General features: G+C 38.4%; 8 protein-coding genes and 1 pseudogene across 8 annotated transcripts; 2 read left to right on the top strand and 7 right to left on the bottom strand.

Moving 5' to 3' along the window:
• Nucleotides 1-4,552: 4,552 nt before the first annotated feature.
• LOC126792203 (uncharacterized) lies at nucleotides 4,553-5,119 on the bottom strand. Its single transcript, XM_050518670.1, has one exon. The coding sequence runs from the start codon at nucleotides 5,117-5,119 to the stop codon at nucleotides 4,553-4,555; it is 567 nt and encodes a 188-aa protein (XP_050374627.1).
• Nucleotides 5,120-6,799: 1,680 nt separating this feature from the next.
• On the top strand, nucleotides 6,800-80,725 carry LOC126790134 (beta-galactosidase 9-like). The gene is given in 21 exon segments (XM_050516279.1): nucleotides 6,800-6,804; nucleotides 70,268-70,463; nucleotides 70,730-70,825; nucleotides 70,953-71,065; nucleotides 71,344-71,410; nucleotides 72,308-72,400; nucleotides 72,920-73,063; nucleotides 73,304-73,327; nucleotides 73,329-73,393; nucleotides 74,060-74,165; nucleotides 74,562-74,649; nucleotides 74,821-74,942; nucleotides 75,234-75,440; nucleotides 76,371-76,582; nucleotides 77,189-77,304; nucleotides 77,597-77,694; nucleotides 78,384-78,494; nucleotides 78,935-79,045; nucleotides 79,416-79,624; nucleotides 79,786-80,128; nucleotides 80,288-80,725. Coding segments are annotated over 20 exon segments (2,640 nt in total). The 5' UTR covers nucleotides 6,800-6,804; nucleotides 70,268-70,289; the 3' UTR covers nucleotides 80,429-80,725.
• Nucleotides 7,758-8,576, bottom strand: LOC126792205 (uncharacterized). Its single transcript, XM_050518671.1, has one exon. It carries the CDS (start codon nucleotides 8,574-8,576, stop codon nucleotides 7,758-7,760), a length of 819 nt encoding a protein of 272 aa, XP_050374628.1.
• Nucleotides 47,753-49,591, bottom strand: LOC126790138 (pentatricopeptide repeat-containing protein At1g50270). The gene has a single exon (XM_050516283.1). The coding sequence runs from the start codon at nucleotides 49,589-49,591 to the stop codon at nucleotides 47,795-47,797; it is 1,797 nt and encodes a 598-aa protein (XP_050372240.1). The 3' UTR covers nucleotides 47,753-47,794.
• Nucleotides 49,972-54,124, bottom strand: LOC126790144 (E3 ubiquitin-protein ligase BRE1-like). Its single transcript, XM_050516288.1, has 6 exons — nucleotides 53,781-54,124; nucleotides 52,713-52,961; nucleotides 52,541-52,619; nucleotides 51,947-52,068; nucleotides 50,907-51,147; nucleotides 49,972-50,372 (listed from the first exon to the last, which is right to left on the bottom strand). The coding sequence occupies exons 2-5, from the start codon at nucleotides 52,941-52,943 to the stop codon at nucleotides 50,914-50,916; spliced, it is 666 nt and encodes a 221-aa protein (XP_050372245.1). The 5' UTR covers nucleotides 52,944-52,961; nucleotides 53,781-54,124; the 3' UTR covers nucleotides 49,972-50,372; nucleotides 50,907-50,913.
• LOC126790143 (tropinone reductase homolog At2g29290-like) lies at nucleotides 66,773-68,992 on the bottom strand. Its single transcript, XM_050516287.1, has 5 exons — nucleotides 68,825-68,992; nucleotides 68,402-68,612; nucleotides 67,380-67,602; nucleotides 67,186-67,292; nucleotides 66,773-67,094 (listed from the first exon to the last, which is right to left on the bottom strand). Exons 1-5 carry the CDS (start codon nucleotides 68,902-68,904, stop codon nucleotides 66,915-66,917), a joined length of 801 nt encoding a protein of 266 aa, XP_050372244.1. The 5' UTR covers nucleotides 68,905-68,992; the 3' UTR covers nucleotides 66,773-66,914.
• A 798-nt stretch (nucleotides 80,726-81,523) lies between the features above and the next one.
• LOC126792206 (pentatricopeptide repeat-containing protein At5g39710-like) lies at nucleotides 81,524-82,798 on the bottom strand (annotated as a pseudogene).
• Nucleotides 82,799-100,454: 17,656 nt separating this feature from the next.
• On the bottom strand, nucleotides 100,455-108,232 carry LOC126790137 (uncharacterized). Its single transcript, XM_050516282.1, has 16 exons — nucleotides 107,836-108,232; nucleotides 107,641-107,742; nucleotides 107,482-107,548; nucleotides 107,223-107,404; nucleotides 106,718-106,972; nucleotides 106,295-106,378; nucleotides 106,142-106,189; nucleotides 105,975-106,039; nucleotides 105,198-105,246; nucleotides 104,834-105,092; nucleotides 104,245-104,366; nucleotides 102,973-103,053; nucleotides 102,780-102,854; nucleotides 101,748-101,950; nucleotides 101,504-101,654; nucleotides 100,455-101,083 (listed from the first exon to the last, which is right to left on the bottom strand). Exons 1-16 carry the CDS (start codon nucleotides 108,172-108,174, stop codon nucleotides 100,886-100,888), a joined length of 2,280 nt encoding a protein of 759 aa, XP_050372239.1. The 5' UTR covers nucleotides 108,175-108,232; the 3' UTR covers nucleotides 100,455-100,885.
• Nucleotides 108,233-128,202: 19,970 nt separating this feature from the next.
• Nucleotides 128,203-133,241, top strand: LOC126790132 (probable sucrose-phosphate synthase 3). The gene is made up of 12 exons (XM_050516277.1): nucleotides 128,203-128,481; nucleotides 128,639-128,871; nucleotides 129,050-129,113; nucleotides 129,215-129,916; nucleotides 130,296-130,430; nucleotides 130,504-130,635; nucleotides 130,722-130,898; nucleotides 130,991-131,044; nucleotides 131,139-131,201; nucleotides 131,473-132,423; nucleotides 132,515-132,642; nucleotides 132,747-133,241. Exons 1-12 carry the CDS (start codon nucleotides 128,203-128,205, stop codon nucleotides 133,036-133,038), a joined length of 3,210 nt encoding a protein of 1,069 aa, XP_050372234.1. The 3' UTR covers nucleotides 133,039-133,241.
• The last annotated feature ends 10,938 nt before the right edge of the window (nucleotides 133,242-144,179 follow it).

Raw genomic sequence — 144,179 nt, forward strand, 5'->3', positions numbered from 1 at the left:
TCTCAAAAATTTGTTTAAAGTGTAGAAGTGAAAATGGAATTGGTCTACTCGTATTATTACGAATCCCTTTATATAGGAGAAATATTATATGGAAAGATATCAATCAGTTTAATGGCAATGAATAAGAATTGTCTGTTACATAATTCATATCTGTAATTAACTATATATTAAATACTGATTGCTCAATTGCCTCCGTCTGTTACTTTGACGAATGCACACTAATAAGGAAATAATGTTTTTCCTTTAACACTCCCCCTTGTGCCAAGTCAAAGACACAGTAGTGCGTGAACTGTTGCCTCATTAAAAACCTTGCCAGATGATAAAAACCCAATTGGACAAAATGAATCTTGGTCTAAAGAAAAAATAGTACAACACACTAATGACATGTGTGGGTCTAGACTCCCCCTAAAGTCTACCCCTCCCTATGACTCTTACTTTAATCAAGAGATTTCGGAAAGCTTTCGCATTCCTATATCTTTTACATGTTTCTCAAACGTAACTTTAGGCAATGACTTGGTGAATAGATCTGCCACATTCTCCTCAGATTTAACTTGGTTTACTTGAATCTTGAGGAGAGCTTGTTGTTGCTGATTGTAGAAAAACTTTGGAGATATATGTTTCGTATTGTCACCCTTGATATAACCTAGCTTCATCTGTTCGATGCAAGCTGCATTATCTTCATAAATGCACGTAGGCTCTTCAGTGGTAGAACTTAAACCACTAGTTCCTCGAATATGAGTAATGATGGACCTTAGCCATACGCACTCATGAACCGCCTCATGTAGAGCAATAATCTCTGAGTGGTTCGAAGAGGTAGCCACAAGGGTTTGCTTGGTTGATCTCCAAGATATTGACATTTTTCCAATGGTGAATACATAACCAGTTTGGGAACGGCCTTTATGTGGGTCAGAAAGATATCCAGCATCAGCGAAACCAACCAAAACATTATTTGGGGTTTCAGAGTAGGGGATAGTAATTTTGTCATCGACCTTTTCTTTAGGAACTGCAATTCCATTCGCGGATCCTCCTGTCTTACTATAAGGAAAGAATAAACCCAAGTCAATGGTTCCTTTTAGGTATCGAAATATGTTCTTGACACCACTCCAATGACGCTGCGTAGGCGCTGAGCTAAATCTAACTAACAAGTTCACTGAGAATGCAATATCTGATCCAGTACATTGGGCCAAGTACAATAATGCGGCTATTGCACTTAGGTAGGGAGTTTCAGCTCCTAATACCTCTTCGTCCTCTTCTAGTGGGCGAAACAGATCTTTCTTTACATCCAAACTTCGACCGATCATGGGAGTGCTAACAGGGTGCACTTTGTCCATGTTAATTCGCCTGAGCATCTTTTGGACATATGCAGATTGGTGGATTATAATTCCACAAGCTCGGTGCTCTAGTTCAAGGCCTAGACAAAACCGAGTTTTTCCAAGATCTTTCATCTCAAATTCGGATTTCAAATAGCTCGTGGTTTCTCTTATTTCATCAAGAGTGCCTATTATGTTCATGTCATCAACATATACAGCTACAATAGCAAATCCGAAACTTGTTTTCTTTATAAATATGCAGGGGCACAATTCATTATTCTTATATCCTTTCCCAATCAAGTAGTCACTTAGATGGGTATACCACATCCGCCCAGATTGCTTTAGTCCGTAAAGTGAGCGTTTCAACCTGATTGCAAACGCACTCCGTGGTTTAGAGTCACTTGATTTGGGCAATTGTAGGCCATCAGGCACTTTCATATATATCTCTGAATCTAGATCCCCATAGAGATATGTTGTAACCACATCCATAAGCTACATGTCCAATCCTTCGGAAACTACCAAACTAACAAGGTAGCGAAACGTTATGACGTCCATTATGGGAGAGTATGTCTCCTCGTAGTCAATTCCAAGGCGTTGTGAGAAACCTTGCGCCACAAGGCGAGCCTTGTACCTTAGGACTTCGTTCTTCTCATTACACTTTCTGACAAAAACCCATTTATGTCCTACAGGCTTTACACTTGGTGGGGTTAGCACTACCGGACCAAATACCTGTCTTTTTGCCAGTGAATCTAATTCTACCTGGATTGCGTCTTTCCATTTAGGCCAATCTGCTCTTTGCTGACATTCTACAACAGAGCGTGGTTCGATATCATCATGCTCTATTATTTCATGAGCAACGTTATATGCAAATGCATCATCAATGTGTATGGAAGATCTTTCCATCAACTCATGTGCACTCTCATAATTCATTGAGATTTCTTTGTTCTCTGGAATCATACCAAACATCGGAGCGTCCTCCAGTAATGATTCATGGACATAACTATAATCAGAGATAATCTCATGAGAGGAATTCTCCACATCGATGATTAATGGATCTGGTTGTGCCTTAGTCGCCCTTTTCTTCCTTGGGCGAGTATCAGTCGAACCAAGTGGCCTCCCCTTCTTCCTTTAAAGAGCCACGGCCTCAACTACACCTCCACTAAGTGTGGTTGCAGTGCCTCCTACTACGGTACCATGCCCCTTTTTGGGGACTTCTAACCTTGTAGGCACATTTGCAGCTGGTATATGTGATCTTGTCACTTTAGTGATATCAGAAAATGCATCAGGCATCGAATCTGCTACGTTATGAAGATCGATTATTCTTTTCACTTGACTTTCACATTGTGGAGTGCGGGGATCAAAATGAGATTGAGTGGGGACAAACCATGACAATTTCTGTCGTTCCCTTTGAAAATCCTTTTTCTTATCTCCCCCTAACGACAGGAAGACTGTCTCATCAAAGTGACAATCCGCAAATCTAGCGGTAAAACGATCGCCTGTCAAAGGTTCCAAATAACAAATAATTGTTGAGGATTCATATCCAACATAAATACCTAGTCGTCTCTGGGGACCCATTTTTGTGCGCTGTGGGGGCGCAATAGGCACATATACAGCACAACCAAATATGCGTAAGTGTGAAATGTCAGGCTCATATCCAGCAACCAACTGGTACGCAGAAAATGGTTGGCTAGCAGTAGGTCTGAAATGAATAAGCAAGGCTGCGTGCAATATTGCATAACCCCATGCACTTATAGGAAAATTGGTGCGCATAACAAGTGCCCTAGCCACCATCTGTAATCTTTTGATGGTGGCTTCAGCGAGACCATTTTGTTTATGCACATGGGGAATAGGATGCTCTACATCGATCCCAATAGACATGCAATAATCATCAAATGCTTTTGATATAAACTCTCCAACGTTATCAAGCCTTATAGACTTAATAGGGTGATCAGGGTGGTGAGCCCTTAAACGAATAATATGTGCTAGAAGTTTTGCAAATGCAGCGTTTCGTGTGGACAATAATGCAATATGTGACCAGCGAGCTGAAGCATCCACCAGAACCATAAAATACTTAAATGGCCCGCATTCTGGATGGATAGGTCCACAAATATCACCTTGTATCCTTTGTAAGAATGAAATATTTTGTTTAGTATCTTTAGCATAGGAAGGTCTCGATCCTGTTTTTCCCAAAGAACAGGCTTTGCAAAATGACTGATGTGCCTTGGAAATAGTCATTGAGGCAGAGGGAGGGAACACTTCTATTACTTTAGAAGGTAATGACTGCATTGGAGCAGTGTAACGAGCACTGTGCATCGTATTTGGTTGCTGTCCCCTTTTATTTTTCCCTCGAAAGAAAGGATGTCTGTGTGAATTCTTTAAAATACGGACCATCATGTCCCGACCAGGATGTCCTAATTGGTCATGCCAAAGCCTGTATAAGTTAGTGTCCCAAATTTCATCATTGGTGACAGCATAGGATTCAATAATCCGAATGGTAGTAAGATATAGTCCATTGTCTTGACTCTTCATCTTCTCTAAAATGCGTGTCCGTCCACATTCAAGAGAAGTAAGACACAAATATTCACTTCCATTCTCACAATAAGTGTTCAGATGATAACCGTTGGTGCGAATATCTTTGAAGCTTAACAAGGTTCGAGGGGCTCTAGGTGCATATAGAGCATTGGTGATTTTTAACAATGTGTCATTTGGCAAGAAAAATTGGGCAGTTCCTCGCCCTTTTACTATTTGGTCCGATTCAGTCATAGTAGACAAACATGAATTATAAGGAATTAATTCAACAAATAATTGTCGATTCCTTAATATAGTGTGGGTAGTCGCACAATCTGCTAAGCACTCTATTTCTCGTCGATTCATTCCTACAATTAAATTTTGATATGATCATTAAATATATATCTCATATGCAGTAGAGTCTTCTATTGTAGGTCGAATGATATACTTTTCATTCCAAATTTTTTTTATATGGATGTATTGCTTTACATCATTAATAGTGCTATTTCCGAACCATGTATAATAATTTTAAAAACTTGAGCAACCTCAAATACTTCAGAATAAAATCTGAAAATTTATTAATAATCCAACGGTAATCAAAATAAGTCTCATACATAGAAATCCAATTTCAACAAATCATTATTGAAAAAATAAACTTTAAGACCAAACCAATAGTCTAATTAAAATAAGGCATTACGCCTTCACACTCAACTTGGAAATAAATGAAAAAAAAATTAATCAAAATCTGGAGTATCGCTTGACTTGGCATGGTCCATCTTGCCATTAAAGTCCGAGATTGTGAGGTTGACATTAGGTTCAGGACCTTCCTCTATATAGTGAGCCTCTTGTTCTCTAGACTCTCTATACCTCTTGTTATTGGCTGCGACTCTGTTACTTGTCTGACAGTTCTTATACCAATGAGCAGTGTCTCCACACCTATAGCAAGGTTCATTGCCAACTCTTTCCCTTTTTGCTTGGGGGTTTTTCGGTGCCTTTTGCACTTTGTGACCACTAGGTCCAGTGCCACCATGGCCACTAGAACCTGCACCACCATCTCTGCGCCATACATTGGGAGGACGTCCACGGCTCATTCCACGGCCCATACTACGGCCTCCATATCCTTTTCCACGTGGGGTATTGCCCACACGTGTGTAAGGGTCAGCACGTCCAATCCCCTTTACTTTAGGGTTCTTTCCATCCTTCACCTTGCCATAGTTAGCCTCGGGAATTTTCTTTGTCCCAATAGATCTGACATTATTGTTCAAAAGAACTTGATCATGACGCTCAGATACTTGCAACATAGAGATCAGTTTATGGAAGGTAGTGATTCTTTTGTTGTCATACTCCAACCTATACTGGTTTGCTAGTATAAGGGCCGGAGTAGGGAAAGTGGATAGAGTTTTCTAGATCATATCATCTTCTGTGAGTTCCTTGCCACAGAAAATTGAGACGTGCTTTCAGGCGTAACATATCACTGTGGAAGTCATTAACCCTTTTGTAGTCAAGTAAGCGGATTTCATTCCACTGGACAGTTAATTCTGGGAGCAAAGTGTCATGAATATTCCCAAAATGTCCATTTAGGGCATCCCACAGTTCTTTGGGTGTTTTCAACTGAAGGTACTCACATACCAAGCTTTGATCAATATGCCGCCTCAAGAACATTAGGGCATTGGCTTTGGTTTTTTCCGTCGGTTCATCTTTTTTGTCGGTGGGAGGATAAATGGTGGTTGTGTAGTCCTTTCCCACAAACGTAGTTTCAACATCAGAAACCCAACGATGGTACTCAATTCCTTCTGAGTCCAAAATGGCGAATTCGGGTCGAGTTTGGTCAGCCATCTACAAAAACAAGAGTAAATGTTTATTAATTTCTAAGAGTGTGCTTTGGATTTCGAGACCAAATTTCATGGTGGTCACGTATTTTCTTTCGATGCTTTTTGTGAAAATGCTTTATCACATAGTTACGTTATAAAACTTTGTAAAACGCATGATTTTCATTATCATGAAAATAATATATAAGTCGTGCTAAAATAATAATATTGATGTTAAGAACCTATGAAACATGCATATATTTAATTATTAAGCACGTTATAAAGTATAACACATTGATCAAATATGCCACAATCGTAAAAATAAAAATAAAATAAAATAATAATGGAATAAATTTACCATGCATAATTGAAAACATTACTATATAACATATCCGCGTGTAGTAAACCCGACAAACAAATCATCTTGTAAACATGCGTATTTATGTACTTTAAAATAAATAACACATATGGTAAAAAAACCAGTAACCAACTTTCACATTTACTAATTAAATTTCTAAAATAGTAAAAGGAAATGATTACGATAAATTACCAAAAACAAAACAAACAAAAATTGTAAAAAAAAAAACTAACCTTGATTTACCAGAATGGTAAATATTTCAGTTTTTTTTTTTCGAAACGGGTCGCGGGTCGGAGTTCGCGGGTCGTGGGGCGCGGGTCGTAGGTCGCGGGCGCCTGGCGGAGATTGCAGATCGCGAATCGGAGCGTCGCCGGTCTTGCTTGCGGCGTGTATCCTGTCGCGTCGGAGATCGGGGGTCGGTGATCTCGAGGTGATGTCGCGGCCGGGAAGAGAGGCTAGCGCGCGGCGGGGGCGGGGTGCGAGCGCGCGGCGGGAGCGGGAGGCGAGCCGTACCGATCTGGGCTGCTGGTCTCGCCGATTGGAGGCGAGCGGTTGGTCACGCTGATCGGAGGCGCAGGTGCTGCTAGGGAGCGGCGACAGGGAGGGAGCGGCGACGGAAGAGAAAAAAAAAACTAGGGTTTTCAATTTTTTTTGTGTGTTTTGGCCAGAATACTCAGAGGAAAGCTAATGTGCTGATAACGTGTAGAAGTGAAAATGGAATTGGTCTACTCGTATTATTACGAACCCCTTTATATAGGGGAAATATTACATGGAAAGATATCAATCAGTTTAATGGCAATGAATAAGAATTGTCCGTTACATAATTCATATCCGTAATTAACTATATATTAAATACTGATTGCTCAATTGCCTCCGTCAATTACTTTGACGAAGGCACACTAATAAGGAAATAATGTTTTTCCTTTAACATAAAGAAGTTTTTTTTGAAGAACAACGAATTGTCATATAATAAAAAAGGTAATGTACGAAACAACATAAACAAACTCCCACTCTCTAAACCGAAACAACCACAATTAAGAGTTTGCGAAATGAATAACTCATAACTAACTAGCAAAACTAGAACTAGAAACTAACATCCCAATGCTTAATCTCTATAGTCGGCCTAGAAGAAATCAATAACAATGCCCTGTCAGCTTCAGCCAACTTATTTGAAGTAACCGTAACTCAAAATCTGGACTTCTGACTCAAGGAATTTGAAACCCAAGCCTACCAACATCATTAGAAATTTTATGCTGACACCGAGTGGACTCGGGGAGAGCAGAAGGAACGGCCAAGTGGGCCAACCATAAGAGGGCCAATGGAGAGATCTCACAAAGGGGATTGGAGATCTGGTGCTGCGTCGAGCAGAACCCTCCCACTAGGGTTTGAAGCCGCCGAACGGGAGAGAGCTCTCTCGCCTTCATAATATAAATAAAATCTTTTTGTTTAAAGAAAAGTTAGCCTAGTCTATTTTCAAATACTGGCTTCGTCACTTACAATGCATTATGCATAGGCAATACCATACCCTGGCGATGCCTCATATGTATATCATGCCCAGGGCCGTCTCAAATTTTTCAGCGGCCTTGTGCGAAAATTAAAATGCGGCCTTCTAAATTTTATTCAATGAAAAAAAACTTTAACAAACGAATAATATAAACTCAAATGTTAATTACATAACATCAAAATATCATTAGATATCCTTGCAAAAGATGCTAAATGGTTACAAAAATATGCTTCATTGAAAACCTTTCGCATACTCAGCATCACCTATGCTCATTTGAAAATCCATCTCCTTGCCTTCTTAGCAGCAAAATCATCAATCAGTTTATCACAATTGATTTTCCCAAGATAATTATTCTCAATCGAAATCAAAGCAAGTCCATTTAATCTTTCTTGTGACATAGTTGATCGCAAATAAGACTTTAATAGCTTTAACTTGGAAAAACTTCTCTCAGCTGAAGCAACAGTAACAGGAATAGTTAACAATATTCGATATGCAAGTCTAATCACCGGGAAAGTATTCCTCTCTTGTAAGAAATTCAATATATCACAAGCTGTCATCCTTACTCTAGGTAATATTTCCCTCAAAAGTTTCAACTCTCTGAACAAGTCTTCCCCATCAATATCTGAACTCTCTCCATGTCTCAAAACATCCTCAAGATGAATGCAAGCAGCTCTTAAATCAATATTATCTAAGGAATCCAAAGTTTCTGAAGTAAATAAAAATCCAAAGATATCATCATATTGTTGATATTGTTCAAACCTTCTCTGCAATGATCCCTTAGCCGGGTCCACAAGGAATAAGAAATAATGCACTCTAAAATATTCTTCACCAGAAGATGATGGTAATGGCTCATCGGCTCTTTCATCAAAAAATTTCTTACTATGAATTATATGCTTTTCTGGAAAAACTTGAGCAACATTTAAGGTATCAGCAATTTCCTTAGTGGTAATGATTGCTTCCTTGAAGCCATTTTCTCTAAATCTATCTAGCCAAGCAATTAGACCTTTTACCTCACTAATAGCAACACTTATTTGCATGTTCTTTCTCTTTTCTAATCTGGTCTTGATAAGCTTTATCAATAGTTTCATGCTTTTGTAATCTAATACGCAAATCAGTCCAAGTATTTGCAGTAATGAGATGATCAACACTCATTTCATGCTCCTTAAGTCTTCTACCAAGATGACCCCAATCATTGTACCTATCATTTGCTAGCTGACCCCGCATTGGCCCCCTTTTAAACAACTTGCAACAAAAACAAAAAACTTTATCAAGTTCCTTTGAGTACACAAGCCACTCTCTATCATACTTCTCTCCATTCCCTAAATATCGAGTGTAGAATCTTGAACTAAAACGTCTATTTAACTTGTCTGGCGGGCCACTTTCTATGGAATGATCTCTAAGAGGACCCTTTTCTACCAATAAATCTACTAGCTTTTTATCCAAGGCATCCCAAACTCTAGGATCAAAAATATTCACCGAAGTCTCATCTGCATGATTTACATTATTATTATGCTCTGCATTAGGGGTGTTAATCGGTGTGAATGGTTCGGTTTATAGGTGATACCGAACACCAAACTGTTCTATTTATTCGGTTTGGTTTTTCACTTTTTTTTCAAAAACCAATTGTGTTCGGTTTGGTTCGGTTTGGTTTTTCTCTGGTTTATATCGGTTTTTCTTTCGGTTATTTTGTAAAGAAAATCGGAGTTTCTTTCCTTGTCTATCTACATGATTCTTAACGAAATAAAAAGAACATGCGGACAGATTTGCAAAATTCTATTTACAAGATATAGTTGCTTCACAAATGCATACAATTGCAAAAAGCCACTAAACAACTTGTACCACATTAGTAGGCATGTTGTGGTTCCAATGTCTAAAATTCAAAATATTAAATTTTAACCGTCAGATGTGATCAGTATATTTAAATACGGATATGGTAAAAAATTCATCTAATTTTGATAAAATTTGGGTCTCGATCGATGTGGTCAATATTAACTTAATTTCATCTAATTAAGTGTGAATTCGTTCTTACCCCCTCCTTCTTGACTAGTTTTGGTGGATTCTTTCACGCACACACTCTCATATATATGTGATGTAGCAGCTCGTGTAAAATTTTCAAAAATTTTACCTTCCAGGGATAGGGCTACCCATAGGCTCATAGGGGATAATAAGCGTAAAAAGGGTTGACCGCCTCGATCGGGACACAAACGTTATCGAAAATATGTGATTTTTTTACCATAACCATATTTCACAATATGTAACGCATCATGCGGACATATTTGCAAAATTCTATTTATAATATATAGTTGCTTCACAAATGCATACATTTGCAAAAACCCACTAAACAAGTTATACCACATTAGTAGGCATGTTGTGGTTCCAATGTCTAAAATTCAAAATATTAAATTTTGACCGTCAGATGTGATCAGCATATTTAAATAAGGATATGGTAAAAAATTCATCTAATGTTGATAATATTTGGGTCTCGATCGATGTGGTCAACATTAACTTAATTTCATCTAATTAAGTGAATTTGTTCTTACCCCCTCCTTCTTGACTAGTTTTGGTGGATTTTTCATGCACACACTCTCACATATATGTGATGTAGCAGCTCGTGTACAATTTTCAAAAATTTTACGTTCCAGGGATAAGGCTACCCATAGGGGATAATAAGCGTAAAAAGGGTTGACCGCCTCGATCGGGACACAAACGTTATCGAAAATATGTGATTTTTTTACCATAACCATATTTCACAATACATAACGCATCATGCGGACATATTTGCAAAATTATATTTATAATATATAGTTACTTCACAAATGCATACATTTTGCAAAAACCCACTAAACAAGTTATACCACATTAGTAGGCATGTTGTGGTTCCAATGTCTAAAATTCAAAATATTAAATTTTGACCGTCAGATGTGATCAGCATATTTAAATACGGATATGGTAAAAAATTCATCTAATGTTGATGATATTTGGGTCTCGATCGATGTGGTCAACATTAACTTAATGTCATCTAATTAAGTGAATTTGTTCTTACCCCCTCCTTCTTGACTAGTTTTGGTGGATTTTTTCATGCACACACTCTCACATATATGTGATGTAGCAGCTCGTGTAAAAGTTTCAAAAATTTTACGTTCCAGGGATAAGGCTACCCATAGGGGATAATAAGCGTAAAAAGGGTTGACCGCCTCGATCGGGACACAAACGTTATCGAAAATATGTGATTTTTTTACCATAACCATATTTCACAATACATAACACATCATGCGGACATATTTGCAAAATTATATTTATAATATATAGTTACTTCACAAATGCATACATTTTGCAAAAACCCACTAAACAAGTTATACCACATTAGTAGGCATGTTGTGGTTCCAATGTCTAAAATTCAAAATATTAAATTTTGACCGTCAGATGTGATCAACATATTTAAATAAGGATATGGTAAAAAATTCATCTAATGTTGATAATATTTGGGTCTCGATCGATGTGGTCAACATTAACTTAATTTCATCTAATTAAGTGAATTTGTTCTTACCCCCTCCTCTTGACTAGTTTTAGTGGATTTTTTCATGCACACACTCTCACATATATGTGATGTAGCAGCTAGTGTAAAATTTTCAAAAATTTTACGTTCCAGGGATAAGGCTACCCATAGGTGATAATAAGCGTAAAAAGGGTTGACCGCCTCGATCGGGACACAAACGTTATCGAAAATATGTGATTTTTTTACCATAACCATATTTCACTATACGTAACGCATCATGCAGACAGATTTGCAAAATTCTATTTATAAGATATAGTTGTTTCACAACTGTATACATTTGCAAAAAGACCACTAAACAAGTTATACCACATTAGTAGACATGTTGTGGTTTCAATATCTAAAATTCAAATTATTAAATTTCGACCGTCAGATGTGATCAGCATATTTAAATAAGGATATGGTAAAAAATTCACTGAATTTTGTTAAAGTTTGGGTCTCGATCGATAACATATTTAATTATGTATATTAAATATATCTATAAATAATATAATTTCTTTATAATATATATATATATTCGGTTTTTCGGTTCGGTTTCGGTTTCGGTTTCCAAACATCCCAAACCAAAACCACACCAAATCTTTCGGTTTGGTGCGGTTTTTTTGCGGTTTGGTGCGGTTTTTTTTTCTTCGGTTTTTTTCGGTTATGGTTCGGTTTTTTTTCGGTTTTCGGTTTTCAATTAACACCCCTACTCTGCATCATTCTCAGTTGTATCATGACCCAAATCATCTACAATTTCATTGCCATTAGTGTGTTCTTCAATATCTTCCATTTGCTCTTCTGATTGTTCATTAACCAAAGATCCACCTACACCTTTTTCTTTTCTTTTCATAAATGTATCAATACGGGGCAAAGACTTAACTAACTTGACTTCTTTTTTCTTCTTCATGCGTTTTGCATGACCACATAAATCTTTTCTTTTAGGAAGCATGTTTCTAAATTGAACTATTCAAGAACTAAGTTTGAATAAGAAAACCTGATTCACTCACAGCCGCTGCTCCTCCCAAGTTCCAATTGCCTCAGTTCTCAAAACGCTTGAACACCAGACCACCACAATCTTGCAAATTGAAATTCCAAATGTAAACAATTAATAACTGGTACTCATGCAAATATGATCAATCATTCAATCTATAAATACAATCGAGTTGATCGACCTATCTTACCTGAATCGATGAGTGGTGATGCTTGACTTGTAGTGGATGAGATCAGTGTGGCGAATTGAGAAAGAAGAAAGAAAAGAAGAAGAGGAAATGAGGGTTGCGAAGTGAGAAAGAAGAAAGAAAAGAAGAATATGAAATGAGGTCGGCGAAGTGAGAAAGGAGAAAGAAAAAAGTGAGTGGCTCAAAGAAAATAATAAAAAAAAGAAAAAGGAGAGCGAGAGTGAGATGCTCCAAATATAAAAAGGTTGAGAAAGTGAGATACCCATAATTTTTATTCAATAAAAAAAGGGGAAATTAAAAAAATTTGTGGCCCTCAAATTTTATGGCCCTGTGCAGTTGAGCTCTTTGCACATGTGCAGAGCCGGCTCTGATCATGCCACTGACTTTACGAGAGGAATTTGTAAACTACTTGTTGATGTGCACGTTTCAATTTGATAATGGGAAAACGCATTCGTAATGAAAAAGAAAACATAGAAATCTTACGAATTGTTAACGCTTTAGTACAATTGTTGACTATTGTTGGCTGGAATGAAAAAGAGAAGCACACCATGGCACCATGCCTTTCCTTTGGGGCGTGTTTACTTTCCGGTAAAGGGAATGACTCCGCAAGATTCCTTTCAAAAATGATGTTTACTAACTTTCCCGGAATGGAATTCGACGTGGTCCCACTTGATTTTCAGGAATCAATCCTCCATCCCGACTCCGGAGGGGAGAGTAAGTATTCATTCCGTGAAAAAGCCTGAATCAAATTTTCATTCCTAAAATGTCCTCCGAATTCTTCCTCGTCTGCCTCCTTCTCTGCTTCATGTTGAGGTAAGCTCTCTCTCTCTCGTTTGCTTCTTTTGTAATTCCTCTTCGTCTTTCATCATATTCATCTTCTTCTCCATGTTTGTTCTGATTTCTTTTTCGTTGAATTTCATATTTAAGATTCAAATTCTGGGTTTATAATTTATAATCAATGTATATTGTGAATTGGGAATTGTTTTTTTTGCTTAATTGTTTTTACTCTTCTTATAAGAGCTGATCCTACCATCTTTAATTCCATTCAAGGGAAAAAAGGTCGGATTGACAAATATTGGTCTCTACAATTGGGTTTTTTATGTGATTCTATGGACCTTTCCTTGTACACAGGTCAGATTGTGAGTGCTTCAATCCGTACAAGCAAGCTTGGTCTTGGCAGAAGAGCATAGTGAAAGAGAAGAAGGCTCTGATTGAGAGGAATGAAGACTGCCCTGACTCGCTGTTAGTTCTTTAGCATCCTCCTGTTTACACAATGGGCACCGGTAGCTCTGAAAAGTTCCTCAATTTTGACCTCAAGGATGCTCCATTTGATGTTCACCGGACTGAATGCGGCGGCGAGGTTACATAACATTGTCCTGGTCAGGTAGTTAAATGAACTTTATGCTCTGTTAGGGTATGGTCAGTTATTGTTTGGTTGTAATTTTTGATAACTAAGTCATGATTTTCGTATCTGTGGCAGTGTAGACAGTAATGTACCCCATTATGAATCTCCGGAATCATAAAATGGATCTTTATTGGTACCTCAAGTCACTTGAGGAGGTGATCATTCGCGCTCTTTCAAACACATTTTCGATCAAGGCATCTCAACTTGAGGGCTTAACTGGTGTTTGGCACGGTATGCTTCCCAAGACATCATCTACACCTTACTTTTGTTTCCATAGCAGCATTTATCATTACTGAAAAGATAACAAAGCAGAAATATAAATTGATATGTTACCTTTCCTCAGGAAACTAGAAAGGATTTTGGTTTAGCAGTGAATGTAATCACAGATTTAACATAATAGTTTTGCGAGCAAATGCGGATGGTGCAAACCTTGAAAGCCCTGCCATTAGCCTCCAAGTTGTGATGACCACTAGGTTCCTTTGCTTCTTTGGCCTGTTGCTCATCTAGCACAGAAGTATAGAAAACACTCATTGCAAGTTGAATGTTTCAAAATGCAACAAAAGTGAGCAGCAACAATAATTTAGCTTTCCATCATTTTTATCTCTTGGAAACTAACTTGCACTGCCAACCTATGAAGTCTGGAAGCTTTTTTAGCAGGTTTGAGTCACTGAGCAATTTTCAGCTGATTTCACGTGTTTAATACAAGTCTCTGAACGATTAAAATGGAGTCTGTAACTTTATATATTGAATGTCGATGAGTAATATTTTGATAGTTGATTACAGGTTGATAAGGAAGCTGAAAGTATGAAGGTGTGAAGCTATAGATTTCCAGTTTCTTTTGTCTGTGTTGTTGCTTGCAAGTTTGTTAGTGTTTTATTTTCTTTCTGCTTGATTTGATGTTTGAATTATCAAGGCAACAAAAACATGGAAATCAAAACAAGGTAGTACCAATGCAGCTGGTTATGCCCAAAACTGCAGCAGCTAGTTAAACTGCAGCAACACTGTAATGGGATTGGGCATTTGCTATGCATATAATTATGGTAGAATCTGAATACAAACAACCTTGCTGGTCATTTAGCTTTCTAATTTAGCATATTAATTAACTTCATTTTCTCAAAGGGTTTTAGTTGTATTGAATTTGTTGTATTCCAGTGTATTTCAAATGTTATAAGTGTATAACCTTCTTTCACAACTATATTATATGTAAGGGCATTTTCGTAATCAACTTATAATGATTCTCATTTCTACATGTTAGTAAACACATACATGGGAATCAATCCGGGGATTGTTTCCGATTCTTGACAACAAGTAAACATGTGATATAGGAATGACTCCTCCTTTCCCCCATTCCTCCTCTCCCCCATTCCTCATCTCTCCCATCCCTCTAATTCCCATTACGGTTTAGTAAACGTGCCCTTGGTCTCTGATTTCTGGAGGATATTTAAATTATTTTATCTTTTTCGTTTACATGTTGTCGGCCTTTCAATTCATCTCTTCCAAATTGAAGAACAAGAACTGGATTTGTCCATCATGCATGAATAATTCACTTGTTAATACTACATAGGATTGTCCAATAAAAGGCCACTATATCAATTTCTCTCACCCTTAAAGCACGGTAGCTATGAATTCATGTGCCATCATTTCAATATAATCTGTACACATCTATCTCTTATGACGTTTTCTTTGTTGTTCTTTCTGTTTTTTGTGTGTGCGATATTAATCTTTGATTTTTGGAGAGTACAATTGAATTTTGTTTTGTGCTTCTAACAAAGAAAAGATTAATTTTAATTTATTATGAAAATAAGTAATTCCATGTCACCATGCCACATCAATTCATAGTTAATCTAAACCGATCTAATAGCTATAAAGGTGTGTCAAAATTTGTGTAAAAAATAATGTCCCTTGAACCGGACCATCTTACTAATATTAGATCGTACTAGTGATAATCAGCAAGAAATAAAGCACTACACTAGGTAGTCTTTTCTTCATCTTGTTCTTTATCTTGATCAACACACTTGAAACGCAATACTAAGATACGTGGTATTTTGTTTGATCGTAAGGATTGCCAATAAGATTTTGACCAACGTTATCCATTTATCCCTCTTTTAAGCACCTTCACTCCTTCAGTTGGTTCAACCTCAAAAAGGCAAAAACTAAAAATTAATTTGTAAAAAATTGGAATTAAGTGTCACAACCCAAAGTTTGAATAATGAAAATTCAAATTCGAGTACATGATAATTCGAATCAAAACCATTATACTACACTTACAATAGTTACAAATCTTGATCAAATAGTAAAAACAACGTTTACAAGGAATTGATGCAAGATATTTCAAACATTACAATCGTTTTATCCCTGCATCTACTTCCCTGGACTCTCCCACCGCAAACAAAAGGATCAACACCTGCACATAAAACCATACACCATGCATTGGTGCACTGAGTTGTAAATAAACAAACTCGGTAAGCTTATAAAGCTCGTATGAGTAAACTTAACTCAAGAGACTCATCCTTAAATTTCTTTTAAAACAAGCCACAAACATTTAGTCCCCACAACCAAACACATACCAAAGCATGATAAAAGTAGTGATTCGTGCATAAAAGCATAGTTCAAGAATTCACAAATAAAGGTAAATGCGATAAGTGTAATCCATGCATAAAGTTTAGTTCAGGAGATCACACGTATAAAAAGAAAATGCAGAAAGGAGAATTTGTGATTCCTGCATAAAAACGTAGTTCAGGAAATCACATAAATAAAATGAAACACAGAAGAAGAATTTAACAACCCAACCCAAGATTCAAAACCCAAATGCACACACAACCAATGGTTCTAGTCCCTCATGAACACTAGAACTAACAACAACAAAATAGAGAAGTATCTATTCAACTCACAAAATTCTATTCATGAGTTACAACACTTTGCCCCATGAATAGTAGACACTTTGCCCACACCCGGTCAAGGGCCGCACACAATGGTACATAAACCTCACCAAAACCTCACGACTTCAACATCAAACTTATAGATCAATGTGATGGACATTTTACCTTAACAAGCTCCAAATCGGACGGAAAGTGGTCGGGAAGTTGTCGGAAAGTTTATGAAATAACAACTTCAACTAAATTGCTTAAAACTTCAAACCGAGCTCTTAAACTATCAAAGTCATGCTTAGAGGGAAGGATTAGGTCGGAGGGAGGGAGCTTGAGCTCCGAGCCTTGCCGGAAAAGCTCAGGATGATAGTGTCGGATTTGCAGGAACCTTGCGGCCTCCGCTGCTCCGTGCACAGCGGTCGGCGGGGCTTGGGTCTAGGCTCAAATGAAAGGTGACGTCGAGTCCGTCAGTTTGATAGGTGACTCGCGTCGTGACTTCGCCGGACGTAAAAGATCGACGCTGGAGAAGATTTCTGGGATTTTCAGTGGTGAACAGTACCACGGGCTGATTTTTCTGCAAATTTTTCAATTTCTCCCTTTAAATCCCCCTATTTAAACTATTTTCCAAAAAACTCAAATACATTTTTTGATTAGTAACTTTTTCATACGAACTCCGATTTGGCATGTGCTGCATGTCTCTAAACTCGTATCGACGAGCTCTACAACTTTCGTGAAGAAGGTTTCCAAAGATAAGCTATGATTCAATAGTCAACTCTTGAGCCTTTAGAAACTTAATCATTTTTCAACTATTTATCTTCAGAATCACTTCCATTTTAAAAAGTGTGACCATTTAGAAGACGTAGAATGAGGAGGCACTCGAATCACCATTTTAATAATTTCCGAGAAATCATAAGAAATCGGAAATGAAAATTCGGGTTATCACATTAAGTACTGTATATATATAGTTGAGGAAGTGAAAGCTCATACACTTTCTGAAAACTATTTGTTCTTCTGCAAGTGCATGTATTTGTTCTTTTAGGTATTTAAATATTCTTGGACACCTGAGGAAATGCCATATTTGATCAATATGTGCATATTTTAATTATGTACATTGTCAGCGCAGGCAGTCTGAATCTAAACTTATTCATGACATCGTGGAAGAGATCTCCAAGCAAGTCATAATGCGAACATATTTGAATGTGGCAAAGTACCCGGTTGGGATAGAGCCTCGCGTGCAAGATATAAACCAGTTGTTAGGTGTTCAAGGAAGAAATGTTTGTGTGGTGGGAATATGGGGTACTGGTGGGATTGGTAAGACAACAATTGCCGATGCTGTCTATAATTCAATTGCCCATAATTTTGAAGGTAGCTCTGAAAATACAAGATAGAACAATAACGAGTAATAGCAGCGGAATATGTAGAAGAATTTTACTTTTCTATTGAATAAACAATATTACAATGATTACATCTTAATCAATAATAATGTTATTCTCAAAAGTAAAAATACTTCTTACTTGATAGTCACAACCAAGTACGAAACAACCTCACTAAGATCGTTGCTTCAAGTGTCGATACAACCTCACTAAGATCGTTGTAGTCACACGGATGATCAACCTCACTAAGAACGTTGATGTTGCCACTAATGTCTTCAATGGAGTCACACAGATCTCCTAGCACTAAGCTCTCCTTTTTGTGAAATTTCTTCTATTTGGTTTCACCTTGTTTCTTCTCTATCCGTGTGTGCTTGAAGGCTGCAAACCTACTGCATATATATATCCTATATATACCAGCCGGCCATCATCTAAACCCTAGCACAAATAGGTATTAACCTCAAATCCCTTCCTAATACAACTTTAGATAGAAAAGGAAAAAATCCATATAAATATGGAATACACCTTTTAAAATAAATCCATTTTTTATAACAATTCCCAAACACCATTTAACTAAATATATATTCTCAAATATATATCAATCTACCCATAATCAAATCGGTGGAGACTTCTTTGGTAGGAAAAACAAACCATAATCTTTTCCTAGTCCAGTTAGGAAACAACTTCAATTCTCCTTTTACCTGTTCAAATCTTCATGACTTGTCCTCCACACCTTTGGATCTTCATCAACTATATGGAGGCCAATATATGTACCTTCAATCTCCCCCTTTGGCCTTCCATGCAACTTTCACCATCAAGTACCTACAAGACCACTAATGTCGTAGGGACTTGATTCTCCCCCTAAGTTGATGAAACCAAAGGAGGAGAAAGTAATATGAACATCATCCTCTTCTATCTCATGACGAGTGCTCCTTGCTCCACTCATGATAAAGGACTGCACACTTAACACACTATAAGGAGAACAAAAGAGATAGCAATATAAGCTTCAGGCTTTATTTTCTTGATTAAAAGATATACATGCAAGAGAATCCAAAAATGGGTAGGAAATGTAACGCATAAGAGAAGAAAACTTGAAGATCTCAAGCTGTAAGGAACTATGCAATGAATGAATATATATATATATATATATTAACGAGAGGAAATAAGGTGCACCATATGGTTATCTCGAAATAAACATGACATATGGGATGATATCCTTCCATATAGATAAGCATGCATATGATGAATATGATGAGAATATTTCCCGGAGAATCCTTCTAACAAATAGCATTGCATGCAAAACTCATATAAACTACTGCACGGCTACAAATAATCTAGAGAAAATATATAATGATAATCATAATTACCACAAACTCATGCATGTAGCCAATTAATACTCACGCAAAAAGTATGGCACACAATACATGATTTTTCAAATAGACCTGTGTATGCAAAACAAGGATAAGCTAGAACCCAACACCTATTACTACACTCGAATAGATCAAGAAATTTTGCACATGAAGAATTTGAAACTACACAGTACCAATAAGCAGACCACTCTAAGGATAGAAACCATTTTAAGACCTTACATGCACTTAGCTCTCAACATTACTTGTAGGGGCAGGACATAGACCACAATGACACAGTAACACAAACATGTCCAAGCATATCATACAACCATAGTAAGAGTTAATACAATGACCTGAACATTCTTGTTGAGCAAGATAATACACTTTATCAACCACACAAACAAGCATCCTCGAGTAATATGCATGATCATTAGCCAATAGTAAGTGTGATGTGCATTTGAATATACTTCATAATGGGAATGAAATAGAGGAGTGATTAAATGCGCAAGCCAACTTAAACGACACTCCCCCTATCTCTCCATAAAATCACCTTGTAACACCATAATTTGTATTATATATATTTTTTTCTGATAATGATAATATATGCTCAGTACATTGCTGAGACAATTTTGCAACCACCGTGGAGACCAAGCCAGCCCATTCCAACAGGTATTGAGTAGTTAGTCAATCCCTGAAGAGGAGAGCTAGCCTGGCCTAAGAGTATCATATCCTCCGGGGAGACCAAACCAGTCCATTCCTCTAGGAGTCGAGTAGTTAGTCAACTCCTGGAGATATATAACTAGCCTGGCCTAAGACTGCATGCACAAATTCCTTACACATTTTTTTTTGCATGCAGTCACAATCTATAACATGTATTCAACTACACCGGCTCCTGATTAGGTGACTCAACTCAGAGTTGTCCACCACTATGAAGTATGTGTACGTGAGAATCAAACATAAAGGCTAATGATCATGAATAATATCCGAGAACATTGGATGGGTGATCCAAAGTAACAATGTCAAGAGCCCTAAAGAAATAACAGGTAAAGTGCAGTAACTCATCCATAGCAAGATCGAGGACAAAGGAAGGTTACCTTGACATATGTACCCACCAAATTTGTTATTTGTCAATATTGAGAGAAAATGCCAATGACATTACGTAAGGTCAGAAAGCGTTCTGTATCCAGTGGTTTGGTAAACAAGTCTGCCCATTGATAATTTGTAAAAACAAATTCTAATGATAGAATATTCTTATCAACAAGTTCACGAATGAAATGATAACATATATCAATATGGTTCGTTCAAGTATGTTGAACAAGATTCTTGGAAATACTAATAGCACTTGTATTATCACAGAATACAACAAACTTTCCTTGCGGAATACCATAATCTTTAAGCATATTTTCAACCAAAGCATTTGTGTACAACAACTACATGGATCAACATATTCAGCTTATGTTATAGACAATGAGTGCAAATTTGTTTCTAACTATGTCATGCAACTAAATTCTTACCAACGAAGAAACAACCACCACTAGTACTTTTCCGATCTTGCAGATTACCTCTCCAATCTGCATCAGAATAACCTGCAATTTCAGCATTAGTTCCTTTAACTTTCTCTTTAATAAAACTTACTAGAGCTTTGTTAATTTCCATATTTTTAGTGTCGGAGCTTTCTGCGTTTTTTCTTTTGTGTGACGCAATTTACATTGTCCTTCCTCTGGTCCGAACGCCTTCTCCAATGACATCTCTAGTTGAATGATCTTTTTGAACATGTTTAAAAACTGTACGAAATTTTGTTGCAGGTTGTAAACTTTTATCAACTTCTCTTGATTCTCCCTGTGACTGCACATTTGTATTATTAGTTCTTGGAAACCCATCATCAGATAATTCAGACAAATCCACATAATGATCAGCAATTACATTTATAGAGTCAATTGCAGTTCTAGTTTCTTTATCATCAGATTCATAATCTATATCAATACATCACATATTACAATAAGCTTCTATGTAACTCTGGTCTTCCTTTTTCCTCCAAACTTTCTTACCTGGATATCTCTGAGTCTTTTTCACATCCTGCTTAGTTTCTTTATAAGATTTAGATAAACCAACAAAGTGAGAAATATCACGTAAAAACTGACCATGTTGTTTCAACTTACTTCGAATATCTTTAATATCTTTCTCATATATGTCATTCGAGTTGATCACTTTTGAATTCAAGGAAGTCTGAATATTCTCAGTTTTTTCATGTTCTCCAACATATGTTTCACTTGCCTTTGAACCTATTTGTTCACGAACAAAGTTAGTAGAGAAATTATAATTTCTATTTGAGTTAGACTTACCAGTATATCCAAGTCCGGTTCTATCATTGTAGATCTTTCCTGAACTTAAAATGTCAGATAACGATTTCGAACTATTTTGAAATTTTCCAACCTTGTTATCTGTTCCATCAAGAAAAACCTGCAACTTGCCAAGTTTAGAGTTTAATAAATCAATTAGATTGTCTTTTTCGATTACCTCATCCTGAAGCATTTGAATCTTTGCTAGAAGCCGTTTTCTTTCAAGCACATGATCACCATTGTCACTTTTCTTTCTCAGGTTTAGTTTCTCCACTTCCCATTCCATTTTTTCACCTTCGAGCTTCTCCACTTGTTGCTTTAATAGAACATTCTTTTCTGAAATTTTCTCAGCAGCCTTGATAACTTTTGCTTGATATTCAAACATCTCATTATCCTCATAGTTGTTTTCTCCATCTTCTTCTTGATCCTCTTCATCCTCAGTTTTTGAACCTGCATAATCTAAAGAGAAAGAAGACACAAGAGTAAAAGTTTTGTCCCTTTTTGGGGAACTATCATCATCATCACTCCAAGAGGACTTGTAAGCCTTATTACCTGAATTAATTTTTTTATTTCCACAGTTAGTAGCAACGTGGCCAATGCCACCACAAGTATAACACTTCTTATTACTATTACTACTATTTCCATACTCATACTTCTTTTGTGAGTAATTATCATTACGTTTACTCAAAAATTTCTCAAATTCCAAAATCAACTGTTCATTATTTTCAACTTCCTCAGAGCTTGATTTAGGATTTTTTTGTAACACTTAAAGCAATATTTTTAGAATTCATACCTTTCGGTCTTTCATCCTCTTCAAGCTCCATCTCCCAAGCCTTCAGGTTTCCAATCAACAAGTCCACAGAATATGTATTGAGATTATATTGTTCCTGAATCGTTGTCTTTTTCATCCTGTAAGACTTTGGAAGAGACCGTAATATTTTTCTTACAATATCAGATTCTTGTAAAGGTCTTCCAAGGCTTTCACATAAACTAGAGAGATCAGTAAAACGACTATAAAAATCATCAATAGTTTCATCATCTCTCATTTTTAAAGCATCGATTTCAGAATAATATTGTTGTAATCTTTGTTCTTTTACAATATCATTACCTTCATTTAAAACACAGAGTTTATCCCAAACCTGTTTCGCTGTAACGCAATTCTAAACTCTTTTCCTTTCTTCTCTGCTCATTGACGCATATAAAGCATTAAGAGCCTTGTGATTTCCTTCACTAGCCTTAATCTCCTTTTCAGTCCACTCATCTTCGTCTTTTAATTCACTAGTGGATGTCCCCTCAGTAGATTTTGAATTAACATCTTTCATTGGAGGTTTCCATCCACGTTCAACGCTTCTCCATGCCTGAAAATCAATACCATATATAAAGGATCTCATTTGAAGCTTCCATTGAGCGAAATCCATACTATTGAGCATGGGTGGTTGATTCAATCCTTGACGTTCCATCTTTAATCCCACAGATCTCACTAAGTACGTCTAGTGACCTGCTCTGATACCAATTGAAAATACAAGATAGAACAATAACGAGTAATAGCAACGGAATATGTAGAAGAATTTTACTTTTCTATTGAATAAACAATATTACAATGATTACACCTTAATCAATAATAATGTTATTCTCAAAAGTAAAAATACTTCTTAATTGATAGTCACAACCAAGTACGAAACAACCTCACTAAGATCGTTGCTTCAAGTGTCGATACAACCTCACTAAGATCGTTGTAGTCACACGGATGATCAACCTCACTAAGAACGTTGATGTTGCCACTAAGGTCTTCAATGGAGTCACACAGATCTCCTAGCACTAAGCTCTCCTTTTTGTGAAATTTCTTCTATTTGGTTTCACCTTGTTTCTTCTCTATCCGTGTGTGCTTGAAGGCTGCAAACCTACTGCATATATATATCCTATATATACCAGCCGGCCATCATCTAAACCCTAGCACAAATAGGTATTAACCTCAAATCCCTTCCTAATACAACTTTAGATAGAAAAGGAAAAATCCATATAAATATGGAATACACCTTTTAAAATAAAATCCCTTTTCTATAACAATTCCCAAACACCATTTAACTAAATATATATTCCCAAATATATATCAATCTACCCATAATCAAATCGGTGGAGACTTCTTTGGTAGGAAAAACAAACCATAATCTTTTCCTAGTCCAGTTAGGAAACAACTTCAATTCTCCTTTTGCATATCAAATCTTCATGACTTGTCCTCCACACCTTTGGATCTTCATCAACTATATGGAGGCCAATATATGTACCTTCAAGCTCTTTTCTGGAATGTGTTAGAGAAAATTCAACATGCTATGCAGGCTTAGTCAAGCTACAAGAAACCCTTATTTTTGAGATTCTTGGGATAAAAAAAAGTAGAAGTGACGAATGCTGCTATAAGAATCACTACTATAAGGGAAAGGTTGCGCTATAAAAGTGTTCTTCTAGTTCTTGATGATGTGAGTAACCTGAATCAGCTGAACAACTTAGCCGGAGGACTTGATTGGTTTGGTAAGGGTAGTCGAATCATCATTACGACGAGGGATACAAGATTGCTGGATGCTCGGGATGTGTACTTAATGTGCAATGTCAAACAATTAGATTATAACGATGTAATAACCTGAATTTTGTTATTCATTTCTTGTAATTTCATGGAGATTAATGAAATGATATTTTGGTTATATCCATATTTTACGTCTTTTAAATAGCTTAAATTCATTTGACTCAAGAGTCGACTTTTAATCAGTCGCTCGTTTCAGAAAACTTCCTTCATGAAAGTTGTAGAGCTCGTCAAAACGAGTTCATAGACATTCAGCACATAATTTTCAGAAGTCAGAGGAGTGAGAAATTAATTATGGAAGTTTGTTAGTGGAAGGTGTATTAAGGGAAGAGGAAATTAGAAACTATGGAAATATCTAATTAATTTTATCACCTCTTCTTTTCCCACCAAAGCTTCCCACCGAACTGATATTTTTTTTTCTTTTTCTCACCCAGCTGAGTCCCCCTCCTCACTCACTAAACTCTCTCTTTCTTCTTATGTCTTGGTCTCTCACTCTATGCCACAGACCACGACTGTCAGTCCTAGTAGCACCCCACCAACAGCCTTGTTTTTGTGGTGGTGGCACACCAGCTCACGGTGGAAAAAAAGGGTATGGAAGCTAAGGAGCTGCTGCAACTCTGGAAACCACCTGGGCCTCTAAAAGCTACTAGAAATTAGCCAGCCTTTTGGACAACCACAAGAGGGTAAAAACTCTCTCCTTTCATTTACTCTTTTTGCTAAATGAATAGGTTTGTGTGAGGGTGTTTGGGGCTGAGGGGGTGTCACTATGTTCTTTTCAGTTTGTTGGAATGGCGGAGTTCAAGTTTATATTTGGGTGTGTGTTTTTGAGGCCGGCAGCAGGGCTGTTGTGTTGTGGTAGAGGAAAGTTGTGTTAGTTGTTATTTTTGGTGATGTTTTGGTGGCTGTGTTTGCTGTGGAACTGCTGGTTTTGTGTTTAGATAGTGAGAGTTAGAGTCATGTGGTCAGGAGGGTAGTGAGAGCTAGTAGTGGGAAGTTGTTTGAATGGTGAAGGGTTGTGCACAGTCCCACTGTGTTGAAGGTGAGTGTTTGGGAATTTGAGTGGTGAAAGGTGGTTAGTTTTAGTAAGGCCGGCAACAAGGTTATGGAGTGTTTGAGTTTAGAGTTTCGGTTTGGTGAACTAGGGGTACTAAGATTTCAGTTTGTTACGATTGGTGAGTTAGGCCGAGGGGGTGGCCTTAGTAAATTAGGAACTTGTCTTTTTGGTTATTTTTGGAAAGGTTGAGGTAGGAGAGGAAGAAACTAGCTCTTTGGTTCATAAGAGGGTTGTCTTGGGTTATTTTCCTTTTTAAGTGATTTTTATTTTCACTTACGTGTTTGAGGTGAGACGAGTTTTCATACTCGGTGAACTAGAAGTTGGAGCGAGATTTGAGGTGAGTAAACCTCACGTTTGGTCTAGTTACCCTTGGCGGTAACTAGACGTGTGAACTTACATTTTGTATATTTTTACTTGTTGTGAGATTGAAATATAAATGTGTATATATTTGGTGATTTATGTACGTATATCTAAATGGTAATAGGATATGCATATATTTATCACTCAGTGTATAACGCTATTATGTTTGTGAAATATATTGTGTATTTTAGTTGCTTTATATTAAATTGTGGAGGATGAGACTGAAGGGGAATAAAATGTACCTCTCGGTAAATTGGAGGTTTTTGGATGGAATATTTATATAATCGAAGTGCTTATATGTTGTGTGGCCGGGAGGGAAGAAAATATACATTCGGCGTTATTGTGTTGTGATTATTTTGTTGTTACTGAAAGGGAAGAAAATGTACATTCTGATATGATTGTTGCATGCGTAGTTTTGAGGGTTGTAGTGTTATCTTTGTGGCGGCCCTTTTGAGGCAAAAGACTTTGTGTGAGTTCTACTGCCTTAGTAGCAGCCAAAGTGGCAAAATGTATTTCAATGTTTTGCCTTTGTGGTGTAGGCATATGTCAGAACCACTCCTTAGCTGGCTGTGGGGGTGATCATCTAGAGCTCTAGTATTACTGCCAATCTTCTAGCTGCGACTTGAGGGTCGCATTAACCCAGAATGTCCTGCATGTGTTGCGATATGATTATGAATTGTGATTATACTTGTGTTGCCATATGTGGCATTTGTTGTGGCATTTGTTGTGACATTGGTTGCGTGTTTGACGTTATTAGTGTTGTGATGATAATGTTGTTATATATATATTTCTGAGTTTAGAAATATGTTACATTATCCTTGAGTATTTCTTTTAGTTTACTCATACCAGCTTTGTAGCTAACCAGGTTGTGTTTACAAACCTGGTGTACCATTATTAGTGCATGAGGTAGCACTGCAGGTACATCGCAGTAGTAGAGGTGGAAGGAGTGAGCAGCGTAACAGCAAGGTGTATTTCCTTCTGTTCATTTTCTTATTTTGATGAGGACTTGTGAGAGTTGACTACTGTACAACTTACACTCGTGTAATTACGCGTTGTTACAGTTTATAATCTAAGTGTTTTGTTAAACTTGGAAAAGATATTCAGCTGCTGTAACGTAATTTCATTTATTTAGGTGTGGCTAGAACATTGAGGCGACTAGTTGTTCAAAAGTGGTCACTTCAATCTATTCAGGCGACGGAGGCAAGTTTCGTCCCCTAAGAATGAAGCGACAGACCTTTATGTTCTGCAGCGACGACTTATGGATATTTATGTTGGTGGCTCGAATTGAAGCGACAGGTTCTTGACTAAATAGTTTCGTCGCTTCAGTTTTATAGCGATGAAGTTGTAGTTGTCGTAATTTGTCTTCCGTTGTTTCTAGTTAATATCGAAGCGATAGATTCTTTATTTTCGTCGCCTGAATCTGGTTTGACAGGAAAAAAATAGCTACTGAACACCATTTCACTTGCTAAACCTGCATAACACAATGAAATCCAATCCATTCCACAAAAATACAAAATAAATCAACTTTCAAATATTGTTTATAAAAGAAATTTGTTGTTTGGCGCATGAGGAAGTTTTCCATTGCTCATTGCCCACTAACTTTGCCGCACACCCCTTTTTTTAAAGCCGCACGAGCTTTTGAATCTTCTTTAGATTTTCCTTCAATACTGAGAGTGGTTCTGATGATGTTGTCAAATACGTTCCTTTCAATGTGCATGACATCAAAAGCATATCTCACTCTAATAAATTTCCAATAAGGCAGCCTCCAAAACATGCACTTATTAGTCCAGCATGCTCTGTTATTCGGATTATATGGAACCTTGAACTTTTCATACATGCTAAGTGTAGGGTACTCGTGACTGTTGATTTTTGCAAGAAAATCCTAACTGGACAAAGAAATGGGTCTTGGCCTAAACTCACACTCCCCATTAAATGCTTGACCATTGGACCACCAACGGTGGTCGTGTGGTAGCCATATGCGGTGACCCTCATATGTCATCCTCCCAAATTTGTGTTTTGCGGAAACATCATCCAAACAAACAGGACACGCCTTATACCCACTAGTAGATGAGCCTGCCAGCATCCCTAAACCTGGAAAGTAACTGATGGTCCACAACACTGCTGCTCTCATCATGAAAGTAGATTGTGCATGCCGATCAAAAGTACAAACTCCAGTTTCCTATAATTTTACAAGCTCGTCGATCAATGGCTCCATGAATACACTGAGACACTTTCCAGGTGACTTCGGTCCTGGGATCAATAGAGTCAACATATTAAATTCTTTTTTCATACACATTGATGGAGACAAATTATACAGCATTAAAACAACAGGCTAGGTGCTATGTAGAGTTCTCATTGTTCCAAAAGGATTGAAACCATCGGTTGTAGTCCGAGCCTCACGTTTCTCACGTCGTTGGAAATTTTAGGAAAATTTCTATCAAAATCTTGCCATGCCTCCCCGTTTGCAGGGTGTTTCAAGCAATCACCATCTGATTCTCTCTCGCCATGCCACCGCATTTTCTTTGTAATGTGTGGCGACATGTACAAGCGTTTCAACCTAGGAGTTAAGGGGAAGTAACAGAGGACTTTCCTGGCAATCTTGTTGTTATTCCTACCTTCACGTGGCATCCATCTTGAAGTGTGGCATATGGGACACTCAATATCAGTTGCATACATTTTATAAAACAACACACAATTATACTCACAAGTATCAATAGTCTCATAACCCAGACCGATGTCCCTAACAATATTTTTCATCCTTCCAAAATCAAAAGGATAGTTGTGCTCATGAGGAAGCAAGTCTCTAATGTAATTACAAAGGTTGTGAATACTTTTATCTGATGGTTTCTCGATTACTCGACATCAATATTTAACCATGTACACATCATTAGTAGTATAAAGCAAGAGGGTATCGTTCACAAACCGGGGATGCCAGGGCTTAGGATCACTTCAATTAACACGAATTCATAAAGATATAAAAAGTTGATATAAGTTTCGGATTGAGTTGTAAAAAAAAAACAATAAATAAAACCTAAACTAATATATACATGTGATCAACCAACCAAAACATAAATAATTACCAAACAAATCATGTAAGAACAAAGCCATCGAATTCCCTTCTCATTCATGTTCATGCCGTAGGTATCAAGATTCCAAACTAAGTTCGATCATGCATTGAGTTCCTACTTGGTTCCTAATACATGGATACATTCGAGCTTAACTACTTGTCTTGCTACGAAATCTAACATACCAATTCATTATGCAATTACATATCACATAGAGAAATCAACATGTCTTTAGTACCTATCCACTGCCAAACTTAGAATCAAAAATCGGTGAAAAAAACCAAAGAACAATTACTCCACTACTTGTGTCATAATCGTTACTAACTTTGAATGATTAACATATGCAACATCAACTACTTGTCTTAATCACACATTCAATATAAGAACACATCGAAATTTGATCAAGAACACAAAACAATAACTCACGGCATCAAAACAGAAATCATTGAAAAGAAATCAAAATCTTTAATTCATACACAATTCGAAAGAACAACTATCTCATAGACAAGATTGAATTGAACTTTAACAACACAAAAACAGAAATCATCCAAGAACAAGAACATATAAAACCGAAATAAAACATGAAGATCATAGAGTTACACTTTGAAATAATCCTACGGGGTTTATTCCAAGCAAACGCAGATCCTAGGCTACTTGCTTCGAATCCAAAAGGGTGGAAAAAGATGAATTTCGGTTTTATGATTTCTTGGAGGATGGAAGAGTGTTTCTGCAGAGCTATGGCTGGTGCTTGTGTGCAAGGTTAATGATGAATATATGGGGAGGCCGAGCCTCTATATATAGGAGTTTATTGAAGCCTCTTGCCGTCCCATTTAGGAGATAGAAACCAATTGGGAAGCTGAAATCCTCTTTGTTATGGATTTTGATTCATGTACTCCATATCCAACTTGATGTAGGAAACCAAATCCAATAAGGAGACCATATAAGGGCTGCACGTCATCATTCTTGGTCCAACTAGGGGTAGCTAGGCCGACCTCGTCTTCTCCTTCTTCAACTCGAACATGATTTCCTTGTCTCACTAGAAATACATCTCGACATCTCTTCTTCCTTTCCAAATATGATTTGTCTTTCCTGAAAAGAAATCGTCGATTAAGGAATAGGAAAGAATGAAAATAGGAAAGTAGAGTCCTAGTCGAGTAAGGAATCCTAGCTCAATAAGGAGTTCTAACACTTAGCACAATTTCATCATCAATTCATCTAAATTAGCAATAGCTCTCCTTAGAACATAGAAATGACACATATGAACCTAAAACAACTAAATAAGAAGTAACAAATCATAAGAATAGGGCATATATATATTAAGAACGTCACACTTTGTGGTCCTATCATTATCCGACCACCCATTTTTCACTTTCATCGTCTATGGGCTCCCAGGATACAACGGGGTCTGAGCTTCTACTAAAAGTCTGTCATACTTCTGGTAGTCATCGTCTACGACATCATCAAAAGTAGTGCCGACATCATCACTACTTTTGTCTTCACCAAAACCCACCTCGTATCTATCATGATAAGAAAAACGATCATGTAGAATGTCCATAATGGGATCCATGGAAGATTCGGCACCACCGTTAGAAGATGCCCTTTGCTCCAGCAATTGTCTTCGAAGCTTGTCAATTCTCGATTCATTTGTTACTTCACCGTGTTTGTCCCATACTGTATAATCAGGCCACATACCGTGATGAGACAAGTGTGAATACATGACTTCTATCGTAACCGGATCTCAACTATTATGACAACGGTTGCATGGACAATAGTTGCCAAGTCTTCCCATTTGCTGTATCTCTGACCCAGTTCACGAATTGATAAATCCTGGTATGGTATATTGGATCAACATGACTGTCCTGCATCCAACTCTTATCCATATTCCTACCAACATAAATAGTAAATATGTACATAGTTAGCAAATTAACAATACAATATAAATAATGCTTCTCCATGTTCCTCTTCACCTTATGTCTCTGGTTAGGGTCCTATCCCATTCAGGAGAACACTTCCTTTGTTAAGCCTCTTGCCTTCATGTGTTTAGCTATCAGTTTTGGGTAAATTTCGGCAGCATCTCCCTACAGTTCCCCAAATACACAAATATCTAAACTTAGTTTGCACTCGAGGAACAGTGTAAGGAGATCCTATCGAAATCAAAACCCATAACTGAAAACGTAATCACATGAAGTGCAATGTCGCTCAACAAAGTCATGTTCTCTCAAACTGTCCAAAATGGGACAATTCAAGAATCAAATGCCGTACAATTGATTCTTGAACGAGAATTTTAAGCTAAGTGCAAACGGGTGCATTATTGTGAGGGTGGATTCACTCTCACAAATGCTAATCCACATGATAAACACATACAAAATGATGAAATTGAAAAACAAGGGTAAATGAGCACATTAACATACAAATCAACACTAAATAAATCTCATGAGCATATTAGATTACTTTAATTTAATCATGCACTTAGTTTAACACAAATCACATGAGCACATTAAGGACCCTTACTTTATTCAAACACTAAATTTGATGTTTAAAAAACTAAATAAACCACCAAGTAATCTAACACTAAATCAAACACAAATCACATAAGCACATTAGATTACTTTAATTTAATCTAACACTAAATCTAACACAAATCACATAGGCCAAACCTGAACATATTAATATGTCTTAAATCCTCAAGATCTAATACATATTGAGCAACAAAACACTAATTCTAACACAAACTAAGAAATTTAACACTAAAACTAACACAAAATCAAAATCTAAACTCTTACCCAAACAACCGATATATTCTAATTTTAAATTCAAACTTCAACCTCAATCTGGCATTATATAGGACACCAAGGATGAATGAAGTGATGAAGTTTATACTAACCTCCCTACAAATCAATGGCAAAGGAGAAGAACAAGCTTCAAATCCCAAAAATTGAATTTTTTCACTCTAGGAACAGTAGATCGCAGCTCCAGCAGATTTTCTGCATTTTGCACCACAGAATGCTAATGTCTTGAAGAGCAGCTGGCTACGTAGACATTTAGAAACTCAGGCGACGGATATTGCTGACGTTCGTCACCTGAATATATTAAGGCGACTAGATATAAAAGTCGTCGCCGAAGCATGAAATTTAAGCGACGAGTCATAAACGTCGTCGCTCGAAAGTATTGAGGCAACCACATGTTTCTTTCTTGCGACCACGTTCTCCGTTTCCCGAATATATTTACGCGACAAAGAATATCATCTCCGTCGCTCGAGTGTAAATCCGGCTTAGTGATTAGGGCACAACGAAGATTGCAGGCATCAAGGTGGAGCTGCCTGAAAAATCAGATGAGATATGCTTAAGTACCACTTTCTCAAAGTTGCTCAGATTGTTTATACACCGAGCTGGATGCATTTTCTGGAGTTCTTGATTACTTTCCCAATAGCTTGAGGGTTGTTGATTGGCCTGATTGTCCCTTCCAATTTTTGCCATCTAATTTTAATCCAAGGAACTTTGCTGTACTCGAGATGGCTAGTAGTCGCTTGGAGGTTTTCAACTCATTCAAGATACGCCGGACTATTTTCATTAGAAAATTACTTAGTGATACTAGACCACATTTGAATTAATTAAAAACTCAATTTTCATATTTTTTATACAAATTAGGACATAAGCTCAAACTTAAAGAATAAGTAAAACAATACTGATTAATTAATTAATGCAAAATATCCAAAATACCTTTATTTTCGTGAAAATTACCAAATGTCACACCTAGATCTAACAAATTTCTCTCTTCTCATTTTTAGCTTTTTTTCTTACAAATTTAAGTTTTCCGGCCAAACCACCGGAAATTTGGATGTGAGCCAATATATAAAGTTGTTCTTTATGTCATGGACTTTCATTTAAGTACCATATTGCATATGTTTTGAGAATTTTGAAATTTTGAATTTTGCTCACCAAAAAGCACAGTAGCAGTTAGTTTCTCAATCGACAGTAGCAGCTAGATTTATAGTTGACAGTAGCAGGTCCTTTCCAAGTCGACAGTAGCAGGTACATTCGAAGTCGACAATAATAGTTAAATTCATAGTCGACAGTAGCATGTAGCTTCTAAGTCGACAGTAGCATGTGTCTTCCAAGTCGACAGTAGCAGCTAGTTTTAAACTCGACAGTAGCAGTTAGTTTTTATAGTCGACAGTAGCAGTTAGTTTATATAATCGACAATAGCAGATAACCTCTCCATTAATAGTAGCAAACAATATGGGTCAAAGAAGGGTAAAAAAGTAAATTATTTTATAACATGTGACAACTTGCAATCATTTGGTCTTTATTTGTAAATTTTGGTCTTTATTTGCTTTATCAAATTAAGTAGTGAGTTATTTGTAAACTAAATTGTTGTCTGGTACTTTTTAGTAGTTTGTTATATTTTCATTCGTTTTTATCGTTCAGTTTATTTATTATAATTTATGATTCTTCATTCATTTTTATGTTTTGTCTCGCAGAATTAGACAAATCTGACATCAGTAAAATCTGTTTTGTTTCGCAGAATCTAAAAAATCTGACATCAGTAAATTTAAGCGAATGTAAGCATCTAACAAAAGTGTTCGACTTATATGGAATCCCAAATTGACAGGATCTGGATCTAACGTTTTGTACAAGTGTAGTTGAAATACATCCTTCGGTTAGATTTCTTATAAGGGCTTCTTATAAAAAAGTCATTTTTGATACATGTATTTATAAAAAGATCAAGTAAGATTTGAAAATTATAAAAAAGTCAATTTTCTCAATCTCTTATATCGTTGCCATTGATGTTTGAAATATTTACAAAATGCCATCAAATTTTTTCAAGTCAATGTTCCCGTGCATGTATTCCTTTCTTCGGCCTTGTTCTCAATCTTTTATACCTCCGGCCTTGTTCCCTAGCAGTTCGTTAACGTCGTCGAGAGTCCAAATCGATCTCAATTTCAACAAAGTCGTCGTCGATGACCATGGAAGTCTCCTTCATCGACGATCCAACCCGACTAGAACCCAGAGCCCCAAGGCCTTGATCTCAAACCCATCACCGACGAAATATGGTCGGAACCGCTGCAATTGCTTCCACAGGATCAACGATGACAACTTTGACGACGAGCTCAACTTCTTTGGCGCTGGTACTACTGGAAGCGCTCAACATCGGAGGACAAGGTCCTCGAGATTCTTGGAGAGAGCAGCCGGAGTCGATTGGAGAGAGCAATGTGTGTGACAGTGGTTGTGACAATAGGTATGACAGTGGGTGTGACCGTTAGTGTAAATAGATAGTGTGACAGCTTCTGTAACAGTGGGTGTGATAGGAGGTGTGACAGTTAGAGTAATAGGTAGTGTGATAGTGGTTGTGACAGGTAGTGTGACAGAGGTTGTGACAGTGAGTGTAAATAGATAGTGTTATAGCGGTTGCGACAGTAGGTGTGACAGTGTCTGTGACAGCGTCTGTGACAGGAACTGTGACATGCCGAGAGGAAATGTGGAAATATATGAAATTTTGTTAAAATTCAAATGATATTGGTATGACAGTGGGTGTGACCGTTAGTGTAAATAGATAGTGTGACAGCTTCTGTGACAGCTTCTGTGACAGTTTCTGTGACAGTAGGTGTGATAGGAGGTGTGACAGTTAGTGTAATAGGTAGTGTGATAGCGGTTGTGACAGGTAGTGTGACAGTGTCTGTGACAGCGTCTGTGACAAGAGCTGTGATATGCATAGAGGAAATGTGAAAATATGTGAAATTTTGTTAAAATTCAAATGCGATTGGTATAAGTATACTCAGAATGAAGAGAATAGCAGGAATTAGGGAATCTTGAACTTCGGTTTCGCCAGAATTGCTTGAAGCACTGTCATTGATGGCGGCAACCCTTTGTCATGGTTGTTGCGCCTTGTACGATTGGTCGATTCGGAGTGGGTAGTATATCAAATGAAAGAGGGGAGCGAGATCTTTCTAACGGTACCAATTTCGTCAAAATCTATCGCCGGACGAGAAAGTTATGGCCGAAATTAAAATAAAAAATAAAAAAAGAAGAAAAAGAGTAAGAAAGGGCAAAATAATCCATAAAATATTTTTAAAGTGATTTTTTCTAATTTTGTTGATTTTTTTATAATTTCCACTTAAATGGGATAACTTTTTTATAATTAATTCATAAATGGTGATTTTTTTCTAATATAAATTAGAAAATGCTAACTTTTTATAATTTTGCCTTTTTATAAAGCTCACGGAGTTGGAGCTTTTCGCATGTTCTAACCTTGCAATATTTCCAACAAGAGTTAGCTGGAAATCTCTGACATATCTTCGGACGGCTTATTGCGGAAGGCTTGAGAATTTTATAGAAATTGCATAAGGCTTGGATTCTGTTCGGACAGTAGATTTACATTTAACTGTCATAAAAAGACTGCCTTCATGGATTGGATATCTCACTTCCTTAAGAAATTTAGACGTGTCTGAAACTGCGATTGAAGAATTGCCTTCATGGATTGGATACTCGATCTATCACGAACCGATCTTGTTAGTGCTCCTCTTTGTTTAGGAAAATTTGTGGAGTTACGTGAGCTTGAATTGCGTCGTTGCGAGAGTCTTCGAAGAATCTTACAACTTCCGCCATATATACAAGATATCGACGTTAGCGGCTGTGTCACTGGAAAAATGTCCAGCAATGTCCAGGATATTGGATTTTAATGACACTCGATTCCAATTCCTTCATTCATTGGACTTGTCTAATTGCCATAGGTTACTGGTTGATAATATTGACTTCGACGCTAAGTCAAAGATGGCAGTTGCAGTAGAACTGAATGATTTGGTGTCGCAGATCGAAAATTCTTGCATCCAATTTGACAAAATATGAGGTGATCACTTGCCTTTAACAAATATGAGGTGAACCTCAACTAAGTGGATGGAAGAACCTCCGGTCGCAGATGGCCAAGGCATTAGTACTGAATCAGGTCTTGTCTAAACTATCTCTCTCTCTCTCTCTCTCTCTCTCTCTCACACACACATTATAACATGTGTGAGTGTGTGCCAATAACAACTTTAATTTCTTTTCTATGGCACTTATTATTCATATCTTTGTACAACAGGTACATCAGAAATCTGCGTTTGAGGTTATACTTCCAGGAAGTGAAGTTCCAGAGTTGTTCGACTGCCGTGAAGATGAAGTTGACTGTGTTCTTGACTGTGATGATATATGCGAACTTTGGATTGAAATCCCTACGAGTTTGAAATGGAAGAGTGGGTTTGTTGTTTCCGCTGTTTTTGAAGGTACACCAGATAATTCTGGTCCTGGTTATTGTACTCTTCATTTCCGCATTACAATCAATGACGTACCCATGAACGTCCGCGAGAATGAGGATGACCTTGAAGAAGACATGTGCGACACATCGTCGTGTTTTTTTTTTGTGAAACAGTAACACAGCCATGAAATATATTCCATTGGAGGTCGGCTGCAAGAAAGAAGTGGATAAAAAGAGTGATCCATGGATGCCTTATTTGTGTCGAGTTAGCTTTACCGCCGAGGATGGTGAGGGTTATCTATTCAAAAGCTGTGGAGTCCACCTGGCTAATGTGCCTGATGATGATGATGATGTCGACGACGACGACGACGACTCAGCAAACACGAGAGTTAGGAAGAGCAACGTGAGTACTCCGGAAGTGGATTTGGATTGTGGTTTTGACAAAGCAGCAGCTGCAACTGGATCAACAGCATTAGTACTATTAGGAAGCAGTAGTACCAAACGAGGCGTTGAGCACTGTGATCATGATGGGGAACCTGGTCCATCAACAAAATTTAAGAAAATCACTGATCGAGCTGAATCTAGCTAGTACCAATTTTTAGGTACGAATATATCAATTTCTTATGACACACTCTTACCCAATAATCGAAATATGTGTAAGCTTTTTGATAGTAGCTAGTTAATGAATATCATTTGTTCTGTTTTGCATTCTCAAATAAGGCCTTTCCATCATCTGCCGAAGTCTTGAAGGATACCCTTGATGTATATGTGACTGATATGAGGCAGATCAGGTACATTCTGCTGCCATGTGATGGTCAACTATCTCCATCGGCTAAATATGACTTGTTGCTCTGTGAAACTACAAGATGGCACTGGTATTTGGCATGCTTAAGAATTCTGTCCTGCACTTCTGTTATCATCCACTGCAATGTGAAATGATCAGAAATGGAATATGGAATCTAGTAGCATGTTGATTATTTTGGCTTCATGAAACACCATTTTGGTGGAAAAGAAAACTTTGGGCCATCTTTCAATCATACTAGTTAACAATATGGAGATTAAGGCAACCATATTTGTAAGACAATGCTTAAAATGGAAATCCTATCGATTAAAGACCGGCAGTTGCAGTATTGGTTCTAAGTTCCAACATTTTAAGATAGCCTGCTCATTTGAGATAAACGGTTTTAAGACAGCCTGCTTATTCAGATATGTTCACAGCGAGAAAATTGTTATGAATTTTAGAAATTAGAATAAAAAAAAGGAGGGCGTAAATTTAAAATCACCTGAGTTTATGAGCAAACTCCATAGAATCTGAGGGGATGATTCTGACTCATTGTCTTGGTGACATCGCTCCAGACTCAAGAGAAAGCAATAATGAATTTATAATATCAAACGAGAATGTGAAGCAATATTAAAGAGCCGGAGACAGAGAGCCCTTTGAAAGTGGTCCTGAAGAAAAATCACATGCTCCCAGTTTAGTTAGAAAATGAAGCAGCAGATAAGCTACCTGTTACATTTTCAAATAATACTAGCAGTCTTGTTACATAGTGCATATATATAGACTCGCTTGAAATTTGAATTTAAATTAAGGTCTTCTCTGCCATTCCCTGTAGGGGAGGTTGGAAGTGAAGATCAGCGAAGACTTCTTCATTTGCAGCATTATTGTCTGTGATATGTTGAGTTGTAATATATGACTACTTTCACTGTTATATCTAGTAACTGCGTTCTTGTAATTTGGTCGCTCATTGTCAGCAATCCATAGTAATCAAGTGCATTGCTTAGAGCATTAAGTTTATGTCGTGGCTTATAAGAGATAGGCTTAAAAATTAAGTAAATACTTTGATTCATACAAAGTACAAAGGAAGAGGGTTTTGCTATATAGAAATGTAATTGATTCATAAAACAAAAACATTCAAGCCATGAGAAAAACTGAACTAAAACTTTTTATGAAAGGCTCAGTAACTGTGATTGGCTTTATAGAAAAAAAAATTGATAAAGATGCTTTCAACCAGAAGCCTATTAGCAAAGGTCAGCAGAACCATACAATAATGATGTCCGAAAAAGTATGGCAGACCCTGTATGGCTAGGCATGTAACAATCTGCCTTTGGAATTTTGAGATGCACCATAAGCAACAACACAACAAAGATACAGCATCTAGAGATTTTGTAATTAGGAAATAAAGTTTAATTCAACTGGTGTATGGAAGGTGGACTCTGAAGATGTCTCGTTTTCTAAGTTTACGCCTACAGTTGGGGCATTTGTGCTGAGTAGCTATTGCTTTCTCAATACACGTCTTGCAGAAGATATGGCCACACTTCGTTGATGTTTCTTCAACCAGTTGGCCCATGCAGATTATACAAGATAACGCAGGTGCCTCAGCCTCACCCGGAGGCTCTATCGGAGCCAAGGGGATACTGGTTGCCTGCGAAAAAAAAATTCTAAAGTTTAGTTCCCAAAACTTTGCATATCTTTGCGTAATTATTACCTTCGTACATAAACAGAGCTGTTCAAAAGTGCAGCACGAGGCTTCTTAGTAAGAATAATTTAATATTCAAATAAAGATGCACAAAGAATGAATTTGTACAATCTAAAATCCCATAACAGCCCAGATATATGAGTGTGAAAGACTACTGAGAGTGGTAGAAAGGATAAGAAAAAATGAGCTTCCAGTAATATAAATAAGAAAAGTTCCAAATAAAATCAGGTATGGTCATTGATATGTGAAGTGTGAACCATAGGAGGATGATGAGTGGTAGCGAGGAACCTGGAACCAGAAAGACATTCAAAATGTCATGACTTGAACAGCGATAAAAAACAAACAATGCAATATCGATGTAAATATCTGCTTAAGACTACGAGTAGAAGCCTAAGGGAGAAGGGGCTATCAACATTACAAACTGCAAAAATTCTATTTTAACAGGTACGCCATATATATAATTACAATTGACATCTGAACAAAGATGCTGGATCAAAACTCTATGGCTCTACAATGAAATGCAAAGAAGACATATTTCAAGGAAACTGCTGTATTCAAGTGACAAAACATAAATCTTTTACATATAATGTCCTACAATTTTCAGCAAGAAAAATACAGGAATTCAAGCAATTGTAGATTTTAAACAAGTAGGTGGAAAAAAGAGACGTTGTCTTCAATATTTTGTCCATAACTGAATCAGAATCCTTGTCAAGGCCATATGCTGGTATTCGCACATACAATTTTGAACCTATAGTGTTTGCATTTTATGCCTACTGCATGTATGTTTAAGTAATAAGTTGGTAATTGTGTCACACTTTTCATCTCAAATGCAGCAAAACAGTCAATTTGCTGCTCTGTATAAGGCTAATAAATAAGTGAATATACTAAAGCGAGGAAAATTATATTAAGAAACGGAAGCTTCTTACAATATCTTCGGTTCTGTTAAGAACTTCATCATTCGAGGAAATCACTCTGTCGACAGTGTCAAGTCTGTCAAAGGAGATACCCCAGGCTATCAGGTCTGCTGATAAGAGATCAAACGATTGTGCAACACCAACTACTGGAAGTACCAACAAAAAAAAAAGATATATTAATGAGCAAGTAACTTCGTAACTGCATAGATTTGATCTAAATGGAAGAATGTGGAGAATATAGTGCAAGGTGCCAGTAACCGATTATATAACAAATGCACATAAACATAATTATTTACCTTCAGTAAATTCTTCTATATTGCTTCTCACTCTGCGAGAGGGATTTCTCTGAGAATTATTCACGGCCTAAAATGAGATTGTATAAGATTTAGTGTTATAAAAAAAAAACAACAAATCTCAAAGCCTATATGCAATTCTGGACATTTAAAACAGCTATAACTCTGCAACATTTGCAAAACTATGAACTATAAGCATTCACATATAAGATTTTAGGATTAATAACATAAATCATACCTCTTCAAAATTCCCTGGTGATATGATAAAACATTCATCATCAGGAGAATCCGGAGATTGTTGTTGAGGCCGGACATCCAAAGGAGCAGCTAGAGCCACATTCTCACAAGGAGGTGGATTGTTAAGGTCCAAATCAATTGATCTTGCCAATTTTCTCACTCTTTCAGCCTCATTCTCATTTATTTGTTCATAGTAACATGATCCTCCAATGCTCATGCTAAGAAGCTGATTCATTATTCATCAAAGTACAACCCTGAGAATCCAAAACAGGAATAAGGTCCAAAACAATCTTATTAGATAGCTCACCATAAACAAATTTCATATAATCAGATGACCACCAGAGTCTTCCTGATATGTATGTAAGCAGCACTAACTTTGGTTCAATTTAAAGCTCGAATGAGGACAAAGGGTCTCAATTCTCAAACAAAACTGCAAGAACAATCACTTTTCAAAAATCTTCAAACCCCTTTCTGATTTTTTAAAATGAGAAAGCATTCAAATTATAAAAGCATCCTAATAATTTAGCTGGCTCCTTAATCCTTCTCTCTGAGTCAAATCTCCACCCGCTCAGAAACAAAACAAAAAAAGAACAAAAACTTTACATTAAGAAAACAAAATCACCAAATCATGACAAAACCCTGTTTCACAAACCCATATCAAAACATGCTTCAGGGTTCTAATATTTCTCTCTTCTACAAATAACAAATTGGTCATCCAAACAGAGCATCCAGTCCAAGAAACCATTCAAATAATATGCAATATATCAAAATCCTATAATCCAAAATATAAACCCCAAAACTAAAACAGAAGACAAAACAAGAACCAACGCAAAAGACCATGTAAGGAAAATAACCAAATTCACTACATAACAAAGTAAGAAGTGAGAAACAAGTCAAACAACAACAAGATTACAAGAGCAAGCCATACCTTCTGCTTACATGAATCTCTAGACAGAAAGAGAGAGAGAGACAAAAGAAAAGGCCAATGTGAATGAATAGTGGGAGTGTCTGAGTTTAATAAGAGAAACGTCTGGTGATATGAATGGTGTGGGTAGAGTTTCTTGAAATTGGAAAACGAAAAGAAAGCAAATTTTGGGAAACGAAATGAATAGGGCAGCAGCAAACTTACCATTGAGAAGGTGGTGTCTCTGTTTAAAATTAACTGCAGCGCCTCAACAGTTTTTTTTTTTTTTTTTTTTTTTGGAATTTTGTTTTGGGTTTTTCCGTTTCACTGCCTTCTCGCCTTCTCATTGTCACTTTCCTATTTCTCGCTTCTTCTTCTTCTTCCTTCTTCCTTCTTCCCGCTCTTCCTCCCCCGTTCTGTAACGTAAAGCCGCACCAGTTTTTGAAAAAAAGAGAGATCCCCTCATGGGCTCGGGTCGGGTTTTCTTTTTCCCAATGAGGCCTGCAGAAATATGTTTTCGATAAATTTTTCTTGGAACTAAAATTTAAGATAGCCTAATTTTGGTCGATGTGTTATGGTTTGAATAAATTTGGTTATTTGTTTAAAATGCCTTTAATATCGATCGCTTCAACTAAATTATGTCAATCGTTGTAAAATACCGATAACTGATAGCATGGACTTTGCTTATGTTGCAGGATCCTTTGTCTTAAAGAAGGTTTATAGGTGCGTAAACTTTTAGGAGGATGGCATGACTTTAAGAACTCTGTTAAGGGTGAAAGTTATATAACCTGAAGTGAGTGATGGTATAACTTACTTGGAATGAAGAAATTCATGAATTGACTTGAATGAGAGACGATGCGAGTTAGTCTCTTCTTCGAATTCTTATCTTTTGGTGTGAAAACTATTCTTCAATTACATTTCGGTCTATTAACATGTTGTTTGATAGGCACGAGAAAAGAAAATATGTAGTTATCTATGTAAGAAAGTGGGTAGTTAAAATTTGAAAAAAAAATATTTATCAATTGATCTATTTAAAATATTGGTCATGTTACTCTTGATAATTTGTTTGTCAGTGAAGTAATATAAATATATTCAAAAGTAATATGTGAGTATATTCAGAAGTTCATAATTTGATGAAATTTTTTAATGTCTACTTTATAGTATCTAGTAAAGATAAAAATATGTGAATTTTAGATTTACGTGACTGAAAAGAGCATTTAGAACAGAAACGTCAAAGTCTCAAGCAGCAGTCATAGACTGGTCATCTTTGTTTCTCAATGCAATTTGACTACCAGAGCGATAATAAGTAATTTTGAGCCATTTTGAACTGGGATTTGAAATCCCCCCAAGAGATCTGGATGTTAGAATGAGTTGGAACAGCTAAATAAAGCATAACCATGTTACTCATGGTGTGTCAACAACTAAGATTAATCATTAAAATTAGTGCTAATATTCTCCAACTCTCCTATAAATAGATAGCAAAGCTTTGTAACAATTCATCAAACAATCAATACAAATCCTCATATTCAAGTTGGTATCAGAGCCACATACTTGGTTGGTTGCAAATTTGCTCCACTTTTTTTTCTCCTGTCTGGCGTAGGTGTTTTTGCTAGACGTCCAGATAAGTAGTAACACTGCCTCTGCTCTCTGCCGTCGCCTCCTCCGGTTCCACTGCCCTCGGTCCGACCTCCGACGCCGCTTCAAATCATCCGGATCGGCGTGCCCGTGCCTCCCCTCGGTCCGACCTCAGCTCCGTCGTCCCCCCCATTGCCGACGCAGCAGCAGGACGACCCGAGACCGGGTGATCCACCTCAGCAGCAGCGCCGACCCCGTCATCGCTTCCTTGCCAACGCAGCAGCAGCGCCGACCCGAGCCCCGGTGCTCCGACCCGGAAATCCACACCGTCGTCGCCTCCTCGCCGGCAGCAGCAGTAGCGCGACCCGGAAATCCTCCAGCAGCAGCGCCGACCCCGTCGTCGCTTCCTTTCCGACGCAGCAGCAGCGCCGACCTGAGCCCCGCCTCCACACCGTCATCGCCTCCTCGCCGGCAGTAGCAGCAGCGCCGACCTGAGCCCCGCCTCCCACCGTCATCGCCTCCTCGCCGGCAGTAGCAGCAGCGCGACCCGGAAGTCCTCCTCGACCGGTTCCAATTGTGTTGATTTCGAAAGCAAATAGGGGTTTTTTATTAACCCCGAGACCCGACCCAAGATCGGACCCGCAATTCGACCCGAGCTCCGACCCGCGATCTAACCCGTGATCCGACCCGAGAACCGGCCCGCCCCTTTTTTCTGCTGCCTTTTTTCAGTGTTTTTTCATCGACAGTGCTTGTTCACCGAGGCAGGTTCCTATCAGTTTTTTGTTTCCGCTGCATTATTATTGATTTGTGATTTGACTTGATTTACAATGGGTTATGGAGACGAAGACGAGAGTTCTCAGGTCAATGATATTCAGAAATTTGAAGTCTCTGTCAAGAATTCTAACAGTGGTTCTTTTGGAGGAGCCAAACTTAATGGGGCCAATTTCCGTAAATGGAAGAAAATTATGACAGCCCATCTCCGAGGAATGCACAAAATAGGACATGTAACCGGCGTCACTAAGGCTCCCAATGCAGATGCGGTTGTTGCCTACACTAAATGGGACGATGATGATGGCCTTGTAATGTCTGTCTTGTTCAAAGCCATGAATGAAGAGATACTTGACCTGGTAGCAGAATGTGATACCGCGCATGCAATATGGACGACATTGGAAGTCCTATTTACTAATGACTCTGATTTTATACAGGTTCATGAGTTAATGTGCACAGCCTTTGCAATGCACCAGGATGGGCAACCGGTGGCGCAATATTTTACTAAACTGAAGAATATTTGGGCTGAGATTGATGTGATCAAGAATATTTGTCCTTGCATGATCAAGAATCAGGAGCATATTTTTTGGTACCAAAAAGAGAAGGAGCTTGAGCGAGTTCACCATTTCTTGAAAGGTCTTGATGCAAAGCATAACAGTGCGAAAAGCGAGCTACTCAGAAAGACCGAACCTCCTAGCCTGATCACAGCTTTCACATTTATCCGTAAGGATGAGTCTCAGCAAGAAAGTCTTCATAAGACACAAGTTGAAGTTTCTAGCCTCACTGTTCAGGCTACATCTCCAACACCATCCCTTCAGCCATCCACTTCAGCTGCACTCCATAAGCGCGGACCACCACCAGGCTTCGGGAATCAGCCTCGCCCTCCTTGCTCTTATTGCCATGATACAAACCATGCTCGTGCAACCTGTTGGAAATTGTATCCACACCTTAGACCCCAGAGGCCTAATTATCGTCCTAAGGTGAAAGCAGCTATTCAATTAGTCCCGGAACCAGATATCTATGGTGTGGTTGGACATGATCATCATACAGCAGAAGGAGCAACACCCACAGCATCAATAGCTGGTCGTGGTAAGATTGGTATGGCTTTACATATTTCTCACTTTGTTGGTTTTGATACATGGATTATTGATTCTGATGCGTCTGATCATATGACTTATGACAAATCTTACTTTACTATCTTATCTCCTCCACCAGTACCATATGTTACTAATGCTAATGGTGATGCATTCCCCGTATTGGGGAAATGGTCAGTTTGTATTACTCCCACAATAGAACTTCACAATGTGCTATATGTACCTGCTTTATCTCATCATTTGATATCTGTCCCACAATTAAATACTGAAGCCAAGTGCTTTGTGACATTTTTTCCCATGTATGTGATATTTCAGGATCTTCTCATCTGGGAGTTAATTGGTCGGGGGTATCTAAGGGGCAGGTTGTTTCATCTGGATCAGACGTATGCATGGAAGAAACCAGGGGCACCGTCCCGGATCGCTTTGCTCTCCACTTCTGATAAGCTAAGTGAAGTTTGGTTATGGCATCGTCGCTTGGGGCATCCATCTTTTAGTGTTATGAAAACATCCATGCCTACTTTGTTTCTTGGTGTGGATGAGTCAGTTTTTCGTTGTGAAACATGTGTTTTGGGCAAGAGTCATCAATCTACTTATTCCCCTAGTACTTCTCATAAACCTACTCTTCCTTTTGAATTAATTCATTCTGATGTTTGGGGGCCCTCCAAAGAGTCTACTGTGTCAGGAATGCAGTATTATGTGTCATTTATTGATGATTGCACACGTCTTTCGTGGATTATTCTTCTGAAAACCAAAAATGAGGTTTTTTCGGCTTTTCAAGCCTTCTATACCACTGTCCAAACACAATATAATGCCACAATTAAAATTCTTTGTTCTGATAATGGGGGGGGGGAATATGTGAATCATGTCGTTCAGGAATTCTTTAACGCACATGGAATTGTTCATCAAACAACGTGTCCTTACACACCTGAGCAGAATGGCGTTTCCGAAAGAAAAAATCGTCATTTACTTGATATGGCCCGGTGTATTCTCTTTAGTGCCCATATGCCTAAATACCTTTGGGGTGATGTTGTCCTAACTTCTGCTCACCTCATTAATCGTCTTCCATCCCGTGTCCTTGGAGGCAAAGTTTCATATGAGGTGCTTGCCTCCCATGTTTCCTTACCCTCCTTTTATAATCTTCCCACCCGTGTTTTCGGTTGTGTTATTTTTGTCCATCTTCCAAAACATCAGAGGTCTAAGTTGGATGCCCGAGCACTTAAATGTGTGTTTGTTGGATACAGTGGACATCAGAAAGGGTACAGGTGCTATCATCCACCTACCAGACAGTATTATGTCACTATGGATGTTACTTTCTTTGAGGACATGAGCTATTTCACGTCTTCTGATACTGCTCTTCAGGGGGAGAATTCATATTTTGAAGAGTTGTATCATGAAGAGGGGGAGACAAGTCAGTCAGGAGATATGGTGCCAGGTTCGATTGAGATTAATGATATATCAGCTACACATGCACCACCAGATGATTCTGGTATAGTCACTCCAGAGATTCAGGTCCCAGAAGCTGACAGCACAACTGCCCCTCCGACCTCGCCTACTGTTGTTTATACCCCTGACCAACGTTTCCCTGGTACAGAAGATCACTCATTTGAGGTTAGTCATTCTATTGGGGCAAATATTTGTGAAGCTAATAGTAGAAAATATGTCCTACCACATAGGTATACTCGGGGTCAGCCAACAAAAAAATATAAACCTACCCTTCAGGCTAAAGCTAAGTATCATGTGGCAAACTTTATGTCTACCAAAAGATTGTCTAAGTCATATGAATCATTTGTGAATCAAATTTCTGCTGTATCAATACCTAGGAAAGTGCAGGATGCATTGGGAGATCCAAAATGGAGGAAAGCGATGGAAGAAGAGATGGAAGCATTACAGAAGAACAATACTTGGGAGCTTGTATCTTCACCATATGGCAAGAAGGCAGTGGGATGTCGTTGGGTGTTTACAGTGAAGCATAATCCAGATGGGTCGGTGAGCCGGTATAAAGCACGCCTAGTAGCAAAATGGTTCACCCAAACATATGGCATAGACTATGATGAGACATTTGCACATGTTGCAAAGATGAACACTATTCGGGTATTGCTCTCTTTTACTGCTACCTTAAACTTGCCACTTAGACAGTTTGATGTTAAAAATACATTCTTTCATGGAGAACTTACAGAGGAAGTGTATATGGATATTCCTCCTGGATATGTGGTAGCTTCTCCAGATAACTTTGTATGCAGATTGAGAAAGTCTTTATATGGTCTTAAACAATCTTCTCGTGCTTGGTTTGGAAGATTTTCACAATTCATGAGGAAAATTGGCTACATACAAAGTAATTCAGACCATACATTATTTCTCAAACACCAACAAGGGAATGTAACAGCCTTAATTATATATGTTGACGATATGGTAGTTACTGGTAATGATACTATTAAGATGGATAGATTACAGAAACAGCTAGCCACAGAGTTTGAGATGAAGGACCTAGGTACACTCAAGTACTTCTTGGGCATTGAGGTAGCCCGGGGAAGTGATGGAATCTATCTGTGTCAGAGGAAGTACATTCTTGATCTGCTAACAGAGACAAGTATGCTAGATTGCACTCCAATTAATACTCCTATTGAGCAGAACCATCGGTTAGCAGAGTACCCAGATCAAGTGCCCACTGACAAAACTCGTTATCAGAGGCTAGTTGGACGCCTGATTTATTTGTCACATACCAGGCCAGATGTCGCGTATGCAGTAAGTGTAGTGAGTCACTTCATGCATAATCCGAGCGTGGATCACATGGATGCTGTTGTGAGGATTTTGAGGTACTTAAAGTCAGCTCCAGGGAGAGGAGTAATGTTTTCTAATCACAACAATATCCTTGAGATTTGTGGCTTCACAGATGCAGACTGGGCTGGAAATATTACGGATCGAAGGTCGACATCAGGGTACTTTACATTTGTTGGAGGTAATCTTGTTACGTGGAGGAGTAAGAAACAAAATGTGGTAGCTCGATCTAGTGCTGAAGCAGAATACAGAGGAATGGCTCAAGGAGTGTGCGAGTTATTGTGGCTTAGGAATTTGCTACAAGATTTGGGTGTTAAGCCTAAGTGTGCTATACAGTTGTACTGTGACAACAAGACAGCTATTGATATTTCACAGAATCATGTGCAGCATGATCGTACAAAACATATAGAGGTTGATCGTCACTTTATAAAGGAGAAGTTAGACGCCAAGATCATTTGTTTTCCGTTTGTTCCTACAGAAGAGCAACTTGCGGATATACTCACAAAATGAGTGTCTAAAAGGTCTTTTATGACTCACTTAGCAAGTTGGGCATGGTTGATATGTATGCGCCAACTTGAGGGGGAGTGTTAGAATGAGTTGGAATAGCTAGATAAAGCATAACCATGTTACTCATGGTGTGTCAACAACTAGGATTAATCATTAGGATTAGTGCTAATATTCTCCAACTCTCCTATAAATAGATAGCAAAGCTTTGTAACAATTCATCAAACAATCAATACAAATCCTCATATTCAAGTCTGGAATAGTCTATAAGACCTATTGGCATCTGTCCAAGTTAAATCAACTTGAGAAAAAGCCGGACAAATGATGCAGCAACTGTTATTTTCTCACAATGCAACAAAGTCCAAAGCTGAATATCCTCGTCAATGCTTGAGATTTGGGATTTAGTGTATGATACTTATGTATGAGATCTCAGCAAAGTCAAGATGCTAGTAGGTTAGTGTCGGGGACATAACCAGAGAGTCTCAACTGCAAAAGCATGTTTTCCAACATCAGATATATACGATCTGATTCAGAATGTGATTTGTCAAACGCTGCGAACTCGAACATTGCACCATTGACTTCTATCCAGCTACAACCTGGTATTTTTTCAACACCTTTCCCTTTCATGAGCTTCCTAATGCCAGCAGCTACTTTCCATTTCTTCCATTTTGAATACAAATTCGCCAAAAGTACGTAGTGTCCACCACCGTGATTGGAATCTAGCTTGATCAAATGACTCCCTGCAAGTTCACCTAGCTCAAAATTCTTATGAATCACACAGGAATTAAGGAAAGCTCCCCATATATAAGCTGTCGGCACCATTGGCATTTCCTCAATCATTTGTCTGGCTTCCTCCAAGTACCCGACCCTGCCAAGTAAATCGACCATACATCCGTAGTGATCTATATATGGCTCCAAATGGAAAACTTGCTTCATTGATTTAAACGTTTTGCGTCCCTCTTCGACAAGGCCTCTATGAGCACAGGCACTAAGAACAGCCATGAAGGTTACTTCATTCGGTTGAACTCCACTCTCTAACATCAGCGAAAAGAAGTTCAAAGCCCCTAAAGCATCCCCATGTGATGCCAACCCATTAATCATAGCAGTCCATATAAATACATCCTTGCTGAGCAGTTTGCTGAAAACAGATAGAGCCTTATCAATGCACCCACACTTAGCATACATATCTACTAACACTGTTCCAAGAAACGTGTTCACTTGTACTTGATGCCTATACATATAGCCATGGATCAACTTTCCTTGATCCAATGCCCCTAGGTGCGCACAACAGGTGAGCGCACTCGACAATGTAGATTGGTTAGGCTTGACATTTTCCAAAACCATACATTTCAAGACAAGCAATGCATCTCTAAATTTCTCACACTGCACATAACCAGCTAGCAACGCACTCCAAGACACCACATTTCTACTCGGCATGGCATCAAACACTTTCTGAGTGTCGTCATGACAGCCACACTTCATGTACATATCAACAAGAGCACTACCAACATAGTCATCCCATTTCACCCTGCCTGTTTCCACATAAAACTCATGAACCCACCGCCCAAACCGTTCATCACCCACCATTCCAGCAGCACAAAGAGCACTGACAACAGTCCTCTCATCGAACCTAATCCCCTCCAATCTCATCTCCACAAAACACCTCATTGCTTCCAAACCACGACCATATTTGAGAAACCCATCAGCCAACACCGTCCAAGCAACCACATCCTTCACAGTACTTTCAACAAACACCTGGTGTGCAGCCTCCAAGTACCCACAGCCAAACAACACAGATATAAACGTATTCACAACAAACTGCTCCATATTCCATCCAAACTTGATTGTCTGACCATAATACTGAAACGGGTCTGTATGTTTCAGCTTGGGAAACGCCTTGAGCAGCAATGGGAATGTGTGCTGGTTTGGAACAACCCCATTTCGGCGCATTGTAGAATACGAAACAAGGGACCTGTGAGGCTCTGAGGTCTTGGAAAATGCACTGATGAAGGAGTTCCATAGTTGAGTGGTGGGTGGTGCTTGTACATGGTCAATGAGGAAGGAAGCATAGCTTAAATGGCTAGGCTTAGAGGTGGGTGCAATGCAATTCAGAAGCTTGGGAAACAAGCAAGCGTTTTCTGAAGGCCCAAGGGTAATGAGGAGTGAGTGAATTTGCCTCAAATGGTTAAAGGTTGTGTCTTTGTGGCACAAAGACAAGATGGTGTTACCCACCATGATAACTCAACGATCTTCTAAGAGTTGCCAATGGGTTACCCAAAACCAAAAGAATAAAGCTTGGTTCTTTTAGAGTGAGAAGTAATAGCAATTTGTGCCAACTGTTTAGGGTTTAGGGTTTAGCTACCTGTAATAACTCATTTTACAAAACAGTAGTACAAACGTTTTCGCGAGAAATTAGTTTTGCCGTCCAATAACTAATCGGTACACTGAATTCTATTCTATTCACCAAGGCATTACTGCGTAATGGCTCTGGCAAGCATCAGTACGAACAATGTCGCAAGACGAACCCCAACTTACAAATAATTAATGCCCAGTCCTGTTGCCAGAAGCTCACTTCTAGAAAGTGATTAGTTCGAAAACAAGCAAGTAACAAAGGCTAGAGGTGTTTTCTTTTCTATTAGAAATGTTTCAAAGAAGAGTACATATTGATACAAACATTTTCTCACTATTTTGGTCGAGCCAAAACAGTGGAGAAAGCGTATTTGTCCAATTTGAATCAAATGTTACATAACCTACAAATCAAGGAAAGAATTATACTAGCACCACACATTAATGCTTGAGGGAACATCAAAGTGCAATGCCTGAGGGTCTCTAGGAACCAGTTTGACAAAAGCCCAATGATTAGAAGATTTTATAATTCTGAACTTTACACATGCCTGAGCTAGCTAACCTATAAGATCTAGAACTAGCAGAGCCCCAACAAAACAATACGCCCCATACATCTTGTGCAAGCTTTGACAAAAGTTATATCTTTTACCCAATGTTGATACCTAACCGCCTGCATGCAAAAGGAGTCATTCGTTAGCTCTAAATCAAAGAAGAATAAGGACAAAGATTAAACTTGTGAACTTAAGTATCTTGCTACAAGCACTTTCATACATATATCAAAACTTGATCGAAATACCAAGCTAGTTTTAAGTTTATGTCTCTAAGACACAAGGTTCATCTACTGGCTACTACTTTATGACAGGTCACATCTTGAATGTCAAGGTTAACACTAAAGATAACATTCAATCTGTTGACACTAACGATTAAAAATGTTCAATAAACCCAACCCAGCTTACTGTTCTACCATTCTCTAGCAAATATACTCTAAAGAAAACATTCAATCTGTTGACATTAACGATTAAAAATGTTCAATAAACCCAACCCAGCTTACTGTTCTACCATTCTCTAGCATATATACTCTAAAGAAAACATTCAATCTGTTGACACTAACGATTAAAAATGTTCAATAAACCCAACCCAGCTTACTGTTCTACTATTCTCTAGCATATAAATGGGAGTATGAATATTTGAGATGGTGACTTACTCTGCAATCATTTGGTAGGAAGGTACACCCTGATGGTATCTTTCATTCTAAGCTTCTTACGACAAGTTGGGCATTTGTGCTGAACTTTTATTGATGCTTCAATACACATCTTGCAGAAGATGTGACCACACTTCGTTGATGTTTCTTCACTTAAAGGGCCCAAACATATTGGGCAGCTGAAAGAAGGTATCTCTTGAGGTGGTGTGCTCTCGGGAAGTTGAGTAGAAGGTACTTCCTCTATCTGCATTAAAACAATCCAGTGTTTAGTTTCAAACGCTGACAGTCTTCCAAAATTTTCTTTAAAAAAAATTGTTAAGAGTGAGAAGCTAATGAAAGCTCCAATTATCACGGAACTAATTGTAGGCCCTGGTAAAATTGTCAAAATACTGTCAATTGCTAGATGAGGTGTCCAAACTAAGTTATACACCAGATACTGTTTCTACAGTTATACTGTTCTCCAGAACTTCTCTACTGCCTAATTCAACTGTTTCACCACCTATGTGCATAGCAAAAACATGTAAGTGGGAATTAAAAACATAATTATACTTTTTCATCCACAAACAGACCTATATGGCCTTTGTTGAGGAACGCAAATGTTATGTCTAAACTTACAAATCTTAAGTCTTTCATGTGTAATTCACTTGAGCTTCTAGTAACTTCTTTCCAATCTAACTAACTACTAAAAGCAATGTAGTTCACTATTGCAGTTCCAACATTCAAGTAGATAAAGCGTGGGCCAGAGGGTTAAATAGGCAAGTCTATCCAAAATTTATTTCCCTAATGATTGATAAATCATTAGTTCATTATTAAGCAAATGTAGATATATTAACTTCGTGAAACAATTATCAGTTACAAATATCTAACATACAGGCTAACAACCTTCTGCCCCCATCTAACTGAAAGAAGGCAAACAATTGAGAAGGTTTCATTACTAAGATAAACAAAAGAAGGATATTAGTCAATGCCAATCAATACCAATAAAAAAAAAACAAAATCAGCATTTGCCAAAGGAAATACTATGAATGAAACCTTCCAATCACCTTGTTCTTGTCACTGTCTTCTGAGCTAAAGTGAAGCTCCCAATTCAAAACAGCTTGATTTCGTAAAGTTCTTTTGCGCTTGTGGCAATGAAGGGGAAGTTGAGGAATTTGAGCAACCCAATCTGAAGAAACATGAAAAATGTAAGGCAATCAAATAAAAGCCAAGTGTAACAAAAGAATTACACAATCAGTAGAAGGCTTAAGGCCACCTTTATAGAAGTTCTTGCATAAAAGTATTGTCCTTTGAAAACAGGAGTTAAAAAACTAGGCACAGGAAAAAAAAATATATATATATATATATATATATATATATATTCAAGTTCAAGTAATAACTTAAACTGAAATATTGACTAGGACATTTAGTAAATATAAAATGTCAAAAGGAAAGAGAATCAGTAAAACATAAGAAACTGCAAATGAAGTCATAATGCTCTCTCTATAATGCCATAAAAAATTCCAGTTCTGTTTCCTCCATTTCATTGGAAAACTAACCATCACCAAGTTTATGTTGAACAATATAGAATGGGCCACATAAATCATGTCCAAACAATAATTATAACAGACATATGTATGACTAAGAACTGAGCACCAAACCTGAATGGCCACTGTGCATTTCTGTATTGGTAGCTACAACATCCCTCCCATCAAGGTTTCTTCTGGAATTATTCTTGGACTGACAGGAAGGAGAAAATAAAAGGTAAGTATGCTTGGAAGAGAATCATGAAAAATAAGTGATTATAAACATCTTTGAAGAAAATCTTCATACTTGGGCATATATCACTGGGGATATGAAAGCAATGTCCTCGTCAATGACCACACAATCATTTGAAGTTTGTGGTCCTAACCAACCATGTCCTTCTTCTTGACCTTGTTGGCTATTGCCCAAGGTAAATCTGGTATTTAGAACCTCCTCCTCACATGGAGCTGGATGGTTGAGGTCTATAGTTAGTGGCCTCTTCCCCCTTAAAGAAGATTCCTCTGAAGAGTGTGAGGCCATGCCGCTGTTGGTAAAATCCTACAAGTCCGGAAAAATGAAGACATTATACACTATCAAAGGACATCTACATTCTGTATTCCAGAGCTTAAATTCTGTAAAGCCAAGATGCAGGGACATGATATATAAGTAAATAAGCTTTAGATCGCCAATAACAAAACAATATAGAAGACCTGCAGGATCATTTAAGATTATGATAACAAGAGGTAGAGCCAAAACAATATATGAAACACAGAACAACAGCCAATGCTTCAACAATACAATACACTCATTAAGAGAGCTTCGTTTCAAGCGTTGTCCTGCATGTTATACACATAAACAGAATGTGTCCAAGTAAAATGCCTGATCATTCATGAAGTAAAGGAATTTCCTTTATACATCAACCAAAAGGTTTCAAATACAATGTTAATCTGTGCGAGCAAGGCGTAATTGAAAACCAAATGAAAGATCAAATCTTTTCTTTCAAAGAACAAAAATCCAATCTTGAAACATGCCTCAAAGAACCCATACAATATCATCATTACCAAAACAAAACTAGCAATAAACCCTCTTTACAAGAAACCCAATCCATAAACAGAGTATTACCCACATAAAGTTTCATTAAACCCTTATTGTTTCCTTGATCAAATCAATTGGGTTTCAACAGAACCATGCTCTCCCAATCCATCATTCTTTGATCTAACACACATAAACAACCACAAAACTATTCAAAGATTCCAACTTTCAATAAATAAATAAAACCCATCTTTTCCAACAACCCAGAACCCAGAAATCACATATAACAATATTTCAACGCAAGAAATGACAAAAACCCAGAAATGAAACCAAGAAAATCCGCACCTAAACGTGAAGAGAAAGCGTCTTGGTACAAAGAAGATGATGGGTTTGAATCAAATATAAAGACACAAGAGGAGGTGAGGAGGAGGAGGAGAGAAGATAAAGAAGGGCGATGATGATAGAAAATTCAATGCACCCTTCTCTTCTTGCCGTTTGTCTTTTTGATTGTTTATTTCTTGTTCTGGAAATCTCACTAAGAAATGAGAGATGAGGTGCTCTCTCTCTCTCTCTCTCTCTCTCTTCAATCCAAAACGGCCCTTTTAATAAGAGCGATTTCCTGGAAATTGTTGGATTCCAAATACCAATTGATTGTTGCCAAAAAAATTGATGTAGAGGAAAAAGTGCTCTCTCTCTCTCTCTCTCTCTCTCTTTTGTGGGGTGCTGCTCTTTCCTTCTTCCAGCATTGCTATTACGTGGACTTTGGGATATTTAGAAATGGTCAAAATAATTTGGGGGGGGGGGCGGTCAACATAATCAAGGTGCTATGCTTTGCTTTGCTGGTAGGTGAGTGTGAACCGGACCCCCTAGCGGCCTAGCCTAGCTCAAGAGCTGTGATGCTATGCTTTTACACCTAATGAAGGAAGAATTTATAGTGGGAAAGATTATATTGTAAAGTTTCTTGTCCTAAACTCCCAATTATGATCTGTTCTTCCAAAATTTGGGTCTGCCACTCTTTTTTTTTTTATCCCTTTCTATGGGTTCCCAATTTAAAATTTTTAAGTATTATTCCTGTATCATTTGATTTTTATGGGACTTGTAAGGATTTAGTGGAATAAACTTATAATAGAAGATTATCTTTGTATTAGGTGATGATCTTTTTGACAACCGGAGTGGATCATTATGTGTATTCGTGCATCTTATCAATAAGAAGGGTTGACACTGATTCATCAAAGATATAAAATGATGCACATGATTGAGTATGATAGAAATTAGAATAATAACATGAACATAACGTAACTCTTTATTAATTGATAATGTGACATATATAGGCATTAAATGTTAGAAAAACAGTGATATATTGCATATAATTTAATAAACTGAATTATAAATAATTATAAAGCAGAAACTAAACTTATAACTCTAATAACGAAGAACACGAAAATGAAATTCAACCAAAATACCGAACGATTGGTGATGGAAGAACTAGTCGAGACGTGTGTGATACCACACAGTCCTTAAGACGTTTACGCCTCCTCTACCGGTGCAAGGATGCTTGGCGCTTGTCTCCCAAGATACAACGACTAAACAGTTCTAGAAAGTTGCACTACTAACTAGAACTCTCAACGAACTCGAAAGATACATCTTTCTATCACCAGAGAACAGCTAAGAACTTTGAGAGTGGGAGAGCAGATTGTGTTTCGAATGGATGATCTTACAAAAAAAGGATGGTGGCTATTTATAAAGTGAGGACTTGTAATCAGCAATGAATAAGATGGCTATTATAGAAATCAAAAGATCATAACATATATTAGTTACATATGTTACAAGCACTGATTTCAATCTGTTATAATTCTCCATAACACACAATAACTTAGTTGTTACAAAAGAAGAATTTGAACAGTCAAGAGAATTTGTAACGTCCAAAATGAATTTTCGGAAATGCAAAAAGAATCTGCGTTCCGACCCTCAATTCAGTTTTGCATTCGTGTCCGCATGTCGCACGGGCATACACGAGTTTCCCTTGTGACTTGAGATTTTCACCCCCCCTGCGCGTGCGCGAGAGGATATAAGGGGGCTTACACACTTTACAATCCATACACAATGGATTCTATATAAAGTCTTTTCAACACTTCTCTTTTCCAATGTGGGACAAACACATTTCCCTCATTCTAAGTAGTCATCTTTGAGTGACAATTTCTTTTTCACCTACAAACCAAATTACACAAACAAATATATGATTTTGTAGCCCTCATTATGGAAAACTCAAATCTATGTTCATATTTGATTAATTATAAGTTTAACTTACTTTAATTAATCAATTAAAATTTGGTTTTAAATGGTTTATTAACCATTTTTTCCAACATAACATACGAAGTATCCCGAATCATGATTCATATCTATTACATAAAACATAATCTACTCCAATAAGGAAACCTAAATAGATTAAGACACACACAATGATAGAATAATAATTCTCCCGGAACACTCCCCTTGTGTCGCATGCCTAGGTTGTATGTCACACATAACATTGCCTTGGTAAAAACATTGTCAAGCAAGATAAAAACCTCTTGGGTGAAAAGCAAAAGCTTGATCAAATGAGAAAAAGAGTACAACACACCGTCTACATTTGATAGCATCATGTGAGGTAGACTTTCCCTGAAGTCTACGAAACAACTCTCCCTAATTAGTGCCATAATTATGAAGTACAAAGAACAACGTATACAACGTTTATTGTATCCTTCTCAAAAGTAGTCTTAGACTAATGATTAATCAGTAATCTAGCTATACAACATTATATCATATATGCGCTAGCCATACATAGCCAAACTTCGATATTTGGAAACAAGATTGCATAACAACTCAAAACAAAAGTTTGTAATGAAAATCAGATTCACGCGTGGAATGACCTTCACGCACTCAGATGGCCATAACCTCTTCGTTATAATAGGTATAGTGACATGTAAAATTTTATGGAAAGTAGACACCCGTGGCTTTCTAGTGACATAAAGTTCACAACCTAACTCGACCGGAGCAGTTCACAGTGCTCTGTCGAAGTTGACTGACTTGCAAATTTTCGGACAAAACTATCACACTTTGCTAAAACAGTCATAACACACTCAATACGACAGATATAACTGAATGGTGGGTGTCCCTGGCAAGTAGACACATAGACATTTCTAATGGTACCAAATTCACCATATTTCATTGAGTAAGTTGTCATGTAGGTCTCGTTGAAATTGACATACGAAACTGGACAGATTCTGATTTGTCACATTCAATGTGCCTTTTATAAAGGAATGAGAGAATGGATCAATGAATGACTGATTTTGGTCTGTGACGGAACCTACGCATCCTCTACGCTGCCAATGTCGATTGCTACACCAAGGCGTACGTTGATGTTGCTGGAGCTATTGGCGGCGTTGGTGTGGATTGGATTTGTGTTGGTTCACTAAGTGTAGAACTAAACCATGTCAAAAGAACAATTTAAGTCCAATGACGATGCATAGGCCCATAGTTAATCACATCATAATGAAAGCAATAGTGTCCCAACATATATGAATTTATATCTCATTGAATCTCTTCATCATCACTAAGGTAGAACTAAACCATGTCAAAAGAACAATTTAATTCCAATAACTATGCATAGGCGCATAGTTAATCACATCATAATGAAAGCAATAGTGTCTCAACATATATGAATCTACAGCTCATTGAATCTCTTCATCATCTTAATTTAGACGGAATAAAGAGTCTAGAATTGGCTTTCATATGAACACGTATGGGTGTAAGTTCTTGCAACCGATTGTACTTCATTCTCTCGAACGTCATAATCTGACTGCATAAGCTCTATGTGGTCTGGAGGTATTTAATTGAGCAATTAAGGTCCTTCGGGCGAGTCATATCTGTGTCAAGATCTTTTTTACAAATATGTTATGATCATTATCATATGCTGTAAATCAGTTTTCATATACACTACTACTGATCAAGTAGCGGAAAACAATTATGTCCATAACGAGAGAATATAACTCATCGTAGTCAATACTAGGTGTAGAACGATATTCTGAAAACCAATAAGAGAATGCAGACACGTGTACAAATAAAATGTAATTTATTGAATATCAAGTGCAGGGTTACAAACTCACAATCTTTGTGAACTCCTCTGATCTATCTCCGTATATGACTTAGCTCAAGGGTGATGTGCACTTGATCTTGAGAATTTGAGTTTGATTTGGATTTAAATTTGATGAAGAACGAGCGATTTGGCCGCTTGATGATTCTTTGTGGACTTGAGTTTGAATTTGGATTTGATGAAGAACGAGCGATTTGGCCGCTTGATGATTATTCGTAGACTTGAGTTTGGATTTGGATTTGATGAAGAACGAGCGATTTGGTGGCTTGACGATTTTTCGTGGATTTGATGATTTTCGTGGACTTGAGAGACTTCGGGATTTGTCGAGAGTGATCTTGCTCAAGCGATTTTCTCTCTTCTTCTCCAATCTCCCTTCTTCATGTTGAAGGGGGTATTTATAGTGTCAAAATTTCTATTTTGTAGAATATTTTAATGACACTAAAATAATAAATTTCTTTAATTGTATAATTAAATCAATATGTATTTTCCGATTAATTTAAAATTAGTTATTCTCATAACTAAATTAAACATAAAATAATTGACTTAATTATAACTGTTAAAGAATTTATTAATTTTATCAAATGTCCGGTTATCATTTCGAATCGTCAATAACATTTAATTTTCCGATTTAAGTCGAAATCACGTAGCTTCGATTACGATCATCCATTTATGTGCTGACACGAGTTTTATTCGGATCCACACCAACTTTGTTGACTTTTGGGCCACATGTGTAATTTTATTGGGCTCTTGGTCGATTTAATCATTTAACGAAGATAATTTACTTCATTCATGCTTGTGAGTGTTTTCCTACATCAATGAGCAATTCCACAAGCGCGCATCTCGTTTATTTTGGCAATTGCATCAAGTCATAGAGGCTAAGTTGGAAAGGTAGACTCTCCAATTGTTTCAACACCTCATTCTTCTTTAACACTTGACTTGCACTTATTTCTTTTGCTTCAGGCTTCTCGTCTTCTTTAGAGCTGACTTCACAACTTATGGCCATTGAAGTGACATTCGGTTGTTTTGTAGGCAAGTGCTCTTTTGACAAGTTCCGGCAAAGAGGCTTCCATAAATATGGAACAACTTTCGTCTCAAAACGTCCTTGTTCGTTCTCCACCCGTCGTGGAGGTGATTTCTTATGGCTTGGTTGGACGATCGGTGAATTTGACATCATACCTTAGCGAGTTCTTCTCCGGGTGACCAATATCCATCCTTCATCATCAGCATTAGAGGCAACTTGGAAGATAGGTGTGGAAGCAAGACATTCTTTAACTTCTTTGGTCTTCTTATGTTCGCGCGCCTCCTTTGTGAAACAGAACGGTGCTTTCATCGGGTGAAAATAGAATGGAACTGGCTCGAACGACCCAAATGTTACGGTAGTGCAATTGATTTCAGCAACATCGTCGATGTCCAGCTCAATCTTCCCTTGTTTGGCGAGGTTCATTATCAAATCCTTGAGAACAAATCACTTCTCTATAGGGTGACTAACAAGGCAATGATATTTGCAATACTTTGGATCGTTGACTTGATGAATTTCTTCTGGATGTTTGCACTCTGGAATATCTATTATCTTGTTTTCGAGCAGATCCTCTAACATGCCCGCCATATCAGAGTCTAGGAATGGGTACGTCTTTCGCTCCATCTCCTTCAACGTGTGTTTACTCCTATCGTAGGTTCGAGGAAGTTCTACCTTATTGAACTCATTCTTATCCCGCGTAGAGATCTTAACCGGTGCAGTATTGATGACCATTTATTCTTTGGAAGGCTTCTTCACAACCTTGTCAAATCTGCTTCCGAAGACTTTTTCTTTTCGTTGGTCAAACATGGACTCATTCTTTCTCTTATGACTTGCCAAGCTTAGCTCCATGTCGTGGGCTTGAGTACCAACTCTTTGAAAGAACGAGGCTTGATTCCTTGCAAGATGTATAGCAAATCAAAGTGCATGCCTTGGATGCACATTTCAATGGCTGACACCTCTGACAGTCGGTCCTTGCAATCAAGGCTAAGTGAGCGCCAACTATTGATGTAGCCGATCGCGAGTTCATCCTTCTGTTGCTTCGTGTTAGTTAGCTCCATCATGCTCACCGTCCGCCTTGTACTATAGAATCGATTAAGGAACTCGCGCTCCATTTTGGTCTCAACTGTCAACATACTCTGGCTCTAAGTCTATATACCACTCGAAGGCATTTCCCTTTAACGAGCGAACAAACTGCTTGACAAGGTGATCGCCTTCTATCCCGGCGTTACTGCAAGTCTCTACGAAGTGGGCAACATGTTGTTTTGGGTTCCCTTTACCTTCAAATTGTTGGAAACTTGGTGGCTGATACCCCAATGGACTCCTTAAGCTGTCGATCCTCTTAGTGTAAGGTTTGGAGTAAGTGAGAGAGTCACGAGAAGGACCTCCATATTAAGCCCAAATTGAGTTGGTGATGATGTCCTGCAATTGCTGGAGTTATAAGGAACTAAGCGAGTCGCCATCGTTCTTGGACGTTTCTCCCTTTTCATTTACTTTGCTCCTGCCATGCGACCCTTTAGTGGAGTTCTCATCATTTTGATATTCCAACTTGCTATAGAGCTCAGCGATTTGCACATCATTTTCTTCAACCGTTCGGGTGAGCTTTTCAACCATCTCCAACAGATTGGAAAGTTGTTCCTCAATTGTGGATGCTCCCGTCACCAAGACCTGCGCATTATCAGAAGAGGATTCGTGCGACATAGGATGAAAGTTATCGCCATCTTCTTTGGGACTTCCATGGTATGATGCCGTGCTTGATTCGCCATAAGAGAAAACGTCTTCCAGAATAGGGCCATCGCCATGAACAAATAGAGGAGATTGCTCATTTGGCTCCTTCTCCTTTGACACTTGCTTCGTCCCACTTTGAGAGGCATGCTTTATCGCTCCCAAGCTCTCCAACGTGATGACTGGTTGACGAGGCTTACTAGCAAGTGCCATAAACATCGTGAGTTGAGCTCTAGCCACGCTCCGGGTGACAAGGGTAATCAGTTCACTCTTTGATTTGGAGAATGCTTGTTTGGATTTCTTGACCGGCTCGGCCTCTCCGCTTAACCTCCCGGTTGTGGACTTGGATTTCTTCAATAGAACGACTTGGTTGTTCTTGGAAGCCATCACACAAACGAAAGATTTCTTCGGAGAATGAGATGAGAGGCCAAAAATGTCCCACTGGGCGTGCCAATTTGTAGAACGATAATCTGAAAACCAATAAGAGAATGCAGACACGTGTACAAATAAAATGTGATTTATTGAATATCAAGCGCGGGGTTACAATCTTTGTGAACTCATCTGATTCTATCTCCGTATATGACTTGGCTCAAGGGTGATGTGCACTTGATCTTGAGAATTTGAGTTTGATTTGGATTTGAATTTGATGAAGAACGAGCGATTTGGCCGCTTGATGATTCTTCGTGGACTTGAGTTTGGATTTGGGTTTGATGAAGAACGAGTGATTTGGCTGCTTAATCATTATTCGTGGACTTGAGTTTGGATTTGATGAAGAACGAGCGATTTGGTGGCTTGACGATTCTTCGTGGATTTGATGATTTTCGTGGACTTGAGAGACTTCAGGATTTGTCGAGAGTGATCTTGCTCAAGCGATTTTCTCTCTTCTTCTACAATCTCCCCTCTTCATGCTGAAGGAGGTATTTATAGTGTCAAAATTTCTATTTTGTAGAATATTTTAATGACACTAAAATAATAAATTTGTTTAATTGTATAATTAAATCAATATGTAATTTCCGATTACTTTAAAATTAGTTATTCTCATAACTAAATTAAATATAAAATAATTGACTTAATTACAACCGTTAAAGAATTTATTAATTTTATCAAATGTCCGGTTATCATTTCGAATCGTCAATAACATTTAATTTTCCGATTTAAGTTGGAATCACGCAGCTTCGATTACGATCATCCATTTATGTGCTGACACGAGTTTTATTCGGATCCACACTAACTTTGTTGACTTTTGGGTCACGTGTGTAATTTTATCGGGCTCTTGGTCCATTTAATCATTTAACGAAGATAATTTACTTCATTAAATTTCATGTGTCTACACTAGGATAATGAGACAATCTTTGCATCATAAGTCTTACAAATGTTGCATGACTTCATCTTTTCTCATTACACTTAAGTATAAGGACTAACATAACAAGTCTAGTTCAGCCTGTATTGATTCTTTGCACTTCGGTCAAGTTGCTCATTGTTAATACTTTACAACGAAATAAGAACATAAGCGAATACATCATCAATCATGGGAGATCAATCTATTAACACACGCACACTTATACGATCAATTGAGAGGTTTCTTTTGTTCTCTAACATCAACGAAATGAGTTTGTAGCGTCTCACAAAAACTTAGTTGATAGGCATGTTTAGAGAATATCTCTTGATGATGGGCGAAATACTTGTGCCTACGCACCTCACTTCTTTCCGGTTTTGATTCTAGAGAATAATGGTCTCCCCCTCATCTAGGTAAGAGCCAAGACCGAAGCTTTGACGCTTACTAGTCCATCTTTACGTTTGCTGCCCTTGTGTTGTGGTGCAATACCACGAGCGCCGACAACACCACAACGTACAATGATGCTATCATCGGCTTCCTTCCCACTCTCAGGGATGGTCCAACGGTGCTAGGACCAGGTCATGTGAAATTCTCCCATATTCTGAGAGTTCCAACTTTACTAGCACTGTGGCACATCACAACATTTATGTGCGATCTCGTCACTTATGCAATATCGGTAAAGTCATTGAACATCGAATCTATGACTTTCTAAAGGACGATAATGCGTTGAACTTCTTACTCACTTAGAGCAGTGCGGGATCTTAATGAGACATAATGCCACACCACGTCAATTTCTGGCATTAAAACCAGAATGAGAGCATTTCATATCTCCCCCTAACGACGGGAAGTATGTCTCATCAAACTGACCGTCTGCAGATATCGTAAGATAGAGATCCACGGTTGTAAATTGAAAATAGTGGACAAGTGTTGATGATTCATAAATCAACTAAAAAACTTAATCGTTTCATGTAGACCCATTGAGATACTAAAAATGAGGCACATAAACAACTTAACCAAATAGGCGTTAGTGAAAAGAACATTGGGATCATATCCAGTAATCATCGGGTACGCACTAAACACTTGGCTAGTTATGGGTCTAAAAAGAATAAGTGTCGCTGCATGCAACATCATCAGATATCCATATGCAAATGTCGGCAAGTTAGTACCCATAACCAAGCCAAAGCCTTTGCTAGACCGTCCAGTCAATGAACATGAGGAATAAGATGTTCAATGACGATCCCAGTAGATATGCAAAACGAAATCATCAAAACTCTTGGAGGTGAACTCTCCAACGGTATCCAATCGAAAAAGATTAGAGAGGATGGAAGGGTGGTGAACCCTTAGTTTGATGAACTTAGCTAAAAACTTAGCAAATGCAGCATTCTATGTGGATAACAAAGCGACGTGTGATCAGCGCGTTGATGCTCTTAACCTATACCATAAAAATACTGAAAAATGTTTGCATTCAGTTGGATAAGGTCCACTAATGTCACCTTAAATACTTTGTAAGAATGGAGTATGCTCAATTGGAGTCTTCACATGAGAATATTGATAATGAGAGTCATCAATTGAGTAGGTTTTGAAAGATAAACGATGAGCATGGAGAAATAGCTAAGATAGTTGAACAGGAGGCATCACAATCCCCTATGAAGGGGTGGACGGCACCACGAATGGCATAAAAGCCTAACATTGCCGTGAGGAGGGCTCACGATCTCTCCATTGATTTGCATGGAGATAAATCTTTCAAACGCTCCATGAACATGAAAAACGGATGATCATGTGAATTTCAAAGAACTCTAATCATTATATCACGTTCAAAATGACCGAAAATGATCATGTCAAAACCAATAAGGCAACAAAACCAAACCCACGATGTAACGAATCTCGAGTTACATAAAGCTACTGTTGCAAGCAAGCAAAACTACGTCTGTAGGTTAACAAAGCTACTGTTGAAGCTTGAAAAAGCTACTATTAACGAAATCTGACATATATATTCATCTTCATTCTCAACATAAGTATTAAGATAAAAATATATCATTGGCATGTATGTCCTTTTAAAAATTAGCAAGACATGAAGATATATAAACAACTACCTGCACCAAAGAACAATGTGGGTGATTACGCAAGCAACAAGACACTCGATTTCGCCGCAGGACATCATCAAAATAATTTAAGATAGTCAACAACACAGTGAACTTCTCTAGACAATACACCGTGGAATATTGTAAGAGGGTGGATTGTAGCAAAGTGCAATCTCATCGAGTGTATCACATGACAATAGTACTACATTCTTCAACGTACATGTTGGAAACAGATGTTAGAAGAAACCATCTAAATGGTGACGTGGTCACCAATAATAAAATCGGTTGAGCAATAAAAACGACTTGAAGAAAACCGGAAAACCAAGTAAAAATATGCTCAAAACCGAATGAAACTTTGGCGGGAAAACACTTCAATAAAGAATATTGGAAAGGTACCGGAAAAATAACGAGAAAACGGCGAAGAATCGCTGGAAAACTCTATGGAAAACTTATGGCGCTGGTGACCGGAATCTGGCCGGTTAGTAGACTAGACTTCATATCCAACAGGGAGCGCCGACAAGAACCAGACAGTGGTGTTGGAAACGCCATAAATGGACCTGAAGGCAGCCAAAACAGTCGGAAACATCAGAAAAACGCCAGTAAAATGTTCTGGAAACGGCCAAGGATACCAAAATGACTTCAATTTTTACATTCCTATGTTCGTTTTCTAAATACTAAGTGTGAAATTCACAATATAGTGTTATTTGGGTCACATATAAACGTTGACCAGTTATGCTAGGTTCAAGGTAAATAAAGTTTTCAAGAGATCAACTTGCAAACAAGGAATACAAGAAATTTTATTGAATATGCCAAAATTTTCAATACAACACAAACAAACTTTCAATTTGAATAGACAACTTAAGCTAAAGTCGAGTAAGAAACATGGCAATGCCAATATCATACTTGAAAAATAACTACTTGCACAAAATATAGTAAAAATAGATTGACTAATTAAAAGTCCATAGGAACAAAATATTGCATATCAGATCTGGCGGAGCTTTAGCTTGAGACTCAAAAAGATTTGCTTACTTGAGAATGGAAGAGAGTTATGTTTCCATCTCCAAAGTTCCCTTAATATAAATAGGTAAATGAGCTAAAATGGCTTGTGTTTCTTGGATGTAACGCATGCATCGAGGTCGATTCTGGTAAAACAACGTCAAAGACGTTTATTAAATCAATGGTAAGTGTGTTCCATAGAATTTTGAGATCTTTTATCAGCAAATAGTGCTGCTTCAGAGTAATGAATTTCAACTCAAATAAATGAGTACGTAAAAAGACCTTGGGATTGTCATCTATAGATATGAATTAAAGAAACTCAAAAATTCAAATAACGATCGCGATTGCAACGCATCCACAGAAAAACGAGGGTTGTGTTGGTTTTGAATAAACGAAATTATTCAAGTATGTACCCGGAATTAGGAGGGTTGTGATGTATATGGTCATAAAATAATCGATGCAAAATGGTGATTCTCATGATTGCACCCAAAATAGCGGTGCACTTAGGCGACCACACGAAATCGATTTCTTCCCTTTAAATAATAACATGACTCCCCCAGGACCGTCACACGAAAAACGTCGACCAAGAGGGGAATCATATCCCTCTTTGGCCTTATCGGCGCTGTAAGAAGGGCCAGAAAAGAGATATGAAAAAGGCTAATAACGCCTGATAATTTATATATATATATATATATATATATATATATATATTCAAAAACAACAACTTTAAGAAAAACATACTTGTTGGTCTGCCAATTAGACCGTATATAATTGAATTGCTATGCAAATAGATCGTCATGCAAGAAAGTTGCTTGATGAATTTATTTTTCAATCTTCGTACGGATAATATAATAATCGCTTGAGTAACGTCCATCTTTGGCAAGCATGTCATCATTATAGTACGAGGAGAGTCTATTTTTCCTATACGAGTATGTGAAACATAGTTAGGAAGTAAACATGAAAATAAAATAATGAAAAAAAGAAAAGGAAAAAAAAAGAAAGGGAAACGAGCCAAAATAGTTGTTTGGGCTCGGAAGCCTGAGACCCAAAGGGCTGCTGGGCTAGGTCGGGTCCATAGATCCCCGACACGGGTCGGTTAGTGGAGATCCAGGTCGACATTTGGATTTGCATAACCGGTCGACTTTGACTGCATAACCGGCTAAGCAGCGCTGGTTCTTGTCAGAGAACGTGCGTCGTTGCTGGGTCTACAAGCATAAGGCGGCGTCACCCATAAGAGAAGCGTCGTTGTTGGGTCCGAGCTTGCAAGATCGGTGGCGTTGGGAGGGCATCGATGAAGAAGATGCTTGAGGGGTCGCCGGATGGGGAAAACTCGACGTCATCGAGGCTGACGAAGTGGCGAACAACGTCGCTGGGTCTTCTGTCGATCTGGGTTTGACGGGCGTTCGTAGCAGCATCAGGAACGCAACACGGGGATAAAATCTGAATAAGGCATATCAAAGAAGATGAGAGGGTGCCCAGAGCAAATTTTCTAGGTGCCCTGAGCAATATCGATTTCTGGTTTTCTTTTTTCGTTCTGACAACTATTTGTCGGAAATGCTAAAAATATCCGACAATGCCAAGAAAAAAAGCTATCGGGATAAATAATTTAGGGCTAGGGTTAATTTTCAGGTGGTGGCCTCGTCGCTCATACACTTTAGAACAAAGTGCATGATAACGTGATCGAGTATGATAGAAACGAGAATAATAACAACGTAATAGAACTTAACGTAATTCTTTACTAATTGATAATGAGACCTATATATAGACATTACATACGAAGTATCCTGAAGAATAAGAGATTCATATCTATTACATAAAACATAATCTACTCTAATAAAGAAACCTAAATAGGCTAAGACACATACAATAGTAGAATAATAATTCTCCTGGAACAGTACACATATTATTTAAGTGGTTTGCCGAATGACATTTTAGCTATAGCACTGATAAAGATATCATATTCTTTGCTGGATGATGAATGATCGAAATGAATAAGACCCAATTATGCACGTAGGTGTAGACCAACGCAGCACAAAGAAAGCAAAAGTACAATTATGCAACCAAAGATGAATCTTTGCGGGCGTTAATAAAAATATTAATACATTTTCTATTGTCCCATTTTATTTTAGACAAGACAAGAATGGAGACTGGAGGCCGCCACCCTATAAAAACGTTCATGATCGAGCGAGCATGCTTAGAACTGGAAGCCATTGATAGTCAGTCCTCCATCGACGCAAATAGTCTGCCCTGTTATGTATGAGGCTGCCGGGAGGCATAAAAATGCCACCAATGCAGACACCTCTTCAGGCTCTCCTATTCGTCCTAATGGAGCTCGAGACTTGGCAACCTCCAAAAGCTTTTCGTCACTCAAAATCTGTATTTGAAGAAGAAGAATCAGTACCTGAATCAATTGGTTGTAAAATATAGGTATGCACATGTGAAATTATTTCTCTTTAATATCTTACGGGTTCAACCAGAGGAGTTTTGATGAAATAAGGTACAACACTGTTGATCCTAATCTTATCTTTTGCCCACTCACAAGCCAAGTTTTTTGCCAATTGATTCATTGCTCCTGAAATGTAACCAAGAAAATCAACTTAACCTTCAATTTTATAGAGTCCAAAGAGCTAGAACAACATATGGGATTTGTAGCGTGTACCTTTAGTTGCACCATATATGCTTCCAACGTTCCCAATTGATACCACACCAGCAACAGAAGACAGAAGAATAATGTTTCCAGCTCCGGAAGCTTTCAGAAGAGGATGTGCAAGTTGGCACATATTGTAAGTAGATTCAAGGTTGGTAGTCATGATGAATGAGTAATCTTCAGATGTATACTCAGTTGTTGGCTTAAATTGATGAATAGTTCCCACATTGTTTACCTACAAGATAGGATATCAACAACCTGATTCAAGTAAATTTCTTCCTACATCTTCCAACTAATATCAGGGTGGTTTGTTATCGTAATCTACCAAATCAAACCCTACGGCTGTGTTTGTTTGGCCGGATATGTAACAGGATAGGAGCAAAATAAATCCAATCTGGTGTTTGGTGATTCAGATTGCAACTGGATAGATAATTTAAATCTTGTCAGGGTACTAGTATATGAATTAATCATACTGGATCTCAATAAACAAGCATGAATGTTGACTAATTGACCAACCACTCTTCTCCATCAAAATACAAACTGCTGTCCTATTTCTTCAGTCCCCGACTTTATCCCTCAACTTTCGTCACCTCCCCACATCACTGCCAACCCTCACTGTCCTCTCCATCTCGCCGGCGATCCGGCATAGTCTCCTACGTATCTCCACCGCGAATCCGAATTTGAACACGTCGTCGATCGAAGACCAGCAAATTAAGCTGATCGAGAGAGGGCCATGGCCGTGTGGTCGTTGCCGGAGGAGACGAGTCGCAGAGTGGCTGTGGAGGACTGGAGGAGCGAGGACTAATCACAGCGTGGAAGAAGAGGGAGAACGAAATCGTGATCTTCCTATATATGCATTCCAACCCTAATCTTTTTTACCAAACACACGAAAAGATTTAAAACAAATCCAAATACTATCCTAGTCTAATCCAAATACTATCCTAATTTTTCTTATCTTGGATACCAAACACGGCCTACAAGTAAATAACAAGACTAGTAGTAGTTGCTTTCAACTGATCGATTGAAGTACTTACAAGAATGTTAAGTTTGCCATGGAACATTGAAGAGATCTTGTGTATCAGCTCCTCTCTCTGGACTTTTGAGACCAAATCACAGACTGAACCAGTGACTTGATGATAACCCTTCTTCTTCCATTGACTCGAGCATTCTTGGAGCTGGGTTTCGTTCCGAGAACAAGTGTGCACAGTTGCACCTAGACCAGCCAATTCCTCCACAACTGCATACCTAGAAACAAAAGAAGAGTCCACTAGTAAACTACTCACACAAGAAAAAGGTCTATAGCTAACTCACTGATTAACTTGTGCAGGGAACCAAGCTAGCTAATATGTCTTGGAACAAAACTCAAGTACAAATTTAACAAGTGGATCATAGCACAAATACTAAACATACTGGACAATATATGAAGTGGGGAGACTAGATCAATATGACCAACTAACCCAATTCCTTTGGTTCCACCAGTGACAAGAGCAGTCATTCCTTCAAGAGACCATCTTCTTCCTCCGCCATATTGAGCCATCTCTCTTTGTTTAGCAGTCTACTACTAGGGGTACTATATATGATGTAGAGGATGGAGATCTGATGTGAAGTATTGTTTCGAATTTTACTGGTCGGAAATATAAGATAGGTGTGGTAATTTATGATAAACATTCAGTACTATTGGTCCACGTACAGTAATCGGTAGTCCAGCTGTCCAAGCAAGATTGAGGGAGATAGCCCACCAATACTCCCAGTGAACATAATTCTTTGATGAACAGCTGCATCAATATGTCCAATGGTCAAGAAGTAAAATCATAAATATACACCTGATTGTGTAAGAATCAGCTACCCAAAAACAAATAAACAAGGAAAAAGATCCTATGAATTAGTTGGATCTTCTTGTTATTCTCGACTGTTCAAGATCTGTGGATGATCATGAACTCTGGGATTTCTTCGTCATTGATTGATCAGTTTGCTAGGTTTTTTTTTCCTTGTCAAGATTTGTAGGTCGAACACTACAAATTACCGAAGAGGATAGGACATGAATGGTGAGTCCTCTTCGGAGGCTCTTTAGCCTCAATTTAAAACCAGAATTTGTTCATTTCCTACGTTTAAAACCAGAATTTGTTCATCTCACGTTTTTGAGGAAATCCATCCATAGAATTTGTTCATTTCACGTTTTTAAGAAAATCCATCACCGGACTAGTTTGTTATTGCTGTGACTTTTAAAAAAATTTGTTTTCACTGTACTGTATAAAAAATCAACTTTGAACTAAAGCAGGTTTGTGTTTGGTAAATTTTACTTTTACAAGTGCTGTCAATAAATAAATTATTTGGTAAATTCTAAACAAAACTGTTGTAGATATGGTTAATGACTAAAAAAGACGTGATTTTGTTTTAACATATTAAGACTAATTATAGATAAATGTGTAATTTGAGAATTTACGAACAAATATTAACATTTATTGAGTTTTGAGAAAAACAATCCAAAACTATTGTGATTGACTTATAAATTCTAAAAAAAAAAACTGATTTTTCTAAAATTGCTAAACACTATAAATTTTAAAAATCAACCTAAAAACTGATTTTTTTAGAGGTGAAGTTGTACCAAATTAGACCTAAATCTAGCAAACGTTTTAGCTCATAGTAGCCATCAACAAAGAAATAAGATTTAAACGCTAGTTTCAAAAGACTACACACAGTAAAAGAGTAAAAACAATCTAGTCAAAGTAAGTACAGAAATAGTGAAAGTTGTTGAGATTACATCAGAGGTGGCGGCGAAGTGTCGAAATTTTTTGAAAAGCGAAACGGACGCGTCCAACAAACCCGATAGCTACGACGTCTCTATCTTCCCCCACCCCATTTTCCACGGCCCGTCTTTGCTTGGTCCGTTACCTCTCTCTCTCTCTCTCTCTCTCTCTCACTATGCTTCTCCGGCTCCGGTCCCTCTTTCTCTGCCTCACTATTCACTTCGCTCTAACCGCCGCCGCGTTCTTCAAGCCCTTCAACGTCAGCTACGACCACCGCGCTCTCATCATCGATGGCCGCCGCCGCATGCTCATCTCCGCCGGCATCCACTACCCCCGCGCCACTCCCGAGGTCTCTCTCTCTCTCTCTAACCTCTTCTTCCTCTCAGTTTTTCAACCTCAATTTCAACAACACTACAGTATCAGAATTCGAATTCACTAATTCTAAGAACCGAATTACATCAATTCATCGCAATCGGATCATACATCTGTATCGGAATTAGTCATATTTCAGTGCATAGTGTACAGGTAGTGCTAGGCTGTATCGGAATCAGTTGTGATCGGGATTGAATTAATTTTGGATGCATTGCTTAATTTGTGTGATACATATTGTGTTAGATGTGGCCTGATTTGATTGCAAAGAGCAAGGAAGGCGGCGCCAATGTGATCCAGACCTATGCATTTTGGAGCGGCCACGAGCCAAAGAGAGGACAGGTGTGGTAGCCATGAGCTCAGTTCGCAGCTACTCCGGCGGCGATTGCCTTGTTGTTGTAATGTCTTTGAGTTTTATTATTTTTTGGTTGGTGAAGTATTTGATATATGTTCTGAACGACTTGTTCAGTACTACTTTGGAGGGAGATATGATATCGTCAAGTTTGTCAAGTTTGTGGGAGCTAGTGGACTCTATCTCCATCTTCGCATAGGGCCTTACGTCTGCGCTGAGTGGAACTTTGGGTCTCGACTTGTTCCTTATTATGTTTCATACGAGTTCTCTTACTTTTTGCAATACTAAGTCGTTTCCTATATGGTTGAGGAGTGCAATGCATTCTATGTCTATATGTGTGTGTTGTCTGGTACACTACCGTTCATTTGTACTGTCTGCTAGGTTTTTGACTTATAACTGTAGTTGGTTTTCTGACACATAACTTTGTCTAAATGATTAATTTGATCAGCCATATAATATTTCTTTGAAAGCTTTCTGCTTATTTGGACTCGGACTGACTGTGTTGCAGTGGCTTCCCGGTGTGGTTGCGGGACATACCTGGAATAGAATTTCGAACAGATAATGCACCTTTTAAGGTACAATCCATCCAAGAAAATGCTTCTTGACTTCACCATATGACTTCTTGTGCCTTTGCAGTTTCTTGTATTGTTTATTTGAGTTGAACATTTTTGGTGTGTCCTGTGTATTTAGACCTATATAGGTCCCATAATGTGAAAAACAACCAACTTTTGGAGCTATTTTTGATTTTATATTTCCTATTTAATAATCATCTGTTCTTCTTCTTTCTTTGCATTTTTTTAAATCTTTTTTATATTCGTGGTAAACCGGATCACAGATTTTCCCATATCATATGGTCTATGTACACATGTTAACTTTTGCTATACTTTAATCCAAAATCTGCCCCGGACATATAAATTTGTTCCCAGGAACTTTTATGTCATTATGAATTCTTTATGGGAGGGTAGTTGGTGATTAAGAGAGCTGCCACACCTGAACTTTATTTTTCGGCAGCTATTTGGGTGGGGATCTGGTGTCAAAGGAAGGAAAAGGGTATGATAAGATGATATGGAGTCATTTCGGACAGGTTTATATTTTTGTTGCCTGCGCACATCTTTGTCCAGTCCCAGGGATGCTCTAACGTGTGATCCTTGTGATTTTCTTTTCTAAGTTACATCAAGTAGGCAAGTAGCCATGTTTGACTGGTTGTAGGAGGTGGAGTCTGGTGTCTTTGGCTGTTTAAAGGTGCTGTATTTTTGAAGCTGATAGCATGATGCTTTATATTTCCTCTCCTCGGTACAAAATGAAGATGTTTTATGGTGTTGTAGAGGTCCAACTCAAGTACCTGAACGTTGGGTTGATGAGTATCATGATTGAATTTTGCTGACTTGTCAAAATTTAAGTTGGCTAGTCTGTAGACTATGTAGTCTAAATTGGTGTTCATGTCTTCTTGATTAATCTATGTTATGCTCCAGGAAGAGATGCAGAAGTTTGTTAAAAAGATGGTGGATCTGATGCGGGAAGAAGAGCTATTTTCTTGGCAAGGTGGTCCAGTAATTATGCTACAGGTTGTAAGCAGATTTTGTAGTTAAATTGAAACTTACATAATTAGTTTGACAGTTTCATCTCATTTATCTTATCAGATATTAGGGTCCAGTTGGTATTTGGGACTGTCGGAGTTGTAGGTTAAAGTCAGAGAAACATAGGAGGAATGAGATTTCTATAAATTGTCCATATCTTATTCTCACTCCCAAGTATTCTTATTCCCCACTCTCTCTCTCTCTCTCTCTCTCTCTCTCTCTCTCCCCCCCCCCTTCCATTATGGCAAGAATATATTCTTCTTTTCCTTTTCTCACAACTTTAGGGTCATACATGTATAGGAGACGAGGTGAGCAGGCATATGTGTGGTTTTGGGCAATTTAAGCAGTTTACTTGACGTAATTCTGAATGAGCATTTTCTCTTCCTGTGTTAGATATATAGCCCTCTCTACTTATGTTACATTAATACAATGAAAAACGAGTATTTCTTTGCCTTTTGATGTCTGCACCCTGTAATCATGTTGCCACTGCTGCAATGTTCCTATCAGATTGAAAATGAATATGGAAATATCGAAAGCTCATTTGGCCAGAGAGGGAAGGAATACGTTAAGTGGGCTGCTAAGATGGCTCTAGGTCTTGGTGCTGGGGTCCCATGGGTCATGTGCAGGCAAGTTGATGCTCCAGAAAGTATTGTAAGGCCTTTATCTTGTGTGTGTGTGTTTGTATCCGAATGCATGAATAATTGCATTTATGAGTTTCAGTTACTAATGTTTATAAGTTATAACTACAAAATGCATAAAAGGTATTAGTGGAAAAGTGAAAATCAACCGGAAACAGTGGCTACAATAACTCATTACTGTATTTCCATGCCCTAAAATGTTGACATTGCCGCATCAGCTGTCTTTTTTTTTTTTATGGTTTGTTTGTCCCAGATAGATGCATGCAATGGATACTACTTGTGATGGATACAAGTCAAATTCGCATAACAAGCCAATTCTATGGACAGAAGATTGGGATGGATGGTATGCTCTATTTCACTGATTTGATTAACACAAAACTTTTGTTAAACTGCTTCAACTAAAGATATACCCATATACACGTAGTGGCACACTGTCCAAATGAATGCAAGCACAACCCCAGACCATTGAATTACTATCATACATATTTCCACAGTACAGTAGTTTACAAAAAATGCTAATCAAACAAGAGAATGCATCAGAGACCAGTACCTGTTAGACTGTACGAACATGAAAAAAATGGTATAGGTTCTACTTTTCCGGAAATTGAGCCTACATGATCCAAATGGCTAGAGTGACCCTGTAACCCCTCCATTTTCTCCACCTTATCTTGTTAAAATCCTTATGTTTCACCCTATTTATGCTACACATAATTTCCACAATCCTAATTTCGTTGACTTGAAACTGAAAGAATAAAAGAATCATATTGTATTCGATAAAATGGGTCCGGCAGGTTAGTGGAATGTATTTAAAATGCTTAATGCATTGGAAATTAAAGATAAAACTTTGTTCTACATCTATCACAGAGAAATCTGCTACCATCCCATTGCTCTCAAAGAATCTTATTCTTCCAATCCCATTTCCCTCAAAAAATCTTCAGGACGCCTTTTCAGTCCAGGATTATATCCAGGTTTTTCATAATGCTTTTGCTTACCTGTTGACCATTTATAGGTATGCATCATGGGGAGGAAGATTGCCTCACAGGCCTGTTGAAGATCTCGCATTTGCAGTAGCACGGTTTTTCCAGCGTGGAGGAAGCTTTCAGAATTATTATATGGTATTAAGACAATTCATATACCACTTATGATTCTGTTACATAAAAATTGCATGGCAAAATAACTGTCAAGTGCAAGATAAAGAATATCAAAATGAAAATCTCTTGACTGGTTCGGTTGGTAAAACTTACATTGGGTGTCTTCCTATGACTGAAATGTACTGGGCCAGAGTTGATTCCATTTTATTTTTTATTCTGTGTTCATGTTCAGGAGTCTATAGTTGATAATTCATGAATAAATAGTCACCAGGCACAATAATCATGTATCTAGTACAAGCCAGATAAAGTTTAGAATGTATCAAAAGTAATACTGACCGAATGAAATCAAGACAGATAGCCGTGCTCTGTTAAATAACATGTCATTTGAGTTAATGATAAGCCTGCTACTTTTGGATACAGTATTTTGGTGGTACAAACTTTGGGCGGACTTCTGGGGGGCCATTCTATATTACCAGTTATGATTATGATGCTCCAATTGATGAATATGGTAAGGTTAAGTGAAATTTTGATGATAACATGTGTAAATTTGATGTTTTAGTACTTTCTGACTATACATGCCCATGCCAATAAATTTCCTGCAAATATTTATGATGAATTGGTAACACAGTTCAGGTCAAACCTAAACTATGATAAGTGGATTCAATGATTTATTAACTAGGTCTGCTGAGTGAACCTAAATGGGGACATCTGAAGGATCTACATGCTGCTATAAAGCTTTGTGAGCCTGCTCTTGTTGCGGCTGATTCACCGCATTACATTAAATTGGGACCAAATCAGGAGGTTTGTGCCAAAAGCTTTAGTTATGTATTAATCGTGCTACTATTTTTAGATATGCTTCTCAACATAATTTTCTCTTTATATACTTGTGGTAGCAAATAGGTGTTTCTTCCTTTAAGGGGGAGTCACTATTGCCACACGTAGTTTGGTTTAGACAGCTTGTTATAGTTATTCCTCCACCACTACAAGTGACCATGGTTGTGAATAATGTTAGCTTGAATTAGTTCTCTTCATGTCATGTAATTTTTGTTTCTACCATCTCTAATAATTTTGATTTTGCACAAATATTTCCAGGCACATGTATACAGTACAACAGTTCACATTAAAGGCTTGAACTCTACCTTGCTTGCTAGAAGTCAGAGCCAATGCTCTGCCTTCCTGGCAAACATAGATGAACGTAAAGCAGCCTCTGTTACATTCCAGGGTCAAAAGTATATTCTTCCACCATGGTCAGTCAGCATACTGCCAGACTGTAGGAATGTTGTGTTCAACACTGCCAAGGTATGGTCATATTATTGGACAAATTTTGCTCATTGACTAGCAGAATGTTAAGCACTTTGTAGCGCTATTTCACTGCAAAATGACCTGAATAGGTTGTAGCCCCTGTATGTTGAGGCTACACCCTTTGGTCTTTCTTTTTTATTGTAGCCCCCATGGGTATATATGTATAGAAACTCCAAATCAAAACCTAATTAATATAGTGCACTTCATGCGTAATGAGTACATATCATGTAACTAACCGCTGTACATTTTTGTTGCCATTGTGTGAAATTCTTCTAAAGCTTTCAATATTGACTCGTCAAATTTGTCTCAAACTGGGGAATGTCTTCCACAAGCCTTACACACACACACACACACACACACCCCTATTTGCTACAGATCTTTTAAGATTCTAGGTTTCTTCAGGAAGCACCCCCTCCCCCTACCCAAAAAAAAAAAAGAACTTCATGATGGGGTTTTGCGTAGAGGATTTAAAGATTATCAGGTTAAAAATAAAATTGTTATATGTGACAATAATGGCTATTAGTCTTACATTGAAGTATCATTGTTTTCCTTCAGTACTTTCCTTTTTCTCTGGGAAGCTATTTTGCTTCAATCATTTAGTGCTGAACCTTTAGTAAGTTAATTCTTCTGAAATTGGTGAAAGTTTAGTGATGAGGATGAATTCTTGTTTTTATTTTAGTTGGGTTCCCCAGTATAACTTAAATATGATATTTTGTGGATGAGTCTTGAAAATTGAATAGATGTTTCAGCTGTATACGGGAAATTATTATACTAAAACAATATTTTTATTTTGCTGAATAGCAAATTTGGGGGAGGTTGTCAGATTTTAGTTTTGCTCGTAAGATTTATTATTGTATTTGTGAAAAAGTGAAACAATTTAGTTTTAAATAATATTTGTGTCTTCTGAATCTTTCCATGGATGGGCAGGTTCGGGCACAAACTTCCATAAAAGGGGTAAACTTGGATTTGCCTCTTTCTTCAGTTATTTCGGAGAACAGAGATTTGTATTCCACAAAACCCTGGATGAGTATGAAAGAGCCAATTGGTATTTGGAGCGAGAAAAATTTCACAGTCACAGGAATATTGGAGCATTTAAATGTGACAAAGGATTGTTCTGATTACCTATGGCATTTAACCAGGTATATCTCTGTTATTGAAGGCAGCTCCAACTATATGAGATTATTTGATGAGAATAATCCTTCTTTTTTTGTTTTATAAAATCATATAAAGAAAGTTTTATACGGCTGAACCCTCTTAATTGTAGTTGTTTGTCTAGTGTTCAAAGAGTTGGTCATTGTTCAGTTGAGACTTGAGAACATTGGATTTGGAGTCATAATTATAAAATAAAATCAAGAGACTTCTACATTTGTTCTTGGACTTGTTATCTGTTGAGGCATTACCAAGGCTGGATGCAGTTGAACTGCAATGAAAAGAAACTCTATTGATTAGAGATTTTATGTTTTTAATTTACAAACTATTGAGAAGAGATTTCACGTTTTTAATTTACTATTTCTTTCATTAGTCATTAATGAATTATTTAATTTTCAGTTGTAACAGTAGTCTAAGCTGAATCCTACATAATAAATGCACATACTAGTCTAAATTTAGTAATCTGAATGTCTAATATAATGAAGGTTGTTTTTTAAAACCCTCTGTTCTTATATCTGCTCTTGTTAATTTTTTATCTTTATCTTTTCTATATTGATGTTTTGTCGATTCCTATCTAATGCCTTTTTTCTATGTAGAGTATTTGTTTCAGATGATGACATTTCTTTTTGGGAGGAAAGCAAGATTAGTCCAGCAATTACAATTGATAGTATGCGTGATGTGTTGCGTGTATTTGTTAATGGCCAGCTTACAGGTGATGGATGTTTAGAATATAGCTGAGGATGCATTTCATATGAATATAGGTTTAGGCTTTTAGCCATTGCTCATTGGTGAAGAGGATCAATATGGTTCTCATGCGTTCTGCTGTGAAACTTCAATTACAAGCAACGTCATGGTATATGACTTTTGCAAGTTATATAGCCAGAGCGAGATCTCTTATCCTGAGCATATATGTGCATAAAATATACACAGTTTTAATTATATGCTCTATGATTATTTATTACTGTTATTATCTCATGTCATGGCATCCTTTTTCTGCATTGAAGGCAGTGTGATCGGTCATTGGGTCAACGCAGTGCAGCCTGTTAGGTTTGTCAAGGGATATAATGACTTGTTGCTGTTAACTCAGACAGTTGGCTTGCAGGTAAAAAAGTATAGTTATGTTCAGAGCTGTAGAACTGAGTGTTTATGGTGTGTATTCGTGTCATTAGAGAGAATTTTAAGTGGGTACAAAAGTGAAACATAATGATTTACATAATAGTAATTAGCGCCGTCCATGAATCTAGACTAGTTGAGTATTAAAAAATAATGACTGATTCGATAATAAAGAAGGTAGTCTAACAAAAGCAACTGCTGTGTTGACGCAAAACTGTTTTCATGTCAGCTAATTAGTGGAAAAGAACAGTGGTTTTTTTGTTCTACTATTGGACAGAAGAGGACTTATGTTTTCCATCCCCTTATTGTTATTCATTTTCAGAAACGTGCCTCTGTCTATTGTAGGTTGTGGGCACCAACAATCTACAATAGACTGCACGTACAGCACATCTCTTTCCCTTCTTTTCTTAATATTTTATATATTTTGTGTCTTCTGTCAACAGTTGCTTTAGATTTGTATGCAAATGTTGTATGTTTTACATAATAGTTTTTTCTATCCTTTTCATTTAGTGACTGTAAAATTGAAGTGGAAGTTCATCAGTTTTCTTGCTTACTTATATTTAATGACAGATTGGCTCTCATGAACCCTTCCGTCATATTTTCCTTGCCTTCGAGATGATTTATTTTCTGGTTAGATGACTATATACCTCAACTGATCGTTTACAAATGATCATACAGAACTATGGAGCATTCCTTGAGAAAGATGGGGCAGGATTTCGAGGACATGTCAAACTTATTGGCTTTAAAAATGGGGATATCGACCTCTCAACATTGTCATGGACTTACCAGGTATTAATTAATTACAAAGTATAGCTCCTGCTCACTTTTTTGACTTAATTTACCCATAAGGAGAGGCTCCATTTGCACAAGAATAAAGTGGGATTTGATGGTTTCCAATAATTTTTGGAGTTGGATATGCTAAATTTGGAGGTCTTGGAGTGGATATCCTAATCTATTCTTTATCACTATATATGAGTTACTTCCAATGGAATAAACTAATAATATGTGTGTGCGTCTTAACCACTATGGTATGTTGCGTTTAAAAAGGTTGTTATAATTCGCTGAATGCAATCACTGCTTTCAAAGTGATTGCGTTGCAGTTTTGAGTCATAACATTCTTAAAGTAGCTTGGCTATGAATTCATTACCTTGAAATATACATTTTGATAACATGTCATCTATCAAGAGTCAACATTGTCATATCGGTCCTAATATCAATGACTATCCTAGGTTGGGCTTAAAGGAGAGTTTTTCAAAGTATACTCCATAGAAGAAAATGAGAAGGCAGGTTGGGCTGAGTTGTCGCCAGATGCTGATCCATCCACTTTTACCTGGTACAAGGTAAACCATTTCTTCAGAAACGTTATCTTTGTTTTGCTGTGATAAAACTTGTGTCATTTTGTGATAATTTTCTTGATGAATCTCATATAACCATAATATTATTTAATACTAATATATTAGTACACTAGATTAGTATGTATATTGAAGTCCAGAATAAAGTGGGGTTTTATCAATATATATTAGGTGAGCGTTGGAAACTGGGATTTCTGCCATATGTGTTTTCTAAAGTTGTTTTTTTTGTGTATCCAAAGAAAAAACAGTTGTGTTTTCTCCTGTCTTGTACTGCTCTCCTATATCATGAGTTCATCACTCGTCTGTTTCATATAATGAAATGTATTTACAAATGTTCCTCTTCCTTATGTCTAAGCAGACACACTTTGATAGCCCTGCTGGCACACAACCAGTTGCTCTTGATTTAGGAAGCATGGGAAAAGGGCAGGCTTGGGTCAATGGCCAACACATAGGAAGATATTGGACACGTGTTGCTCCAAAAGATGGATGTCAAGAATTCTGTGATTATCGAGGGGCATACAACTCTGATAAGTGCTCAACAAACTGTGGGAAGCCTACTCAAATCTGGTTTGCATCTGTCTAAATTACAAATACTGCAGAAATCATTGTAACTTTAGGCTGTAAAAATCTACATTTCTATTGATCTATTATCACAAGCCATGGGTCCAATATTTCAATTTACTTTATGAATCTACCTTCGTAATTCGTACTTGAAATTATATATCCAGGTACCATATCCCAAGGTCATGGCTGCAGGCTTCAGATAATTTACTTGTTATCTTTGAAGAAACTGGAGGGAATCCATTGGAGATTTCAATCAACTCACGTGCAGTTGGAACCATATGTGCCCAAGTGTCAGAGTCTCACTACCCACCTGTCCAGAAATGGTTCAATCTTATGGATGAAAAAGGCAGAGTAAATGATCAGACACCAGAAATTCACTTGCAATGTCAAGAGGGGTATATAATATCTTCCATAGAATTTGCTAGCTACGGAAGTCCTCAAGGTCATTGCCAGAAGTTTTCTCAAGGGAATTGCCATGCTTCGAATTCCTTCTCCATAGTTTCCGAGGTAATGTGGTTTGATCATTCCAATTATATAGCTAGAAAAGTGAGTGACAATAATATGGCATCTGCTGCACCGTGGGCGTTGCCTTGGCCTGTGGTAATACTTTAAAGTTTCACGTCATGCATTCACTGATAATTCTATTCTAATGGTTCCCTTCTGCAGGCTTGCCTGGGAAAGAACAGCTGTTCAATCGGAGTATCAAATCTTGTATTTGGAGCCGACCCATGCCGGGGTATTGTTAAGACGTTGGCTGTTGAGGCAAGATGCAGATCACAATCAGCCATTGGTTTTTCTCAGCTCTGAGTAGGCCGAGCAGCTATTGTAAAGAATGCCTGAAACAACTAGCCTGGTATGATCTGATTCTCGGGGTGAAGTGCATGCAAAGATGTTGGCATTTGGCTAATCAGATGATTTCAAGGTGTAAATATAAATAAAAGCTACTTGGACGAACATTCAGGGTGGAAATACTAATTTGTATATATCTATGGAAGAATTATTTTATTGTTGTGTATATATACACCCCATGAATTACATAAATGGAGCACATTCAGTAACAGCTACTATACCAAAGTAAATAATTGATTGATAATGAGTTTCTTAGATCCAAAACATTGAGCTACAACTGCTTGATACAACTATAGCTTGCATTCTCAAGCCACCAGAACAACAATATTTAGTCATGAGAAGTTCAGATATCTGATATGGGCAGAAGTTTGTATTAATCCCTTACATCATGTCTTTTAGGGCGGAAACTTCTCAAAGTTTTTAAGAAATCAGGCACCAATTCTATTCTCATGGTAGGATAAGGAACTTCACTCTATTTTCATTCAGAAAAGAGAGCCTGTCAAGGTTACTGGTAAAGAGAAGGAAGACACACTGGCGCTTCCCTTATAGTGGCAGGCGTAAGGTTACTGTGCTGCCCTCTCCTGGTACCACATCTGGTAGTGGAGGAAAAGGGACACTGTTGCTGCCAAGCATATATTTAGGGAAGCAAATGGTGTTGCATCGCGCATAGTTCATGTTGGTCATATGTAAAGCTTTTTGATTGTGTTTTTCTCAGACATATCTTCTGGGAAGCAAATTACACTGTAAGTAAGTTTCAGAATGTACTCATTGAGGATGGTTATAATGTAACCAAAAGTTTCAGCCACTATTCTACTATAAATAAAAGCAAAATTGCAAATATAGGAAGAACCACCACTCCTACAGTCCTACCTAGCCGGAAACCAGCCTATATTAATTAAAAAATTGTAGAAAAAAGAGAGCGTGTATGGGAAAGTAATGCAAGTACCTTGAGAAAAAAAATTACATTGTAAGTTTCAGGAATCATTCTGCAAAATTGCAAATGCAGAATATCTATCAGGACTGATACGTCTCAAAGTCTCCAGCATTTGCTGATCAGGCACCAAACCCTGATGGATCATTTCTGTTAGCTTTAATGTAACCATTAATCAAGGTTGCATATGAAGCTATATCAGGAACATGACCCTTTAACACCATTAAAGTAATGACCATCTCTGCCTTGTTCATTTTTCCACGCAGACAGTAATCATGAAGTAGCATGTCGAATGTGATCTTACTAATCTCCATACCATATTGAAGTGCTGGGGCCTCAATTGATTTCTGAGCCTCTTCTGTCAGCCCTTCTTTGCAGAGAGCACCGAGAAGGGCATTCAAAGTAGTCATATTGGGCAAGATACCCAGATGAACCATTTCATCAAACAACCGTATGGCTCCACCCCATTGTGATGTTTTGCACATTCCATAAATTAAACAGTTGTAAGTGATAACATCAGGAGTTAGACCTCTTTCAGTCATCAGCCGCAAAACAGTGAGGGCGTCTTTGGTCCTTCTGTCCTTGCAAAGACCATCTATTAGAGAGCTAAAGGTTACAACATTTGGTGGGACTCCTTAATCGATCATTCTCTTAAGCAAGCTTGTTGCCCCCTCCATTGGCCAGAATGGCACAGTTCATGAATTAGACAGGTGTAATTGATAACATCAGGACTTAGACCTCTATTTGTCATCAGCTGTAAAACAGTGAGGGCGTCCTTGGTTCTTCTGTCCTTGCAAAGAGCATGTATCAGAGAATTAAAGGTCACAATGTTTGGCGGCACTCCTTCATCCGTCATTCTCTTAAGCAAGCTTGTTGCCTCTCTCCATTGGCCACAAAGGCACAATCCGTGAAATAAGGAGTTGTAAGTGATAACATCAGGCTTTACACCTCTACGGATCATGTCCTCCAAAAGATTAAGTGCTTCTGGTGTCATCCCTCCCTTGCGTAAAGCATCCAACACAGTATTGAATGTAACAACATGAGGCATGGTTCTACATTTTAATCATACCATTAAATAACTGTACAGCTCTTTCCCATTGACCAGACTTGCACGAAGCAGATATTAAGAAATTGAAAGTGACAATATTAGGCTTTATACCTTTTCTAGTCATCTCTTCAAACAGGGAAACTGATTCTTGTCTATTTTTCTTGCAGTGACTGTTGATTAGGACGTTAAAAGTACAGGCATTTGGTATAATACTTCTGTTGATCATATCCTGAAACAAAGTGAAGGCCTCACCCAGCAGTCCTACTTTACAAAGGTTGTCAATTACTGGATTATAGAAATCTAGGGTGAGCTTAACCCTTCCATTTCTGCTGAGAAACAAATCTGTCATATTGATTATAATAGGTTGTGTATGAGTTGTAAAGTTTTCTTATGTGTATTACTACTGTAAACAGATCCTGACTTGTAGGATCTGAACGTTCTCACTCCTGTATAAAGCTCAATAGCTCATAGTACAATATCAATGAAACTGACTTCAACCAATTCTCTTCTTCTTTTTAACATGATATCAGAGCAGGTTTGATCCAAACTTCTTTCTTCCTCGCTGCATTTTAATTTATCATGCAGCCTCTTCTATCATTCGTCATGGTTGAATATAATGATGTTCTTTCCCCCGACAAATCAGTTCCCCTCCCCCCCCCTCCAATTCCGCAGAATCATTAAAATCCATGTAACGACCCCAAAATTTCAAGCTTAAAAACTCAAAATTTCAAAGTCGCTAAACACCAAACAATTTCGATGAAATCGAAATCAGTTAAAATGCCACAACGGATCATCTCTGAGTTCAAAATACAACTCAGTCAAACCGATTATTACAACCAAATTATAATTCAACATTATAACAAATGGAAATGTATAATCCTCACAACAAACTCACTAGATAGTCACACAAAATCCTCACACAAGCTGGAGATAAATAACTTCAAGTCCTCTGAGCGGTCCGTCAATTCCCGCTAATCCACACCTGCGGAGTTATCCACTACACCATCGAATTGGTGCACCGGGATTGTAAACACAAACCCGGTAAGCTTTACAGCTCGTATGAGTAAAATGAAAATATATAACTCGCATATTAATATATACGAAAATCCACAAATCAAACAAATATAAATGCACTCATGAGTCAGTGGACGGCCCATCTGGTTGTCCCAAAGAAAAAGAAGCGCTCATGAGAAATTAAGTAACCCTTCTGGTTACCCAAATGCATTTATAATACGGGTACCAAGAACGCTGGTACACATCTGTTACCCCTCTCGTAATACACCGTCGATATTGGATAGCCACTCGCTACCCAACATCCAAAACAATCTGAGTACCCATGAGCAGATAACCACCTGTTACCTCACATGCAGTACTAAGGCAGACAGACTAGAGCTCTAACTGTATCGTAACTTTCGCCCGGCCAAAGGCTAGGTTCCGACTTGCCAAACACGTACAATAATCTCACATCATATTGTACCAATCACGTCCGAAGACAAATCAACATTTTAACAATCTCAATGTTAAAATCACGTACAATAATCTCACATCATATTGTACCAAAAATCATGTTCGAAGACAAATCAACTTTAACAAACTCAATGTTAAAATCACGTACAATAATCTCACATCATATTGTACAAATCAAAATCACATGCTCGATATTTAAATCTCGTCATCGAAATGACATAAATCACGATAAAATCATAACAGTATATTATATAGCAAACTATATATATATGTACATATTTACCATTTATACAATATATATATAATCCATTATATCGTATACATGTCATATTTCATAAACACGTCCGAAGACAAAAACTCGTCCGAAGACAAAACTCGTCTGAAGACAAAACATTTTAACAAACTCATGTTAAAACCACGTACAATAATCACACCTCATATTGTACAAAAATCACATCATATGCTCAACATTTAATTCTCATCATTCGAAATGACAAATTCCAATGAACTCATAACAATATATAATATAGCAAACTATATATATATGTACTCATTACCATTTATACGATATATACGTAATCCACTATATTGTATACGTGTCGTAATTCAATATTAAAAACTCTTGCAAAAATCTTGGAATCACCGCAAGGGTAGATTCGTAAATAAGTGAGATTTTACTCACCTTATCGACTCGAGCGTAATTCCACAATTCCCGATGATAATTCCTTTCCTCGATTTAACAATCACCTTGAAAAGATAAGAAAAGAATTTAGAATCGTTTCGTAAACCTTTAAATGCCGAAACAGTAATAATCGGTTACTGTTCAGCAATTTTCGGTTTTTACGAAGTTACTGTTCACTGTTACTATTCACGGTTACTGTACAAATATACAATTAATATGTATTTCTGTACGTATAAATATTATATACGTATTTCTGTACGTATAAATATTATATACGTATTTCTGTACGTATAAATATTAATACGTATTTTTGTACGTATACGTACTATTTAAATGTAAATACAATCTCAGTAAATAAATTTTCCTAATTACTTTTTACATTTACTGAAAGTAATTTATATTTACATTTACTGAAGGTAAAATTTAATTACATTTACCGTGGTAAATAAAAATTACATTTACATTTACCGTACACAGTAAATTACCAAAATACCCTTCTATCAAAACTGTTCACACCGCCGCACGTGGCGGCGCGTGTCACACGCGCCGCCTCCGGCAGGCCGCGCGTGGGGCCCACGCGCCGACGCCACCAACGGCGCGTATCACGCCACCGCCACCCCATTTCTCTCCTTTTCTTCCTCCTCTTTCTCCCCGTGGCCTTACGCCGCCCCTAGACTACTCCACGCACTCACATGCGCCGCCTAAGGCGGCGGTGTTCCACACTCCACCTCTACCTCCGATCCTCCTCCAAATCTTCCCCAAATCAATTCAAATCACCACACAATCACACATAAGCATCAAAATCATCATCTCATACCTAGATCGAACGGTGGAGGCTTCGAAAATCGTCGGAGAGGAACGAATCGCCGATCGTGTCGATTCGTCGAGGACTTGTGGTCGTGTCCCTTCCCTTGAGCGTAGGTGTAGCAGGATTGAGGTGTGATGGAGGCGCACCTGCTCTACCCCTTAGCTTCGTCGGAGAAGGCTTGAACAATGGCGAGTCGTTGCAGGGCAGAGGAGATAGGCGTCGCTCCTTGGCGACGAGAGGAGTCGCGTCTTGCCCGGAAGGAGAAGGAGTCGAGCTCGCGGATGCATGGAGACCGGCGGTGAGAGACACGGAGGTCGGAGCCCGTCGGATCGTGGCTGGAAATTTTCTGAAGAAGGGAGTGAGGTTTCGGGGAGAGAGCGAGATGGAGAGGGAGGCGGAGAGAGTGAGGAGAGATAGGGGTTTCCACAAATGGAAACCCTAAAACAGAAAAAGTTCTTTATATACTCGTTTCCAAATCGGAAACTAACTTCCGACGTTAATAACTTCTACATACATCATCCGATTAGAACGCGTCACATACCCACGAACTCGTAACGACGTGCTCTACAACTTTCGTGAAGGAAGTTTTCGCAACCGAGCAACGGAATAAAAGTCGATAATTTCGTTCGGAAACGTAACGTTTTTCTTATTAAACGTTCCGAAAACGTTTCCGTTTTTCGTTTCAAAACATCGCAAACAATCACATTCGTTTTAATCGAACTTCACAACTTAATAGAATTTAAATTTAACCAAATATTGTTTTGAAATTTAGGGTTATTACATTCTACCCCCCTTAAAGGAATTTCGTCCCGAAATTCAATCTCACTCAACAAATAACTGTGGATATCTCGTCTTCATATCCGACCCTAGCTTCTATGATGCATCACCTACATCATGATGGCTCTACAATACCTTGGCTAGCTCCACTTCCTTCCTTCAAAGCTTCTTTGTGGATCTATTCAAAATACAAACCGGCTCAAAACAAACGTGGTATTTTCCTTCACCTCAATGGTGTTATGATCGATCACATATGCAACACATCAGGATCATACTTCCTCAACATGGAAATGTAGAAGGCATTGTGAACGTCCGACATGCTAGTAGGTAAGGCTAGTTTTCCCACCTTCTCGAGAATCTCAAAGGCCCAACATACCTCCACCAACTTTTCTTTCTTGTCAAATCTCACTACTCCCAACTTTGGCCCAACAGATAGGTGATCGACATGGTCTACCTTAAGTGCCTCATAGGGTACCATGCCGATGCTGGAATGGTAACTGTCGTTGTAGGCGAACTCAATCAATCTCAAATGATTTCACAGCTAGCTTAAAATCCAGCATACAAGCTCTCAACCTATCTTCAGTTACCTCAAACTTCCTCCATCAGACAATCTGTCACATGTCCTAACAATAATAGTCGCATGTGAGCTACTCAAAATATAATCATCCTCCCGAAACCTAATGATGTTTTCAGCATGGAGGCGTCAACGCCCTCTTTTGTCTAGTTCACCACTCTCTTGCGATTTGACAGACTATCCTCACGTCATGAGTTAGCTCCACCACTGAGCATGGTTAAAACTCTCAACATCTAACATGAGTCAAATTAATGATTAACACATGCCTACTACTTACATCACACATAGTGGTTTTCAAATAAACGTGCTTTATCACGACAATACCTTCATGACTTCACCACAAATCATCATTAGAATAACGAACCTACCATTCCTTCCAATCAACAAAATAATCCCCTTTCATGATCATCTTATTATAACCATAAAAAGTTGTCGTGCACGATACCCACTCAAGTACCATATTTGTATCGGCAACACAATAAAGAAATCTTAACTCATTGAGTTCACAACCACCACAGAACACCACCTTGGATTAAGAATTACTCTCAAACAGTTCACCAGAGAATCGACTAATATACGCAAAAGGCTGTAGAAAATTCTACCACCACCACAAGAGAGATGCATCACGCATCCTACCACCTTCACCAAAGCTTACCGTCGGAAAAGAAGTTACAGCTACCTGCTTCAAGTCGCAGGACAGGTAAAGAAAATATTTATCTCCCGATAGTGGAACATGAAAATTAGGTGGAATTAAAGTGCAAAATAAACACAACCACAACTGAGATATACCATACCCCTTGGTTCATGCATCCTCAAATGTATGACACATGGTCCCACACAACGCCCCAGTGGCATCATCTATAGTATTGATTTTTCCCACAGTCGTAATACAATAAATTCAGTAAACAATTCAACAACTGAATCCTGATATTGGGTCCACCATCTCGTCCAGACTAACCCAAGATTGTTGCCACACTACCACTCTAACAATTGTTTCTTTACTTTTATCATGACTCTCATGGCCAACGCATTCGGCCAAAATAACTCCTATGCAAGCAGCAATATAATTGATCACTCTCTTATCATAAAATTTATCCCTTGTTGAACACTTGAGTCAACATATCTTTATCCAACAATAATAATTTGATGCATAGAGGGAAAAAGAGCATCTAAGTCTCGAATACTAATACTACTTGCACTTGAAAAGAAAATCTGATTCTCAACCATTTCTTTACCGGTTGGAAGGTGCTTGTCACGAAAAATTCGTCAAAACACCACTAAGCTAGGGTCATCTCATACCTTACCTTCAATAGAGTTACTTCACCGCCATTGCGTCTCATTTGGACCTGTGGCATTGTGAAGTTCCAATCCCCAACACCAAAATAATTTAATTCTGAAAGATCAGCGTTCTCATTTAAATGCTCATCTAGCAAATAATTAATTCATATTGTCACATTGAGATTTCTCCATCACCTTATATTCTTGCTCACCCTAGAACAATGCGTAACATCAATTGTCTATAGCCGAACCAAAACAAGTTTAGAATGTCATGTCGACAAAATGTGAATCTCAATTCAATAATTGTATTACCACTTTATGGACGTATCATACGCCCTACCACTCTGTTACCAATAGCGTTAGAGATGTTAGTCACGAAAATTTTCGTTAACCACCTCCAACCTATGGTCTACACATCTCTTACCTGAACATAATATCTCAACCTTGTTAGGCTTCAACTTAGATTAGTTGCATAACTAAAATCTAGTCCTTAACATTTAAACACTGAACATCCCTCAATATAGGGTCAACGCTCTCTATCAAGACTCCTTGATAGTCCTCTACCATGATAGGAAATTATATACTCAAACCTGTTAGCATTCCAGTATCTGGATCGCATGTCAAACTCAGAGAGTATTGTAGCCTCTCTAAGCTGATCGTACCAGTCATTAAGTCTTTGAATTCATTTGTCCCATCCATACGACGTCTTCGTTATAGGGGCTATAACACAGTATCTCCTGAAACGTCTCACTTTACTCTGATATCACAACGATGTCTGTGATAGCTACTTCAGATCCACATACTCAACATATGCCATGACTCAAGCTCTCATGGCATTATCCGCCTCGAGTCAAAGATACGAAACTCTGGTTTCCTGGGTCTACGAATGAACTCACCATGTCAAAACAATCAATCACCGTGTACTGCATACTCAACCAATCAATTCCTATGATCACATCATAGGTGTGATCCGGAATCACGATCAAATAAGCAGAGAACTCTCCACTTCCAATCACAATAGGACAAGCTTTTCATTGTCTCCAATTCGAGGAACACTCCAAATGCGAAGTGACACATAAAGAGTTTCTCATAGATGTAGGAGTCAATCCTACCATCTCCTCTACCGAACTATCACTAATAAGTGTCGATATCATCTTCTTCTCTTTCTCAGGGTACTCAATCATCTCAAAGTAGATTATGATGCCCTCGATCCAGTGGTCCACTACCATATGATCCAGGCCTCTATGAAATAAGACGTTGACAGACGATTAAAGTCCTTGATCAACTTAACACACGACTATCGTCGTCTATAACGACAGCAGCAGGGTCAACCTGTTCTACCCGTGGAGCAGCCTCCTCGTAAAGGTTCTCCACATTGCGGACTCAGCCTGCAACCCTACCTCGGCCGCGACCTCTCGTCTGTCCTCGGCCCTGTTCACGGCCCTTTTTCCAATTTCATCACCATCCAACAATTAACACTCAGTCATACATGTGAAGTCTCGAATTCGACAAAATAGATCCAACCAATATCAATCATGAAATTTCAGAAGAAGGTGAATCATCGGAGTATCGTCACAATACTCTCTACAGGACCAAACCATAAGGTATGGCTCCTAACACTCTCGCGTACCCGACGACATATCAATACCGATGAGCATGTGATGGGTGCCCGCCTGCAGTCGGATCATCGCTCCCGGATGATATTGATAATCGCCAAATACACACTTAGGCTCTGATACCAACTGTAACGACCCCAAAATTTCAAGCTTAAAAACTCAAAATTTCAAAGTCGCTAAACACTAAACAATTTCGATGAAATCGAAATCAGTTAAAATGCCACAGCGGATCATCTCTGAGTTCAAAATATAACTCAGTCAAACCGATTATTACAACCAAATTATAATTCAACATTATAACAAATGGAAATGTATAATCATCACAACAAACTCACTAGATAGTCACACAAAATCCTCACACAAGCTGGAGATAAATAACTTCAAGTCCTCTGAGCGGTCCGTCAATTCCCGCTAATCCACACCTGCGGAGTTATCCACTACACCATCGAATTGGTGCACCGGGATTGTAAACACAAACCCGGTAAGCTTTACAGCTCGTATGAGTAAAATAAAAATATATAACTCGCATATTAATATATACGAAAATCCACAAATCAAACAAATATAAATGCACTCATGAGTCAGTGGACGGCCCATCTGGTTGTCCCAAAGAAAAAGAAGCGCTCATGAGAAATTAAGTAACCCTTCTGGTTACCCAAATGCATTTATAATACGGGTACCAAGAACGCTGGTACACATCTGTTACCTCTCTCGTAATACACCGTCGATATTGGATAGCCACCCGCTACCCAACATCCAAAACAATCTGAGTACCCATGAGCAGATAACCACCTGTTACCTCACATGCAGTACTAAGGCAGACAGACTAGAGCTCTAACTGTATCGTAACTTTCGCCCGGCCAAAGGCTAGGTTCCGACTTGCCAAACACGTACAATAATCTCACATCATATTGTACCAATCACGTCCGAAGACAAATCAACATTTTAACAATCTCAATGTTAAAATCACGTACAATAATCTCACATCATATTGTACCAAAAATCATGTTCGAAGACAAATCAACTTTAACAAACTCAATGTTAAAATCACGTACAATAATCTCACATCATATTGTACAAATCAAAATCACATGCTCGATATTTAAATCTCGTCATCGAAATGACATAAATCACGATAAAATCATAACAGTATATTATATAGCAAACTATATATATATGTACATATTTACCATTTATACAATATATATATATAATCCATTATATCGTATACATGTCATATTTCATAAACACGTCCGAAGACAAAAACTCGTCCGAAGACAAAACTCGTCTGAAGACAAAACATTTTAACAAACTCATGTTAAAACCACGTACAATAATCACACCTCATATTGTACAAAAATCACATCATATGCTCAACATTTAATTCTCATCATTCGAAATGACAAATTCCAATGAACTCATAACAATATATAATATAGCAAACTATATATATATGTACTTATTACCATTTATACGATATATACGTAATCCACTATATTGTATACGTGTCGTAATTCAATATTAAAAACTCTTGCAAAAATCTTGGAATCACCGCAAGGGTAGATTCGTAAATAAGTGAGATTTTACTCACCTTATCGACTCGAGCGTAATTCCACAATTCCCGATGATAATTCCTTTCCTCGATTTAACAATCACCTTGAAAAGATAAGAAAAGAATTTAGAATCGTTTCGTAAACCTTTAAATGCCGAAACAGTAATAATCGGTTACTGTTCAGCAATTTTCGGTTTTTACGAAGTTACTGTTCACTGTTACTATTCACGGTTACTGTACAAATATACAATTAATATGTATTTCTGTACGTATAAATATTATATACGTATTTCTGTACGTATAAATATTATATACGTATTTCTGTATGTATAAATAATATATACGTATTTCTGTACGTATAAATATTATATTCGTATTTCTGTACGTATAAATATTAATACGTATTTTTGTACGTATACGTACTATTTAAATGTAAATATAATCTCAGTAAATAAATTTTACTAATTACTTTTTACATTTACTGAAAGTAATTTATATTTACATTTACCGAAGGTAAAATTTAATTACATTTTACCGTGGTAAATAAAAATTACATTTACATATACCGTACACAGTAAATTACCAAAATACCCTTCTATCAAAACTGTTCACACCGCCGCACGTGGCGGCGCGTGTGGCACACGCGCCGCCTCCGGCAGGCCGCGCGTGGGGCCCACGCGCCGACGCCACCAACGGCGCGTATCACGCCACCGCCACCCCATTTCTCTCCTTTTCTTCCTCCTCTTCCTCCCCGTGGCCTTACGCCGCCCCTAGACTACTCCACGCACTCACATGCGCCGCCGAAGGCGGCGGTGTTCCACACTCCACCTCTACCTCCGATCCTCCTCCAAATCTTCCCCAAATCAATTCAAATCACCACACAATCACACATAAGCATCAAAATCATCATCTCATACCTAGATCGAACGGTGGAGGCTTCGAAAATCGTCGGAGAGGAACGAATCGCCGATCGTGTCGATTCGTCGAGGAGTTGTCGTCGTGTCCCTTCCCTCGAGCGTAGGTGTAGCAGGATTGAGGTGTGATGGAGGCGCACCTGCTATACCCCTTAGCTTCGTCAGAGAAGGCTTGTACAGTGGCGAGTCGTTGCAGGGCAGAGGAGATAGGCGTCGCTCCTTGGCGACGAGAGGAGTCGCGTCTTGCCCGGAAGGAGAAGGAGTCGAGCTCGCGGATGCATGGAGACCGGCGGTGAGAGACACGGAGGTCAGAGCCCGTCGGATCGTGGCTGGAAATTTTCTGAAGAAGGGAGTGAGGTTTCGGGGAGAGAGCGAGATGGAGAGGGAGGCGGAGAGAGTGAGGAGAGATAGGGGTTTCCACAAATGGAAACCCTAAAACAGAAAAAAGTTCTTTATATACTCGTTTCCAAATCGGAAACTAACTTCCGACGTTAATAACGTCTACATACATCATCCGATTAGAACGCGTCACATACCCACGAACTCGTAACGACGTGCTCTACAACTTTCGTGAAGGAAGTTTTCGCAACCGAGCAACGGAATAAAAGTCGATAATTTCGTTCGGAAACGTAACGTTTTTCTTATTAAACGTTCCGAAAACGTTTCCGTTTTTCGTTTCAAAACATCGCAAACAATCACATTCGTTTTAATCGAACTTCACAACTTAATAGAATTTAAATTTAACCAAATATTGTTTTGAAATTTAGGGTTATTACAATCCAAATCTCCCCTCTCATATCCCTTTTATACTCATTCCTTTGATCACTCAAGCATGGTCCTAATTACTAAAGTCTTGGATGGGAACAACTACAATGGTTGGAAAAGGAATATGCTTTGAGCTTTGAATTCCAACAGCAAGCTTGGTTTTATCAATGACACAATTAAGTCTCATTCAGAAAAGACTGATCCAGATGGCTGTCAGTCAAAACATTGCTGAGAGTCTCACCTATTACTCTTCTGCTCAAGAGGTATGGGAGGACTCACATGAACAATTTTCACAAAGTAATGCCTCTCGAATTTTTGAGATTCAACGAGATATAACTTGTCATAAACAAGACCAACAATCAATCTCAGCTTATTATACAAAACTAAAAGGTTTTTGGGATGAATTGACTTCCTATTCTGAGGTTCCACATAGCTCACAACAAGATCAACAGAAACTAATGCAATTTCTGACGGGTTTGAACGATACTTACAATGCTATTCGCAGTCAGATTCTTTTGATGAACCCTTTGCCTACAGTCCGCCAAGCTTACGTTGTTGTTGCCCAAGAAGAGAAGCAGCGTCTACTCAGTGCTACACATCCAGCCAAGTCCAGCGGTAGTGCGGCTGATAGAGCGTTAATTAAAACGTCTATAATAAACCCTGTAAAACATCATCGTTACTATATAATAAGCAGGGATCGTTCAGTCCGGTGAATTGAAGGGAACTCTAAACTTTTAGTGTTAACAAATAATGGGGGGTTTGAGATTGATTATTAACCACTAAAATAAAACCTAAATTACTATTTACATGATCGACTTCTCTTTAACAAACTTAAACCAAATTTACCACTACACCACATAATTACAAGTTCGAACCTATCATGCATTCTAATTCGATCAATTACATACCTTTTAGACACCAATACAATTAGAGTCTTAGGGGATCATCTAATCATGCAAGATTTCAATTAACATTTAGATTGACTTATGGCCTAATCTAAATTTGCATGCAATCGAATTCAATAACACTTAGAGTAGAAATCAAACAAGATTACATTTAAGCACCAAATCTTTGTTGGAGACATGTTTCATGTATGGCGTCACCTAACATGGTTTCACATACAAATTTCCAGAATTTTTACCACTTTTAATCAACACAAACCGAACCTACTTAGAGCATGATTCAATTGTGTCAATATGGTTGATGGATTTAGCACTCAAACACAATCTTATGGACTGCATCCAAGCACTAAATTCATATGCACATATCTGAAAATTATCTAAAAGTATGAGAAATATGGTTAGAACACAATAGTAGAAATACAAACTCATTAATTATAGGAAACCATCAATTCGGCAAAGATCCAAAAATCCAATAAAACAATCTGAAAATTTTGATTCTTAATACAAAATAATAATCCCACAAAAACATCATACTACAATCTTCATAGACAAAGTATTGTAGAAAATCAAAAATGAACAAACCCATGGAGATGAGTTGCGAGAATCACACGTTGTAGGAACTTTGGAGGTGTGTCTTCAATGGTGATTTCGGTGGAGATGGAATTGGTACATGGGGAGAACGGTTTGCTGTTTTGATGAAGGATGTTTGAGGTAGTATTTTGGTAGAGTTTTGGCTCTTGAATGCAAAGGAGAAGTGCTATTATTTGAGAGGTGAAACCATGTATATATAGAGGAAAGAGAGAGGGTTTGAACTTGTCTCTTTCTTCCTATAATAATGTCATGCTTTATCTCCCTAAATCATGTCATGTTTTATTCCTTTAATGATGATCTTCTAACTTTTAGGTTGCATATGCATGACTCTATCTCTCTTCTTTTCACTTAATTAATCTTCACATTTATTTCTTCCTTCTTCTTTTCTTCTTCCCACGGCAAGGACTCAATCTCTTAATTATCTCCACTTTTTTATCTCTTCTATTTAATTGTTGCATGACTTGTTGATGATAGGACTCCATGTGCATGACTTCTCCTTGTTTTCCTCTAGTATTATCTCTTAAATCCAATCTGTAAATAAGAAAATAAAATCATAAATAAGAGATAATTAGTTTCGAAACCTAACAAGGATTCCTAGTGCAAGAAGGACTATCAAAATATCATCAATGCGACCAAAACGTAGAAAGATGAAGACTCCTAATCCAACTGGGTTTCTTAGTCCTACAAGGATTCCTACTCAAAATAGGATTCTACACCAATTATGCGTTTTTAACTCATGTAAACACACAAATGCATCTGATACCGCCCAAGACTCTTACTACGACTCAATGACTCAATAGTACAACAATAAGGGCTAAGCAAAGTATAAATTGAGGTAAAAACATGTTAAGAACGTCGCACAAAGTGCTCCTATCAGCAGCCATGGCGGTCTGAAATTCTGGCATATTCACAAATCAAGAACAAGGTAACAGACCCAGTTTCAATCAGGGAAGGGGAAAATCTGAGCCAAATCCCCAACCACATTATGGCAGATTCAGTTCTCAAGAATGGCGACAAGGATCAGGGAGAGGCCGCCCTCAATGCGTCTACTGTGGAGACCCTGGACATTGGGTTCAGACTTGTTTTGAAATGATCGGCTATCCTCCTGGTCACCCAAAGGTGAAGCAAACTCAGCAGACTTCCAGTCTTAAGCCGAATTCCATCACTAGTTTTAGAGTTCCATCTGCCAACAACGTGTCTAGCATTGTAATTCTCATGTTGGGCCTTCAATCACTCTATCTGAAACCCAATTTAATCAATTTCTGGCAGCCGTTAGTAGTATATCTCCAAGCTCCAACTTCCATGCCAATGCAACTCCGAAAGCTAATGCTGCAACTAAACCAGGTTTGTCCAAGGTTGCTTCCCGCAATTGGATCATCGATAGTGGGGCAACCGATCATATTTCATCAACAACTGAATTAGCTTGGGGGAGTGAGTTGTTCATCACGAACAGAACTATTGGTACCCTTTTCATTTGCTCCATTAGCTTGGGGGAGTGAGCTGTTCGTCTTATGCCAGTATCCATGCCACGCTTGCATCCAACTCCGATCCCCTCTCTTTTTACTTGAAATGGAGAAATCAAATTAAATTTGATGTGCATTTTGTTGGTGAAAACTGAACTACATATGAAAATTTAAATGTTTAGCAATGAACCCACTTAAGACTTGAAACAAACTTCTGAGAACTTGGAAGAAGTTCATGAATGTTTCGTAGTTTTCCGGGTATGAAGAACTGCTTTTGTTTCCTGCCTTCAAAAGACAAGCTTCATGGTTATATTCTTCCACTTTGAGTTCTTCAACCATCAAACCTGACCATTAACTTGTTAAATCCTTTCCAAAAAAAAAAAAAACATAACATGAACCAAGTTGAGATGCTATTCCTAGCCAGAATAGGAATAAAAATTATGCTAACAAACAGATGCACTAATATCCATATGTCTATAGAATTAACAGAGTAGAGAAGTCTTACAGTGGTAAATAAGATGATCACTGAATCCAAGTCGACAGTTGCTTTTGAATGCATTAGGCTTAATTATGCAGGGGAGACCAACCATTTTGATTCATAGAGTTCACTAGTTCTGGGTACAACCAAATTATCTGAAATGCCAAACCTATCAAAACCATTTCAAACATATAATCAGCACTGCTCCTTTTAACTTCAACACTGAACCATTTTCATCATCTGGTTTCACTTTGTTTCAAGGACCCAAAAAATAAGTATCAAAACAGAACAAGAACCGAACAAGACCGATTCAATGCAGTTTCCGTCGGTTTCGGTCGGGTTTTATATTGTCGGTTCTGATGAATCTGCAGGAATCATTTCGTTGGTTTTAAATCTGCAGTAACATAAAAACGATATGGGTTTCAAGTTTCATTCTTGGGAAGGAGACGTTGATTTCAGAACTGACTCGTTATGAGAACATCGAGTTGAAAATCAAAAACCCGAAAGAACCGACCCGATTTATTTCGGTTCTTCTTACATCGGTTCGGGTTCTGTTTCGGTTATACTTATATTGGCTATATATGACCTGCTACCCAGAATAGACCTACTTAGTGTATGTAAATAGAAGACATCTATGTCTACAAAACTTTTCGACCAAATGACCTAAGTGGACGAAGAACCTTTTCCGGTTTAAACCTTTCAACCCGAACCGAACCTAGAAGTCATTAGGTTTTCGGTTCGGTTCCACCCATATATTTTCATACTAAATGACCCAAGTAAAAAACTGCAAGAAACAGCCCTAGAGAGATGAGGAAGCAAGGATGAAGGAGTTGCACTTGCTGAAGTATTCGCCAGAGATTGCAGCATGAAGAATGGTATCATCATTGTCGTCTCTAATCAAGGAATGCTGTTTTACTTTGCAATGGAACTGAAGGCAGAGAAAAGCCTGCGTGTTACCATTAAGAGCTGCGAGGAAGAGAGGCGTTTCTCCCTCCACATTTCGAAGGGAGACGAGGCTTGCAGCCTTGGCCGCAATGTGATAGCACACTTTGATATCCCCGAGCCGGACAGCCAGATGTAGAGGCGTGTAGCCTCTGTCATTTGCTATGCTGAGTTCTGCGGTTGAAGCATTATTGTCGTCTGCAGTAGTACTAAGAATGATTTTCACCAATCTAACGCGATTTCGGTCTGGCCATCTGATATGGCAATGTGCAGAGCAATCTCTTTAGATCTGGTTATCTTGGCAACCTGAGCTTTAACACTGCTTCTGTAGGCCTCCATAACCTTTTCCCATTGTGCTTTCATTGCGTTTTCGAACAAGCTATCAATTTCCTCGTCTAAAGCCATGGTAGCTGATCTCTGATCTAGTTAACTGATCGCGAGAGCTGTTATATACGTCATGTAGTGGGTAGGGACTACTGAGGAAGATGAATGCGAATGGAGTGTTGAACAAATATGCCAGCCGAAAGCTATTGTTACTGGATAGAGTTTTCACTATGAATCAAACAATTGCAATGCTTCCACTGCTACAGAAAAGAAAAGTAAATAACATAATCTAGATTTGCTTGATTCTTATTTGGCCCTTGCCAATTGGTTTGTATAATTTTTTAACTTGGTTATTATGGAACTCACTTTTCTCGTGTTTTGTAAAGCCCTTGGAGGAAGAAGGGAACACACAAAGTCCAAGTATAGGTGAAGAGTGCACTGAATATATTGCTCCACCTCTATCATTCGTAAGCAAATTTCATCCTCTTCAAGTTATCTTCTGGTTCCTTGAAGGTCATGGTACCTTAATCAAACACACGCTCTTTTTCTTTAAAAATTCTAGCTACCGTGTAGCACATACTTTAACTAAGTCCTTGTTGTTGGGTTTCCAGCCCATGTGTTTTTCCTAAGATGGTTTCTTAGAGTATGGTGTTCCAATAAGGATAGGGAATCCTTATTGATGATGGTTTACTTGTAGAAGGAGGAGGCTTTATAGCCTACCACTATTAGGAATAGGATTCCTATTTGGTGAGGAAACATGTTTGTCCTTATGGCTATATAAGGAGGGGTTATGCTCTAGGTTTAGGCATCACAGAGACAAAGAGCATAGTGTGTTCCATTCTCGGTTAGAGGGTGAGAGAGGGCAGAGAGGAGAAAGATAGGAAGAGAAGAGTTCTTGTTTTCTTAGTCTTTCTTGTGTACCCATTATTAATATAGTGGAAGTGTGTTTCTGTCCGGTGGATGTAGGCAAAGCTATTTGCTGAACCACCTTAAATCTGTGTTCCTGTGTTCTTTTCTTTGTGGTTGTTTCTCTTGGTTTGCTGTGCTTGTTCTGTTTCTCTGACTAACTTGTTGACCGATTCACTACAAGTGGTACCAGAGCCTGGTTGAAGGTTGGGTTCGGCTGAAATCGGTGTTGTCATAATGGATGATGATGTGAAAGGCACAATGATCAAAGTCACCCACAAGAATTGGGTGACGTGGAAGCCAAGAATGGAGGATATCCTGTGTTGTAGGGATATGTATGAGCCCATAGAGGGTGCGGCTGCAAGGCCAACCAATATGGATGATGAAAGGTGGCAAGAGAAGGGTCACATGAAGCGGATGTGTCGAAAGTGGAAACAAAACAAAAAGAAAAGCAAGTACCAAGATGAAGATAATGGTTATTCTGCTTGTGTTTCGGATGAGCTTCTTACTTTACAAGAATGTCTATATGTGGGTGACAATGGTCATGATTGGTTCGTGGATACGGGTGCAAGTTGTCATGTTAGTTCCAACTTGGAGCTCTTTTCTACATACAAGGCATGTGGCTTTGGGATGTTAAAGATGGGCAATTCAAGCTACTCCAAGATTTCGGGAATAGGAGATATTTGCATCGAGACTAATCTGGGTTACCATATGACATTAAAGGATGTGAGGCACGTTCCAGATCTACGTGTCAACATACTGTCTGCAAGTGCTCTTGACAGGCAAGGTTTCCACCAGTTTATTGGTGATGGGAAGTGGAAGCTGACGAATCAATCGTTGGACGTTGCTAGTGGAGATTTTTGTCGTTCCTTGTACAAAACACATAGCTTGGTGTATAAAGATGACTTGAGTGCAATGGGTGATACTTCTTCGGACATACGGCGTCATGGTGACGGCCATATAAGGAAGAAAGGCGTTCTGGAAAAGTGGTCCCAAATGTCCTTTTCCAATGAGTATTCTGACCAGGGTGAAGATGGTCAAGAGTTGTTCCACCAACAGGGACATGGTGATGAGTTGTTCGATCAGGTAGATCCTGATCAGGGGGAGCTGCATGCTCCAACCACATAGTTCTGCATCAAGTCAGCTTGGGCGGACTCTCGGTGATGGAGTCGCGCCGGTGTACCTCCCTCATGGTCTGGAGGGGGAGATTGTTGGGATTCCAGCCCATGTGTTTTTCCTAAGATGGTTTCTTAGAGTATGGTGTTCCGATAAGGATAGGGAATCCTTATTGATGATGGTTTACTTGTAGAAGGAGGAGGCTTTATAGCCTACCACTATTAGGAATAGGATTCCTATTTGGTGAGGAAACATGTTTGTCCTTATGGCTATATAAGGAGGGGTTATGCTCTAGGTTTAGGCATCACAGAGACAAAGAGCATAGTGTGTTCCATTCTCGGTTAGAGGGTGAGAGAGGGCAGAGAGGAGAAAGATAGGAAGAGAAGAGTTCTTGTTTTCTTAGTCTTTCTTGTGTACCCATTATTAATATAGTGGAAGTGTGTTTCTGTCCGGTGGATGTAGACAAAGCTATTTGCTGAACCACCTTAAATCTGTGTTCCTGTGTTCTTTTCTTTGTGATTGTTTCTCTTGGTTTGCTGTGCTTGTTCTGTTTCTCTGACTAACTTGTTGACCGATTCACTACAAGACTTGTAGGGATCAAAGAACATCTGCCAACTTGGTTGTTCCTTTCCCTTAAAAAATTAGCCGAAAGTTAATATGTATATCAGCATATGTAATTAACTGTAGTGAGTTTATCACTTGATCCAAATGGCAAATATCAGCTTCCAATTTCGACTTGTAAAGGTGTTTTGACTGTGCAGTGTAGTTGAGTGTTGAGTAACAAAGGGAAAATGAAATCGGGTACGTTGAGAATTCTTTATAACAAATTAAAATAAAAATCAAATAAAAATGTTTTAACTGAGAACAGAAATTTGGAAATACTGCAACCCGCCCCGCCCCCACATATCAACTTCTATAGCACACAAGTATTCTACATGTTGCAACTGGTAAAATAAATTGCTTTCAAGTCTTGATATCCAGATCTTCTATCCAGATCCAATGCAACTCTGATACAATGATACAACTCCTGAAGATCATGATGGGTTGCACCAAGCGACCATTGAGGACACCCGATTGAGAGAGAACATTTCACAGATCCACCACATTCTTACATTCTCTTGCCTTCCAGCGGCAAGTGGTTTTTTTTTTTTTTTGTGGCCGTCAATGACTCACAAATCACAGCTACCTATCTGAGAAAACCTGCTCTGAGCCTCTTATAGATACAATTCCTAATTAAATGGCATCACGCTTATGACCATTGGAGGTGTTCGAAATATGGAGTCACTTCAAACGTTTTATCTTCGTTGTAACATTTATAATGCTTTGGCTTATCTCCGGGTGCTCCAATTTTAACAATTTCTCAAGTTGAACAGTGGCTTTGGCAAAGCCGTCCTCCTTGATACAGGAAGCTGAAGGAAGGGCAAAAATGACTTCATTGACATCTTCTTCAAGCTGAAGGTGGAAGAGATGGCTGAACACCTGGAGATAAAGATCAAATTGCTATATCAGAGCTACTGGCATATGAATATATCATGAAAAATGCACACTGGTTACCATGAAAACAAAGTGTCAATCAAAATGACAAAATAGATGAGTTCAACAGTGGATTTACGTTACTGCCAATATTGCATAGACTGATAGACATGCTAATATAAGTTAAGAATTCCAGTCATTTTTTGGTTAAGATTAATGAAACAAATAAGTGCCAGCAGATTAAAGGTTCACAAAGTGTAGCAACAAAAGAAACCTAGATAATACCTATAAAAAGTAAAAATTGCACGAGCTTTGTTCAAATGAAGTAAAAGAGTTTTTGAAGCATAGATATGGACACAAATCTTCCAGATGCAAGAGATACGTAGTTGGCCTAATGAAAAATAACATATTGTTTTCTTTTCTCACCGATTTCATCCTTAAAATAACAGTGTCTTTAATGTCTTGGGACCTTGAAACCAAATTTATGATAAATAGACCATTCTCTGTAAGGGCATCCTTCACACACTGGAGAAACGATTCGTCCACAAAATTAGCTGCAGGGCAGGTCATTCCAGAGCTGTATGTGAAATGTTATGGTAATTTAAAACAAGCCCATTTTTTAAACCAGAATTGCTTCTTGAAGAAAAAAAAAAGAGTAGACATCATTCACCTTGAGTCTGCAGAATCCACATCGATAATGACTATATCTAACTTCGAATTTACCTGGCCTTCTACATGAGATGCCAAACCATTTCCATTAGATGATGGGGATTCAAAATTGCACTGACCATTCTCATTTCCTCCAACACAAGATTTTTCATCTTCCGCAAAAAGAGCTTTTCTAACATATTGAATCCCATCAGCAATGTGCACCTGATACACCGTAGAATATATAAGAAGCAGTGTATGTTGAATACAATACCATATCAGTGCAAGAACAATATAATAGGGCAACCTCAGTCCAGTATTTGTTATGTTGTTGAATGTTCGTTTGTCCAATAACACGACCTCAGTACCTTACATCCAAGTTTTTCTCAACATTAAAAAAAAAACACGCATAAAATTTGAGAACTCTATTATATTCATTCGCTTGAATTTGCTTCTCCCATCAATTGCTTGGAATCTCCCTTAAGTTCTTTATCGTCATATTATATTGAAAATGCAGTAGAAAAGAGATTAATTTGAGGTATACAAGTTAAGCTCTTGACGCTAATTTATTATCAAGAACTGAATGAGCTATTTATTTAAACCCACAAGGCAAGCGATTAAACTGAAAGAAAAAAAATAGTATACTGCATACAGCTATCGTTTTAAAACACCATTGGGACGCCAAACTGCTTTAACTGCTTAGGTCTACAAACTTTATCACATCTAACCAAATGAGGTTTAGATTGAGTGCCCCTTTCTATTGAATTTTTGAATGTAGTCACAAGTTCGCACAGGAAGCTTAGCAGTCTGGATGGTGTAGATAGGTACTGTAGGACGTTCTTCCTTATATTTCCCAAGCAAGGTCAAGAACACAGTTACATGAGTTTAGCTTCTTCAGAACTATTACTTGTGGCCAAAGAACCATACTCAGTTCAACTAAGGCCTATTCGTACACAGTACTCTAGACTACTCAACAGTATAGGTTTCAATAGTTTTCTCAAAATGCTTACTATAGATTGCATGAAAGATGGTAGTATGATACAAAAAGAGATACCTGCAAGTGATCATCTTCGGTGAAACCAAAGTATTCTTTTGCAAGTTTGATAACTATGGGATCCAACTCCACTGCCTGTAAATACAACTTTCAGTCGCTGCAGTTTTATAAAATAAAATTAAAAAATTAAGGAAGATGATTGGAAACTTTTTTTCTTTATTTGCTAGGATATTTGGACCGAGTTTAGAATTACCTCAATATGCATAAAAGGCATACATTTATGAAGGAACATAGGAAGTAAACCTGCTCCAAGACCAATCACAACAGTTTTGACCTGGAAAATATTTGTAGTATGAAACGAGGAAACCACCATAATTATAGAGGATAATAGCTGGAATAACTATTCAAATATGTGAATAGTGTAAATTACTAGGCACAAATAACACACAGCCAACAGAACTGGACAGTATGACTAACATCCAGTAAACTTTTTAGAAGTGCATTAAAATTCAGTCACTTAACTGAAGCCTTATTCCAAACATCCATAGAAACTTCTACCAGTTAGAACCATGCGAGGATCACAACTCTATCGCGAAAATATGTAACAAAAGAAAGGAGATGGGCAACAACATACTCAGGACCAATAAAAGAGTGAAAGACCATGCATACACCCCCCCCCCACCCACCAGAACAAAAGAATGCCCCTATGTTGCATCAATCTGAAACAGTTGCGAATCCACATCTTCTGAAGAAAAAAGAATTGATTGTTTTGTTTTTCTGAGCCAGAATTCTAAAGAGAAGCAAAAAACCTACACAATACCAAAGGCTAGCAGTTCTCTTGTTGACCTAAACCACAAATTTATATCACTTGACAAGAAACAAGTCTCCTACCCACACCACAATCAACTACTGCCTATTCCTATCAGGCAAAGTAAATGGATTGTGTGACACTGACTGATCCACCTAACCTCCACCTTTCAAAAAAATGCTGCTCTAGGGAGAAAAGGTACTTGAGAGTCGAGACTGTATTGGATTTAATGTGTCAGTGAGCCGCTGACCGAGACAAAAGAGTCATTTTACACTGACATCCTTGTTTGAAGAGTTAAAATTAAGAAACATTACAAATTCTACAACACATTAGCAGAAATTGTTGAATTCCATTTTATCAAGATTCATCATAAAAATTAAATTCCTACAGTTGAAGAGAGTCAAGGGGCTAATTTTAATAGCACCCAACAATTTAACACTCATTTTATGTGTCCAAATATAGTGCTCAAGGGTTACAGATATTGACACATTTGAAATTTATTGACCCACACACACAACCTGATCTTGTACTAGGCAAAGTTTTCATTCAGTAACTTACCTACTTTAATAAAAGAAAAATGCATACACCATAATTAGGGAAAACAAAAAAATTCATGGTCTTAATGGGATAAAACCCCCATTGAATGACCTAGTAATTAACCCTTGATCTTTAGAGCAAGCATGGGCTAGGACAAAGAAGTAATAAAACAATGCTTACTGATTTTTGTGTTGACTCCATGGTTTCCAGATAAGATGAAATCAACATTAATCCAGAAATAATCCCGGTATGATAAGAACTAGCCAGATATCCATGATACACCTTCAGCTGGTGGGCCGTCTCTGAAAAAAAAAATTATAGTAACTGAATAGTTCGGAATCAACAAAAATTAGGCAAGCATAACTTCAACACAAGCGGCAATGAGGATGTTCTTTTGTTATAGACAGTAAATAGGTATAAAACTACAAAGATTTGAAAAAATAAAATAAAAGAGGCTAGAAGATTGTAGGAAAGAGTTGACAGTGAACTGTTGACTTCCAAAAATTGGCATTTATGTTCAGTTTGAACATAACTAAATAAATTTACTGTTGAGAATATCAACTTTATGAGCTCGGCCCTGGGTTCATATATGAGAACTGCAAACCTATAACAGGAATAAAGGCCAACATTTTCTACATAAGTGCAGGATGTTTTCTTTCAAAATAACAAAGCTAACAGTGTAAAAATAGCATGCACAAATTTCATGATATTAACAACCACACCAGAACGGAGGAACTTAAATTAAATTTACACCAAAAAAACATATTACCATCACTTCGTCTTTGGATTCCTCTTCTTTTAGATTTGGATGATGAATTTGATTTTTTCTTCTCTCTCTCACCAACAGCTTTATATTTAGATCCTTCCTTTGATAGAAGAGCTTCAGACTGAACTAGACCCTCACTTCTTTGGAAGACAAGGCGACGAAATGTCAAATCTTTGGATGCTAGAATGCGACTGATATCACCATCATCAGTTTCATAGATCACGTCCTCAACTATTATCGGTCCAGTTATTGACGATGTGACCTGCAATTGTATGCAAGCAGGCAAGGATAATGAAAATGCTGAGCACCTTTTTTTATTATGAGAACCAAGTTTGAACCATGAAATAATAGTTTACAAAGAAAAAACCTGGTGCACAATATTTCGTTGCTTGATCCCATCACCAGCCATCATGAATCTACAGTAGTAACAGGCCAATATAAACATATAAGAAAATTGATTTGCACCACAGAAAAAACATATGGTGTCATGGAATTGTGGCAAAATATATCGACTTAAACTTATGGGACTTGATGTATAAAATTAATCAGAATTAACAACTCAATTAGTAATAGAAAAGCCTCAATGTTAAAACAGTTTAACGGTATTAAGATGATAAAACAGAATGCCTAAGTTTGAGAAGAAGTGTCGATTATCATCGAAAGGGGTTTATTAATCTTCTGTTTTGATATAAACTAGACCATGGAAAAAATTTAAAACTAATGGCCGAAAAGAATTGTATTTTATAGGCTTATGCCATATAAAATAATCAAAGATCTAGCACGTCTTTGGCCTAGAAATGTTGAAAGCAACTGTAAGTAAGTTTTTCTAAAACATATAAAAGATAAAGGATGGTGCTAATAAAACACCCTTTTTTATTTCTATTGACATACTCCATGTATCATTCTTATGAAGAATTATGTGATTGACTGATTACCCATCTCTATTCACACACCTAATTGTCTAGAACATTAAATAATATTAAAAAGGGAAGAAAAAAAAAAGGATCTTCCACAACATGCTTTGGATTCAGAGTACAGTTTTGATATCGATTAACAACTGTGGGCTTCAAATCTAAGTTGTGAGGAATTTAATTCAGAAATATAAGATAATTATATTAAAAGAAAAGAGCTGTAAGTAACATACGGAATTTGAGCTCCATCATCATCTTTTCCAGGTGCCAGTTGTTTAACTAAAGGAGATAAATCCTTCTGAAAACACCACACCAAAGATAATAAAGAATAACAAAATAAATAGCTAAACAACCAAAATCAACAATGCCTTATATATACAATAAGACAAAGAAAAATTACCTGAATATCATCCATGCTGGCACTAACATGGCTGGCATCTAATAAAACCTTACATTCAGCAAATAACAAATTAGAGGAGCCAAAAAAAAAAAGCAGCAGAGAGAGAGAACCCTGGAAAATAAGGGTCATAAAGAAAATGTGAAGAAGAGGTACCATTACTAGACGAGCAGCCTTTGAGCTTTCTACCACCATCCATTGTCCTTCTTCAGAGGAGAAGAGCCATTCATGAGCACGCGTCTGCAATCAAAGATTGTATAAACGATTTTTTATTTATACAAGTAGAGAGCATAGAGAAACCAGTAAGTAACATATGTATCAGGAAACATAGAATTAGACAATGTTCTAAATATATCAATACAAAATCAAATGAACCATACTATATACAACCAAGTTTCATAAAACATACAAAAGAAAAATAGATAAATAAGTAAATAATTGTGTCCACTACATGTAAGAACTGAATTCTATGAAAATCTTGGACTTCATGGAACCTCTTTTCTTTTATTTTTTCTGTAGGCATGTTTATAATTTGACATGTAGAACTAAAGTTCCATTTTAGTAGGAATGTAGACATACCTTGGGCACAATAAAGACCCCACAATGATAAACGAAGGTGTCAGATATTTCCTTCGCATCAAGAACTACAGCTCTGCAACTGAAGTTGGAGCCCCCACGTAAAGTAAGTTGAAAACGACGACCAGGGCGAAGCTTCGTTAAATCTCCTTTAGCTCCAAATTTTATGTCTTCAAGAGAGTACTGTATATCTGAAGCAGAGGAGTACTCTCTACGAATTTGATTCTCATTTTCAACAGCTTCAAGAAGTTCACGACCCTAAACCCACAACCAGCACCTCATGTCAATCGTTTGAGAGACTAAACCCATAAGCTATGTAACCTAGTGTTACTTCATTAAATATATCATAAAAGTTCAACAAAATGATTTAATATGTTTTGAAACCTAAAAAGTAAGCACTCTTCTGTAGCATCTAGTTATTCAATTGGGCCTTTATGGTGTTTACATAACGGGTAATTAGGATGTATTATCACTATATGTTTATGTTCAGGAAGATAATATATTTTACCTGACTTCCTCTACAAGCAAGGGAAGATTTATTGAATAAAGATGTGATCTCCTGCAACTCCGTTGACATCTCTTTCACTGCAACTACCATAAACGCTTGAAGACTGGGTTTACTAGACGGCTTGTGAGGTATGGCATGAACACTAATTTTCCACCCAAACCGGAACTTCGGGAAAAGTAGAGCTGGCATCAGTAACCAAGACAATTAGCAGTTATTAATTTCCTGCAATCCGACTAATTGTGAGACATCAAGAGAGTACCTAGAACATGCGACTCCGCCAATGTAAGGCAAATAAATTTCCCTCCAGTCTTCAAAACTCTTCCAACCTGAAAAACACAAACACAATTCCACTCAAACAAACACTCCTCAAGCAAAACGGAAGTAAGCTACTGATAACGTAAGCTAAATTCCATCAGACCTCTGCTAAGTATTGATCCCCTAACTTCGGGCCGAGCTCCGGCTCCATTAAAGCATCCAATCCACCTTTGTCAACCACAGCATCAAATGCCTCATTCTCAAGCTGTAAATTCACAACAATAACCCTAGCATTTCAATTCAATTCAATTCACATTCCTAAAGGCTAAGCTCTAAACATTTGAAGAAACTGAAGTACCTGCATGGCGGTCATGTCCATGATGCGCCACCTCATAAGGGGGCGGAGGCGGACATTGCGGCGGAGGCAATCAGAAATGGCGACCTTGGAGAAGTCGATGTTGGTGATGGAGGTGAAGCCGGCGTCATAGAGGTGCTCGGAGAGGCGGGAGCTGCCGCAGCCGGGGATGAGGATTTGGGGATTTGGCGGGAGGTGGGAGAGCAAGGGGTGGCGGAGCTCGGACCACTCGGCGTACCACTCGAAGGCGTCGTCGGTGCCGCGGATGGTGAAGAACTTGTCCCAGTTCTCTTTGCTTGTGAAGTCGCCTAGGGTTTCTAGAAGCTGATCCTCCTTGGCCATTCTGGCTTTTCTCTGTGAGTGCTGCTGGTGACTGTAAAAAGTTTGGGGCTTGCGAGGAGGAAGGGTTTTGTGGAGGATTGTTTTCCTGTAATAGCACTAACGCCTCTGATTTTTTAAAACTTCCAACTTTTTGGTCCTTCAAGATTATAGATTAAAATGGTGGAAACTTCCGAAGGAAATATGTAAAGTATATTGTATTACATTTTTTTTTTTGTTACAAGCGAGGCTCAAAGAGCCTAAACAAAGTGGAAAAAAAATTAAAAACTAGTTAGAGTACGAAACTCTCCTAGCCCTAATAACAGCAGCAAGATCATCTATGTAGAACTAGGCAGCATGAACCGGAGGGTTGTCAAAAGTAACAAAACCTTTAGCATGATTAAGGCTCATTTTAGTTAGAGAATCAGCCGTCATATTTGCTTCCCTGAATATGTGGACAATAGAGGTAGCATCCATGGACTTCATGAGAGCTTTGCACCCCTGCAACAACGACCTAAGAGGGTGTAAAGAGAAATCATCCTTTAAGAGCAGTTGAACAAGGATAGCCGAGTCAGATTCCACCTCAAGATTGTGGATATGAAAACTATTCGCAAGTTTCAGACCAAAGAATAAACCCCAAGTTTCAGCTTCAATAATCTCACCAGTGCCAACATTTACTTGAAAACCATTGATCCAAATACCATGATGATCTCTGATGACATCCCCTGCACCAATCCTACCAGCAGGAGAGATTCTGGAACCATCAATGTTAAGCTTGTAGAAATTTTCAGCAGGCATTGTCCAAGCAACAAATTTGTAACTGTAGACAATATCCACATGATTCTTTGCAGCAGCATTATACCATTCATCAACATAACTCCAAATAACACTTTTGAGAACAAGGGGAATGTGAAAATCAGGGTCAAAAACATGCTTGTTTCGCCATTTCCAAATAAACCAACAGATAAACATGAACAAGCTACACCATTGGACATTTCTTTGGACTAAGCTATGACACTTAAGTTGAGCCAAAATCCAACCATCCCAGTCTAAATGAAAAGAGTTAGTAATAGTACCAGGTTTAGTAAACTCACTCCAAATGGCTGCAGATCTGGGGCAGTCCCGAAAGAGATGAAGCAGAGTTTCATCCTTCAAATTGCAAATTGGGCATGTTTTGAGAGTAGTGAATCCTCTTCTGGCTCTTTGGACATTGGTAAGCAATTTTTTATGCAACATTGACCAACAAAAAGTTTTGATTTTAGGAGGAATGCATAAATTCCACATAGAGCTCCATAAAGAATTCTGCACATTAGAGAAATCAAAACCAATATTATAGGCAGATTTTACAGAAAATTTTCCATTAGATGAAGCACTCCATATTCTGGTATCTTTGCCGCACTCCTCATAGCCAATAGGGATATTAATAATATCAGAAAGAACAGATTCAGGGAAAAGAGTTGCCAAGAGATTTTCATTCCATCCAGTGTCATTCCAGAAAGTACAAATCGGAGTAATAATATCGATAATAGCATGAGGAATGGCATGATGATATAAAGCGTTAGAATAAAGCCAAGCATCAGTCCAAAAGTGAATAGATTTACCATCACCAATGCGCCACTTAGTCCCTCTTTTAAGAATAGTAGCCCCAAACATAATGCTTCTCCAAGTGCGAGAACAATCAATAGGCATTTTATAATCATCATCAATAATATTAGAACCTTTTAGATATTTTTGAGTATAAATGGAATTCCAAAGACCACCATCATTTTGAAACATCCTCCAACCAGCCTTAGCTAACATAGCTTGATTCATATCAGAGGTCATCTTAATCCCTAAGCCACCAATCTGTTTAGGTTGACACAAAGTATCCCAATTGACCAAGTGGACCTTCTTTTTTTTCCATGGTATCACCCCAAATAAAATCTATGTTCAGTTTGTCAATCTTATCACATAGACTCAAAGGCAACTTAGTTGTTTGCATAGCATAAATTGGTATGGAAGTAGTTACAGATTGCACAAGCGTGAGTCTTCCAGCCATGCTAAGATTTTTACTCATCCAACTCGCAAGTCTATTCTGAATTTTGTCAAAGATGCCAGCATAAGTATGTTTGTCGACCCTTGAGTGAATAAGAGGCATACCAAGGTACTTGCCAAGATCACTAGTTAAGGGAGAACAACAAATGCTACTAATTTCAGAAGCAAGATGTTTACTAGTATTAGGAGAGCAAAAAATGAGGGATTTTTCATAGCTTATGGCTTGTCCAGATAGGGAACAAAACTGATCCAGATAGGTCTTTAAGATAGAAGCTTGAGAACAAGATGCTTCAGCAAACAACATTAGATCATCTGCAAAGAAAATATGTGATACCTTTGGCCCTGATTGTGAAGCACTAACAGCCTTCCAAAAACCAAGTTCCACATTAGACTGGATGAGATGCGACAACTTTTCCATGCACAAGACAAAAATGTAAGGGGAAAGAGGATCCCCCTGTCTAATCCCTCTTTGAGCATAGAAAGAATCAGTTAGCTCACCATTAATACATATTTGAAAGCTTGTAGAAGTAATACAGTGCATGATTAACTTCAGTAGAGAAGGGGGAATCTTAGCTTCATAGAGGACCAGTTCGATGAAGCTCCAACTCAACCTGTCATAAGCTTTTGACAAGTCTACCTTCCAAGCAAAGAATCCAAGCTTTCCAGCGGATTTCTTAAATTTAAAGAGAAGCTCCTGAGCAATCATAACATTATCCGAAATATGTCTTCCAGGCACATAGATCACTTGGTTAGGGCTGACAAGTTGCTGCATCAAAGGTCTAATCCGAGCCACAATAATTTTAGAAATCACTTTGTAAATGGTAGTGCATAAACTAATAGGTCTGAAATTAGTCATATGTTGTGGCCCATCAATCTTGGGAATGAGAGCAATGAGAGTGTGATTCAAACCATCCGTAATTTTACAAGAAATAAAAGCTTCCTGCACAATTCTGAAAATTTCACCAGAACAAAGCTTCTAATGATTCTGATAAAAAATGGCAGGAAAGCCATCATGCCCTGGCGCCTTTAACCCTCCAATGGAAAAAAGAGAATTATTCACCTTCAGAAGAGAAACAAGCATACAAATATTCTCAAAGTCCACTTTTTCAATGGCCGGAAATAGCCAAGGTATAACAAATCTGGTATCTTCCCAAACTGGCATAGAGAAAATATCCTTGAAGAAGTTAACAACAATATTCTTTAGAGAATCAGAATTGGAGGACCAAATGCCATTAGAATCAAAAAGGCCTTCAATCTTGTTTTGTCTCCGTCTAACAAGGGTAGTAAGGTGGAAGTACCTAGTGTTTCTGTCTCCTCCTTGTAACTAATTATCTCTAGATTTCTGTTTCCAGAACAGGCTCTCTTGATCTCTGATCATCTCATATTGCTGAATCAAGTCTGCTTCTAGATTAACTAAGAAAGGGTTGTCATATCTGTCCCTGGCCTTTTGAATACCCCCAATGCGAGCAAGAAGTCTTTTTTTCTTAAGGAACAGATGACCAAAGACATTTTTATTCCAGGAAGATAAAGCAATAGAAAGAGAGTTCACCTTGGACAAGAAATCACCCTCAAGAGAATTCCAAGTTGAGGAAACAAATTCAGAATATTCGCAATGAGAAAACCACATAGCTTGAAATCTAAAGGGAATAGCTTTTCTATTGATGGAAATATTAGAAACAAGCTGCATTACAATAGGGCAATGATCAGACCTGGTTTTGGGAAGATGTTGAATGAAAGCATCAGGAAACGAGGTTCGCCATGAACAATCTCATAAGAATATAGAAACGCATAACTTAACGAAATTCAAATACATGTTTAAGTACCATTAGTTGCCACCTTTTATGTTGATCTGCCATGATCTATCATTTGTTCTTAAACATGTATTTGAATTTCGTTAAGTTATGTGTTTCTATATTCTTATGAGATTGTGGAAATGAGATGTTCAATATAAATTTCTATATTTATTCTGTTAGTTTAACAAGTGCTAGGGTAAAAATAGAAAATGAGATTGATCTAGGTTTTATCAGATTGCGGTCGACTGGTTGGCGGTAGTTCTTTAGTTTAGATAAGAGACACAAATTAAGGAATAGGAAGGGAAAATTGGCGCCTAAATTGGAATTATTGGGTGTCTTTCTCAAGGTAAAGGGCGGAAAAAACATTGCTCCTCTCAGATGGGGTTAATTTTGTCTTTTAACCCTCTTTGTGGGCCTCACGTACTTGCCACGTCACCAAGATGACGGAGAAGTTGAAAAAAACTGACGGAAGTACTTCAATGATAGCAATACTAGAGTCTGGGTATCACATTGGTACGATTAAGAGTTGAGGTATCACATTGGTAGGTACACCAGAGTTGAGGCACTGTTGGTGAAAAAAACTCTAAAATGAAAATAGCACCCACAAATAGAACTTATGGTTGAACTTGCCCTTACGCATCAAGTTTCCCTAAAGTGGATATAGAAAATTCAAAGGGTGGTGCTATTGCCACCCTACGAACCACTTTGTACACCCTACATGATGTTTATTTATTAAAAGACTAAAATAAGTTAATCTGAAATTACATTATAGGACAATAAGTTGTTATAAATTATATTATATATGTATAATTAGGGTTCATTTCAAGTAGACAAAAATAAGAAAAAAAAATGTTGATCATTTGCCTGTGGATATATGAATTCATATTGTTCATTGTGATCAAATTTCAAGTATAAACATGAACATCAAAATTAACTTTCCAATTGGCACACAAGCAGCTAAAGAAGAAGTTTTTCATATAATGCATGTTTTATGCTAATTCTTTTCATATTCTTACTTTAACATCAATTATCTGAGAAAGGTCGTGGGAGTTACTTTGGTCCCTTAAAAAATATATCCCTTCACCTCATATTGATCTCCCATAACCATTTAACACAAGTGATCCCAATCTTGTGAGATCAACTCAACAAATGATCATACACTGATCGGAGTAAAAATGAATGCTGATTTTATCTTGCAGAGGCCAAGATGTGATTCATAAAAATCATATACATATATATCTGTAAATATAGGGTGAAGACTGAAAATAGATGAGTTCTTATAGAGAAAGATTGGGAGACTAAATTTTCGGGACAAAAAAATAAGATTGACGAGTGATATCTAGAAGTACTTAGTATGTATTTAAACGGGTGAACACAATAATATAAGAAAAATGCTAATTTGGGTACTGTAAATGGGTGAATAAAAGAAATTTGAAATCAAAAGGTTATATGTAAGATGTAAAGAGAATATAGGGTGAACAAAGTGGATCATACGGTGGCAATAGCCATACCTAAATTCAAATTATGCTATTAAACTTTTTTAATGAATTTAATTTTATAAATTATCCGCCTTTTTGGAGTTTAAAATTTGTTTTTTCGTTTGAATAAGACTCGTTCTCTTTGAGGTTGTATATGATTGATTAAAAGTTAAGGACCTATATTAGAGAGGCATCTCTCCATCAAGATCGACCACTGGTTGTATTGGCTTTGTCAACTAGAGTGCGTACTATTTATTCCCCTCTAAGAACACTATATAGTATTTTCAAAGAAAAGAAAACTATATAGTAGAGTGATACATTGCCGCAAATAAATAAGCAAATGTAAATTTAGAGAAAATGGTTACATAATAAACTCAAATGTTCATTGTACTTTTGATGACGGAGATAATGGGTGGTCATGCAACAGAAAAAACAAGACAGTTTGAAAGTAACGCATTTTGTTTTGGATACAAAGGCACTTATATAAAAAAATTAATAAAAGGATGGTATGGTTGCCTCCAAGTCTTCATTAATGAAACTACTATGGGGAAAATAAATATGACAACTCCTGAATTTATGACGGACAAAGAAGAATTATAGGTAGCTGACATGAATGCTCGGTGAGAAATTAATGCGAAGTTGAAACGGTTGACGAATAAATATTACGTAACAGTCGTCAAGTAAACACATAATTGTCGACGGATAAATGTTTGTCAGTGATTAATTGAGTGTAACTAACGAAAGTTAATGAGTCTGAAACTGTCGAACAGTAAATGTCCACCGACCTAGAAACACCTATAAAAGAGAGATAGAGGAGCCAAGGTAAGCATCTGATTCCAATCTAGTCTGAGCATAGTAGAGTTCAATACTGACTTGAGTGTCAGAGAATCTTTTGCAAGTACCCCCCCCCCCCCCCTCATTCTTGTTTTCGCCCTCAGCAAGTTTGTAATCGACGCCAAGGCAGAAGTCGTCAACCAAGCAAAGTGCGACAAAGAAAGTGCAGTTAACGCCAGGTCAACAGGCACTCGAAGGTTCTAGACAATTCCTAATCCTCTTCCGCTCCAGTCCACATAAAATAGGAGGTCAAAGTTAACGACAAGATTTTACCCTCCAACAACTACCGAATATAAGGGAGAGACGTGAAGTCTAAACCCCTGATTACAAAGACTTGAAATAATATCATAAGTCCCTATAAACAAGTACCCAACATAGCACCAACTTGCAAAGAGTATTACTCTAATGGCGACTCTATTTGTTTTGAAACAACGGTGACATAGCTGAGAGCACAGTAGATGCATCACCTACATATCTAATGTCCAATAAAGTAGCTCTCCAACTAGTCAACTACATTGCCGCCAGAAAATTAATCCAACAACACTTAGTCTCACCCTGCCATTAGGCGGCAACAACCATTTGACAAAGTAAAGAACTTGCCGCCTACTAAAGCAGACAAGCTGACAAGGCACATTGAGTGCACGTGACACACAACCCAACGCACCCTGAAAAGGGATTTATTACACTCAAACCGCGCAACATAATTATTAAATAAAGATAAATAAAAAGTAGAAATGAAAACTTAATTAAGGTTGGGCCTAAATGGTTGACCCAAGCCCAAAACATAATCGGAGAGAAAAAGAGAGCCACCGGCTAACCCTGATCTTTCTTCATATCAACCACCACTAGAAGATCACCTAAACCTCTGTCGCTCCACCTTCGTTTGATCACCACCAACAACGCCGCTCCGGCAACAAGGGCCGCCCCAAGCAATCATAGTGATCCTCAGATCAGATCTAGAGAGAGCAACCCGGATCGGATAAAAAAAAATCGGACCCACCCTGTGCCGCCTCCACATCAACACCATCATACCACTCTCACCCCAACCACACACTCCCCTCCCGACGACATGTCCAATGAAGCATGAACCAGATCCTGATAGACTTGATCCTCCCTTCTCTCACAACCACCACGCACAATCCCGATCAAAACTCAATCAAGTAGATTGGCGCACACCTGACCCACATAACAACAACCCCCATCCGACGATGACGAAAGGGCTTGCCACCGGACGAAGGACAAAAGCTCAACTTTTCTCTCATAGACGCCTCTTTTTTTTTTTCAATTTTTCTCTTAGGCACTTATTAAATTTTTTAGAGAAAATTGTTGGACAAATTTTTTTGAGGAAATCACTTCATTCTCTAATAAATATGAAACTAATATTCCAGACTTGGATGCTCCTTAATTAATTTTTTATAGGAATGAATTAAATTCATTTAGCGACAGTATCATTAACGACCACGATGGTAAAACATAGAAGTGACAGAACAACCCCAAATGTATGCTAATCTAAGCACATAAATGCGCACAAAATGCGCTTGTTAACCAAACAAAGCAAGTCCGAAACAAGGGACAAATAAATCAACTCAAAGCAAAAGCAAAAAAGCATATAACTTTCTCACCTTTAAGATGATGAATTCATGCAAATTGAGCCTAAGACATCAATTCCGTGCTCTCAAAGAATGAATTAAGCAAAATAGGATAAGGAAGGATCTTTCACCCAAGACAACAAGAGAGAACAAAAGATGTATTGGGCACCTACCAGGCCACAGATGCAACCTAGAAGACTAAGACCGACACACACTTCCCACTTTCCTCTCTCACTGTCACATTTGACTTCTAACCACCATGGAGGCTTCTGCCGCTAACTCAATTCAACGACCACCATTCGTTGAAAACCATGCCTTACAACCTTAAAAAAAACACTTATCAACGAGATGAGCGCAACCACTTAGACTTCTAGAGGCCACGACTTGCAGACACAACGGTAAACCTCGATGCAAGATCTGATCACAAATCGAGACCGATATCGTTGGAAAATACCGCAACCTCAAGAGCAATGCCTCTGGAAACAACAAGTCTCTGACACACCAGAGATCATGTTGCCAAAGACCGTTGTCCAACGTCTCCTACCTTAAAACCCTAGGTTTTGAGATGCTCAACTGTGCTCCTTAACCTAAGTAGCACGGACACGGACACGAGTGTCCGTATTGGACACGATTCGATACGTAGACACGGCATATAAAATTTTTTTTGGACACGGACACGCCGTGGACACGTTAATTAAATATTTTTTTAATATATATATATATATATTTATTTATTAAAAAAAATATTTTATAAATTTGAAAGTATTTAGAATTTTAGATGTATATATATGTCAAAGTGTGCATTAAAATGATGAAAACATAACTTGTTAGAATAGCTAAGGACTTGATAAGTACATTGGATAACCAAGGTTCAAATCCCACCACAAGCATTCTTATTTTTATCACGAGTTTCTCTCCTTATATATATTAAAGTGTGCATAAATATAACAAAAACTGAATCTGTTGGAATGGTTGAGGAGTTGTTGAGTGCCTTAGATGACCAAGGTTCGATTCTCACCATAAGCACTTTCACTTTTATTATGAGTTGGTGCGTGTCTGCGTGTCCGGGCTGTATCCAGACTCAGTTCGCGTGTCCGAGCGTGTCCACGCGTGTTCGTATTTGTGTCCGTGTCGGACACGCAATACAAAGCCATGAGCACGTGTCCGTGCTACCTAGTCCTTAACTAATTTATTTCTGATGCAGGATGAAATAATTGTGTATTATTGAATGATATGGTGGCCTATATATAGGCATTTACAAAACCACAATCCCGTAGGATTCGGAGTCCTAATCTATTACGGAGATGCTAATCTATCTCCTAACAGGAAACCTATTAGGCTAAGACACACATAAAGGTAGAATAGTAATTCTCTCGGAACACTCCCCCTTGTGTCGCATGCCTAGGTTGCATGGTGCACATATCGTTGCCTCGGTAAAAACCTTGTCAAGCAAAACAAAAACCTCTTGGGTAAAACAAAAGCTTGATCGAAGGGAAAAAGAGCACAACGCACCAACTACTTAAGAATCTTAACATGTGATGTAGACTCCCCCTGAAGTCTACCAAACTCTAGTGTTCCGATAAACGACGCATGCCAATGCTCTTCACATGTTTCACAAAAGTAGATTTAGGCAAAGACTTGGTGAACAAATCCGCAACATTGGATTCTGAACTCACTTGATTGATCTGAACATTCAAGAACTTCTATTGTTGAACATTGTAGAAGAACTTAGGCGAAATATGCTTGGTGTTGTCTCCCTTGATGAAATCTAACTTTGTCTGCTCTATGCAAGCAGCATTATCTTCATAAATGCACGTAGGTTGATCAGTTGTAGAAACTAATCCACAAGAATCACGAATATGGCGAACAAGTAACGATCAAACACATTCTTTAACTGCTTCATGGAGAGCAATGATCTCCGCGTGATTTGAAGAAGCAACAAGAGTCTGCTTTGTGGATCTCCAAGATATCGCCGTATTCCCAATGGTAAACACATAACCGGTTTGAGAACGAGCCTTGTGAGGGTCAGAGAGGTACCCTGTGTCGGCATAACCAACTAACAAGTTGTTTTGAGTCTTTGCATCGGGGGAAAGAGCTGTACGGGACCGGTTGCTGCTCTCGGCACCGCGCACGGTCTCCACGCCATGGCGGCCGGCGGCGTCGCTGCGGCGTACGGCGGCAAGGCCGGGGTCGGTGACGGCGGTGGTGTGGGGAGATACCGTGGCGGTGTTCTCTCTGCAATAGGGGTAGAACAATCCCATGTAAAGGGAACCTTTCAAGTATCGAAACAAATGCTTGATTCCATTCCAATGACGTAGCGTAGGTGCGGAGCTAAATCTAGCTAATAAGTTCACTGCGAAAGATATGTCCGGTCTAGTGCATTGAGCAAGATACAATAGTGCCCCAATCGCACTAAGGTATGGAACTTCAAGACCAAGAACTTCTTCATCATCCTCTTTAGGACGGAAGGGATCCTTCTTGATATCTAGACTTCGGACGACCATGGGAGTAGACAATGGACTGCATAGATCCATATTGAAACGTCGAAGCATCTTCTGCGTGTAATTTGACTGATGCACCAAGATGTCGTCGGCCCTATGCACAAGCTCAAGGCCGAGACATAATTTCGTCCTCCCTAGGTCTTTCATCTCAAATTCCGACTTCAAATAAGACACGGTCTCTTCAATCTCATCAAGAGTACCAATTATGTTCATGTCATCAACGTAGACCGCAACGATGACGAATCCGGAATTTGTCTTTCGTATGAACACGCATGGGCATAGTTCATCATTCTTGTAACCCCTTCTCACCAAGTATTGATGCAACCGATTGTACCACATTCTTCCGGATTGCTTTAACCCGTACAATGAACGACGTAATCTGACTGCATGAGCACTCCGTGTTCTGGAGGAACTTGATGGAGGTAAAGGTAGTCCCTCTGGAGCTTTTATGTATATCTCTGCGTCCAAATCCCCATAGAGATAAGCTATGACCACATCCATAAGCTGCATGTTTAGTCTTTCGGACACTACCAGACTAATAAGGTAGCGGAAGGTAATGATGTCCATAACAGGAGAATAAGTCTCTTCATAGTCAATACCAGGTCGTTGTGAGAATCCTTGCGCCACGAGTCTTGCCTTATAGCGCACGATCTCGTTCATCTCATTACGCTTACGAACGAAGACCCATTTATGTCCAACAGGTTTGACATCTCTTGGAGTCAATTCAACCTTTCCGAAGACTTCTCGCTTCGCTAATGAGTCAAGTTCTGTCTGGATTGCTTCCTTCCACTTCGGCCAATCTGCTCTGCGTTCGCATTCAGCTACAGAGCGAGGTTCAACGTCGTCTTCAGATATGATCTCATGTGCGACGGAATAAGCGAAAACGTCATCAATGCATGTAGTGGCTCGGTTTCGGACCGACTGCTCACTTGTGTAGTTCACTGAGATTTCGTTGTTCTCTGGCATCAAACAAGGTTCCATAGCGTCCCACGGTAACACTTCAGTTGATTCATGGACATAGCTGTAATCAGAGACAACTTCATACGATGGTGATTCATCGTTGATGACGCGCTGTGCCTTAGTCATTCGCTTCTTTCTAGGTTTTGAATCCCTAGAGTTTATCGGTCTCCCCCTTTTTCTTTGAGGAGCCGAGGCCGAAGCTGCTCCATGCCGGGACATCTCGGCATCGTCACCACAAGGGGCGCTGGCAACACCACGGCGTACGGTGGTGCCGCCGCCGGCCTCCGTCCCACTGTCAGGGGCGGTGCCAACGTTGCTAGGTCCAGAAGCTTGTCTTCCACGCCCGTGTTTCGGGACATCCAACCGTGCCGGTACGTTCGCAGCGGGTATGTTTGATCTCGTCACTTTAGCAATATCTACAAAGCCGTCGGGCATCGAATCCGCGACTTTCTGGAGGTTGATAATGCGTTGCACTTCTAACTCGCTTTGAGCAGTGCGGGGATCATAATGAGACATAGTGGGGACACACCACGTCAATTCCTGACGTTCATTTGGAATGATAACATTCCCATCTCCCCCTAACGACGGGAAGCATGTCTCATCAAAGTGACAATCTGTAAATCTTGCAGTAAAGAGATCTCCGGTGGTTGGTTCTAAGTAGCGGACAATCGTTGGGGAATTATAGCCAACATAGATACCTAATCGTCTCTGAGGACCCATCTTAGTACGCAGCGGAGGCGTAATAGGCACATAAACGGCGCAACCAAAGATGCGTAAGTGTGAAATATTGGGTTCATAACCAGTTACCATCTGGTACGCACTAAACGCTTGGTTAGCCACGGGTCGGAAACGAATAAGTGTCGCTGCATACAACACTGCATATCCCCACGCAGAGACCGGCAGGTTAGTACCCATAACCATTGCCCGAGCAACAAGCTGAATACGCTTGATGGTAGCCTCTGCTAGACCGTTCTGTGAATGAACATGAGGAACGAGATGTTCAACTTCGATCCCAATAGACATGCAGTAATCATCAAAAGTTTTGGAGGTGAATTCTCCAGCATTATCCAAACGAATGGATTTGATAGGATAATCGGGGTGGTGAGCCCGAAGTTTGATGATCTCAGCTAATAACTTAGCAAATGCAGCATTCCTTGTGGATAGCAAAGCGACGTGTGACCAACGCATCGATGCATCAACCAATACCATAAAATATCGAAAAGGTCCGCATTCTGGTTGAATAGGTCCACAAATGTCACCTTGGATACGTTGTAAGAATGGAACGTTCTCGGTTGAAGCCTTAGCAAAAGAAGAACTTCCTTGAAATTTAGCAAGAGAACAAGCTTTGCAAAACGAGTGATGGGCATCAGAAATGGCCATGGAGGCATGTGAAAGCACGGGAGGCATCACAAGCTCCTGTGAAGGAGGGGATGCCGCCACCGACGGCATGAAAGCCGTGGAGTTGCCGAGTGGGGCATGCTCGGCCACACCATGCGGTGCATGGGTAGGCACGGCCTCACCGTGCGGAGCACGGGTGAGGTGATCCTCCAATCGCTTCCGGGACTTGAAAAATGGATGATCATGTGAATTCTTAAGAATTCTAATCATCATATCACGTCCAGGGTGCCCGAGACGGGCATGCCAAAGCATATAAGAGTCCGAATCACAAAAGTTGCGTTCAACCGCATATGATTCAAAGATCCGAATGGAAGTAAGATACAAACCATTCCCAAGACTCTTCATCTTCTCTAAGATGCGGCGATGGCCTGCTTTCTCAGAGGTAACACAAAGATATTCCTTTCCATTCTCAACATAAGTATCGAGGTGAAAACCATTGGCACGTATGTCCTTAAAACTTAGCAAGGTGCGGGGAGACTTCGGCGCATAAAGAGCATCTACGATGTTAAGAGTCGTACCATTAGGCAACATGAAAGAAGCACTGCCTCTTCCTTGAATGATGGATTTCGAGCCAATCATTGTAGTCATCGAAGAAGTCGAAAACACTAGATCCGTGAACAACTGCCTGTGCCGTAGGACAGTGTGGGTGGTTCCGCAATCAGCTAGACATTCGATTTCACCGCGGGACATCTACAAAATGACAATTAAGAGAGTCAGCGAGACGGGAACAATTCTATACAATACGCCGTAGGATATTGTAAGAATGGGAATCGGAACAAAGGTCGATCCCATCGAATGTATCACATGGCAATAGTACTACATTCTTCAACTAAAGAGTTGGAAATCATGGTATTGAAGCAGTGAAATACCAAACAGTAAACTAGGGTGGTATAAACCATCCAAAAATGGTGTGGAAAACACACACAAAGAGTACCAGTGAGTACATATAACGGACTTGGAGAAAACCGGAAAAAGAAACCGGAAAACCATGTCAAAAGAACTCAAAACTGGGTGAATTTTGGACGAGGAAAACGTGGCAGCAAGAACTGCTGCAATATGCCGGAAAAATGACGAGAAACGACGGAAAAAACCGTCGAAAAACCCGTTGGAAAACCGGCGGCACCGATTGCCGGAAAACCGGCCGGCGGCGGTCGGAACTGGCCGGTATGGAGGCCGGAACTTCAGGTCCGACAGGGGACGCCGGCAGGAACCGGGTGGCGGTGTCGGAAACGCCGGGAAATGGCCGTAAGACGGCGAATACGACGGTAAAACGTGCCAGAAACGCCAGAATAGTAACCGGGTCCGGCCAAGGCAAAACGACGTCGTTTTCGATGTTCCGAGGTTCGTTTTCCGAATTTTAAGTTCCAAATTCACAATGTAGTGCTATTGGGGTCCCATGTGACCCAAAAACGTCCAATTTAAAAACCACGTGAGTTGCACACGTTGATCATCATGCTAAGTGTCGGATAAATAAAATTCTCAAAGAGATCGTCTTGTAAGCAAGAAATGAGAAATTTTATTGAATGCCAATCTTTAATACATCACACATGAAATTCTAATTCCAAAATCAAAAGACTATTACAAAGTCAATGAAAATAACAATGGCGGTCGGCCATAACAATACTTGAATCATAAAGCTAAAGAAGCTAAAACGACTAATCAAAGTCGGGAGTATCCATGGTAGCAACCGGAGGCCTAGCCTTAGAAGCAAGGGGCTCGGGTTTCATGGAGATATGGTGAGTCTCGATCTCATGGTCCTCATCCACATGATTCGATTCGGGTTGTAGAAACTTCTTGTAGGCGGAGTAAGCCTTGATCATCTCTTTGCTAGCGCGACAATCGCGATTAAAGTGCTTGAAGGAGCCACATTTGAAGCATGGAGACTTGCCATTACCGGAAGTGGAGGCATTAGGAGGCGCACAGCCTCCTTGGAGTTTGGGACGGGGACGGCCTCCCCCAGAGGGTGCGGCGCCGCCACCATCACGGGTCCACGTATTGGACCGAGGCCGAGATCGGCCTTGTTGCCTCCCACCACGAGAGTTGTTATTTTGGTGCTGATATGGAGCGTTCCTTGATTGATTCTTTTGCTTAGGAGCTTTCCCATAGTTAGACTGTGGCGTAGAAATTATTTTAGTGCCAACAGGTCTATTGTTGTTGTTGAGGAGAATCTCAGAATGTCTCTCCTTCTTAGCCAAGAGTGTCATTAAGTTGGCAAAAGACCGGATCTTCCCTTCCTCTACATGAGTGCGGTACGTATGAGCTTGAACCTCATAGTTGATTGGAAACGTGTCCAATGTCTTATTGAGAAGATCTAGGTCGGTCTTGATGACACCAACGGTGCCAAGATCGGATTGCAAGCATAGCATATCCTGATTGAAATCATCCACTCTCTTATAGTCCAATAGACGGATGTTATCCCATCTAACGGTCAATTCAGGAAGAAGCTTATCATGAACGTTGTTGTACCGCAAGCGTAGTTTGTCCCATAATTCTTTAGGATCTTTTACGTTCAAGTATTGCCTCTTGAGAGTTGCATGGATGTGACGTCTCATGAAGATGAGAGTCTGAGTCTTAGCCATGGGTGGGAAATCAGCAGGAGGGTCGGCAAACATGCCTTCAATCCCTCGGCTCTCGAAAGCGAGTTCCATGTCGGAAACCCAGCGGTGGTATTCATTTCCTTCTAGATCAAGAAGGCCAAATTCCGGTCGAGATGGCGATGACATCTACAAAACGAATACATAATCGATTAGATTCAAGTATAATAGGAATTAGAAGGGGTGACGTATATGGTCACAAGAAAAATCGATGCAAGCGGCGATACTCATGATCGCACCCAAAACAGTGGTGCACTCAGGCGACCACACGAAAATCGATTAACTTCCATTTCAAAACAATCGTGACTCCCCCAGGACCGTCACACAGAAAACATCGACCAAGAGGGGAAACCCATCCCTCTATAGTCTCATCGACGTTATAAGAAAGGCCGGAGTTAAGACAAGAAGAAGGCTAATAGCGCCCGATATAATATATCTATACGTTCAAAAGCGGGAACGTTTATGAAAAATTTACCTTTGAAGGTTTGTAGTATACGGGAGTAGCTTCTCTTGAGCGAAGTCCTTGCTTGTGAATTTCACGTCTCTTGCGTGAATATGCGGGAGGAGCAATTTTGAATGCTTTGATGCGGGGACTTGCGGGGCAAAAAGATGTTTTTGCGGAGCGAATGCGGAGGAGACCCCGCGGTGCTGCGGGGCTGCGTGCAGGGGCTGCGGGGCTGGCTGCAGAGGCTGGGCCGCGTGCAGGGGCGGCGGGGCTGCGTGCAGGGCCGTGGGCAGGGGCTGCGGGCAGGGGCTGCGTGCAGGGGCTGCGGGGGCTGCAGGTATGGGCTGCAGGGGCTGCAAGGGGGGGCTGCGGCGATGCGGCGGCGAGCAGGAGGTGCGCCGGCGAGGAGATGCCGGAACTTGGAATCGACGGCGGCCGGCGGAGAAAAAAAATTTAGGGCTCTAAAAATTCAGGGTTTTAGGGCAAAGTGCGTGATAACGTGATGCAAATGAAACAAAAATGTTTGCTCAAATCTCTTGCTCAAACCATCAACAAGATAAGTTATAAACCAACACCATGGATGTCAACCACCCAAAAACAGATATTTTTTAAAGAGATTTTTGCTCGTAGTGTTTATGATCAGTTTGATGATTTTAGTTATGAAGGTCATATTTTGGACGAAGTCAAGTCTTTAGATTAGTCTCTTGATAGTTGTAATTAATGGGAATTTTGTGAAACGGGATGGATGACAATAAAGTTGCAAACCAGCTAGCAAAAGAATCCTTGAGGTTGAATCAGCCTTTTTTATGTTTAGAGTCGGGCCGGATTGGCTCTATAAGTGTGTCAGTACAGACTTTGATTTACAAGTCTAGAAACTATGTCTTTCCTCGCAATGTACTCTAGTATTGGTTGTTCCTCTGGACTCGTTGTAATTGATTTCATATCAATGAAATTACTTTTCGATATTAAAAAAAGAAGTTACAGAGCCCTAATCATTGACATTTTACAATTAGATTTGGAGTTGTGCTCCTCCTTGCTAATTGATCTTCCCCAAGCTGAGGTAGTCCTTATTTTAGTTTATTAGAAATAAGCATGAGGCTGATGCATGGTTGCATACTTGCATTACTTGCATCCAACTGATGACTTATAGCATCTTTCAAAAAAAAAAATATGATGCTTATAGCCACCAAATTCCTACACTTCTCCTTTTTTATTTTTGAGTCGAATAAACTTTTATCCGAGTTGTAGGCTTGTAGCCATGAACAAATCATATCATTGCAATACCCGATTGCAACATCATATTATGCATTTTCCTGTTCTATACATGGATAGATCAATAGGGAAAAGGTGATGAGCTCTACCTCTCTGTATAGCTGACTAGCTAGTGGAAGTGATGGGCTGATGGCACAACTCGATCGACGCAAAAAAAGAAGAAGCAAATATGTCACAAGTTAGTAATGGTAGACTTGCTAGTACGTGCAATGCATGTAATTACGTGCCTGGTTCATATGGAAGCGTATGATATTCCCAACATATAAATTTGTTCGGATGTTGTACGTGTTGATGGAGTGACAAATAATTGGCACAGGCAATCAAAATGCAACCAGTTATGGACATTGGGAAGGTACATATACTAGGTGGGAAGTCGCTTTGTCGCCTGCTTTAATATATATATATATTCTTTTATCTATAGTGAAGTTTTATTATGAAATTACAGAGTAAAATTCTAATTTTAGCACACTTTTCGGTCAATTGTTTTCACCATAAACGATTCAATATTTAGATATGCTATTCAAGATCATTTATACAAAATTTCATCTAATTTAGACATCGTTAAGGTATTGAAATTAGATTAAATCAATAAATGAATTAAAACTGTTCAACGTGAACCGTTTATGTAAATCTCAATTTTGAAAGTTCAAACCATTGTCAAATTGGATAAAATTTTGTAGAGATGATCTTAAATAACATACATAAATATTGAATCGTTTATGGTGAAAACATTTGACCGAAAAATGTGTCAAAATTGAAACTTCCCTCTGTAATTTCAGAGTGAAGCTTTACTCTAAATAAGGACTGATATATATATATATATATTTTTTAAACAAGTGAAACAAATTCATTTAGCGAAAATCCGCTTCGAGCACAAAACACATTGACGACCACAATGGTCATACATAAAAGGTGACAAGTCACCTCATGTAGGCACTATCACTAAGCACTAAAATGAAAAAACAAAACTCATAGTCAAGATCCGCTACACTACACTCACCCGGAAGGAGGAGCATTATTAGAGAGAATAAGAACTAGGACCAAGCATAATACAAAAAGTTCACAAGGCCCACAGAAAAGCAAAACCCTAAGCCCAAAAATTGATTCAGATATGTCACAAATTCCACTTCTCCCAGCACAATACCACTGTCACATTGGTCCACGTCCTTGCCCATCCAGAAGATGCCGCTTATTCTAGATATCAAGATGCATGCCTCCCCACCTGAATGAGAAGAAGAGACTTGAAGAGCACCAAAATCACTCCATAGAGAGAGATTATGGGTCCCAAGAGCAACACCACTACCCTGATGAAGAAAACAAACGCTTTTGTCGCCGGCAAGAACAAAGCACCCTCTTGTGCCACGCCCAAAACCAAGCCCACAATTGCACAATTTGAAAAAGCAGCGAAACGAAACAAAGCCAAATCAAACAATCAAACCTTGGGGTATCACAAATCCTCAAAGCCAAAAGGACCTAAAATTAACAACACCCATCAAACGGTCTCATGGCAACGACGAGGCAAGCCTCATTGGCGCGGAGCACCACCGGACATGAGGACTATGGCAAGTTGTTGTTGTACGACGCTTGGGGAGGGAGGGGGCGTTTAGGGTTTTGTTTTTCAATTCACATGTGCTTTCATATCAAATTGCAGGAATGGATGTATATCCGTGTAGTCTCCCTTCATGGAATTTCAAAGTTCCTCCGAATCTTTCCTTTCTTGAAGAAATTTCATCAATATGGTTTGCATTGTACGTCTGGGTGATAGAAAGTCTTATTTAATCCCATTCAAAGTAACATGCATGCTCTTATCCTCATATTACTCAGAAGCAGAAGTAGTGACTCATGTTTACACTACGATCTATTTTGTAGAGAAGGGTAAAAGAAAAAAAAGCTTTACCTTCCACTTCAATTGCCATATCCATGGTGAAAAACAATTTAGTCATGAAAATGGTTAATTCCATAAAGGTTTTTTTTTCACCCCAAATAATTTTGCTGACACTTGATACGGCATTAAGCACATGAACATGTCTATAGCTAAATTCTTATATTATCGCATTACGGGCATTTTGAAAGCATCTTCATGCATATCAAATAGCAAGTTTGAAGTATGAGATGATATGTTTTCGGTTCTTATTAAATCTTAATGATGTCACTCCCAATCTCCACTATTATAATTGGAGGTCATTTGATGTCAACAGTTTCACAAAAAAATGGATGTGCCAAAAATGCATAGGACATAAAGAATGAAAAATTAAAGTAATAATATATATGAGGGTCTAAAATCGTAAAAGAAATAGAAACAATAAAAATTACAAAAGGTAAAAAAAAAAAGACGTTGAATCCGGACAGATGCACAGATAAAAGACTAGTTACATTAATTAATCGCACTTACATGTTGAAGCGCCTGATGTAAAAAATGCTCCTTATTTCAAGCATTTCAAATTAGCATTGATGTTAAATTATTTATTTTATCATGGTGTTATTATATATACAACGCTATGAGAAAATGAGTAGTTATTTACGTGAAAGAGTTAGTGGTTAAAATATGAGATTTAATAATATTTTTTAATAAATCTATTTCAATTTTGACTATAACACTTTTAACAACTTAAGTAATAAGTATTTAGCAGTTCATATTTTGGTAAATTTTTTAACTACCCGCTTTATAATGGTAGAGTTGTATAAAAAGAGCGCGCATGAATTGAGAGGTCGTAATTCAATTCATAGCGAATTCTCAAGTCACAGACTTGTTGTAACGATTTTATTCTCTTTGATAAAAAAAAGAATTGAGAAAAAAAAAAACCAAGAGTCCCGTGCAGATGGAAACTCGGGGAGGCAGTTATACAGCAAATCTCTCGGCATCGGGAGTCGGACTAACCCCTTCCTCGAAACAAGTGACTCACCCACCCATCACGGGCCACGTACGAGTCCACCCCTCCCCGCCTCTCTCGTGATCCTATCTCTCTCTCTCCACCTGTCACCCTCTCCGACCCCACCTTTCTCCGCCACGTGGCCCTCTCTCCCCGCCCATCATAGCACCTCCCCCTCCTCCTCCACCACCATAAACTCCCTCACTCTCCCTTCCTGCCCTAATCCCCGACTCAAATTAAAGCTCCACTCGGAGAGAGGTTTCTTGTAGCGCAAGGTACTCTCGATGGCGGGAAATGAGTGGATCAACGGCTACTTGGAGGCGATACTGGACACGGGGGCGACGGCCATAGAGGAGCAGAAGCCGACGCCGGTGAATCTGAGAGAAGGAGGTCATTTCAATCCGACAAAGTACTTCGTCGAGGAGGTGGTGACCGGCGTCGATGAGTCCGATTTGTATCGGACGTGGATCAAAGTGGTTGCTACCCGCAACACACGAGAGCGGAGCTCCAGGCTCGAGAATATGTGCTGGCGCATTTGGCACCTCACTCGTAAGAAGAAGCAGGTTCTTAGTTTTCTCTTCTCCTCTCTAAATTGGTTGATCAAAGAAAACAAGAACATCGTTGTTGTAAATATTAGGGATAATTGTTCAATTTTGGAGATTAATCTTTTATGTTGAATGGTTAGATGGACTAATGTAATGTAGCTGGTGGTTGATGCAGTTGGAGTGGGAGGAACTGCAGAGGTCGGCGAACCGGAGATGGGAGAGGGAGCAAGGACGGAGGGATGCAACGGAGGACATGTCGGAGGATTTGTCGGAAGGAGAGAAGGGCGATGGCTTGGGGGAGATGCTGCAGTGTGAGACTCCGAGGAGAAAGTTCCAGCGGATGGTTTCGAATTTGGAAGTGTGGTCGGATGATAAGAAGGAAAAGAAATTATATCTAGTTCTCATCAGGTGACTTCTTTTCTGCTGCATGCACCATGGTGTAGTGGTTCACACTTGTTTTTGGTTTCTATACAGTTTTCTCTGTTAACTCTTTCCTTGGGGCTTATTTTCTGCAACTATAACATTTTAGGTAAACAGACTAAAATTTTACTTCCTAATCAGTAATTAAAGCTTACTTCATCGGCAGTTTGCATGGTTTAGTTCGGGGAGAAAACATGGAGCTTGGTCGAGACTCAGATACAGGTGGACAGGTAACTGGTGTCACAGCATTACTTTTCAGTTTGAAAGTGAAATCGTTCTCCTATTCCTGGCATTTGGAATTGTGCTTCATGGCTTTCCAAAACAATATCAGGTCAAATATGTGGTTGAGCTGGCCCGAGCACTTGCAAGGATGCCTGGGGTTTATAGGGTAGATCTCTTTACTCGCCAAGTGTCATCTCCTGAAGTTGATTGGAGCTATGGTGAACCAACAGAGATGATAACTGCAGGTCCGGAAGACGGTGATGGTGATGGTGATCTAGGAGAAAGCAGCGGAGCATATATCATCAGAATTCCTTTTGGTCCTCGTGATCAATACCTCAGCAAAGAAGTACTCTGGCCTCATATTCAAGAATTTGTAGATGGGGCTCTAGCTCACATACTTAATATGTCAAAAGTTTTGGGTGAACAAATTGGCAAAGGCCAGCCTGTCTGGCCATATGTAATTCATGGGCATTATGCGGACGCAGGGGACAGTGCTGCACTTCTTTCTGGCGCTTTGAATGTCCCAATGGTTCTAACAGGACACTCACTTGGAAGAAACAAGCTCGAACAGCTTATCAAGCAGGGACGCCAATCAAAGGAAGACATCAATTCAACATATAAGATTATGAGGAGGATAGAGGCAGAAGAGCTTTCCCTTGATGCTGCAGAACTTGTTATTACAAGCACAAAACAAGAGATTGAAGAGCAATGGGGACTTTATGATGGGTTTGATGTCAAGCTTGAGAAAGTTTTGCGTGCCCGGTCTAGAAGAGGAGTTAATTGCCATGGTCGTTACATGCCAAGGATGGTGGTAAGCTAGTGCCTGCTGTCGCTCATCATATGTGTGTGTGTGTGTGTGTGGACATCATATGTTTATTTTGTTGCACCCTGGCACTGCCTTAGGGAGTTTTTCTTCACCTATTCAGAGAAAGAGGAAATAAGCAATTAGATTTGATATGAATTCTATTTGATCTTGCTCATGACTTCACTATTAGTTCACTTCCAAGTTGCACTACTGTTTTGCAATATTACTCTATATTAGTAGACTTCAACCCAACTTGAGCATCTAAGATACCATAATGATTTATGTTCTATGTTCTCTCTTTTATCAATTTCCTCATCGAAACGAAATATGAACGTAGCATATATGGAATTGTTACCTTTTTCAATTAAGCAGATTTTCTGTGCAGGTTATACCCCCTGGCATGGACTTCAGTAATGTCATGGTCCAAGAAGATGATGCTGATGGGGAACTTAGCCAGCTTATTGGTGGTACTAATGATGGGTCTTCTTCCCCTAAAGCAATACCAACAATCTGGTCAGAAGTGAGTGTTATTATGTCATCAATTATTACTGAAATTAACTGTGATCATGCTGCTAATTCACATCATCTGGCAGGTGATGAGATTCCTTACTAATCCTCACAAGCCTATGATCTTGGCTTTGTCACGGCCAGATCCAAAGAAGAACATAACCACTCTTTTGAAAGCTTTTGGAGAATGCCGCCCTCTAAGAGAACTTGCTAATCTTGTAAGTAGATATGTGCAGTAAGTCAATTATACTAGTGATCATTTTGCATTTGCATATTGGGTAGCTCACAATATTCTTCTCCACAGACCCTGATTATGGGGAATAGGGACTATATAGATGAAATGTCAACTGGAAATGCTAGTGTGCTTACTACAGTGTTGAAAATGATTGATAAGTATGATCTTTATGGGCAAGTGGCCTATCCCAAGCATCACAAGCAATCAGATGTTCCAGATATATATCGGCTTGCGGCGAAAACAAAGGTTCAGTTGATGTTTTCTTCTAGATAGAAATAGATAGATATATTTTTAGGGTTTGACAAAGATTCTGGTCTAAAGGATCTAAACCTTGGCAGGGAGTTTTCATAAATCCAGCACTGGTGGAGCCTTTTGGTCTAACCTTGATTGAGGTTAGTTTTTACTGCATACCATCTTTTCTGTGATCTTTGTCTTCTTCAACAAGTTTCAATTTTCCCATTCAATATATATGTTTATATGATTTAGGCAGCAGCACACGGGCTTCCAATGGTGGCTACAAAAAATGGTGGACCGGTCGACATACATCGGGTATAGTTTACCTAAGTATCACTCTTGTGCAATGTGAACCTCCTTTCTGTTAGATGTTATGAAGGGAATCTTTCCCACACCTCATTTAACTAGAAGGAAGAAGGCAACATAATGAGATAAAATAAAAAAAATTTGACAACGTTCAGTATAATTCTTACATGTCTGCATTCTGCATCTAGCTATTTAATTCATGGAAGCTAAGAGAAAGAGAATAATTTGCATTAAAATGATTAATAGGTTACTTTTTGTTATGTCATGTTGTGAATATCAGGCGCTTAATAATGGTCTGCTTGTGGATCCTCATGATCAGCAATCAATTGCTAATGCTCTGCTGAAGTTGTTATCAGAAAAGAATTTATGGGTTGACTGCAGAAAGAATGGTTGGAAGAACATACACCTTTTTTCATGGCCTGAACACTGCCGAACATACTTGACTAGGGTAGCTGCCTGCCGCATGAGATATCCACAATGGCAGACTGACACACCGGAGGATGAAATGGCTGCTGAAGAATCCTTCAATGATTCTCTTAAGGATGTACAAGATATGTCTCTTCGGCTCTCAGTTGATGGAGACAAATCCTCCCTGAATGAATCTATTGATGTGACTGGAGCTTCTGGTGACCATGAGGTGCAAGATCAAGTGAAGCGTGTCCTAAGCAAGATGAAGAAACCAGATTCTGCTCTAACAGACCACGAAGATGGAAATAAGCTGCAGGATAATATAGCAAGCAAGTATCCTTTGTTAAGACGTAGGAAAAAATTGATTGTCATAGCATTAGACTGCTATGACAGGTCGGGAGCTCCTGAAAAGAAAATGATTCAAGTTGTGCAAGAAATTTTCAAGGCTGTAAGACTAGATTCTCAAAGTGCCAGATTTACAGGGTTTGCTCTGCTAACGGCAATGCCAGCATCAGAAACAGTAGAGTTTTTGTCATCTGCGAGGATACAAGCAAATGAGTTTGATGCTTTGGTCTGTAGCAGTGGAAGTGAAGTCTACTACCCTGGTACTTCTACCGAAGAAGGTGGAAAACTTTTCCCAGATCCAGATTATTCGTCACACATTGAGTACCGATGGGGCTGCGAAGGATTAAAGAAAACCATATGGAAGCTCCTAAATGCTCCTGGTGGTGAAAAAAATTCCGTATCTTCCAACCACATTGAAGAAGATTTAAAATCAAGCAACGCCCATTGCATCTCATACTTAATCAAGGATCCTAGTAAAGTAATTAAAATTGTCTACTTTGAGTGTGACCGTTTAGAAACGGTTTGGTTTTACTTCTGTAACAAGTTCTGAATATGTTGCTTTCGCACAGGCAAGGAAAGTAGATGATTTGAGGCAAAAACTAAGGATGCGTGGACTGCGCTGCCATCCAATGTACTGCAGGAGCTCAACAAGAATGCAAATTGTTCCTCTCCTTGCTTCTCGAGCACAGGCTCTCAGGTACTGTTGCAATGTGCAGCAATTGAGGACAGTATGTCATTTTCTTTACATGATGCAATGCCATTAATTTGATAGCAGACCATAATTGCCTGATTGTAAAACAGGTACCTTTTTGTACGCTGGAGATTGAATGTGGCAAACATGTACGTGTTCCTTGGAGAAAGTGGAGACACTGATTATGAAGAAATGATAGCAGGGACTCACAAGACCATAATCATGAAAGGAGTAGTCGGAAAGGGTTCTGAGGAGCTGCTAAGAACATCAGGAAGCTACCTGAGAGACGATATAGTTCCTCCTCAGAGCCCATTGGTCACCATTGTAAATGGGCAAGCTCCAACAGCTGATGAGATTGCAACTGCTCTGAAGCAAGTCACCAAATCTGCCGCAGGAATGTGAGAGACCACTGGAATCTGGGTTCATGTAATATCGAGAATTCAAAATGAGGCCTTCAGCAATAATAAAGCCAGTGAATGAAACATGTCTAAACCAAGGCCTATTACTGGAGCTTAGCTAGCCGACTGGTGTGACTATACACTTGTTTAACGATATATATAATATATAAGCTGACAGTAGCAGCCTGATGTGTGAGATAATACAAGAGCAACAGTTTTTAGATATCAATATACACATACTTCAGGTGCTATTACTGTCCACTAGCAAAAATTATTTCTAGTGATTTCACCTGATCAGTTTTGAATCTTTTGATTGATGTCATGTCAGGATTGCCAGCCCTTAGAGTAAACAGCAAACTGATAAATGATTCCGTTATTGATTACAAGTGACAATTTTGCTTTTTCTACATGTCTCGAGTTGCTAATTCGTTAGCATTCTAGCTTAGCCAAGAATATGTAAAATGGAACCAAAGAGGACTCCACAGTCAATAAGATGCAAGGTTTTTAATGTGGTTCACCTCAAACTGGGTTACGTCCACAGGTCATGATGATAATCCACTAACGGCAAAAGGAGAACATAGAATTGGTAATCTCATACTTCCTGCCTTCCTGGAGTAGTAGTCCCTTCTCTCTCAACCCTTTCAACAGTTATCTCTCCATGCATTTTTCTTCCACCGCCCGAGAGAAGCGCTCTGTAGACTTGAGATCCTCTAGACATCTGCCATATCGGACAACATGATGATGCCACATATTGAATCTCCTGAATATAAACGCACCAAGATGCTTTCAAATTGCAATAGACGTATTGATATACTCCTCAACAAACCGACAATGTTCAACTCAGGCTTTTGGCTTCCATTCGTTATAGCCCGAGGTTTCGTATGAGAAACACCAAGAGAGCAAACAGATAAGGTCCCTTAACCAAAAAAACAAATAAGGTCTATACAGTCAACACATAGATGAACTCAGTTTGCACCTACTGCACTTCAGTTTGGCACTTGTTCGTCCAGGTGGCCCGGGATAAAGCCTACTGAATCATTTCAAAGTACACCAAAACAACAGTCGGCCATCAGAAAAGAATGCGATAAGTAAATAACCTATAGAATGCGATAAGCATGTCTATCAAAACGTAGTACGTACTTCAGTGAGGGTCTGAGCCATTTGAAATTTTCAGTACGTATATTAAATTTTTCCCACTCCTCATACAATGTGACCGTCACGAGAATGTATTAATAGTAAGGTTCTAAAAAATGCTAGGCGTTAATTGGGCGGACAGTTAAAAACCAGCGCCCAGAAAATTAATCGGATTAATTGGGGATTAATCGGCCTAAAATCGAGGCGGCTAAGGGTCTCCGGGCGCCTAGGCGGGGGTTTTTAAAACATTGATTAATAGATTGAAAATGTAAACTAATATGGTTGATTGACATACCAAATTTCGCCAGATTACGCATTCCTCTATATGTGGAAAGACTCTCCAGATTATGGATTCCAGAAATCACCAACCTCTCCATAGACACCGGAATGTGAAACCCACTCACCAAATTTTCCATCCCCGCACAATTGTCAATACTCAATACACGGAGTGACGTGAAACTGTGAAAATCTGGAAGTGATTGTAGACCATCACAATTCGAAATATACAACTCCTCAAGAGGATGACAACAAGAATTCAAGTCCGTAGAAAATGAAATGGAGGCTAACTTGTGGCAGTTGTTTACACTAAACACCTGAAGCGAAGGACAGTAGTGTAGGTCAGGCAACCAAGATAATTTATCGCAATCCCAAACTTGCAATCTGCGGAGGGACGAGTGTAAATGAGATGGTCACTAGATTTGAGCAACTCTTTATTTCTAATTGCTCAAGAGAGGTGCAGTTTTCAATCCCCCTCGGTAGGCTTATCAATCCATCACAATTCCTAATCATCAATTCGCAGAGAGATGCAAAGCCGTATGAGATTGGAATCGATGTTTGGCTTCCGCAAAACTTAATCTTCAATACCTGTAGAGAGGTGCACATTAGTTACATTTATATATGAAAAATCTAAATCTGGTGATCTGAGTAAGCTATATAAGTACCTGTAGAGATGTGACGGGCACACCAATACTAGATAATCCTTCACAATTTCCACTCAACAGTTTGAGGAGGGATGTCAAGCCGACGGCAATTGGAATGAACTCTAGAGTAGGACAATTTTGTATCGTCGACTCCTCCAGAAGAGAGGCTGTGTCTAAACCCTCTGGTAGATGCTCCAGTTTTTTACAGTTTGAAATGTTCAGTACACCTCAAACTCAGTAACGTCAATAGAATATCACAAAGTTTAGTAATTACGATAATATTTAAATACTTAATATATATATATATATATAATCTCACACCAAGATATAAATACTTATCAATAACTCAATGTATGCATGAAATAAACAAGTTAATAAACATGAAAGTAAATATGCAAATAAAGTAAATGTACATTAAAAGTTTTTAGATAATATTAGTTAGTAGTCATTTCTCTCATAATGAGGAAAGTCTTTGTCCAAAGTAGCAATTGTCATTCAAATAATAATGTTAAAGTCCGTTAACTTTCCGTATCGATAACTCAATCAATAAACGTCCAAATTAGGCAAGTGAAGAGTCTATGTTCAATGATTTTTCGTAAGGAATGCAATATGATAACTCATACAGTCCAGTTCAAAGTCATTGAGTCCAAAAAAGGTTCAGACACAGTAGCAGTGCAGAAACTGATCATCAAGTTATCATCTTAGATGTCTACATATTCTACTTGTAACAAACAATTTATCATTTCTTATGAACTTTCCAGATTAAAAGTATAGGTCTTATACTTTAATTTGATATAAATTTTGTGGAAAATGGTTAAAAATGAGTGAGATATGAGTTTTTAAAGTTGTGAGTGCTGCAAAACATTTTCAGTGAGTTTATTAACTCTAACTTTCATTAGCCATAACTTCTTCATTTCTAAATATTATTTAGTGATTAAAAAGCCTAAATTGAAGCATTTTTCATGAGGAATTTAATACTATTGTTATCTTGGACAAACTCAGATGATATAAAATACAAAAATATAGCTCTTACCAAAACATGATTTTTTCCATTTTATCTTTAGCTATGCATTTTGATAAATCTAAAGAGGGAAATGATTATAAGGATGTAAGATGTACTTACTTTAAAGTTTCAAGGGTAAAAGGAAGTTTTTGATGTGGATCCAAAGTTAGATTACTTTAGTAAAGAAGAAACTTGTTTAAAAGAGAAAGAGTGAGGTTAGAATTTTAGCTTGAGAAACATTGAATGGTTGAGTTTTCTATCAACTAAGGGAACTCTAGACTTGTATGGTTTCTGATTTTGAAGTGTGAAGAAAACTTGAGGCAGCTCACAACTATAAATAGGTCAAGAAAAAACACAAAAGTTCAATTCTCACCTACTATTCTCAATAATTAATATTGAGTGATGACCTAGCTAGTTAATATGGTTGCTGGCAAAGAAACAAAATAGTGTGATGCGATAAAACACAAAAATAAATCAGCTAGGTTCAAAACATATTGACATAAAAATTATATATATATATATATGTAGATATAATAAACACTTTTATATGTGTTATTCAAAAAATTAAAGAAATTTAGTATATTCTTTTCATAAGGTTTTCAATATATTTGCACTATCTAATACTAATATAATGCATAAATGATAATGTTATTAGTATTAGTCTTAAACTCGATTACAAAATTAATAGAGTTTACGCAAGAATATGAGCTAACGTATTCAAATCGTGGTCTAATACTTGCAAAAAGAAATTTTATATCTTTGAAAGTATGAACCTTAGCATCATTGGTTTATAAAGAGAAATATTAGAAAAAAATTAAATTAATTCTAAGTTAGTATAACCTTAGAGTACTAAATAATAAATACTAAAGTTTGGGGTATTACAGTATATATCCTTAGTCGAGCTGCCTCCACCACGACCCTTGTCACGCCCTCAACAATCTCAATCTCGTCGGGATTAAGAAACACTTCCGGCGAAAACACATTAACCACCCATGGAAGAGAGAGAAAATGATAAATAAAAAAGGGTAAAAATGTAAAACTGACATAAAATATTAATTTATCATAAAATCAGAATCTACGTGTCAAGTAAAGAATTAATATTACGTTGTACACAGATGAAGCACCAAATAGACTCCCATCCTTGAGCCATCCAAAGTTGGACCAAATTTTCTCTTTCTATTTCAAAATCTTTCCTCAACATTGAGCAATATGCAAAACATTGCTTCAGTGATGCTGATTTCAATTATCAAAACTGATCTTCAATACTGACATGATTCTATCCTCTTCCTCATGTAGTTTCCATATCTGACTTTCTTAAATTGACAACCATTCATCTTTACTAACTTTAGAGCGCATTATGTCTCCCAAAACCTCTATTATTAACAATCATTATTCAAATTTTAAAGGGTTTTACTGTAAAATGTTATACATACTTATAAAATTAAAAATCATATATATATATATATATCATTCTGTTTTCTAACTTTTTCGTTTTAGATTTTCTTCTCTCAACTTACATTACTTGCCTTATATATGTTATTTGTTGTTTCATAAACAACTATATTCAATAAAAGTTAAGCCTTCTTGATAAAATGTTAAAACTGCTTTAATCTAGGGTAGTGAATTTGCAGTCCCAATTGTACAATCCACACTGTCACTTTCTTTTTTTAGTAAAGTTTTTATAATAAGAAAAAAACACTTGTTACTACACAAATCAAATTTACTCAAATAGAAAAGTTGGAGTGTAGATTGTAAAATTGGAAGTGCAAACCGTAGAATATACACAAGTATGATGCATGCTCTCAATATATTCACCAACAGCACAAGGCCAAATGTAATCATTTTCTATCTACCAACATAATTATGCTATAAACAAAAATTTTATACCAAAAATTGTAAATTCTTTCTATAATACCTGAGGTATGACCAATTGGACACTTTGATACCTAATATTTCAAAGAGGACAGTTTGGTACTTGAAGTTAGGTTTTATAAGACACTTGGGTACTTATGTTAACTTCTTTGATAAATATAGAGAGTAAAATTGACATTTACATATTATTTATCAAAATAAAATACAAATAGAAATTCAAGACTAATTTATATCACCTTGGTATTCATTATTTTTGTATCGTTTGTGATATTTCACTCGATAAATTTGTCTAACGAGATAGCTCAAAAAAAATATCTGAATTTAAAATATTTCTTCTAAGGAATTATATATAATTTATAAATACATTTAAAATACTTGTAAGACATGTAATCAATACTTTGAATTAAAATAAAGCTAAAATAAAGATAACTGATGTAAACGTATTTCTAATTAGTTAGCCAAAATGACTTTTAAGCTATTTTTGTTAAAATTTAACTAAAATAAAGCCAACCTTACTAAAAATACTCAACAATTGACTTCACTAATACTGTGAAGTACTATTGTATAAAACATAAGAATAGAAACATAACTTTGTGTCTTGGTCCTCTCAGGTCCGCACTCGAGTTTCGATGATGGTCGGTATGGTGCAGCTTTGATCGATGATGAGCTTCCATATGATTTGTAACTTGGGATTAGTTTAGCACGAGTCATTGGCCACTTCAAATCTTCAATTAAGAATACCTCACTTTTTCACTGCTGCTGATGGCGATGGCGACGGCGACGGTAATGTGTGATGAGTTTCCATATGATTAGTAACTTGGGATTAGTTTGGCTTGAGTTATTAGGGCACCTAGCTTACTTCAATTTAGTACACCTCACTTACTCACTGTTGCTGATGACGAGTGGTGAAGGCAATGTTAGCGAGCATTGGTGGTGAGGGTCGAGATAACTCGTTTGTATGATGATGTGAAGTTGTGAACACAATTTGAGCAGCGTGCGTCACTTTTAAAAGAACACAATTTGGCGTTATTTCCACACTAAATATCTAGAGGTGAATCATGCATGTGGCCATTACGTCTTTGATGGAGAAAACCACGTAACACTCGATTTTTTCTCGAGTAACAATGTTTGAAACGTATTAAGCTACTACTAAATTGGGTTGCCGCCAATCAAATCGAGACCAAATTAGGCTTTACGGAAAATCGAAGAAGAATAAGGGCCCGTTCGATAACCGTTTGTAAAACTGTTTTTGGTATTATGAAAACACAAAATGACCGGTAAGTGTTCGGCGCCTCATATCTGAAAAACACGGAAACAGTTTTTTGTATATAATTTGGGGAAAAAACTTGGCAGACCACAACTGGTCTACTCTAGCTGACACTAGCCTATGATACGATGACACATGTCATGTTCTTTTAAGGTTGTTAAAACCAACAAACGGTGTTACTCATCATGCTTGTGAAGTTCTCTCTCTACGTCGACATTCATATTTCCGATATGAACTTGAAAGTTGAAACAAGAAGCTGTTGAATCACGAGTTCGCAAGCTCAGAAAGGTCGAACCCCGAATAGGTCTGTATGAATTTTTTTCAGCAGCATTTCCTTAGCTTCCAGTACATCATGTATCCAGTAATATTTCACATCAATGTGCTTTGACCTTGAGTGAAAACTTGAATTTTTGCTCAAGTGAATCGCGATTTGACTGTCACAATGCAAGACAAACTTTTGTTGTGTATGACCTAATTCTTGTAGGAATCTCTTCAACCATAAAATATCTTTACACGCTTCCGTAGCTGCAATATACTATGCTTCTGTAGTTGACAAAGCAACACATTTTTGTAGCTTTGATTGCCACGAGATAGCTCCCCCTGAAAACGTGATCAGGTATTCGGATGTGGACTTTCTCGTGTCAATATCCCCGACCATATCTGCATATGTGTAGCCAACTAGTTCATACTTGCCACTTCCAAAGCATAGACTCAGCTTTGAAGTTCCTCATAAGTATCTCAGAATCCACTTGACAGCATTCTAGTACTCCTTGCCTGGATTATATAAGAATCTGCTAACAACACCAACTGCATGTGTTATGTCTGGTCTAGTACAAACCATCGCATACATCAAGTTCCCTACTACTGAGGCATATGGCACTGTTGCCATTTCTTCCTCCTCCTTCTTACTCATAGGACTCTGCTTTGAGCTGAGCTTTATGTGACTAGCAAGTGGAGTAGCAACTGGTTTTGCTTTCTCCATGTGGAAACGCTCTAGTACCTTCTCAATGTACTTTTCTTGTGATAACCACAATTTCTTGTTCCCACGATCACATGAAATCTTCATGCCCAACATCTGCTTGGCTGGTCCCAAATCCTTCATATCAAAGGACTTTGATAAATCTGCCTTTAACTGCTTAATCATAACAATATTTTTTGCCAACAATTAACATATCATATACATAAAGTAGTAAGATGATAAAATTACCTCCAGCGGGTTGTTGAATATAAACACACGGATCTGCTGGCGTTCTCTTGCATCCATGACTCACCATGAAAGAGTCAAACTTCTTATACCATTGTATTGGTGTTTGCTTCAATCCATACATGCTTTTCTTCAACTTGCAAACCATATACACCTGGTCACATTCAGAGAGAGAACGTCGACATGTGTTAGTGAGCCAATAAGGAGGAGATACAAACCTTTCAGCAATTTGAATTCTTGTAAAACACTAAAACGTTTTTTAGACACCGAATGCATTCTTAAATTGTAAAAGGATAAAAACACGAAGTTTGATTTAATGTTTTCATTTTATAAACTCATTTTAGAAAAACTATTTGGTAAAATGCTCAACGAACATGGCCTAAGACATTTTGAGGAACGGGCATCACTTTGAGGAGAACACAATATGACGAGCATTATTTCTAGAGAGAATCTCATTGAGGTGATTCATGCATGCGATAAATTACGTTTTTGATAGAATAAATCACGTAACGGTTGAGTTTTCTCAAGTAACAATGTTAGAAACGTGTCGGGCTACTACCAAATTGGACTGCAGCCAATCACCTTGCGACCAAATGAGGCTACGACAAATCGCCTCGCGGTCGAATTAGGCTACAACAAATCAAGAACAACAACAACAAGAAGACAATTAGAGGGGCGTCACTTTGAGGTGAACACATTTTGCCGAGCATTATTTCTAGAGAGGGATCTCATCAAGGTGAATCATGCATGTGGCCAAATTACATCTTTAATAGTATAAATCACGTACCAGTCGAGTTTTCTCGAGTAACCATGTTTGAACGTGTCGAGTTACTACCAAATTGGGTTGCGGCCAAACACCTCGTGATCAATTAAAGTAGGGTGAATCGCCTCGCGGTTTAATTGAGTTATCGGGAATCATCTCTCAATCAAATTGAGAGTGCACTTGGGCTTTGAAATCACATCACGGTGAAATTAGACTCAGATTGCGTTGTGGCATCAGATTATGATCAAAGTAAAGAAGAAGAGGTCAATAAGTAGTGTCCGGTGACACTTTTCCACGATGTCAGAAAGGTGACATTAATGATCCACTCATGTATGAGTTACGGATCAAACATACCATGACGCGCAATAATCAAGTGACTCACCAAACTTCGGCTATACATACCATCCATCAGAATCGAATGCTTAAGGGGATGACGATAGCCATAATCGAAGTAACAACTATTGAATCATCAAAACCCCAAACGCTACTTTTATAAACCCTTTGCTCCAAACACCGAGTCCAACCCTAAAATGGTTTCACTAAATCTTAGTTCCTCGATTGGAAAAGTTTTCAATCCCGCTCTACTTAGCGAATTTTTCCGCACCAATGCACTTTCTTCTTGTAGTTCCTTGTAATTTTAACAGGGGTTTGTGGCATGAGATAGCTCACACAAAGCCAAACACAATATAAATGAAAGAAATGGTGTCCCTCACACAATATACTTGTATGAAATTTTATGGACTTAACACAATAAACACACTGACAATTTCAATGTGTGAGTCCTCGTACGAGTTAAACTTATGGTGAACTTGTGTTTATTGGTGAAGATTGTGTTCTTTAAGTAGTTAGGAACCAAGTATCTGTTATAAAAACAGTGATATATTGCATATATAATTTAATAAGCTGAATTATAAATAATTACAAAAATCAGAAACGAAGAACACGAAAAAAATTCAACCAAAATACAGAACGATTGGTGATGGAAGAACTAGTCGAGACATGTGTGATACCACACTGTCCTTAAGACGTTTACGCCTCCTCTACCGGTGCAAGGATGCTTGGCGCTTGTCTCCCAGGATATAACGACTAAACGATTCTAGGAAGTTGCACTACTAACTAGAACCTTCAACGAACTCGAAATGTACCTCTTTCTATCACCAGAGAAAAGCTAAGAATTTTGAGAGTGGGAGAGGATTGTGTTTCGAATGGATGATTTTACAATGAAAGAATGGTGGCTATTTATACAGTGAGGATTTGCAATCAGCAATAAATAAGATGGATGTTATAGAAATCAAAAGATCATAACATATATGAGTTACATATGTTACAAGCGCTGATTTCAATTCTGTTATAATTCTCCATAACACACAATAACTCAGTTGTTACAAAAGAAGAATTTGAACAGTCAAGAGAATTTGAAAAGTCAAAACCGAATTTTCGGAATGCAAAAAGAATCTGCGTTCCGACCCTCAATTCGGTGTTGCATTCGTGTCCGCAGGTCGCACGGGCATACACGAGTTTCCCTTGTGACCTGAGATTTGCACCCCCCCTGCGCGTGTGCGAGAGGGTATAAGGGGGCTTACACACTTTACAATCCATACACAATGGATTCTATATAAAGTCTTTTCAACACTTATCTTTTCCAATGTGGGACAAACACATTTCCCTCATTCTAAGTAGCCATCTTTGAGTGAGAATTTCTTATTCACCCACAAACCAAATTACACAAACAAACATATGATTTTGTAGCCCTCATTATGAAGAACTTAAATCCATGTTCATTTTTGATTAATTAAAAGTTTTAACTTAATTAAATTAATCAATTGAAATTTGGTTTTAAATAGTTTTCCTAACCATTTTCCAACAATTCCCCACATGAATGAAATTGGCCACCAAAGACTCGATAGAATTTGGTGATAGATTTCTACGGTTGAAACCTGCATAGGATAGGTAGGTTTGACCATTTGAACCTTCCCTTATGAAAGTATGCTTACTTTACTAACTAAATAGTAGACGCGATGTCTTTGAACTATTCGTCATTTGTGTAAATGATGACATACTTCACACATGAGTCTCCCTGGTACACTTCGGTTCTCATTTTTGTGCCCATTTTGGCCATGGAACACACGCCTGGTTCTGTAAGTAGTTTGATAAGAGTTATGCCCTCATTAACTCCCCTAGAAGCGGCCCCACTTCTCTCTTGCATAGGTGATCTCTTAATTAAGAGTAACCCGCATTATTCTGCTCGATTTCTCGACGCATAAGAATCATTAAAAGTTTTAGCTTAACTTCATCCTTACGGGTATCACTGTTTTTCATCATAGGAATGGACTTGGGGAACTCCCCACAGTGATCCTAACTCATCTCCACAATTTGGTTTTCCCTTTTGAACCTAGATCTTGGGATCTCCAGTCAGCTAGGTTGGGTATCCACTGTAGTGATTTTTAATTTCCAATGGGCTTTAGTCCCATTCCCTTCGATGATTTTTCAACTAACTCTCTGTTTAACCCTTTAGTTAAAGGATCAGCAATATTATCTTTAGACTTTACATAGTCTATAGAGATAACTCCAGTTGAGAATAGTTGTCTAATGGTATTATGTCTTCGACGAATGTGTCTAGATTTACCATTATACATCTTGCTCTGTACCCTGCTAATTGCAGATTGACTATCACAATGTATACCAATCGCAGGCATAGGTTTTGTCCATCTAGGAATGTCCTCTATGAACTGGCGTAACCATTCTGCTTCCTCCTCACATTTGTCTAGTGCTACAAACTCAGACTCCATTGTGGATCTAGTTATAACTGTTTGTTTTGAGGACTCCAGGACACGGCTGCACCCCCTATTGTAAATACATATCAGCTAGTAGACTTTGAGTCTTTCATGTCAGATATCCAGTTCGCATCAGTGAACCCTTATATAATAGCTGAGTATGATGTGTAGTGCAACCCATAGGTACGAGTATACCTTAGGTATTTGA

Source organism: Argentina anserina, chromosome 4, assembly GCF_933775445.1.
Source record: "Argentina anserina chromosome 4, drPotAnse1.1, whole genome shotgun sequence".
Taxonomy (NCBI): Eukaryota; Viridiplantae; Streptophyta; class Magnoliopsida; order Rosales; family Rosaceae; genus Argentina; species Argentina anserina.

Bases quoted from the DNA above. Each gene is read 5' to 3' on its own strand.
- LOC126792203 (XM_050518670.1), bottom strand. From the start codon at position 5,119: ATGTTGCAAGTATCTGAGCGTCATGATCAAGTTCTTTTGAACAATAAT.
- LOC126792205 (XM_050518671.1), bottom strand. From the start codon at position 8,576: ATGAAACTATTGATAAAGCTTATCAAGACCAGATTAGAAAAGAGAAAG.
- LOC126790138 (XM_050516283.1), bottom strand. From the start codon at position 49,591: ATGGTGGGTAACACCATCTTGTCTTTGTGCCACAAAGACACAACCTTT.
- LOC126790144 (XM_050516288.1), bottom strand. From the start codon at position 52,943: ATGGCCTCACACTCTTCAGAGGAATCTTCTTTAAGGGGGAAGAGGCCA. The intron at 52,620-52,712 runs GTATGAAGATTT...CCTTCCTGTCAG, and splicing joins CCCCAGTGATATATGCCCAA to TCCAAGAATAATTCCAGAAG. The intron at 52,069-52,540 runs GTTTGGTGCTCA...ATGTTTCTTCAG, and splicing joins AATGCACAGTGGCCATTCAG to ATTGGGTTGCTCAAATTCCT.
- LOC126790143 (XM_050516287.1), bottom strand. From the start codon at position 68,904: ATGGCTCAATATGGCGGAGGAAGAAGATGGTCTCTTGAAGGAATGACT. The intron at 68,613-68,824 runs GTTAGTTGGTCA...TTTTGTTTCTAG, and splicing joins GGTGGAACCAAAGGAATTGG to GTATGCAGTTGTGGAGGAAT. The intron at 67,603-68,401 runs GTAAGTACTTCA...CCTATCTTGTAG, and splicing joins ATGGCAAACTTAACATTCTT to GTAAACAATGTGGGAACTAT.
- LOC126790137 (XM_050516282.1), bottom strand. From the start codon at position 108,174: ATGGCCAAGGAGGATCAGCTTCTAGAAACCCTAGGCGACTTCACAAGC. The intron at 105,247-105,974 runs GTATGTTACTTA...TTACTACTGTAG, and splicing joins GATGATGGAGCTCAAATTCC to ATTCATGATGGCTGGTGATG. The intron at 102,855-102,972 runs GTAATTCTAAAC...TTGTATTTACAG, and splicing joins TGCCTTTTATGCATATTGAG to GCAGTGGAGTTGGATCCCAT.
- LOC126790132 (XM_050516277.1), top strand. From the start codon at position 128,203: ATGGCGGGAAATGAGTGGATCAACGGCTACTTGGAGGCGATACTGGAC. The intron at 128,482-128,638 runs GTTCTTAGTTTT...TGGTTGATGCAG, and splicing joins TCACTCGTAAGAAGAAGCAG to TTGGAGTGGGAGGAACTGCA. The intron at 132,643-132,746 runs GTACTGTTGCAA...ATTGTAAAACAG, and splicing joins TCTCGAGCACAGGCTCTCAG to GTACCTTTTTGTACGCTGGA.